Here is a 144179-nt window from a genome sequence, read left to right as displayed (position 1 = left end):
AGGAGGGAAAAGCACATGAGTCACAGCTGCTTCAGGCACATGGCATTGTAGAAGTGAACCCCGGACTGACCCCAGATCAGAGAGGGAGGGAGGAGGGAGGAGGGGGGAGGGAGAGAGGAAGAGAGAAGAAGAGGAAGAGAGAGAAAGAGAGAGGGAGGGAGGAGGGGGAGAGGAAGAGAGAAGAAGAGGAAGAGAGAGAAAGAGAGAGAGAGAGAGAGAGAGAGAGAGAGAGGGAGAGAAGGAGGAGATAAATACAGGGGTTTATGGGTGACACAAATTAGACACCTATTTATTGATTTATTGATATATTTACTGACTGAATATTAATTAATACCGGCAACAAAAACCTTTCCAAACATGAGTTTCCGTCTGTTTCAATGAAGTATTTTCAAACTAAAGCGACACAATCAACATTTCTTGATTTTGATTCTCAGGTTCAATACTCTTTACCAATTTCAATACAACAGCCCTAAATAAACATTCAAGCTTTAGAACGGCAAATAACGTGGACCATGAGCTAATTCTTCAGCCAAGTACTACAGGAGTGAGGACCCTCTGCTCCTGGCGGTAAAGAATGTGTCAGATGCCCTTTCATGACTTAATCAAATCTAGTTATGGCCCTTATCAACGTCAGACATGTGTAGGATGTAATGACACAACCTCTCCACAAGGGGGTAGTAAAAGACTGCGTTCAAAGTTCTCTATGGACATTTCTGGTATGGTACAGTGCATGAAACATAAATGTTCAAGTCATTTAATAAACTTTTGTCCCTTGTAGACTTACTCAAATTTCATTCGATAAGAAAATCTGAAATAAATAATAATAAAATAATAATAATAATAACTTTTATTTATATAGCGCTTTTCAGTGACCCAAAGACGCTGAACATATATTAAAAAAAAGGGGGGGTATTTACAGACAGGGGGGGACAGCACGTACAATACACATTAATATACAGATAAAATGAACAAGACAGAAGAGGTAGAGAGAAAAAGATGGGGATGTAACAGGGGGTAGAAGAGTAGGCAGTGGGGTAGAGGAGGCTAGGGGTAGGGGAGTAAGGGGTAGGGGTAAGCTTCAAATGACTAGGCCTTCTTTAAAAGTAAAATAGCAATGGGGTTAAACTGGTTCTTATAAAGTAGATGTTTCCAGGGTCCTTGTTTGTAGTGTTGTCCTGATGGGAGAAGCTGGGGTCAGGGGTCAGTGGCGGAGGAGTCATGGGTCAGTGGGTCAGCGAGGGACAGTGATGGTTCGGGCTTTCCTGTCAGTGGCTTGACTGTGAAGTTGTATCTAAGGCTTCGTTCACATTGCAGGTCAATTCCATTTTTGCCCATATGTGACCTGTATCCGATTTTTTCAGGATCATGTGAACAGCACATCTCAAATCTGACCCAGACCACTTTCGTATGTGGAAAAAAATCCAGTTTGTATCCACACTTTTCGAATGTGACTTCAATCTGGATGCTCATGTCCCCAGATCCGATCTGAACATCATCAATAGACAACATTCCCATCAGAAAAATCGGATACAATACATAATATGGGCCAAAAAAATGGCAGTTGTAATTGCCCTGCCATGTTTTTACTGCTATTTTGTGTGATTGCTTGATGATACTGGAGCTTTTACTTTTACGTTAATGTTAATCGGGAGATGATGTTGTAGGAGATGAAGTTGTAGGAGATGATGTTGTAGGAGATGAAGTTGTAGGAGATGATGTTGTAGGAGATGATGTTGTAGAAGATGATGTTGTAGAAGATGATGTTGTAGGAGATGATGTTGTAGGAGATGATGTTGTAGGAGATGATGTGATGATGTTGTAGAAGATGATGTTGTAGGAGATGATGTTGTAGAAGATGATGTTGTAGGAGATGATGTTGTAGGAGATGATGTTGTAGGAAATGATGTTGTAGGAGATGATGTTGTAGGAGATGATGTTGTAGAAGATGATGTGATGATGTTGTAGGAGATGAAGTTGTAGGAGATGATGTTGTAGGAGATGATGTTGTAGGAGATGATGTTGTAGGAGATGATGTGATGATGTTGTAGGAGATGATGTTGTAGAAGATGATGTTGTAGGAGATGATGTTGTAGGAGATGATGTTGTAGGAGATGATGTTGTAGGAGATGAAGTTGTAGGAGATGATGTTGTAGGAGATGATGTTGTAGAAGATGATGTTGTAGGAGATGATGTTGTAGATGTAGGAGATGATGTTGTAGGAGATGAAGTTGTAGGAGATGATGTTGTAGGAGATGACGTTGTAGAAGATGATGTTGTAGAAGATGATGTTGTAGAGGATGATGTTGTAGAAGATGATGTTGTAGAAGATGTAGGAGATGTTGTAGAAATGTCCCGACTGCCCCTAACAGCTCCTCCACTTCCTCAGTTGGAACAGGCTTTGCCAAGTCAAATGCAACTGACTCACAGGGGGTAAGTATTTGTACAGGGTTAGTACGACACTTGCACATGGTGATATTATTGGTTTGGACAGAGAATAAAATGGGTGATAAGACACAGCCCTGAGGTATGACCACTTCCTTTAACCACCACATGCTGAGAGGAAGTCATTGAACCACAGGATGATTGGTGAGTTGAACTTCAGCTTCATCAGATGGTTACCAAGAGTGAGTGGGTGTACATTGTTGAAAGCTGAGGAAAAAACTCATGGAAGGTCACAGATGCATCGTGCGTTTCTCTCTACCATGTTGCTGAGCTCTTCCTCCACCTGTCTCGTGGGTGGTGCGGCTAAAATGTCTGTAAAAAACAAGACATTTCCCGGTATGTTTACACTATTTTCCGGGAGAGTGTGACGTCTAGAACAGGTATAATGAGCATCAGCTCCAGTGGTTAAAGTATGCTCCATTGTAGATCTTCAGCGCTCAACATCCAACACCAACGATTCAAAAAGACACGTTACTTAGTTTGGAAATGTGTCCGTGTAGAGCAAAAATGCACTTTCTCAGATTGTGAAATGGGCTGGCAGGCTGATCGGACGGCCACAACAAAGTATGGAGTCTACATATACCAGCCAAAGCTCCAGTATGATGCGGGACCTGATTCAGGACCAGAGCCACCCCCTGAATACTCTGTTCCAGGACCTGCCGTCGGGGCAAAGACTGGTCGTGCCAAAATGCAGGATCAAAAGATATAGAGACAGTTTCATCCCAGCAGCTATTGTCCTCTTCAACAAACTCACTCGGCACAATATTTAAATGTATCAATCCATTATGTCTGTGTTTCTTATATTGTGTGCATGTATGTTTGATGTCTCTTAATCATTGCAAACCAATTTACCCAAGGGTACGAATACAGACACCTAAAATAACAACCCAATTACCCAGCCCATTCCTCTCCTTGACGTCCCTCAGGCTTCCAAAATTCATGAACATAGCACAATATTTGACAGATTTATAAAATAAAAAGCAGGCGGACATACATGTGACTATTTCTGTAGTTATCGATATTATATATATATTTCATGAATAGTTCTGTTACATTTATCTAAAACATTTTAAGAATCACTTTAACTTTGTGGTGTCTGCTCCGCAGTTGGGCGCAACAGCTGAGCGTGGATGCTTCATTATTATTTTTTTACTATTTGAATATGAGGCAATTTTTTATAAACTTAAGACCATTTTGGTTCCTGTGGAACGCAGAATACGTATGTGGAGTCACAATAGTTCCAGCTATGCCCCTGAGCTCTCTGTGTCTGTTTGAACTGTGGCTTGGAGCGAGCCATATATGCGAGTGCATATTTCAAACTTGCCACAGCGAGAGAGAATAGCGACTTGGCGAGTTTTGAAATGATAAAAAACAAAAGCCTTCTATTGGCTGTTTAGTTGCAAAAGGAACAATAGAGTTGCTGCACAAATAGTCTACATTATGCGATTTAATCCAAACTGCATTATCAAGCTGATGCCCTGGAGTACTTGATGCCTTACTTAATACTACTCTCATTGTGAAGTATACAACTAAATGTATAGTAGAGGTGTGTGAGTTCCTCTGCCGTGTGTTCCTGGGTTCTCAGTACTTCGTGGGTGTGTTTGGGGATGGGTTCTTCACATGACTCTGAATTTTACAATAAACAACTAAGTGCTCCACCTTCTGAGCAAACAGCTCCCGCACAGAAGTTGAGAGAAAACACACTCAAGATGTCCTTGCATCCTCCTCTATACCTGCAGAGTTAAACTGAGAGCAGCTCTACATGAACTTGAATTATGAGGCTAGTTTCAGTCAAATGTATTCTGTGACACAAATGTGTATTTGCCCTTTTATGACATTTTTAGATTTTGCAAAAGTGTCTTTCTGTACTTTCCGGGTAATCCCCCTTGTTATCCCCCTTATTTTTTATTTTTATCTTTTTATTTTATTTATCTTTTTAATTTTTATTCTATTTACCTTTTTAATTTTTATTTTTTTATCTATTCCCTATTAAGAATATGAGAGGTTCTGTCCATCGGAGTATTGTTTATAAGAGTTTTTTTCTATTAAGAGTGTTATCTGTTCCTCTGTATCTACTACAAAACAACAACCAGACTATAATATGTATAATATTATAGATAATGAAGCTCAGGACTTTGACAAGAAAAGCACACAGATCAAAAGTTCTATTTAAAATTTTCCACACTTTGACTTTAAATTGAAAGTGACATGAATGCCATTCTCCATTAGTGCTCAGAGCAGGTTGATTCACGTGATGTTAGAACATTATAAACGGTCCTTACAATTTATACTTATATACAGAGTTGGGGGTAAAAGTACTCGAGTAAGTTAGCTGGTAACGTGTTTTCGTGTTGGTTAGGTCTCATATAAAGGATTATCTTATCTTATCTTATCTTATATCCTCACCGCACCAGAGCTCGGCGTGTTGTGCACATGCTCACAACGCAACTAGTGACTGGGAGTCTTGTCCTCACACCAAAGAGAAATAAACAAAACTTCTCCTTTATAACCACTATTTTGTGGGGTGAGCCTGATTTAAAAACACAACAGTGCTAAAACAAGAAAGATCTGTTGTTAATCCAATAATGTTGTTTTAGAGATGTTTTTCATTGCTTGAGGACAGGCCTATGTGTGCTTATTGTATGACATTGTATTGTGGTAATCTTTCAACATAAAAGATAAATAAAGCTCAGACAAACACAATTTTGCTTTACTTTGCTTGTTTGTTTGATATTTTAATGACTATGTTACTGTGTTCAGCAACACAAAGTGATTGTGGATAAACGATATAGGTTATACAATAATAAGTACTCTAACACATTACATTTATAAAACAGTAGCGCAGTAACGTAATGTGTTAGTTTTCCAGGGCAATGTAACAAGTTACTTTTAAAAGTAATGCTACACAACACTGCTTTTATATCGTATTTATACACACTGGGGGAGTGCTTACCTGTCAATTCTGCAGTTACCATGGTAACACACAATTCACACATTAGCAAACATAGCCTAAAACGTTTTTAGTTGGGATGGAAAACTAAGAAAAATGCTAAATAGATTCAAACACATTTGAACACATTTTCAGAGTTCAATGTAGGGTTCATGGTCCTGATAAGGTGTTTGATTTTCAACAAAAAAGGTGAGTGTGACTAATGGAAAAACAACTAGTGACTTTGATGAAAGTCAACAAAGGACTTGTTTAACCGCATAGACCAGCTCACCAGTTCTAGTTTCAACTAAGTCTGGGCTTCATGGTCAGAATTACCGTGGTTAAAACAAAGCTCAAATTAGAGTCGAACTTGAGAACAGAACTTCAGACTTTTTCAGCTTTTATCTTCTGATCCATCTGAAAACAAATAAATAATGCAACTTATTCATCCACAGAATAAAAATGTTTCGGACAAACCCGAAAGAAGAAGGGTGTTGTAAGAGGAGGTAAATTTGGCAATGTTCATCATAGTTCAAAATAAGGTAGAGAACCTTTAAAGTGATTGATACTGATTTGGATATTGCATTTGTGTGTGATTACTGTGAACAGGACTGGACCAAGCACACGTTCCTGAAGGTCGCTGGATTGGGTGTGAGTCCTACTAAGATTATAGAGAAAAGTACCAGTGTGACCGGATCGTTCCTGCATTGTGGATTAATTGAGTGGCCACGAGACACGGTTTTATCCGTTTATTCTAGTAAACAGAAACACAAAAATAAAGTCAAACGTGCCACGAGGCAACTCCAGCCCAAACTAAAAGGGATATAACACAATTAAATCAACACACAACATACAAAACATGAAGGACGACCCGAGGGATGACTGACCTCTTCCCGCACGGAGATAACAAAAGGGAAGAGGAAGTCACGTCCATCACATTTATAGGGGGAATATAAGGGAACACACGAAGAAGAAGGGGGCTGGAGGACACTGACAGCACAATAAAACAAATACCAGGCATGTTGAACATAATATAAAACAAAAATAATAAAGATTTTGTGTGATTATACAATAGTATATGAACTGGTTACACCAGTCCAACAAATAGTTCTGTGTCACTCTGTGCTTCTTCTTCTTGTAGGACCATACCCCCGCAGGAAGGACCATAACGGGCCATTGCCATGTGCTTTGGACCATGTGCTTTGGACCATGTGCTTTGGACCAAAGGTGGTCACAAGTGCTGGGTACACTTCTCTGGCGGGTTGGTGCGAGCTTGCTTAGAGTCTTCCATCTCAGCCACCTTATGTTGGAGTTCAGTGAATGTGTCCCTGCACCTTCGGGTTGGGGATCTGTTTGCAGATGATGTTGTCCTGATGGCTTCAACAAAGCACATGCTGGAACAGTTTGCAGCTGAGCGTAAATCAGCTGGGATGAAAATCAGCACCTCCAAATCCCACACCATGGTTCTCGACTGGAAAAAGTTAGCTTACCCTCTCCAGAATAGTGGGGAGTCCCTGTCCCAAGTGGAGGAATTCATCTCGGGGACTTATTCACGAGTTAGGGAAGGATGGACAGGGAGATTGACAGGCGGATCGGTGCGTATCTGTTGAAACAGGAGCTTAGTCGAAAGGCAAAGCTCTCGGGAATGACCAAAAGAACAAGATATAGGATACAAGTAGTGGAAATGTGATTCCTCCGCTGGGTGGACACTTGAGGACCCCTTTGGATCCACCCGAAAGTAACAAATATTGTTTTTGTTGTTGTTTTTTCAGTATCGATGCCAGTTCAAATGAGAAGCTTTGTCTTCATCCACCAAACTCCTCTTTTGCTCCTGCGGCTATGGGCGTATCCTGTCCTCTGACCCATGTTGGACTAGAGCCAAAGAAAAACTCAAATGTCAGCTATGTGTGGTAGATTACTGATCATGTGACATGCTCACATGTCTTTCCTCTGCATCAGTCACACAGGGCTTTGAGAACATGAGACATGAAGTAAGAGTTATGCAACAGAAAGGGCGAGAATCGGGAACTTCTCACACTGTCACCATTCTCTCATTAAAACAGACTTTACTCAGCTCTTTTGCACACCAGAAATCTGATCATTATTTAAGTTATCCAATCGTTGAAATGTAATGCCAACATCTCATTTGAGTAATTTGATTGTGTGAGTGTTCACATGTGTTCGCATGTGCAGGTTGAAAGAGAAAGTGTTAAAGATTGAAAGAGTTCAAATTAAGAAGCCACGAATTAACTGACACATGTCGCCAGGTGTCTTTGACGTACCAAACATCCAATTTACTTACTGGGTTATCTGATTTTTACAAGCCATTTCCCTTTCCAGAGCATAAATCACTATCCCATGGTACACATCATTTCCACCCATGAAGCTCTTTGTGTTTTTAGCATCTGTACACTGACTAAAACTGTGATAATGTTCAATTGCAAATGAAGTGCCTGTAAATAGGCTTAGCGCTCTCTGAAGAGTTAAAGAGTTATCATGGCAAATACTCTAGTGTACCATTTAAGATCACTTACTCATCTTTCTATGTCCCTTATGTGTAAATGTGGAAGATTTATTGTTAACTGAAATATAAATTGATCCCCCGTTCATATTTCTCCTCCCAAAAATGAAAATTATATAGAAAAAAAACACAGGACACCTAATCACGTTATTTGACATTCAATAACTCCAAATAAGCGATAAACCCATATTCAGCAAGTGCAGCAAATGACTCTTGACTTATCTTTTTGAATGGTTGGATATGGGTCTGCTGGAAACAGTGGAGGAGGAGATCATCAAGTCAGAATTATAACAGCTTTTCAGAAGGAAAGAACCTTATAAAAAATAATTTCCCCTTCAGCATGAATCAAAATGAAAACAAAAATGATTCTAAATAAACTGTCTTATCTTTTATTGAGTGGAGAGTGGCAGTTCTGTATGTGGTGTGGAGTCCTTATCACACAGGTTTATGGACTGCTGTTCCACTGCCAAGATTACACATGTCTTTGAATCCAATAACAGGGACAATGTAGGGGCATCAATGTCATATGAGATCATTTTTAGTTCAAACAAATGTAAGTATATATGAGGTCAAATCACTGCCTATATTCAAATGAGAATCCCTCCAAAGTTGGAATATATCCTGACAATCTGTTTACTAAAGGCATGGATCCCCCACACCCAGCATAAAAAGTAAGAAAAAAGCATAGTCACGCATACATATACATGTGTAAAGCGCTTTCTTGCTTTCTGTACAAATTGTGCTCCACTTTATTATTTATTTTATTATTTATTAAAGTAACAGGTGTTCAGAAGTGAACGGTGAGAGGATCAAACTGTTCTTGTGGCAAGACGCTCTGATCCGAATTGACCGTCGACAGATTTCATTGGTTGTCTCGTAAGGGCCAGTGCCGTTTGTGAGGCAGGGCGCCAAGTGCGGCATGTTGCCACCCTAAATAGCACCTAATTTCGGTGTGGTCCAGCTGACAGTAGGCGGTTGCAAGGTTGTCATTTCCCCAGCTGGAATACTCCATGAAGCTGATACAGGGTCAGCCCTATGTTCCCCGAGACCTGGGTTAGGGTTAGGATTTGGGTTAGAGTTATATGCTGCTATATTCTATGCTGTAAAACCATACGTGTATGTCCCGGAGCATCTGCTCTGCTAGAATTCTGCTCGAAGACGGACACGACCAATGCTTCATCTGCCTAGGTCGGCCATTCCAGAAAAGACTCCTGTCAGGCGTGCATCTCACTCACCAGAAAGTAGAGAGAGCGCTGCTGTGGCTTCATGGGGCCAATCTACCCCCGAGCACCCTAGTCAGGAGCCAGAGGTGCCGGGTCCCAAGTCGGCCCCCGAACCAGTCAGTGCTCTCCAGAGGGAGGACAGGGCGGACTATGATGAGGAAACTGTCTCCCTATTCTCTACCGATGCTTACCGCTCGATCTGGAGCTGTTTGCCACTGCATCGGAGCGGATGGAGATCCCCGTCCCGCCTTAACCTACGGCACCGGTTGAGGATTTCACCTTGGTGGGTGCAGCACATGGGGGGCCAGGCGTCACCAGACAGTGCTTTGCCCACAAATGGAGCCCATCTTCGGCAATGTCACACATGATTGGGACAAACCCCTCACTGCCAGGCACCTGGCGATAGGGTATCGTCCATACTGCTCCATCCAGGACTGGACCTGGGACTTTGGGGTGCCGCCCTTCGAGAATAAGGTCAGGCGCTTGTACCGTCCTCCTCCATTAAGCCCAGTAGGCAGCTCTTCCCTCTGAGCGGGATAGACAGACCATGCCAATCCGCAACAGATGCTATGCTGACGTTACCTGACCAGCAAGTCCCTCGTACATTATGTTCAAATGCGGAAGGGTTTGGATTCGGACCATTGGGGGGGTGTCAAAAAAACTCTCCAGCATTAACCAATCCAACCACCGCTGCTAATTTGTGTCACGTGTCTCTCAAATGCGGAAGACTTTGTGTCACGTGTCTCTCAAATGCAGAAGACGTCTCTCAAATATTTTCGGAACATTCAGAACAAAATATATAACTTCATTTACCTTAGATTTACAGAGTTTAGTCCGTCGCTTGTTGACTCAGCAGAAGTTGGCAACGTTTCTAAGTCTGTGTTATTTTCATTCTTTCCTCGTAATCCACCATGTTTGTTTAGACACAAACGGAAAATGCGTTTGTCTGATTGGTCAATCACTCCCTTTGGAAATTTGAGTGACTGGGTTGGATCCCAGACCCTCACGGTTTTGTAAAGTAGTCCGTCAAAACGTTGGGAATGCTGACGTGACTCAGGTTGTCGTGCTAGCTAGCAACATGGCTTTCATTTAGGATCGCTGAACTAGGCTCTCAACGCCGGGTCAGAGCTGGATGGTGAGGACTTCGAACGAGCATGTATCCCTGCGGCGGCTCTCTTCCACATGGCATAGGGATTTGCCATATATGAAGGGAGATCCATGGGTGCCGCTCAGGTCGGTGCACGTCACTCTGGCCAGGACATTCCAATCTGAAAGACCAGGAGAAGCGCCAACTTTTGGATCTGCTTGTCTCTTTTTGGCCATGACATGTGTGATAAAATGTAAATATATGATTATATTTGTGTGTTAAAAGTTATCTGCATCATTAGCCTGGGGGGAGGGAAAGGCATGTATTTCTAATAACATGTTGTTGTAGAAACAGCCGTGAGGAATGTTCCTCCCATCCTGGGGACCAGATGGGTAGAACATTCACCAAGGTTTTTATCTCTAAAGATAATACCAAAGAGTCGTAAAAGACAAGTGCCTTGATGTGAAGCTGACCAATGAGAAATGTGACCCGCCTCCTTTTTATGTGTGATTTTAATAAAATGACTTGTAAGAGGGAGGAACGCTGAGAGTGATTTTGGAAAGTCGTTCAGGTTGCTTACAACATCTTGACTCGGCTAAGCCTTCCTCTCCCTTGCAAGCCACACAAAAGACTGACGTTTCTGTGTCGTTTAATATTCTAAGTTGAATTATGTTCTCTGACTGTTAAGTAATAGCATTGATTCATGTGTAATTTCTTGACAACATGCAGGCACTTGTGGACCAGCTGGACACAGTGCCCAAAACCTTGGCTCAGCTGACTCCACACCTCCAGCCTCAGTCCAATACCCACCATATGTCTCGCCCTCCTGCTCGGAGTGTTGGGCGAGGGCAACATCATGTCATTCATCTGAAGGGCCCTTCGGAGTAGACTTCCCCTCGGGCACCCCCTTCATGGCAACTCCAGTTGGTTCTGGATGGGCTTTTGAACCCTTGGAGCCGACTATTTGTCTTTCAAGCCTGCCAAACTCCTGGTGGAGGATGTGTGTGCATTGTCGATGCCCCCAGCATGCTTGTCCTTTGGTGCCAACAATGGCCTTGTGGAGCTGTGGCGCAACCCGGCATTCTTGCCTAAGATTGTGACTTCAGCCTACAGGTTTAGGGTCATCAGTATCAGGCCCTTTTTCCCAGCCCCTCATGATTCAGTGATAGATGCTCAGTGCCACCTATTGTGCCGAGGGCGCTGCTCACTTCTCAGCGTCTGGCTCACTGGATATATCAGGCGGTGTGTAGGGCATACGAGGCCTGCAGCCCCGCGGGCCCATTCAACGCGAGGTATGGCGGCCTCCACAGCCCTGCTACGTGGTGTTTCAGTGGAGAATGTTTGCCTGGCTGATTCTTGGTCATCCTCCTCTACGTTTGTCCAGTCATATCTCTTGGATGTTACAGCAGGTTCAGTCGCTCACTCCGTGCTGGGCTCGGGGTGCTTAACATTTTTTATTTTAATTTTCTACGGGTGTGTCAGTGCTCTCGGGAGAGCACCTTTACACATCCTCATTTCTTTGTTCAGGCGTAGAACAGGCGCTTGTACTTTGCTGTGTATCGTGTTTATATGCACACTCATTCGGGTGCCCTTGGTAGGAGCGACCTGCATGCATGCGTTTTTATGATTGGACTTTGGCGTCTATTGTTGCTTGGGCATGCTCCAATCATTTTATGCCAGGCCAGATGGGAGTACAGTTTTCAATTTGGCCTTCGCATAGGTTGTTAGCCAATAGCGAAGCCCGTAGAGGACGTAGCACATAAGACATAGAAATCTAAGTTAACGAATGTAACTATAATTCTATGAGTATGTGCACAGCCCTCTTCCTTAGGCCCATCTTGCCTAACCTCCTGTTCTAAACAGAGGCATGAATAGATTTATGGGGATTTCTTTTCTTTTTTTGTCCTCAGGGCCAAGAAGTGGACAAGCCAACAGCGAAGCCCGTAGAGGGCTACGCACATACTCAAAGAACTAAAATCACATTAGGTAATTTACATTATTGCCCAAATTAGGTTTCAAAGGAAGCATGCTTGAACCTATGCAATATCTCAGTGTGTTTAAAAGTCCTGAAACTTTCCTATGTTTTTAAGAATGAAAGTAGACTTTATTTCATTTTTTTTAAACCACGGGAACTGAACTGAATATGAAAATAGTTGTTCAAGGGAAGGGGGTTTGGACGCATACAAGGTGAATAAACAAAAAGTAACTAAGAACAAAACAACCAGATTAATAAAATAAAAAAGGAGACAAACAAACAAGTAAACTCAATCATAAGAAAACATTAAGGGCCGAATTTTGCCCCCAGTCGTAGCGTTAGCGTTACCTAACTTAGGTGGGGTGAAGAGAATTGAGTGGTGCGGTGCATTCTGTGAAAGTCCAGAATTGAAACTAATCAACTTCAAAACACTGGAGTCGTGTTACTATCCCTATACGGACGAGATAATCATAATAAAATAACCTTCATGGGCATAAATAACACAAATTATAAGTCAAATTTATGTAAATTTTTCTCCCAATCACATAAATGATTGTCGTTATGCACTCAGCTCTTTGCTGGACACCTTCACTCTCAGGCTTCGGACACTTGCTACAGATCATTTTCCGCTAGGCCCCACCAGGCTTTGGACCTGATTTAGACTTGTTTTAGTGTTGGTTAAGTCTCAGTTTAGTCTTGGTTTAGTCTTGTTAAGTTTGGGCACCCCAGGGGTGAAAAGGAGGTCTCTACATTGCACAAAACAAATTATATGAGGAATTATATGAAGAAACAACGCTTCGAGGCTGTATTTCAATGGCTGTATTTCCAGGGGCCATGTCAAGCCTCTCTACACCGGCGTTAAGGTCGGTAAGGTAGCAAAAGAGCCCTCTGGAAAAGACTCCGAGGTCAAATACAGCCCTATAAGTTTTATAGATGAAGTCCAACGACTGTTCAAATGGTGTGCAATCTTGTCAGCCATTGTAACAAACTTTTTGCAAACTGCAACGGAAGCTACAGTTTGAAGAGAACGCTAAGAAATTCAGCCCTGGGGTAAGCGGCGTCTTTACGTAGGTGCAGGTGCTTATTTAAATGACATACGCAAAGCACGTAGTCATCAGTTATGCTAGGAACGTTGTGAGTTTGATTGACGAGCCTATGGCCAATAGATAACAAGGTAGCCTCATTTTCTATCGGGGAAGGTTTTATTGACCCCACCACATCCACACTTTATTTATTTTTTACATATATATTGACTACTAAAAACGAAAATCCTTCATACAGCCTTTAACAGTGTTCTTCAGTTCAGGTCTGATATGTAAAGAAAGAGCAGCAAATAATGAGCAGTATATAAGTCATATTATTGTTGATAATGGTAATGATAAAGGCAAACAGTAATAAAAATGACAAGTTAATGTGTTTAGTTTTTAATAAATTAATAGTCAATTTGTGCCGTGAGGGTCACTGGTCGATCAAGAGGTTGAGGTCGGTTGATTTGGACCCTATTACAGTTCAGAAGTGTGCATATCCTTGGACACATGCCCTGGTCCTGTAGTCTTTGCAAACTAGTGTGACATTTTATGGGGCCCTATTTCTGAAAATGTGCAAAACGTGGAACATTGTTGGTTCTACAGAATGAGGAAGGGGACAGGCTTTCTGAAAGATCTGAGCCACATGCTTTTGAATAGAGGTAGGGGTGACCAGGACCATTGAGCTAGCAAGGGATTATGTTCATGAGTAACTACGTTTATGCCGAACATAATATCAACTTTTGGTAAACTTCCCATTGTCATAGGACAATGAGCTGGACACATTGTGTTGCACGTTATAGGTGTCAAAATGTTGTCAAAATTCAAATTTTCAACGAAATAAGAATACCATTAATAGTAATTTTACAATGATGCCATATAACCACCATTATTATTCATAATTAGTTGCACATAATAAACAGAGTAGAGAGAGTAGAGTAGTGAGAGAGTGGAGACATAGAGTCTATACAGTGCACACAACAAGGAATCTGTTCTACTTCAGTATCTTATGTTACATTAAGATTACATTAAGATTGGAGATTAAAGTGGTCAGGAGAAGGTTTCCACGTATTTGTAAAGTCTTGTTTTTATGGTAAAGGGCAGAAGTTTTGATAATGAAAACTGACTAGGTTTTCTGGGTGTTTTTTAATGATGAGGTGTTTACAGGTCCAATTTAGGAGTATAGTTTTATATTTTTTTATTTTTTTGTCAATTGTTAACAATGTCCATACAGGAGATTCATGCTTAGGTATGGTAAGCAATTTAACTGAAGTTGTTAAAGCAAACAGAGGGAATGGAATAAAGTGATTCTGCAGCCCAGAATATAAGATAGATTGAATATTAGATCATGAGCGTAAACCGCTACTGCCCCTGTTGCTCCTGCTGCTCCTGCTCTGGCTGTCCTGTCTCTGTCTTGTTGGTTCTACTGTCTCGGTGTCACATGAGGAGGACAGTGGTTATCTGGAGCTGGACTCTGTTCCCTCACAGTGGACAAAGTCTCACATACTGTAAGGTCAGAGCAATTAAAGAGTGACACATTAACAAGACTTGTCCACAGTGTGAGGACAGCTCTGCCAAATGTCAAATATAGTATATATATAACTATTTGTTTATCTGATCAATTGTAAAAACAGTTGCAATTGTGTAAATTTATTTTCCAAATGATGCATCACAAAAGGTAATCAAAGTTCTGGCATTCTTCAATATACAATGTATCCGGAAAGTATGTACATTTCCCACATTTTGTTATGTTACAGCTTTATTCCAAAATAATTAAAATTCATTATTTGCCTCAAAATTCTATAAACAATGCCCCATAATGACAAGGTGAAAGAAAGTTGCTTGAATTATTTGCAAATGTATTAAGAATAAAAAGAACAAAAAAAGCACATTGACATCCTTTGCTCAACACTTTGTTGAAGCACCTTTGGCACTAATTACAGCCTCAAGTCTTTTTGTAGTGTAATGCTACAAGCTGCTAGACTCATTTATCCCGTTCTTCTTTGCAGAACCTCCCAACCCCAATAAGATTGGTTGGTGAAAGTAACATTCAGATCTCTCCAGAAATGTTCAAAAGGGTTCAAGTCTGGGCCACTCGAGGACATTCAGAGTTGTCCTGAAGCCACTCCTTTGTTATCCTGTGCTGGCGAGATGATTGTTCTTCTGGAAGGTTCTCCTCTCTCCACAGGGTCACCTCCCTGACAAAGGCCTTTGCGATTGCTCAGTCTGGCCAGCTCTCTGTGCCTTGATACGATCCTGTCTCGGAGCTTCTTTCAAGTTGTCATTATGGGGTATTGTTTGCAGAATTTTGAGACAATAATGAATGTATTCCTTTTTAAATGAGGCTGTAAATTGGTGTAATCCCTCATTTGTCGAGGAGTGTTCCACTGTAGAAAAATATTCTGTTGTAGTCATCTGGACACTGTTTTAGAAAAACCCTCCCATCCAATAGTAAAACTGCGGCTCAAGTCTGAGAACTCAGATGTTTATCCTTCTCTGAGTAAGCCCTGACCCCAAGGCGGGACCTCATAATGGGACTGTCTGTTTACAGTATGGCTTGAAACTAATATTCTTTGTATCCTAACAGCCCTGTAATCAAGAGCCTATTGTATGTCTGTAGTTCCCTCATGACTGATAACTACCTGATTAACATCAGAATGACCAGGACTACTCCTGCATGGCTTCAAAATACTATTGTACTCGACTGGTAAATTGAACCTTAGATCTTCACTCCTTAAAGAGGGATTATCTTTCCTCTTACCCTCAGCCTGGTCATTCGGATGCTAATCAGATTCTCATTCGTGAGGAGGGAGCTAAGATTTTGATAGCCCATTACCGGTATACAGTATACAAAGATTCCTCCCGGTGGGCTGGGCCTACTCAGAGTAGAATACATATCTCAGACTTGATCCGCAGTTTGAGAATGACTCTTGGATGAGAGTTGAGACATCTCGTTTTTCTAAACACAGTGTCCAGATGGCTGTGACTGAAGCTTTTTGTACAATGAGGATGTAACATAACAAAATGTGGAAAAAGTTACACTTTCTGGATGCACTATAAGCCCTTCACAGTGAACCAGTCACCAGAGGCTCCTCAAACCACAAGCATTACTGTGACTGGAGTGAGCAGAGTGAGCCTTGGGAGAAGTTTGAACCAGTTCCTCTCTTGAACCTGAGAGGATGGTGCAAGGATCCCACCTGCGGATGTTGCACGGATCCCACCCGCGGATGGTGCACGGATCCCACCCGCGGATGGTGCACGGATCCCACCCGCGGATGGTGCACGGATCCCACCTGCGGATGGTGCAAGGATCCCACCTGCGGATGGTGCAAGGATCCCACCTGCGGATCCCACCTGCGGCTGGTGCACGGATCCCACCTGCGGATGGTGCAAGGATCCCACCTGCGGATGGTGCAAGGATCCCACCTGCGGATGGTGCAAGGATCCCACCTGCGGATGGTGCAAGGATCCCACCTGCGGATGGTGCAAGGATCCCACCTGCAGATGGTGCAAGGATCCCACCTGCGGATCCCACCTGCGGCTGGTGCACGGATCCCACCTGCGGATGGTGCAAGGATCCCACCTGCGGATCCCACCTGCGGCTGGTGCACGGATCCCACCTGCGGATGGTGCAAGGATCCCACCAGCGGATGGTGCAAGGATCCCACCTGCGGATCCCACCTGCGCCTGGTGCACGGATCCCACCTGCGGATGGTGCACGGATCCCACCTGCGGATGGTGCAAGGATCCCACCTGCGGATCCCACCTGCGCCTGGTGCACGGATCCCACCTGCGGATGGTGCACGGATCCCACCTGCGGATGGTGCAAGGATCCCACCTGCGGATCCCACCTGCGCCTGGTGCACGGATCCCACCTGCGGATGGTGCAAGGATCCCACCTGCGGCTGGTGCACGGATCCCACCTGCGGATGGTGCAAGGATCCCACCTGCGGCTGGTGCACGGATCCCACCTGCGGATGGTGCACGGATCCCACCTGCGGCTGGTGCACGGATCCCACCTGCGAATGGTGCACGGATCCCACCTGCGGCTGGTGAATACTGTTGTTGTTTTTGTTGGTTTGTGAGTGAGTGGTGCTGGTCAAAGGCTCTGTTTGCCAATACAGCCTTTTAGTTCAGTATCTTTTTTTTTGTTGGTGTCGGGCAGTTAATCGTCACCAGATCACATGGCGTCCCCTCTGACAGCTCACTGAGGTCAAAGCTCAACCCATACACTCAAGTCAAAGGTCATGAAACTATGTGTAAGCACATTCCCAGTTGCGTGCCATTTTTAACCTCTTTCCACTCCAGAATATGAAGGACTCAAATGATTTGAATTTGAAATGTGGGACAGCTCAGAGGGTCAAAGCGGGACAGAACAGGGGGGTCACAGGGGTCGTTTGGGTCAGGATAGGGTCTCTCTTTGCTATCACAGCATTTGTGGAGAGAAAGGAGAGCCACACCGCTCAATACAAACATTTTCAAAACTATTGAGCTGTCACAATGCTAGAGGCTAAGGATGAACAAACACACACACTCATGATGTTTGAAAAGCAAAATGACCAGCAGTTGTATACAGCGGTGTGAAGAGACAGTAAAGAGACAAGTAAAAGTCTTGTGCGTATGTAAAATCTTTTGGTATTTATTGCTTATACCGGTGCAAACATTTCGCAGTGGACACTTTCACTTTTACTTTGACTAATCACATTTGAGAGCAGACACGTTCTACTCCACTACATGTTTTAACTGGAATAGAAGATTTATTTTTATTTTCCAGTTAATTCTTTTAAGCATGTTTATGGTGACATCTTTCCTGAAGGTTTAGAGTTCAAGTTCTGTCTGAACACAAACTAAATACTGTGTCATATGAAAATGAGCAGGAAAATGAAGAGATAATTTCTGTATCAAATTAAGATTAGACTATTTAATAATACTACTCTAAAAGCACATGTGTGTGTGTTTTATGTTTGTTTTAGTTGTTTTATGTCTTCAACTTGTGCACTATCTTTGAGTGTAGCACAATTAAGTAGAATTTTTAGTTTTTTATTTGATAGTTTTACAGCTGTATTTTTTGACTGTAAATTCACAACTGAAACTGTGATAAGAATGTGCTTTTTCACTCATATTGGCTGGTAATAAGACCCTAATGTAGCCACAGCTGCCCTGGAGCAGACCGGTGGAAGTCACTCAAGAACACACAGACAGAATGCACTGCTCTTTTGTATATTTTACAGATGAGCTGGTCTTTGGAGGAGGTCATTCTAAGGAAGCCAACCAGGTTTTGACTTGTCACGTGAGGCATGGATTAGAAATTTGACAGCTTTGTAATTTTACATCTATTTTATTTTCTAGTATTACTATTATATTTTCTTGTTTTAATGCTATGTCCAAAATGTTCCAAAAATACAAATTATTTAAATTTTATTCAGGTAATACTAAATTTGAATTTCAGGCAAACCCCAGGTAAGTGCTTGTACCACTGTAGTACGTTGAGAAATACAGGCTAAAGTGGAACATTTTCTAAATAGGTGAGCACAAGGAATCAGAATCAGAATAAATTATTAAATGGCCACGTAACAAGTTGACAGTATTTGTTTTCGGTCCACCAAAGAATGCTCACGTCTCTGTCAGTTACAGACAAAACAGGCAGACCAGACACAAAACAGTAAATAAACAGACATACGAGGGTTCAAGCTCGTAGGCCATCAGGAGTCAGGGCAGGTGGTGGGACGGAACAGAAATGGTCCGGTTGGGCGAAAACTCAAGGTGAAAACTAGTATATTAGATTGGTCAATGTGTTTTAGTAAATTAATGCTTCCTGGTATAGCAGCGGTCACACATTGTTATAGCAATAACACAATTCAAATACAACATTATAGTTTTTGATTGGGGAAAAGTTCCCCAAAATCTTTCAAATCAGGAAGGAATAATTTTCCTGAAACCCGTGAAAAGACCTACATAACGTTGACCAGCAGCAGTGGCAGTTCCCAAAGAGAGGAAGGGCATCTGGGATAAATCGACACTGAATCCATCTAAAGTCTGAGTTCTCTGGAGGCGACTGAGTGTCAGGAGCAGCTCTGGACTTTGACTGCAGCTCATAAACCCTGGGCAGAGTGAGCGATATTAGCAGATTAGCTCCAGATCAGCCCGGCCCGGTGGCTAAACTAACAGTGTCCTTCACATTCCTGCTTTTGAGCAATGAAGATTAAGAGAAAACTGAAAAGAACATGCTTAAAAGATTATAAGTCCTTAAAGGTGCCATAACGTGTTTTTTTTTCATGTTTCGTAGTCTATCCTAAGTGTATAATTGATAATAATAAGTGTTGTGCAACACCCTTAACATAATAGTTAAGAAATATCACCCAGACCTTGAACCCCCTCACCAACCCGGAAATGCAGACAGCTTGGTTTGATATTCGCCCCCACCCTTGCGAAGAGCAATCTGGCTCCCCCGCCCAACCCGTGACATAGTCTCAGAGCACGTGTGTGCCCCGCCCACCCGTGACGTAGTCCCACAGCTGTCAGCTCCGCCGTGCGCCGCTCCTGCCGCACGAGTGAGTGACAAACAATAGAACTTCAGATCAACACTACTTTGAGACTAAATAAAACTGGTGTTAATTCTACAGCGTGCGCAGAACAGATATATATATAGATCTATAAAAGTCTTATGTCCTTCGCGCTCTTATTTCCTGGTTTTTCGGTATCGGATAAAACTTCTCTCCGTTTATTTTCCCGGTTGCTGCATCAACTGCCACATAAACCTTCACCATTGTGATAATAGTAAAGAGTGCGATATCATTAATGAAGTTTTGGGCCTCTTTGAGCCGTGTTTCGTCGTAAATCGAAGCAGAAAAACTCCGGGGCTTGTAGGGAGACACGAGCAGCGCGGAGCCAGGGGGAAGGGGGCGGGAGGCGGGAGGCGGGAGGGGGAGGGGGGATGATGATGCGTGCCTGTGGTTATGACGCGGTCTTGCACCCACCGCCCGTCAGTTTGGAGATTCGCGGAAAGGAAATAGTCTGTAATATAGCTAAAAACTGCGGGAATCAATCAAAAAAAAACACTCTGGGTACATATATGAAGCACAAATAGCAATGTAAGTAGGTTGAAAGCTCTGAAAAGTCGATTTTGCATGTTATGGGACCTTTAAGTCAAATGTGTTAAAACAGCTCAATACAAACAATACAAAGTTATCCCAAAAGTCTTTACAAGGGCCTTAAGACGCAGAAGGTGAAGTAATTACATTCTCATTTTATTATTCCAAATATTAGCTTTGAGACACAGATGTGTCGAAGTGACAAATGCTTTATGTTCCATGATTTGAACATTTGTTTGTTGCACTGTTCATTCACAATTTTGTTTTTCAATTTTTTGTTTTTTGTTTTGTGTATTGCTGAATGTAACATGTCACATGACCAGATTTAAAAATAAAAAACTGGGACACACTTGTGTAACCCAGGTGAGAAACGCGGATTTCCCGTTTGCGCGCTCTTCGCGCTCTCTCTTTCGGCTCATTACGTCATCACGCTGTTGCGCCGTGCGTCAGCCGGTCACGTGGCGCTGCGCCGCCAATCGTCGGCATATAAACAGGAAATGAGTTGCGGCTCGGGAAATGCCGGTCGGGGAATTCGGGTTGCGCTACAGGAGTCGACTACTGGACCCAGATCATCTTATTTAGATCTTATATTAACGTCAAAACTGGCCAGATTGGATGGCGAGCTAGGAAAGAGTCAGACTGATCCAGACTGATCCAAACTGATCCAAACTGATCCAGACTGCCTAAAGCTTCACAAGCCCGGACTCCACAAGGACTCCACCTGCTCTGGTCGGGCCGGTAGGAGGCTCCTGTAGCCACACTTTTAGAACTTTCCAAAGAACATTGTACTGTTGCTTAATGAACAATTTGAAACCACACTGCACTTTACAATTCAGCGTGACACACGCTGAGGACACTTTGTGAACTGTCCTACGTGGATGATTTTTTGAGATTGAACTTTACGATGTACATATCTTCTTCTATCCCTATCTTGTAAATAGTAATGAATGGCCATTCTTGTATATTTTTATGTTTATATGTCAATTCAATATATGGTACCTGCACACGTAATTATTGTCTCCTACTCACTCTGTTCCGAGAGCCGCATCTAGCACTTCTGATCTAGCCCAATAACAACACATTGTTACCTGTATTTATCCACTTGTAAACTTGTGACACACATGCTACATATTCTTGGCGAGCTAGCCAGGAGCAGAGTACAGAGAGACATAATTCTGGTGTATTTGTATTGATTAACTGACAATGGACATATTTGAGAAAAAAGGCATAAAGATCCCAAATTCGGTTTTGGTTCAGTACGCTACACATAATGAAACGGATGACGAAGTTGTAGATTTCTTAAAACGTTACGGTTCAGTTTCTAAAACAGAGATTATTGTTGAATTGGATTCTATTTTTCTTGATTCCATCGTTGTCGAGTATACCTCGGGAGAGAGTTTGATTGATTTGCGTAGTATGTTACCGTATACTTATGTATGTGAGCTTGATAAAGTAACGTTTGATATTTTAGATTTGGCTACTGTGTGCGCAGAAGAGGTTGGGAGAGTAAAAACCGAAAGTTATTTGTCAGAGTTGCAAAAAGTGGCTAAAGTAACTGGTCAGGATTTTACTATCGTTTTGAACGGAGTGATGTCTCTGCTTGGCCAAACCGTCACAGGGCTTCAGCCTGCAGTTAAGGATCACCCAGTGCCACCAGTTCCTGTCCCTTCAGTTCATCAGCTGGAGCCTGGTCCTGCAGCCCAACATCCGGATGCAGTGCCAAAGTTGGAGCCGTCACATACCAGCCGACACTCAGCACGATTCTCTCTGCCAGATTCGTCACACGCCAGTCTCAATCCTCCAGAAGTTCAGCGTTATGTTGTCGAACATATCGTTAAGAATGACGATAATAGTATGAGCTTCAGTTCCCAACGTCTCAGATCTTTCTCAGGAAGAACACCCAGACCTCAAGTTGAATCTGACTATGACACTTGGCGTTCTGGAGTCGAGCTACTGATGAAGGACCCCGCTGTGTCAGATCTTCAACGATCACGCAGGATCTTTGACAGCCTGTTACCACCTGCTGCTGACATGGTCAAACATCTGAAACCCGACACACTTCCAGACATTTATTTGCAGACACTCGATTCAGCCTACGGTACAGTTCAAGATGGCGATGAACTATACGCCAAGTTTATGGACACGTTCCAGGATGCTGGGGAGAAGGCGTCCACCTATTTGCAGCGTCTCCAAATAGCTTTAAATCTGACTGTTAAACGTGGAGGAGTGTCAGGCAAGGACAATGATAGACATTTGCTGACTCAATTCTGCCGGGGTTGTTGGGACAATTCGCTCATTTCAGACCTTCAACTAAAACAACGCAAATTTAATCCCCCATCTTTTGCAGAATTATTATTGTTGCTCCGGACGGAGGAAGATCGTGAGGCTGCCAAAACGTGCCGCATGAAGCAACATCTGGGCGCTGGGAGATCTCCATTTAAAGGAAGCTTTAGTCTTCCTTGATGACATTATTGTTTTTTCCCACTCCTTGGAAGAGCATGAAGAACGGTTGCTGCGGGTACTACAACGGTTGAAGGAGTATGGACTAAAACTTTCTCCAGAAAAATGCAAATTTTTCCAGACGTCCGTGCGTTACCTGGGACACGTTGTTTCGGAGAGAGGAGTTGAAACGGATCCAGATAAAATTTCAGCCTTGAAGTCATGGCCAGTTCCTACAACACTGAAGGAACTCAAGTCATTTCTGGGATTTGCCGGATATTACAGGAGATTCATCAAAGGATATGCCGGCATTGCAAAACCACTGAATAATCTCACACGAGGTTTAACTCCTCCGTCCAAGCGTCAACCAAAGAACACTTCGAACTCTCTCGACTTAAGGAAGCCTTTTGGTGAGCGGTGGTCCTCCGCATGCCAGCTGGCCTTCGAGTCCTTAATTGGAAAATTAACAAGTCCCCCAATCCTTGGCTTTGCGGATCCAGAGCTGCCATATATTCTCCACACCGATGCCAGTGCTACTGGCCTTGGGGCTGCGTTGTATCAGGAGCAGCGGGGAGAACTGAGGGTTATTGCTTATGCTAGCCGAGGGTTGGCAGCTAGCGAGTCGAGGTACCCGGCACACAAACTGGAATTCCTTGCCCTCAAGTGGAGTGTCACCGAAAAATTCCACGATTACCTGTATGGGGCCAGCTTCGTCGTTGTGACTGATAACAACCCGTTAACTTACCTCTTAACATCAGCAAAGTTGGACGCTGCCAGTCACAGGTGGCTTGCTGCCCTTTCAACATACACATTTAAACTTCAATATAGAGCCGGCAAGAAGAACCAAGACGCCGATGGTTTATCTCGCCGTTTGCATGATCATTCTACTGACAATCAGGAGCAGGAGGACATGGACCTTATCCATCGTTTCACACAAGAGCATTCCTGGTCTTCATCTGATGTAGAGATTGATTCCACCATCGTCTCCGCCATATGTCACAGTTGCCTTGTGAGAAGCCTCCCGATCATTCCACCAGATACTGTGGTTGCTGTAGTGGAATCCTTGGGTGTGTCAGCGAGAGCTATTCCCCACTGCTATGCAGACGAAAATAAACATGGACTGCCCGTACTTTCCCCTCTCTCTCGACAGGACCTCAAAGAGAAACAAAGAGCTGACCCAATCATAAAGGAAGTTATTCACCAATTGGAAACTGGCGAAACTGTTCCTCAGACAGCACGGCATGAACTTCCAGATCTTGTACTCTTGTTGAGAGAACTAAATCGGTTGGAATTACAAGAAGAAATTTTATATCGGAGAAGGAAGGATTCAGAACAGCTTTCCTATCAGTTGGTTTTACCTGAGGACTTAAGGGCTACTGTCTTGTCAAGCCTCCACGATGACATGGGCCACTTGGGAATTGAGAGGACTTTGGATTTGGTTCGCTCAAGGTTTTTCTGGCCGCGTATGTCTGCTGACGTGGAAATGAAAATCAAAACCTGTTCCCGGTGTGTGAGGCGCAAGGTACTTCCGGAACGTTCTGCACCCATGGTTAACATCAAAACTACCCGTCCTTTGGAGCTACTTTGCATGGATTACTTATCGCTGGAACCAGACCAAAGTAACACTAAGGATATTCTGGTTTTCACCGATCATTTTACAAAATTTGCAGTAGCAGTACCAACCGCCAATCAAAAAGCAAGAACCGTGGCGAGAGTTTTATGGGAAAACATCATTATTGTCTACGGGATTCCAGAACGTCTCCATACTGATCAAGGACCTGACTTCGAATCAAAACTCATAAAAGAACTTTGCCAACTCGCTGGTATCATAAAAACACGAACAACTCCATATCATCCTCGGGGAAACCCTGTGGAACGGTTCAATCGCACATTACTCAGCATGCTTGGAACATTGCAACCAAAGCAAAAAACTAAATGGAAGGACTATGTAAAGCCCTTGGTGCATGCATACAATTGCACGAGAAATGATGTTACAGGGTTTGCACCTTATGAGTTGATGTTCGGTCGAGCACCACGGCTTCCAGTAGATTTGGCGTTTGGATTGCCGTTGCGGGAGAATAATTCCAGAACGCATTCCCAATATGTTGCAGCATTGAGATCTCGTATGGAGGAGAGCTTCCAAATAGCATCAAAGAACGCAGCCAAATCTGGAGAAAGAAACAAAAGCCGTTTCGACCAGCGAGTCACTCCGTCCAGTTTAGAGGAAGGGGACCGAGTGCTGGTTCGAAATGTGAGACTGCGGGGGAAGCATAAACTTGAGGACAAGTGGGAGAAGGATGTATACGTAGTGCTGGGACGTGCTGGTGATTTACCAGTGTACACCCTGCGTCCAGAGAATAAACCTGACAGACCAACTCGTACACTTCACAGAGATCTGCTTCTTCCATGTCCTTTCCTTCCGGCTGCTGACGATTCAGATCCATTGCTCGAACCATCACGACGGCCTTTGACCCGAAGCCAGAAACCGGCGTGGGATGAGTCTATTGATGATTACTTGGATGAGGAGGAGGATGAGCGGGAGGTGCGTCCATTTTACGTGGAGCCAGCAACCTTCCATATCAGCCGTACAGAACCAGAACAAGCCAGTTGTAACCAGCCTTTACCCAATGCTGCCAATAATGTACCGTTGACTATAATCAGTTCTGAACCCGCCGAAACCTCAGAAACCTGCTTGCCGGAAGAAGCTCTTGAAGTGTCTCTACCTGTGACGGAAGACTCTATGCATGAACATTTACCTGAAGAGCTGGAGCCCCTTGGCCAAGCAGGGATATCACCTCACCCTAATGATTCTTTACTCAGCCAACTTGAACCAGTTGTGGAATCGGCAAATTCATTTGTAGATGAGTCTGAACCATCGGTCCAGCGTCCTACCCGACAGCGTAAACCACCTTTGCGCTTACAGTACGCAACCTTAGGTAATCCACTTATATCAGTTGTGCAAACACTTTTCCACGGGTTAATTGACGCTTATAGTGAAGTACTTACAACCCCTGTCACAACCGAATTTTCACAGTCTCAAATTCAAGACATTTAGTTATGCATCGGGAGTTGCATGATCTAAAAGGGGGAGGGTGTAACCCAGGTGAGAAACGCGGATCTCCCGTTTGCGCGCTCTTCGCACTCTCTCTTTCGGCTCATTACGTCATCACGCTGTTGCGCCGTGCGTCAGCCGGTCACGTGGCGCTGCGCCGCCAATCGTCGGCATATAAACAGGAAATGAGTTGCGGCTCGGGAAATGCCGGTCGGGGAATTCGGGTTGCGCTACAGGAGTCGACTACTGGACCCAGATCATCTTATTTAGATCTTATATTAACGTCAAAACTGGCCAGATTGGATGGCGAGCTAGGAAAGAGTCAGACTGATCCAGACTGATCCAAACTGATCCAAACTGATCCAGACTGCCTAAAGCTTCACAAGCCCGGACTCCACAAGGACTCCACCTGCTCTGGTCGGGCCGGTAGGAGGCTCCTGTAGCCACACTTTTAGAACTTTCCAAAGAACATTGTACTGTTGCTTAATGAACAATTTGAAACCACACTGCACTTTACAATTCAGCGTGACACACGCTGAGGACACTTTGTGAACTGTCCTACGTGGATGATTTTTTGAGATTGAACTTTACGATGTACATATCTTCTTCTATCCCTATCTTGTAAATAGTAATGAATGGCCATTCTTGTATATTTTTATGTTTATATGTCAATTCAATATATGGTACCTGCACACGTAATTATTGTCTCCTACTCACTCTGTTCCGAGAGCCGCATCTAGCACTTCTGATCTAGCCCAATAACAACACATTGTTACCTGTATTTATCCACTTGTAAACTTGTGACACACATGCTACATATTCTTGGCGAGCTAGCCAGGAGCAGAGTACAGAGAGACATAATTCTGGTGTATTTGTATTGATTAACTGACAATGGACATATTTGAGAAAAAAGGCATAAAGATCCCAAATTCGGTTTTGGTTCAGTACGCTACACATAATGAAACGGATGACGAAGTTGTAGATTTCTTAAAACGTTACGGTTCAGTTTCTAAAACAGAGATTATTGTTGAATTGGATTCTATTTTTCTTGATTCCATCGTTGTCGAGTATACCTCGGGAGAGAGTTTGATTGATTTGCGTAGTATGTTACCGTATACTTATGTATGTGAGCTTGATAAAGTAACGTTTGATATTTTAGATTTGGCTACTGTGTGCGCAGAAGAGGTTGGGAGAGTAAAAACCGAAAGTTATTTGTCAGAGTTGCAAAAAGTGGCTAAAGTAACTGGTCAGGATTTTACTATCGTTTTGAACGGGGTGATGTCTCTGCTTGGCCAAACCGTCACAGGGCTTCAGCCTGCAGTTAAGGATCACCCAGTGCCACCAGTTCCTGTCCCTTCAGTTCATCAGCTGGAGCCTGGTCCTGCAGCCCAACATCCGGATGCAGTGCCAAAGTTGGAGCCGTCACATACCAGCCGACACTCAGCACGATTCTCTCTGCCAGATTCGTCACACGCCAGTCTCAATCCTCCAGAAGTTCAGCGTTATGTTGTCGAACATATCGTTAAGAATGACGATAATAGTATGAGCTTCAGTTCCCAACGTCTCAGATCTTTCTCAGGAAGAACACCCAGACCTCAAGTTGAATCTGACTATGACACTTGGCGTTCTGGAGTCGAGCTACTGATGAAGGACCCCGCTGTGTCAGATCTTCAACGATCACGCAGGATCTTTGACAGCCTGTTACCACCTGCTGCTGACATGGTCAAACATCTGAAACCCGACACACTTCCAGACATTTATTTGCAGACACTCGATTCAGCCTACGGTACAGTTCAAGATGGCGATGAACTATACGCCAAGTTTATGGACACGTTCCAGGATGCTGGGGAGAAGGCGTCCACCTATTTGCAGCGTCTCCAAATAGCTTTAAATCTGACTGTTAAACGTGGAGGAGTGTCAGGCAAGGACAATGATAGACATTTGCTGACTCAATTCTGCCGGGGTTGTTGGGACAATTCGCTCATTTCAGACCTTCAACTAAAACAACGCAAATTTAATCCCCCATCTTTTGCAGAATTATTATTGTTGCTCCGGACGGAGGAAGATCGTGAGGCTGCCAAAACGTGCCGCATGAAGCAACATCTGGGCGCTGGGAGATCTCCATTTAAAGGAAGCTTTAGTCTTCCTTGATGACATTATTGTTTTTTCCCACTCCTTGGAAGAGCATGAAGAACGGTTGCTGCGGGTACTACAACGGTTGAAGGAGTATGGACTAAAACTTTCTCCAGAAAAATGCAAATTTTTCCAGACGTCCGTGCGTTACCTGGGACACGTTGTTTCGGAGAGAGGAGTTGAAACGGATCCAGATAAAATTTCAGCCTTGAAGTCATGGCCAGTTCCTACAACACTGAAGGAACTCAAGTCATTTCTGGGATTTGCCGGATATTACAGGAGATTCATCAAAGGATATGCCGGCATTGCAAAACCACTGAATAATCTCACACGAGGTTTAACTCCTCCGTCCAAGCGTCAACCAAAGAACACTTCGAACTCTCTCGACTTAAGGAAGCCTTTTGGTGAGCGGTGGTCCTCCGCATGCCAGCTGGCCTTCGAGTCCTTAATTGGAAAATTAACAAGTCCCCCAATCCTTGGCTTTGCGGATCCAGAGCTGCCATATATTCTCCACACCGATGCCAGTGCTACTGGCCTTGGGGCTGCGTTGTATCAGGAGCAGCGGGGAGAACTGAGGGTTATTGCTTATGCTAGCCGAGGGTTGGCAGCTAGCGAGTCGAGGTACCCGGCACACAAACTGGAATTCCTTGCCCTCAAGTGGAGTGTCACCGAAAAATTCCACGATTACCTGTATGGGGCCAGCTTCGTCGTTGTGACTGATAACAACCCGTTAACTTACCTCTTAACATCAGCAAAGTTGGACGCTGCCAGTCACAGGTGGCTTGCTGCCCTTTCAACATACACATTTAAACTTCAATATAGAGCCGGCAAGAAGAACCAAGACGCCGATGGTTTATCTCGCCGTTTGCATGATCATTCTACTGACAATCAGGAGCAGGAGGACATGGACCTTATCCATCGTTTCACACAAGAGCATTCCTGGTCTTCATCTGATGTAGAGATTGATTCCACCATCGTCTCCGCCATATGTCACAGTTGCCTTGTGAGAAGCCTCCCGATCATTCCACCAGATACTGTGGTTGCTGTAGTGGAATCCTTGGGTGTGTCAGCGAGAGCTATTCCCCACTGCTATGCAGACGAAAATAAACATGGACTGCCCGTACTTTCCCCTCTCTCTCGACAGGACCTCAAAGAGAAACAAAGAGCTGACCCAATCATAAAGGAAGTTATTCACCAATTGGAAACTGGCGAAACTGTTCCTCAGACAGCACGGCATGAACTTCCAGATCTTGTACTCTTGTTGAGAGAACTAAATCGGTTGGAATTACAAGAAGAAATTTTATATCGGAGAAGGAAGGATTCAGAACAGCTTTCCTATCAGTTGGTTTTACCTGAGGACTTAAGGGCTACTGTCTTGTCAAGCCTCCACGATGACATGGGCCACTTGGGAATTGAGAGGACTTTGGATTTGGTTCGCTCAAGGTTTTTCTGGCCGCGTATGTCTGCTGACGTGGAAATGAAAATCAAAACCTGTTCCCGGTGTGTGAGGCGCAAGGCACTTCCGGAACGTTCTGCACCCATGGTTAACATCAAAACTACCCGTCCTTTGGAGCTACTTTGCATGGATTACTTATCGCTGGAACCAGACCAAAGTAACACTAAGGATATTCTGGTTTTCACCGATCATTTTACAAAATTTGCAGTAGCAGTACCAACCGCCAATCAAAAAGCAAGAACCGTGGCGAGAGTTTTATGGGAAAACATCATTATTGTCTACGGGATTCCAGAACGTCTCCATACTGATCAAGGACCTGACTTCGAATCAAAACTCATAAAAGAACTTTGCCAACTCGCTGGTATCATAAAAACACGAACAACTCCATATCATCCTCGGGGAAACCCTGTGGAACGGTTCAATCGCACATTACTCAGCATGCTTGGAACATTGCAACCAAAGCAAAAAACTAAATGGAAGGACTATGTAAAGCCCTTGGTGCATGCATACAATTGCACGAGAAATGATGTTACAGGGTTTGCACCTTATGAGTTGATGTTCGGTCGAGCACCACGGCTTCCAGTAGATTTGGCGTTTGGATTGCCGTTGCGGGAGAATAATTCCAGAACGCATTCCCAATATGTTGCAGCATTGAGATCTCGTATGGAGGAGAGCTTCCAAATAGCATCAAAGAACGCAGCCAAATCTGGAGAAAGAAACAAAAGCCGTTTCGACCAGCGAGTCACTCCGTCCAGTTTAGAGGAAGGGGACCGAGTGCTGGTTCGAAATGTGAGACTGCGGGGGAAGCATAAACTTGAGGACAAGTGGGAGAAGGATGTATACGTAGTGCTGGGACGTGCTGGTGATTTACCAGTGTACACCCTGCGTCCAGAGAATAAACCTGACAGACCAACTCGTACACTTCACAGAGATCTGCTTCTTCCATGTCCTTTCCTTCCGGCTGCTGACGATTCAGATCCATTGCTCGAACCATCACGACGGCCTTTGACCCGAAGCCAGAAACCGGCGTGGGATGAGTCTATTGATGATTGCTTGGATGAGGAGGAGGATGAGCGGGAGGTGCGTCCATTTTACGTGGAGCCAGCAACCTTCCATATCAGCCGTACAGAACCAGAACAAGCCAGTTGTAACCAGCCTTTACCCAATGCTGCCAATAATGTACCGTTGACTATAATCAGTTCTGAACCCGCCGAAACCTCAGAAACCTGCTTGCCGGAAGAAGCTCTTGAAGTGTCTCTACCTGTGACGGAAGACTCTATGCATGAACATTTACCTGAAGAGCTGGAGCCCCTTGGCCAAGCAGGGATATCACCTCACCCTAATGATTCTTTACTCAGCCAACTTGAACCAGTTGTGGAATCGGCAAATTCATTTGTAGATGAGTCTGAACCATCGGTCCAGCGTCCTACCCGACAGCGTAAACCACCTTTGCGCTTACAGTACGCAACCTTAGGTAATCCACTTATATCAGTTGTGCAAACACTTTTCCACGGGTTAATTGACGCTTATAGTGAAGTACTTACAACCCCTGTCACAACCGAATTTTCACAGTCTCAAATTCAAGACATTTAGTTATGCATCGGGAGTTGCATGATCTAAAAGGGGGAGGGTGTAACCCAGGTGAGAAACGCGGATCTCCCGTTTGCGCGCTCTTCGCACTCTCTCTTTCGGCTCATTACGTCATCACGCTGTTGCGCCGTGCGTCAGCCGGTCACGTGGCGCTGCGCCGCCAATCGTCGGCATATAAACAGGAAATGAGTTGCGGCTCGGGAAATGCCGGTCGGGGAATTCGGGTTGCGCTACAGGAGTCGACTACTGGACCCAGATCATCTTATTTAGATCTTATATTAACGTCAAAACTGGCCAGATTGGATGGCGAGCTAGGAAAGAGTCAGACTGATCCAGACTGATCCAAACTGATCCAAACTGATCCAGACTGCCTAAAGCTTCACAAGCCCGGACTCCACAAGGACTCCACCTGCTCTGGTCGGGCCGGTAGGAGGCTCCTGTAGCCACACTTTTAGAACTTTCCAAAGAACATTGTACTGTTGCTTAATGAACAATTTGAAACCACACTGCACTTTACAATTCAGCGTGACACACGCTGAGGACACTTTGTGAACTGTCCTACGTGGATGATTTTTTGAGATTGAACTTTACGATGTACATATCTTCTTCTATCCCTATCTTGTAAATAGTAATGAATGGCCATTCTTGTATATTTTTATGTTTATATGTCAATTCAATATATGGTACCTGCACACGTAATTATTGTCTCCTACTCACTCTGTTCCGAGAGCCGCATCTAGCACTTCTGATCTAGCCCAATAACAACACATTGTTACCTGTATTTATCCACTTGTAAACTTGTGACACACATGCTACACTTGGGTTGGAACGGGGGTACTCGGGCTGTTAATGATAACATTGCAAAAATTGCAGGTAATTAAGTAATTTTTTATGCTCTCGGTCCAAAGTGGTTCAAAACCGGGTTTGGATACATCTGCTGGACATGGGACACAGGGACTGTCCTGCGTGAATAGGGACATCTGGTCACCCTACATTTTATGGCCAAGTGGACATATTGGAGAAACACAGTATTTTGGACCACTTTGTTGTCTACTTCAACTTCAGTGTGTTTGGGGGAAAAATGACTCGACACGGCTAAAATCTCAAAGGAGTAGATTCTGCACATCACGTCTCCTTTCACCAGAATCTTCCCGACTCAACCACATTCCACCTGAAAAAGGAACGTTTGAACAGTTTGAGTAATATTACTTCAAAGTAACGTCAGGTTACTCTTATTTGAGAACACATATGTTATTATACTGGTACTTTTACTGTGTTCAAGTTGTCCTCAAAAATTCACTCTGGAAACGCCTTACATCTTGGAATTCCTGCTTCAAAACTTAGACCATGCGACACGACAGTGCCCTGCGTTTGGAAAAAAGTTTAACGTCCAATGGATCCACATCTTGGTTGAGTTGACTCTTTTCCTGTCTTTTATTATTTGATTTGAGTCATTATGGTGCATGAACTGTAATGTGTTGCTTGTAGTTTTTCCGACAGCAATTTAATGAACTATATTAGTAGATCATCCTTTTGTTCAATGTAAACAGCCAAACTGAAAACGGCTTGATAATAAAAACACGTCCAGCGACTTCCTGTAACAAGAAATTATATTATTGAAAATGTTATGTGACATTTTGATCCCCCCCATGTGTCATTCAGAGAAAAGGTCAAGGTTAGAGTTAGGTTTAGGGACATTTAGTCGTTTAGGGAAAATGACTCGACATGGCTAAAACCTCAAAGAAGTAGATTTAGCACATCACGTCTCCTTTAACCAGAATCTTCCTGACTCAACCACATTCCATATGAAAAAAAGGAGCGCACGACACGTTTGAACAGTTTTATTCACAAAGACAAGATAATATTCAGTTTTTATAAAAACACAGGAGCAAATGTCTGCAGCCTCTTGCACACACGGGTTTGCATACATACACAGAATTGCATGGAGTTCACAATCTTTAAAAAGAGTTTCGAGAATGACCCAGCAAAATTAATACTACACCGGGATCTACAGCAGTACAAGCGTGTCACCTCGCACTCCCTCCACAATCTAGAATCATAAAGTACAGCAATGCGCCATCAAGGACACGAATCACAGCTAGAGAGTGGGTTCTTTTAAAGCTCCAATGTGTAACAATAACAAAAAGACTATAAGAAAAGCTTTTATATTGCAATACTATTGTTATTGCAGGGGGAAAACATCCCTACTGCTTAAAGTAAGGATGTATGCTTTTTCAACATTTAATTAGGCAATAAAAAAAACGTCCAATATTAAATTTAGGGCTTTTAGTATAGACCATTTATTGGCCAAAATGTTACGCAATGACGCTTTAACCAAAACGAGATGATGGCTGTCAGATTACAGATTTGTTGACCTGGTTTACGGTTCACATCTCTATCATTACTGGGCCTGTCCGCACCAAACAAAAAGTGACGCTCAGTTCGACGCCGTCTCAGTCAGCATAAATAACCAAAAGTGAAATAATTTTTTTCACAATATATGTCAGAAAGTGGTGCCAATATGCAATGACAAAAGGCGCGATAGTTGGCAGTTGAAAGGACTTTAAGCCACAAGATTAACATAGTGGACCCAATTTCCAACAAATAATGAAAAGATGAAACGTTTGTCGATTTGCATTGTGGAATCTTTCCTTCAAAAACTGTCAAATCTCCAATGAACTCGTCTACAAAGCGAGCGGAACCAGACGCGGAGTAACCACACGAGCGAGTAAAGCGGCGTGGACGTGGCTCAGATGAGAGACATGTTTGTTATGGAGGTCTGAAACAGCAGAAACCAGCCTCAGAGCCACGTCAAAGTCCAGGTCTGGTCCTGCGCAGAGGCACTACAGAAGAACGTTCCTCTGGTCCTGTGGTGGTGGGGCAGAGGCGAGGGCGGGGCAGAGGAGGACCAGGGGCAGATGTTCTCAGGAGGCTTAAAGCGGTCCATTCTGGAGAAGCAGACAGGAGCTAAATCCATTGTCTTACGAGAACGCGGTGAGACTCTGTATCTGCAACTTAAAAGGTTGCAATACTTCCGGGAGGAGGGTCCGCCACCTGCTCGTCTCCATGGAGATGTCACAGCACCACCGGGATTGCTCCACAGAAAAGGCAGAAATAAAAACGTGCATCTCCATGGAGACACAGCTCACACAGTAAATCACTTCTTATCAAACAGTTGCAACTCAAAAGTTTAATGGCCATTAAAACAAACTATAACATCGCCATGGGCAGGGCAATGGGCTGGTTAAATTGTAGAAAAGAACTAAAACTAAAAACATATTTTCAAACAGACTCTAAGCCCATTTACTGCAGTACATTATAAAAAAATACATAATATATATAAATCAGTTTAATCTAATGGGAGGTAATACATGAAGTGCTTGTTATGTCCATAAAGACATGATGTGGTTAAAAAAGGTTTAGCATTTCAGCTAAATCGTGTCCAAATGTGTCCTCCTGTCTGCTTCTCCTGCACCGACACCAGAGGAACATATTATTTCAACTAAAATGCTGTTCACCATTTCATTTTGGGTGCACATGCAATCGTTTTGTTTTTTAATCATCATTTTGTTTGAACGTGTTGGCGTCGCCGTAGTGCAGCATGCCTTGAGAATGTACAATACACAGTCATGCAAACATTTTTTTTTTTTTACAAATCAGTTGAAATTGAAACCATTGTAATCATTGTCCGCTCGAATTTAAATCTAAAATTCAGAAAAACAAAATAAACCAACTGTCTTTTACATTTTATTGGAGCGGTGCACATTTTCTCCAGACTTCTGCTTTGCTCTGAAGATTTTTTTATTTTATAATTTTTTTCTACAAATAATGGCAATATTTGACATAAAAATAAATGTACCGTATGCTTATCGTAGAAAAGGATTCAGTTGGAGTCATATGGACGCCTCGACTCTCATTCTCAAGCTGCAAATCACTCCCTCCTCTACTCGGGTGAGGACAGGTCCTACTCAGAGTGGGATAAATATCTGAGATGACTACTACTAAATATTTGTCTACAATGGAACACTCCTGGACACATGAGGGATTCACTGACACCGTAAAATGTTCCAGAATTAATATCTCATTTGTAAAAACTACAGCAGAAATGATGTATTAAACTAAAATCGTGGACAAATACAGCATCTATAACAGAGGTATAGATCATCTTAAATAAATACTTTGAAACGATCGGTGCCATTAGTAATATTGACTATTGGCTGTGTGGTCCAGCAGACGAGCAGCTTTGGCACATTTCATCTGGGGAAGAACGTCTCCAACACTCGGACCACCGGCGGAACATGTTTAGGAGTTTCCACGTCTTTGCTCGTCCAAACTGGGAGTGTTGAGAATAACGCCGCGAGTGATCCCACCACACGCACTGAACACTGGACCTCCACTCGGGCCCTTCCACTCGGGCCCTTCCACTCGGGCCCTTCCACTCGGGCCCTTCCACTCGGGCCCTTCCACTCGGGCCCTTCCACTCGGGCCCTTCCACTCGGGCCCTTCCACTCGGGCCCTTCCACTCGGGCCCTTCCACTCGGGCCCGCGGAGCAAAGACGGCTCCTCTTGCTGATTACACTGGTCCCAGCTCGCCACAGGAACGTTTCTACACTGTGCATAATGTAAGAACTGAATAGAAACCAATGAGTGGAATTGCATCCCAAAGCACACGTGCTTGGATAGTCTGGATTGGTCGACGGGATCAGTGGGAATGGCTCTGAAGGAACGGGATCCAAACCCAGTACATTTTTGCATAAATAGATGTAGAACAGTTTAAATGATCAAATTTAGGCAAAAAACATTTGGGATCATAAATACTTTCTAATAAAATGATATAATTAACTTCAGTCTGAAATAAAGGAACAACAAAAGTAGTAAAATGTCCTCAAGGCTTGAGTTCTAAACCCAAAAAAGCTTGTTGTAAGATACTCATATGTTAATTATTTAAACCCAAAAATATTTAGGGGTTGCACATTGTTCATTTAGCAAAAATGATTCATTCTTAAACCAGGTAGACTCAAGGCCCAGGTCCACAACAATGAAGTGTAAGCGCTCCGAGAAAGGCTTCATGCCAAAACATGGTAGTGTTTACGTTCATTACATTTTTGTGTGCAATCCCTGAATATTGAAATAATTGGTGTATAAGTATCTCCTACAAGCGCACAGAGACACTAGATTACAAATCTAGAGTGGTCTTATAGTGTGGACTCGGCCTCCCTCCGCTCCTCTCCTCGGGGCCCCATTTGCACTGACTCCTGCGTCTCACTGATCACTTCTAGAACATTGGGGGACACCGTCTTACTGTCCACACTGTTCTTTTTGCCGTCGCTCTTGCCGCAGCACAGCTTGGGCGCGCACACTGTCCGACACGCCAGCTCGCACTGGGAGTCGCGGTTCTCGGAGTTGAAGGTGACAAACTCGGGCTGGATGGTGGTGGCGTGGATCCCCTCGTTGTGGAAAAAGTCCTTGATGCGCTTGGCCACCTCCATGTAGGACGTGGGGTCGTGACACTTGATGTGGGCCGTGGCGATGATGCGGCTGCCGGCCAGCTGCCAGATGTGCAGCTCGTGGATGGCCAGCACGCCGTCCAGCCGCAGCAGCCGCTCGTTCAGGCGGTCCATGTTGATCTGTTTGGGGACGGTCTGGAGCAGGATGAGGGCTGACTCCTTCAGCAGCGGGTACGTGGTGTAGAGGAGAATCCCCACCATGATGATGCACAGCACAGGGTCCAGGTAGAGCACCCAGCAGGGCCCGGACATCCTCACGGCTAAGGGCCCCTCCAGCAGGTCCACGATGGTGTGGTTGATGTGTCGGTGATCCGAGCTGTGGCCGTTGATGCAGGGGTTGACGCAGTTTTTGTCGTCGCCGCACGGCGTCCACACAAAATAGAAGATGGTGGCGGTGATGACGACGATGACGGAGCCCAGCGCGTCCCCGAGCACGTGCAGGAAGACGCCGCGCATGTTCAGCTGCGACGAGTCCGGGGTCATGTCCATGTCCTCAAAGTGCATGTTCAGCTGGGGCAAGTCCGGGCCCGCGACCAGGTCCTCGTAGGGAGGGCTGCCGTTCACCTGCACTTCCGTGTTGTCCTTGCACACCAGTTCTGGACACATGGGACACAAAGGTTAGTCTCACACTTTTAAAACATAATCTGTCAAGTGTTTTCAGGCTCCGCACTCACTACATTCAGAAAGGAGTTCAAAGGCCACCAGAGCGCAGCAAACCAGACTTCAACATTTAGTATAGAAACAAATATGCAATTAATACTAGTACACTAGAACTGGAAGCTTCCTCGTTGGTCAGAGCTGGAGTAGGAGAGATATGAAAAGAAGCCCGAGATAAGAAATAAAACGTGTTTTTGTCTCGCAGAAATGAAAGGATTACAGTACTTAAAACAATAATGCACTTATTGTGAAAAATTTACTATGATGAGCTTTTGACCCTGCTATAATAGGTTTTCCTCGTCATTCTCTTACTCAGAAGATGTCCGTTTACACTCGTCTCCTACTCCGTCGTCTCCGCCCACTGCTCGGACCTACACAGTTTAGGGTTTCAACAATAAAAACTTCTAAAAGATCATCTGCTGCTTGTTATGGTGAAATGGCACAATTCACTTCATTGCTCACTAATGTTACCCACTGATGCTCCTTTCTGACCAGGAGCATCCTGGGTAACAGCTTTTCTATAGGCTCCAGAGCGTAAAAGGTAGACCTGACCATAAAGCCTGTTACAGTTGGACCTCCATTAAGCAAACATGAACTAATGAGCAGCACATGCACACGGCAGCTCATTTTAGGATCACTGGAGCGAAGGAAGTCACTCTTTCTGGATGAGGCACAAAGAGAGCAGATGAGACGAAGAAGAAGGATAGAGCGATAAGCCATGTCTCACTTTCACTTCTCTGCGCATCAACGCCACGTACCAATCCACTCCAAAGAAAAGCAGTGGAAACATGGCAATAGAAAGAGAAAGAAAGATGATTGGGCAGGTGTGGGCGTGAGTGTTGAGTCAGAGCAGGAGCAGCTCCAGGAGGCAGAGGTGCCAGAACATATACTGGGAAGTTTATAAAAACTTGAATATTAGTGTTTGATTTACTTCTTGTCCTGTTTGAGAGAGGAAACGACTTTTCTCAGAACATGTTTAGGAGTCGGAACAGTCCAAACGACTGGTATGGTATAGACGACTAAACTACTTAGATATCAATATTTGAACAATTGATTGGTTTGGTTTTGAGGAATACAATTAACTGCATATTTATTCCGTTATAATAGCAGCGATATTAAGATGTTAAAATCCATTGGAGGGCCCTTCAATTTTATGTTCAAAGGATTAATTTGTTGCCAATTTGAGAACTCAAGCTGAAGTGAGCATGTGCACTCCCCCCGTGCGGAGGCATAAAAAAGCCTCGTTGCCACACGTGCGTTTTTTTATTAGCGTGACGGATCGCATCGCATCTCTCGTCTCCCGTAGATTTCCGTCTCTTCTGAACCAGCTCGAACTGTCTTTCTCTGTCTTCATTTTGTCCTGTACACTGAGGAAACTATATTATGATAGATCCATGCGCTTAGACACACACCGGCATATCAACCACGCATGCGCAGCCAGGCAAACGTGCTGCTGTGCTGGGGACGAGCCATCAAGGCACGTGAATGAACTACTCGGCTGTCCACGCCACAAGGAAATGAGAGTCAGATTTGGTGCAAAAAAATCCCTTAAGTTCTAGTAATGTTCATAAAATGAAGACAAACAAGAACTTCATAACAGAGCGAACATCTTTTTTTCTAGCTTTTCTAGCTTGTAAATGTAGTTGTGTTTTTAATTCTTTATACTAGGCCTTTGGTTTAGTGTAGATGATTTTACTGTGTGTGTTGCAAATGTTGCACTTGCCCCATGTCATCGATCTCACTGTGTTATTACCTGGATGGATAAAGGTTAATAAATAAATAAAACATCTAAGTAGAGATGCACCGATCAATCGGCCGCCGACTAAAAAAGCCGGTTTTATGTCCAATCAGCGACCGGCCGGTCACTGTCGTAATTTTCGGCCGATCAAACTGACCCGCATGCGTGGTGCGTAGCAGCTCAACGCGCCCAGAGCAAAACAGCTAAAAACTAGCAAGACTCATCCAGACCGCGGCTGCCAAAGCGTCCAGTTTACAATCAAAGTCTATGTAAACCTCCTGCGTTTTCAGCGTGCAGCATGCGTTTTCCGCTCTAGACGCTTTGACAGGCGTATAAGCTTCAAGGCGTTAACATTGTTTGCAGCAGAAAATTTTGCAATCGGTGCATCTCTACATCCAAGATATAAAATCATTTGTCGCATGATTGTGTCAACACATCCCTTGTGAAAGCTTCAGACTATTGTAAAAACCTGTTTTGCTTAAATGAGTGAATCCACTTTAGTTCTGACCAAAAATACTAACAGGGCGTTCAGATCGTTCAGAGCGCGCCGACAAAGCGTCCAGTTTACATTCAAAGTCTATGTAATCGCACGACCTTTTTGCGGCGCGAACTTTGAGCGTCAGCCGCTCAGCCGCTCTGGAGCGTCAGCCGCGCTGGAGCGTCAGCCGCGCTGGAGCGTCAGCCGCGCTGGAGCGTCAGCCGCTCAGGAGCGTCAGCCGCGCTGGAGCGTCAGCCGCTCAGGAGCGTCAGCCGCTCAGCCGCTCAGCCGCTCAGGAGCGTCAGCCGCTCAGCCGCTCAGCCGCTCTGGAGCGTCAGCCGCTCAGCCGCTCTGGAGCGTCAGCCGCTCTGGAGCGTCAGCCGCTCAGCCGCGTCAGCCGCTCTGGAGCGTCAGCCGCGTCAGCCGCTCTGGAGCGTCAGCCGCGTCAGCCGCTCTGGAGCGTCAGCCGCTCAGCCGCTCTGGAGCGTCAGCCGCTCAGCCGCTCTGGAGCGTCAGCCGCTCTGGAGCGTCAGCCGCTCTGGAGCGTCAGCCGCTCCGGAGCGGCTGACGCTCCGGAGCGGCTGACGCTCCGGAGCGGCTGCGTCAGCCGCTCCGGAGCGTCAGCCGCTCAGGAGCGTCAGCCGCTCAGGAGCGTCAGCCGCTCAGGAGCGTCAGCCGCTCAGGAGCGTCAGCCGCTCAGGAGCGTCAGCCGCTCAGGAGCGTCAGCCGCTCCGGAGCGTCAGCCGCTCAGGAGCGTCAGCCGCTCAGGAGCGTCAGCCGCTCAGGAGCGTCAGCCGCTCAGGAGCGTCAGCCGCTCAGGAGCGTCAGCCGCTCCGGAGCGTCAGCCGCTCAGGAGCGTCAGCCGCTCAGGAGCGTCAGCCGCTCCGGAGCGTCAGCCGCTCAGCCGCTCCGGAGCGTCAGCCGCTCCGGAGCGTCAGCCGCTCAGCCGCTCAGCCGCTCCGGAGCGTCAGCCGCTCAGCCGCTCAGCCGCTCCGGAGCTGACAAGGAAACTGTAGGATTTTACAGTGAATTATGTTCTTACAGCCAGGTTATTATTACTGCAGAATGGAGCTCTGGAGCGTCAGCCGCTCAGCCGCTCTGGAGCGTCAGCCGCTCTGGAGCGTCAGCCGCTCTGGAGCGTCAGCCGCTCTGGAGCGTCAGCCGCTCTGGAGCGTCAGCCGCTCAGCCGCGTCAGCCGCTCAGCCGCGTCAGCCGCTCAGCCGCGTCAGCCGCTCCGGAGCGGCTGACGCTCCTGAGCGGCTGACGCTCCAGAGCGGCTGAGCGGCTGACGCTCCAGAGCGGCTGAGCGGCTGACGCTCCTGAGCGGCTGACGCTCCAGAGCGGCTGAGCGGCTGACGCTCCAGAGCGGCTGAGCGGCTGACGCTCCAGAGCGGCTGAGCGGCTGACGCTCCTGAGCGGCTGACGCTCCGGAGCGGCTGACGCTCCGGAGCGGCTGACGCTCCGGAGCGGCTGACGCTCCGGAGCGGCTGACGCTCCGGAGCGGCTGAGCGGCTGACGCTCCGGAGCGGCTGAGCGGCTGACGCTCCGGAGCGGCTGAGCGGCTGACGCTCCGGAGCGGCTGAGCGGCTGACGCTCCGGAGCGGCTGAGCGGCTGACGCTCCGGAGCGGCTGACGCTCCGGAGCGGCTGAGCGGCTGACGCTCCGGAGCGGCTGACGCTCCGGAGCGGCTGAGCGGCTGACGCTCCGGAGCGGCTGAGCGGCTGAGCGGCTGACGCTCCGGAGCGGCGGAGCGGCTGAGCGGCTGACGCTCCGGAGCGGCTGAGCGGCTGAGCGGCTGACGCTCCGGAGCGGCTGAGCGGCTGAGCGGCTGACGCTCCGGAGCGGCTGACGCTCCTGAGCGTCAGCCGCTCCGGAGCGTCAGCCGCTCCGGAGCGTCAGCCGCTCCGGAGCGTCAGCCGCTCCGGAGCGTCAGCCGCTCCGGAGCGTCAGCCGCTCAGGAGCGTCAGCCGCTCAGGAGCGTCAGCCGCTCAGGAGCGTCAGCCGCTCCGGAGCGTCAGCCGCTCCGGAGCGTCAGCCGCTCAGCCGCTCCGGAGCGTCAGCCGCTCCGGAGCGTCAGCCGCTCCGGAGCGTCAGCCGCTCAGCCGCTCCGGAGCGTCAGCCGCTCAGCCGCTCAGCCGCTCAGCCGCTCAGCCGCTCCGGAGCGTCAGCCGCTCAGCCGCTCAGCCGCTCCGGAGCGTCAGCCGCTCAGCCGCTCCGCCGCTCCGGAGCGTCAGCCGCTCAGCCGCTCCGGAGCGTCAGCCGCTCAGCCGCTCAGCCGCTCCGCCGCTCCGGAGCGTCAGCCGCTCCGGAGCGTCAGCCGCTCAGCCGCTCCGGAGCGTCAGCCGCTCCGGAGCGTCAGCCGCTCAGCCGCTCCGGAGCGTCAGCCGCTCAGCCGCTCCGGAGCGTCAGCCGCTCAGCCGCTCCGGAGCGTCAGCCGCTCAGCCGCTCCGGAGCGTCAGCCGCTCAGCCGCTCCGGAGCGTCAGCCGCTCAGCCGCTCCGGAGCGTCAGCCGCTCAGCCGCTCCGGAGCGTCAGCCGCTCCGGAGCGTCAGCCGCTCCGGAGCGTCAGCCGCTCCGGAGCGTCAGCCGCTCCGGAGCGTCAGCCGCTCAGCCGCTCTGGAGCGTCAGCCGCTCAGCCGCTCTGGAGCGTCAGCCGCTCAGCCGCTCTGGAGCGTCAGCCGCTCAGCCGCTCTGGAGCGTCAGCCGCTCAGGAGCGTCAGCCGCTCAGCCGCTCTGGAGCGTCAGCCGCTCAGCCGCTCTGGAGCGTCAGCCGCTCAGGAGCGTCAGCCGCTCAGCCGCTCTGGAGCGTCAGCCGCTCTGGAGCGTCAGCCGCTCAGGAGCGTCAGCCGCTCAGCCGCTCTGGAGCGTCAGCCGCTCAGGAGCGTCAGCCGCTCAGCCGCTCTGGAGCGTCAGCCGCTCAGGAGCGTCAGCCGCTCAGCCGCTCTGGAGCGTCAGCCGCTCAGGAGCGTCAGCCGCTCAGCCGCTCCGGAGCGTCAGCCGCTCAGCCGCTCAGGAGCGTCAGCCGCTCCGGAGCGTCAGCCGCTCAGGAGCGTCAGCCGCTCAGGAGCGTCAGCCGCTCAGCCGCTCTGGAGCGTCAGCCGCTCTGGAGCGTCAGCCGCGTCAGCCGCTCTGGAGCGTCAGCCGCTCAGCCGCGCTGGAGCGTCAGCCGCTCTGGAGCGTCAGCCGCGTCAGCCGCTCAGCCGCGTCAGCCGCGTCAGCCGCTCCGGAGCGTCAGCCGCTCAGCCGCTCAGCCGCTCCGCCGCTCCGGAGCGTCAGCCGCTCAGCCGCTCAGCCGCTCCGCCGCTCCGGAGCGTCAGCCGCTCCGGAGCGTCAGCCGCTCAGCCGCTCCGGAGCGTCAGCCGCACCGGAGCGTCAGCCGCTCCGGAGCGTCAGCCGCTCCGGAGCGTCAGCCGCACCGGAGCGTCAGCCGCACCGGAGCGTCAGCCGCTCCGGAGCGTCAGCCGCTCCGGAGCGTCAGCCGCTCCGGAGCGTCAGCCGCACCGGAGCGTCAGCCGCTCCGGAGCGTCAGCCGCTCCGGAGCGTCAGCCGCTCCGGAGCGTCAGCCGCTCCGGAGCGTCAGCCGCTCCGGAGCGTCAGCCGCTCCGGAGCGTCAGCCGCTCCGGAGCGTCAGCCGCTCCGGAGCGTCAGCCGCTCCGGAGCGTCAGCCGCTCCGGAGCGTCAGCCGCTCCGGAGCGTCAGCCGCTCCGGAGCGTCAGCCGCTCAGCCGCTCTGGAGCGTCAGCCGCTCAGCCGCTCTGGAGCGTCAGCCGCTCTGGAGCGTCAGCCGCTCTGGAGCGTCAGCCGCTCTGGAGCGTCAGCCGCTCTGGAGCGTCAGCCGCTCTGGAGCGTCAGCCGCTCTGGAGCGTCAGCCGCTCTGGAGCGTCAGCCGCTCTGGAGCGTCAGCCGCTCAGGAGCGTCAGCCGCTCAGGAGCGTCAGCCGCTCAGCCGCTCAGGAGCGTCAGCCGCTCAGCCGCTCAGGAGCGTCAGCCGCTCAGCCGCTCAGGAGCGTCAGCCGCTCAGCCGCTCCGGAGCGTCAGCCGCTCAGCCGCTCCGGAGCGTCAGCCGCTCAGCCGCTCCGGAGCGTCAGCCGCTCAGCCGCTCCGGAGCGTCAGCCGCTCAGCCGCTCCGGAGCGTCAGCCGCTCAGCCGCTCCGGAGCGTCAGCCGCTCAGCCGCTCCGGAGCGTCAGCCGCTCCGGAGCGTCAGCCGCTCCGGAGCGTCAGCCGCTCCGGAGCGTCAGCCGCTCAGGAGCGTCAGCCGCTCAGCCGCTCCGGAGCGTCAGCCGCTCCGGAGCGTCAGCCGCTCCGGAGCGTCAGCCGCTCAGGAGCGTCAGCCGCTCAGCCGCTCCGGAGCGTCAGCCGCTCAGGAGCGTCAGCCGCTCAGCCGCTCCGGAGCGTCAGCCGCTCAGCCGCTCCGGAGCGTCAGCCGCTCCGGAGCGTCAGCCGCTCAGCCGCTCCGGAGCGTCAGCCGCTCAGCCGCTCCGGAGCGTCAGCCGCTCCGGAGCGTCAGCCGCTCCGGAGCGTCAGCCGCTCCGGAGCGTCAGCCGCTCCGGAGCGTCAGCCGCTCCGGAGCGTCAGCCGCTCCGGAGCGTCAGCCGCTCCGGAGCGTCAGCCGCTCCGGAGCGTCAGCCGCTCCGGAGCGTCAGCCGCTCCGGAGCGTCAGCCGCTCCGGAGCGTCAGGCGCTCCGGAGCGTCAGGCGCTCCGGAGCGTCAGCCGCTCCGGAGCGTCAGCCGCTCCGGAGCGTCAGCCGCTCCGGAGCGTCAGCCGCTCAGGAGCGTCAGCCGCTCAGCCGCTCTGGAGCGTCAGCCGCTCTGGAGCGTCAGCCGCTCAGCCGCTCTGGAGCGTCAGCCGCTCAGCCGCTCTGGAGCGTCAGCCGCTCAGCCGCTCTGGAGCGTCAGCCGCTCAGCCGCTCTGGAGCGTCAGCCGCTCTGGAGCGTCAGCCGCTCAGCCGCTCTGGAGCGTCAGCCGCTCTGGAGCGTCAGCCGCTCTGGAGCGTCAGCCGCTCTGGAGCGTCAGCCGCTCTGGAGCGTCAGCCGCTCTGGAGCGTCAGCCGCTCAGCCGCTCTGGAGCGTCAGCCGCTCTGGAGCGTCAGCCGCTCAGCCGCTCTGGAGCGTCAGCCGCTCAGCCGCTCTGGAGCGTCAGCCGCTCTGGAGCGTCAGCCGCTCTGGAGCGTCAGCCGCTCTGGAGCGTCAGCCGCTCTGGAGCGTCAGCCGCTCTGGAGCGTCAGCCGCTCAGGAGCGTCAGCCGCTCAGGAGCGTCAGCCGCTCAGGAGCGTCAGCCGCTCAGCCGCTCAGGAGCGTCAGCCGCTCAGCCGCTCAGGAGCGTCAGCCGCTCAGCCGCTCTGGAGCGTCAGCCGCTCAGCCGCTCTGGAGCGTCAGCCGCTCAGCCGCTCTGGAGCGTCAGCCGCTCAGCCGCTCTGGAGCGTCAGCCGCTCAGCCGCTCTGGAGCGTCAGCCGCTCAGCCGCTCTGGAGCGTCAGCCGCTCAGCCGCTCTGGAGCGTCAGCCGCTCAGCCGCTCTGGAGCGTCAGCCGCTCAGCCGCTCTGGAGCGTCAGCCGCTCAGCCGCTCTGGAGCGTCAGCCGCTCAGCCGCTCTGGAGCGTCAGCCGCTCAGCCGCTCTGGAGCGTCAGCCGCTCAGCCGCTCAGCCGCTCTGGAGCGTCAGCCGCTCAGCCGCTCAGCCGCTCTGGAGCGTCAGCCGCTCAGCCGCTCTGGAGCGTCAGCCGCTCAGCCGCTCAGCCGCTCTGGAGCGTCAGCCGCTCAGCCGCTCTGGAGCGTCAGCCGCTCAGCCGCACTGGAGCGTCAGCCGCTCTGGAGCGTCAGCCGCTCTGGAGCGTCAGCCGCTCTGGAGCGTCAGCCGCTCTGGAGCGTCAGCCGCTCTGGAGCGTCAGCCGCTCTGGAGCGTCAGCCGCTCTGGAGCGTCAGCCGCTCTGGAGCGTCAGCCGCTTTGACGCCGCGGTCTTTACGCGGCTTTCAAATGTACAGGCGTCCAACTCGGGAGTCTGGAGCAAAGTGTGAATTCCGCAGCGTGAACGGCCCTAAATTCTAACTCGGAAGAGCTTCAATATGCGATGGATGCAGTTAATACTGAAATTACTTTTTAAAATGAATTTTAAACAGGCCACTAGAGTCTCTCAATGCTTTTAAATGGGGCTTTGGGGAGTGGTGTGATTTTGGGGGGCTTATATTCACCGTTTTCAGAGTTAATCTAAAAAAGTTAAAATTAAATGAAATATTGTTTAATCAAAAAGAGTGATGTAAAAGTGGCCCCAACATCACATGTGTACATCTTGCAATAAAGGCCGATAAAACATTTCAATTATCTTTTTAGCAAATGTATATTTTGAACCACGGTTTGTAACCCAAAGACCTCTAATAATCATATCTAATACATCAGCGAGCTCGAATCCCGACTACTGCATGTCCTCGACGGGCCAAACAATCAAGTCTGTTCATAAAGACAAATCTGGACAAACTAATGTGAGTGCGACATGTCAGCACTTGCCTTCATGTAACCGGGGAGGACATTTCCATTGTGATCAACGTGAACAAAATACCACCCGCGCTCTGACGGTGAACCCTGGAGCAGTGCATTTTAAAAGGCTTGAAAACCAAGGATCTAAAATCTTGTTGATGTATGAGAGTAGGGATATCGATATTATTTAGTTAATCGTGAGTATTCCGGTCACAACTATTTATATCTGGCTATTTTAGTCACATTTAGTCTTTTAGAAAGTTCAAAGCCGCTCACGAGCCTGAGGAACAGTGACACATTAGACACTGAGAAAGACAATTTAAAATGTTCCTATTGTTAAGTCACAGTCTCAATAATCGTGAATAATCGTTTAAATTGTGATGTTTTTCTCTCACAATAATCACAACACTAAAATATGATATGGTGACATCCCTGTATGAGAAATGGGCCCTTGTTACCTCTGCCCTACTTTGCTGTGCTGAGATTTGGTTGAAAAGCAGAACAATATCGGGACAAAACAAGCGGCCTGCAGTAGGTCTCTAGATTGGCATACGTGCACTGAAATAGACTTTCGACTTTTCCTTCATGGTTATTTACAATATCTGCAGCATAAGAGGGACATTTGATGAACCTGATGATCCCTTTATGCATTCAAGGCTGTTGAGAGTGCTGCTTTTCCCACAAACCCAGTGAAATAAAGTAAACCCCCCTCGTCTTGTTGTTGCAACCCCAGTCGTGGTCCCATCCCTTTAACACCCTGCAGTGTCCAGGAGACACATGACCATGGCATGTGTCTGCAGCACAAACAGCTTCTATATCTGTCATGTGGGAGGACTGTGCACTTATGCAACATCATTCTCCCTCTGGAGGATTTAGGAGGGACATTATTCATTCTAGGGCAGACAAACTTAACAAGTATTAGAATACGGAAGTTTGAAGATGCGCAGTGCACATTTAGCTTGACCAGAGCTCAGAATGTAACGCTCTTGTTTTGGTCACACTTCAAACACAACAATGGGACAGAGAAGGAAATGAGGAGGGGAGAATCCTGAGCAATGCTTCTGTCGAGGTTTAAGGAAACAGCTGTAACGTGTGTCAATGTGTCATGTTTTATTGTCAATGTCAATGAACTTAAGTTCACAGAATACTTTGCTTTGAAAATGTTGTGCATGCTGCCTGGTGGACAAGTGGTTAAGGCACAGCACATATGCCAGGCTCCAAGAGCAGCCGGCTGCAGTGTCGTGAGTTTGAATCCCGACTGACAATTTACTGCATGTCTTCCCCTTCTCTCATTCTCCATTTCACCCTGTCCCCTCCTGCTGCATTTACCGCCAACTACTGTAGTTGTACGTCTTCAAAGTATGTGTTTTACGCTCTACTGTAAAAAGGAAAGAAAAGAGCATCTACTATAATTTTTGGACTTTAAGCTGGTACTTTTTTCTAACCCTTTGAACCCTGCCGCCCATACAACGGTGCGGCTAATTTATAGATTTTTACTGGCTAACGGACACCACATTGTAGAAGACATCGGTGAACGCACTGTTCAAAAGTGTTCTCTGTATGTTAAGCTTTAAAATGTGTTTTATAACAATCATGTACATGGAGACATTAGTCTAATGAGGTGAATCTAGACGTGCTAACCGCAAATACACGCAGAGCACGGGCGTGCAATATATAGCGGCCTACAGTTTAGAACCTGCCACGGCATAAAAGTAACAACAAAAAACACCTGCCAAAATGAAATGAGAAGTTCCGGAGCGTCAGCCGCTCCGGGGCCTCAGCCGCTCCGGAGCCTCAGCCGCTCCGGAGCCTCAGCCGCTCCGGAGCCTCAGCCGCTCAGCCGCGTCAGCCGCTCCGGAGCGTCAGCCGCTCAGCCGCGTCAGCCGCTCCGGAGCGTCAGCCGCTCAGCCGCGTCAGCCGCTCCGGAGCGTCAGCCGCTCCGGAGCGTCAGCCGCTCAGCCGCGTCAGCCGCTCCGGAGCGTCAGCCGCTCAGCCGCGTCAGCCGCTCCGGAGCGTCAGCCGCTCAGCCGCGTCAGCCGCTCCGGAGCGTCAGCCGCTCAGCCGCGTCAGCCGCTCCGGAGCGTCAGCCGCTCAGCCGCGTCAGCCGCTCCGGAGCGTCAGCCGCTCAGCCGCGTCAGCCGCTCTGGAGCGTCAGCCGCTCAGCCGCTCTGGAGCGTCAGCCGCTCTGGAGCGTCAGCCGCTCCAGCCGCTCTGGAGCGTCAGCCGCTCTGGAGCGTCAGCCGCTCTGGAGCGTCAGCCGCTCCAGCCGCTCTGGAGCGTCAGCCGCTCAGGAGCGTCAGCCGCTCCAGCCGCTCTGGAGCGTCAGCCGCTCAGCCGCTCCAGCCGCTCTGGAGCGTCAGCCGCTCAGCCGCTCCAGCCGCTCCGGAGCGTCAGCCGCTCAGGAGCGTCAGCCGCTCTGCCGCTCCGGAGCGTCAGCCGCTCCGGAGCGTCAGCCGCTCTGCCGCTCCGGAGCGTCAGCCGCTCCGGAGCGTCAGCCGCTCTGCCGCTCCGGAGCGTCAGCCGCTCTGCCGCTCCGGAGCGTCAGCCGCTCTGCCGCTCCGGAGCGTCAGCCGCTCTGCCGCTCCGGAGCGTCAGCCGCTCTGCCGCTCCGGAGCGTCAGCCGCTCTGCCGCTCCGGAGCGTCAGCCGCTCTGCCGCTCCGGAGCGTCAGCCGCTCTGCCGCTCCGGAGCGTCAGCCGCTCTGCCGCTCCGGAGCGTCAGCCGCTCTGGAGCGTCAGCCGCTCAGGAGCGTCAGCCGCTCTGGAGCGTCAGCCGCTCTGGAGCGTCAGCCGCTCAGGAGCGTCAGCCGCTCTGGAGCGTCAGCCGCTCAGGAGCGTCAGCCGCTCAGGAGCGTCAGCCGCTCAGGAGCGTCAGCCGCTCTGGAGCGTCAGCCGCTCAGGAGCGTCAGCCGCTCTGGAGCGTCAGCCGCTCAGGAGCGTCAGCCGCTCTGGAGCGTCAGCCGCTCAGGAGCGTCAGCCGCTCTGGAGCGTCAGCCGCTCAGGAGCGTCAGCCGCTCAGGAGCGTCAGCCGCTCAGGAGCGTCAGCCGCTCAGGAGCGTCAGCCGCTCAGGAGCGTCAGCCGCTCAGGAGCGTCAGCCGCTCTGGAGCGTCAGCCGCTCAGGAGCGTCAGCCGCTCAGGAGCGTCAGCCGCTCTGGAGCGTCAGCCGCTCAGCCGCTCTGGAGCGTCAGCCGCTCAGCCGCTCTGGAGCGTCAGCCGCTCAGCCGCTCTGGAGCGTCAGCCGCTCAGCCGCTCTGGAGCGTCAGCCGCTCAGCCGCTCTGGAGCGTCAGCCGCTCAGCCGCTCTGGAGCGTCAGCCGCTCAGCCGCTCTGGAGCGTCAGCCGCTCTGGAGCGTCAGCCGCTCTGGAGCGTCAGCCGCTCTGGAGCGTCAGCCGCTCTGGAGCGTCAGCCGCTCTGGAGCGTCAGCCGCTCAGGAGCGTCAGCCGCTCTGGAGCGTCAGCCGCTCAGCCGCTCTGGAGCGTCAGCCGCTCAGCCGCTCTGGAGCGTCAGCCGCTCAGCCGCTCTGGAGCGTCAGCCGCTCAGCCGCTCTGGAGCGTCAGCCGCTCAGACGCCGCGGTCTTTACGCGGCTTTCAAATGTACAGGCGTCCAACTCGGGAGTCTGGAGCAAAGTGTGAATTCCGCAGCGTGAACGGCCCTAAATTCTAACTCAGAAGAGCTTCAATATGCGATGGATGCAGTTAATACTGAAATTACTTTTTAAAATGAATTTTAACAGGCCACTAGAGTCTCTCAATGCTTTTAAATGGGGCTTTGGGGAGTGGTGTGATTTTGGGGGGCTTATATTCACCGTTTTCAGAGTTAATCTAAAAAAGTTAAAATTAAATGAAATATTGTTTAATCAAAAAGAGTGATGTAAAAGTGGCCCCAACATCACATGTGTACATCTTGCAATAAAGGCCGATAAAACATTTCAATTATCTTTTTAGCAAATGTATATTTTGAACCACGGTTTGTAACCCAAAGACCTCTAATAATCATATCTAATACATCAGCGAGCTCGAATCCCGACTACTGCATGTCCTCGACGGGCCAAACAATCAAGTCTGTTCATAAAGACAAATCTGGACAAGCTAATGTGAGTGCGACATGTCAGCACTTGCCTTCATGTAACCGGGGAGGACATTTCCATTGTGATCAACGTGAACAAAATACCACCCGCGCTCTGACGGTGAACCCTGGAGCAGTGCATTTTAAAAGGCTTGAAAACCAAGGATCTAAAATCTTGTTGATGTATGAGAGTAGGGATATCGATATTATTTAGTTAATCGTGAGTATTCCGGTCACAACTATTTATATCTGGCTATTTTAGTCACATTTAGTCTTTTAGAAAGTTCAAAGCCGCTCACGAGCCTGAGGAACAGTGACACATTAGACACTGAGAAAGACAATTTAAAATGTTCCTATTGTTAAGTCACAGTCTCAATAATCGTGAATAATCGTTTAAATTGTGATGTTTTTCTCTCACAATAATCACAACACTAAAATATGATATGGTGACATCCCTGTATGAGAAATGGGCCCTTGTTACCTCTGCCCTACTTTGCTGTGCTGAGATTTGGTTGAAAAGCAGAACAATATCGGGACAAAACAAGCGGCCTGCAGTAGGTCTCTAGATTGGCATACGTGCACTGAAATAGACTTTCGACTTTTCCTTCATGGTTATTTACAATATCTGCAGCATAAGAGGGACATTTGATGAACCTGATGATCCCTTTATGCATTCAAGGCTGTTGAGAGTGCTGCTTTTCCCACAAACCCAGTGAAATAAAGTAAACCCCCCTCGTCTTGTTGTTGCAACCCCAGTCGTGGTCCCATCCCTTTAACACCCTGCAGTGTCCAGGAGACACATGACCATGGCATGTGTCTGCAGCACAAACAGCTTCTATATCTGTCATGTGGGAGGACTGTGCACTTATGCAACATCATTCTCCCTCTGGAGGATTTAGGAGGGACATTATTCATTCTAGGGCAGACAAACTTAACAAGTATTAGAATACGGAAGTTTGAAGATGCGCAGTGCACATTTAGCTTGACCAGAGCTCAGAATGTAACGCTCTTGTTTTGGTCACACTTCAAACACAACAATGGGACAGAGAAGGAAATGAGGAGGGGAGAATCCTGAGCAATGCTTCTGTCGAGGTTTAAGGAAACAGCTGTAACGTGTGTCAATGTGTCATGTTTTATTGTCAATGTCAATGAACTTAAGTTCACAGAATACTTTGCTTTGAAAATGTTGTGCATGCTGCCTGGTGGACAAGTGGTTAAGGCACAGCACATATGCCAGGCTCCAAGAGCAGCCGGCTGCAGTGTCGTGAGTTTGAATCCCGACTGACAATTTACTGCATGTCTTCCCCTTCTCTCATTCTCCATTTCACCCTGTCCCCTCCTGCTGCATTTACCGCCAACTACTGTAGTTGTACGTCTTCAAAGTATGTGTTTTACGCTCTACTGTAAAAAGGAAAGAAAAGAGCATCTACTATAATTTTTGGACTTTAAGCTGGTACTTTTTTCTAACCCTTTGAACCCTGCCGCCCATACAACGGTGCGGCTAATTTATAGATTTTTACTGGCTAACGGACACCACATTGTAGAAGACATCGGTGAACGCACTGTTCAAAAGTGTTCTCTGTATGTTAAGCTTTAAAATGTGTTTTATAACAATCATGTACATGGAGACATTAGTCTAATGAGGTGAATCTAGACGTGCTAACCGCAAATACACGCAGAGCACGGGCGTGCAATATATAGCGGCCTACAGTTTAGAACCTGCCACGGCATAAAAGTAACAACAAAAAACACCTGCCAAAATGAAATGAGAATTCATTAGCGTGTACCCTCTTTCTGCGTAAATATCTCATGTTACAACGTGGGCACCTGCGGCTTATTGACAAGTGCGGCCTGTACAATATATTTTTTCTTTGTACATTTCGTTGGTGCAGTTTACATTCAGGAGTGCTCTCTCACCCTTATTCCAGAAGCCCGTTTGAGCCGCCATACGCCATACAATCCTCCAAACCAAACATCGAGCTGCCAACCTCGAGAGAAAATAAGTTCTACACGATTTAAAAGCATATTTTAGCGACGAGACTTTTCCCTCATTCTCCATTCAAACCAACGGAGTTCCTCCAAAACTGGAAGTGCGATTACAACGAAAGTTCTGATCACGTGGGAAAAGTGGCAGGGGCAAAATTTCAATAGTCCGAAAATGACGTTCGTTGTGCTTGTACGGCTCTTTTTTAAATTCCGCTAAAGAATCGGCTCATCTCAGTGTTCTCGCTGGGCTGAGGTTGAAGGATGGCGCTTAATACCTGGCGGTGACCAGCCTGAGCATGGAGGTGACCAGCCTGAGCCTGAGCATGGCGGTGACCAGCCTGAGCATGGAGGTGACCAGCCTGAGCATGGAGGTGACCAGCCTGAGCATGGAGGTGACCAGCCTGAGCATGGAGGTGACCAGCCTGAGCATGGAGGTGACCAGCCTCAGCGAGAACACTGCATCTTATTCAACCACTTTATTCTGTAGGATATAGACTGAATCCCACTCACACCTGACTAAGGCCCGATGGCTTTTGGAGTGAAAAACATTCAACATTAAACTGCATCTGAACACCAGAGTTGGCAGCATTTGTCATGGAGTTTCCTCAGAGAGAAATGAAAACATGAGTTAAAGTGGTACAGTTGTTGTGAGAGGAAATGTCACAATTTTATGATTATTCATGATGACACTGAACAGTGATATCCTTAATTTCCTTTCACGTTGTCTTTACATGTCAGTCATGCGACTTTCATGAAATCAAACTTTCTGAATGATGAAGTAAAGTGACTGACATTTAAGTTTTTGGACTATAGTCGAGATTAAAATGACTTATTTTTGCTTAAAACTTTCTCACGGTAACTTCTTATTTCCTGTGATTATATCATAACCTGAATAATAATAGTTATTGATTAACCGTATAATCTTGACATCTGAGTCCACACACCAGTCCAGTCAGGGGCCTGATCGCATCTCCTGAAACTCACATCTACAAGATACAAACGCATTTCCATTTCCTCATTTTCCAGGAAAAAAAGAGCTCCATTATCCACATGACATGAAGCAAGAGCTCGAGACTTCTGTGCACATTGTTCACGCTCTACCAAAGACGGGAAGGATTTTCTCACCGACAAACAAAACTTTCTAGTTGACCATAAAGGGAAGGAGCTGTGGTCAGACGCGGGGTGCTGTCAGGGGGGCCCTACATGCGTGACACGGGAGCCTTACCGTTCCTCCGGTCCCAGTGAGCCTCCCCGGGGCTGTTGTGGTTCATCAGGTGATTGGTCTCCACTTCACCGTCTTGGGGCCTCTTCCCCCCGTGCGAGTGTCCTCCGCCTCCCCCTCCGCCGTGGGAATGCCCGTGCCCTCCGCCCGCGTGTCCGTGGAACAGGCACAGGCCGAGGAGGTTGACCAGGAGCCCCGCGGCCCCCACCCCGACCACCACCAAGGGGCCCTCGATCTCCTGGGGCTCCGTGAAGCGCTCGACCGCCTCCAGCACGATGGTGAAGCACAGCGCGGTGAGGAAGACGGCGTTGACCAGCGCGCCCATCACCTCCGCGCGGATCCAGCCGAACGTGTTCTTGTTGGTGGCCTCGGTCTTCTCCGCGAAGCGCACCGCCACCAGCGCCACGACCAGCGCGATCACGTCCGACAGCATGTGGAAGGAGTCCGAGAGCATCGAGAGCGACGAGGTCATCCGGCTGACCACCACCTCCACGATGAAAAACCCGAAAGTCATGGAGAGCATGCAGAGCAAACGGGCGCGGTTCGGCTCGCACGCCATTTCTTCTTCTTCTCTTTCTTTCTTTTCTGCTAAAAACGTGTTAAAGTCGTGTTTTCTTGTCTCGTCGTTGCCACATAAAAGGCGGCGGAGCACACGGTCCGGGGAAATGCGACTTCGGGGGCTAGCGACTGGAGCTCGACGGTGCGGAGACAATGCTGCGCGAAGCTAACGTCCCCCCGGTAACGCCGCGTTCCCGGCTCTTTCCCAGACGCGATAGCCAAGCCGCTCACGGTCCGAAAGAGGAACAAAAAGTGTGGAAACCGCGTCCTCCGGTGCCTTGTGTGACGTCCCTCCGCGCTCCGGTATGTTCCAGAACTGTTTTGCAGACGGCTGAAAGTTTTTGCACCCGGGCCGCCGGTGTTCCGCACAGACCCCATGACCGGGAGAACCGCCCCCCGAGCGGCGTGTGCGCAGAGCTGATTGGCGGAGAGGCGGGAAGGCCCGGCGTGATTGGTCGGACTTCAGGAACTCATGTCTTTGGGCCAATCAGCGGTGGTTGCTAAGCACGCTAACGGAAACTGTGTTCTCGCGATGTTTGTCACTTTGAATACATTTCATACAAGATACAACAAATATATATATAAAAAAAAAAATTATATTGCTTTATTTCTTTATTTATTGGATTTAAGAATGTATCAATCCCAACCAAATACTGTACACTTTCAATGGTAAAAAGTTATATTATCTATGTAAAAAGTCCTCAAAATGTTGCCTATTCATGAGTTTTAGCTTCCTGTTTACTGGTGATATTTGAGGACTTTCTTGTGTTTAATGTTTAGTTTTGAAAATGTTAACTGCGCTGAGATCCATGAATAATAGGGAATGTGAAGCCCATGGATTTATCTACTCAGCACAGCCACAACTTATCTGCTCTGTTATCTATTCAATGCATAGATAAGACTATAGATTACATTTGGACTTTTTAGCCTCAAATGGAAGGCGCTCTGCTTTGCTTATCTGTTTCTGTGGCACCATTTAATCCTTATATAATTATTTCTTCTGTCAAAATCCAATCACTCATTGATACTGTCAAACTTAAAACATGACATGAGTTTATTTGGTGAAGTTGAGTGATGACTCTTTGTGGAAGACGTGAGACAGTAAAACATGACCATTGAATGTTGTCTACAAAACAAAACACTTCTCTACAGTGCAGTTACAGAAACAATACGTCAAAAGTAGTGTACGCCTCTGGACTAAGGTTTAGAGTTTTTTACAGCACTGAAGTCCTCGTAGGGTACAAAGTGTAAATCATATATTTGTAATGGGTGGTAAGTTGTAGTTGCAATCTTGAAATCAATGAATCCAAATATTCCAAATGAATCAGCCTCACTGGTGTAACAGAGGTTATCTGGATGATTCAGCACTAGATGGTGTCATAGCCAGTTTGTCGTTTGGCTCAGAAATATTTCAGTTTTCATATGAGACTTTCAAATCACACCATTTCTCAGAAAGCATTCACTTCAGAGATACAGAGTGCACTCCTTAAAACATTCACAATCCACAAACGGCTATTGAAAGCCTTAACAAGACTTAAGGCAACTTGTCTGTTGTCACTTGTCTCCATGGCGATGTTATGGCTTTGCCTGGAATGTGCCACAAACTATTCTACTTTGCTTTTGTTTTTAATTAGCTGCGATTCTATTGCTCAAAAACACACTAAAACAAACTGTGACCAACTTCTGCATATGTTCTATTATTTTTATGACAATACAGATATATATGCCCTCAAAAACCAAGTGCACAAAGTTTGATTTACATATCGTCATTCCTGATTAAATTAATCCTCAACAATTTTTGAAAACCAAGTAGTGCATCTTGTAGTTTGTCTTCTTAAACGTGTGTTTGCTGTAGCTGCTGTATCACATTGGCCTCCTAATTTGCAACATTGAGCTACTGCACTCTGTTTAGAAGAACAAATAGTTGCCTATTCTTAAAAATTCTTAAAAATCAATGACTCATCCAACAATCACAACAATATCTGCTACATATAAATTAAATCCATCTTATGTAACGGTCATATCTCAGTAGCATTTAGAAGACTTTGTGTGCGTCCCCGGTCATCTGAGGCCAAGGAGCTGCCTGCTCTTCATCTGACACACTTTCTCCATGTCGCTGAGGGCCTGAGCGCGCACATTTGCCGCCTGAAGCCTTTTCAGAATCTGCTCCTGTCGCGCAGCGGTTGACGACCTCACGTTTTCTTTGCTCTCCCCGGCGAAATGCACTTTCTTCGTTCCCGGCGAAGTTTTGTCCACCAAATCTGAGAGACAGTGGAGAGTTTTACTTTTTTGTTTGGTCAATTAAAGATACATGCAAGTAACAGAATTATCAAATAGAAACATTTGATGATTGATTACAAGTTTTGTTAGTGTATTAAAATGACTTTATTGACCAATCAATGAGGTATAAATAGTTTTGGATATAAAAAAATACAGTTAAACGTTCATATAGACATTTAGAGTGCAAAATACAATGAAATTAGTCTTGTGGTCCTCATCTCAGGCCCATACCTATGTCTTTGTTATAAAATGGAGACAGCTCCCTCTTCTTGTGAAAGTAGTCGTATGTCTTCATTATACTCTCAGCTCTAAAATGGGAAAGATCAAATACATAAAAAATAAAATGAAAATACTTCCAAATTTAAATAATGAAGTTATGGTGTTTTACCGTGCAAGTTTCTCATTGGACAACTGCTCGCGCACACAAAGTTCCTGTTCTCTTTCTGCAACACAGAAGATATAGTGTTCAAAAGATTTCTGAAGACAAACCGGCTGCTGCAGCTCTGTTGAATGTTGGCAGGAGTTAAACACATGACATACATCTGTTACATCTGTTAAGGTTACAAACAATTCAGGACTGAACCAGGACAAGACTTTCAATATTTAAAAAACAACAACAACAACAACAACAACAACAACAACAACTCAATATTTAATCTCCTAAATTGTGTTGTATAAGCCATATATTTTGTTTAGATGGTTTGACAATTCAAGAAATAGTTACATATTTTATGGAGCCTGTAATCTATACAAGGCTGAAAAGACCAACATTAGCTTGTGCTAATTTGCCAACTCAAACTTGGGGAACAGAGTTTCAGCTGCAGCGCTGAGTGAGCTCATTGTGAGTATTATACTGTATCATTTGTTAGAGATGATTGATGCAGGTTGTGCAGAGTGGACTCACTCTCCAGCAGCTTTTCCCTCTCCTTCAGGGCCTTCTCCCGTTCCTTCACAGCCTGCTCTCTCAGCTGGAGCGTGGCCTCGCTGGCTGTGGGGCTCTGCCTGCGACAGTCCAAGTCTGCAGACTTCTTCTGGACCATCTCCTGGACCCTCCTCTGCTCCTCAGACACAGCCTCAGACAGCAGGCTGCTCTGGAGGATGGACTCCACCGAGGGACGCAGGTAATCCTGAAAAACACAAAGATTAAATAGAGATTGTTAATCATATGGCATAGAGTGCCATTCCAAGTTACAACGTGTTGAGATTTATCTGTGGCTTGAGTGCATCCTCTGCTGGCAACTGGCATTTTTGCAGTCACTCAAAACAAAATCCTGTCATATCCCATGAATAACCTCTATACCTGTCCACATCAGAATCTAGTTTGGATATTAGTTCTGCATATTCCAGGACAGACATCATAAGCACAGTGTGACAAGAAAATGCAGTAGAACCTTGAGATGGAGCATTTTGCAGAGCAGTGTGTTGAGGTGCTCAGAGTATCTGTAGGGGATCCTCCTGAAGCGGCCCTCCCGGATCTTCTCTGCCAGCTCCCTCTGGTTAGAGGCTGTGAACGGGGGTCTGAGAGACGGGCACAGGTCAGGCAGGTGAATGCACTTCCACACAGACACATAGAAGGACTTTAAACACTTACGATAGTGCACACAGTTCATATAGCAGACAGCCCAGAGACCAGATATCAGACTTCTCATTGTAGGACATCTGGTTCATTTGCTCCTGGAAAAAGAAGTGTCATGTCAACTATGGAAACAAACCCTGGAAATGTGTCCAAACCTGTATAAAAACAACTGAAAATATCTATTTAGTTCAGAATTAGTACACTCAATTTTCCTCCAAATAAAAAAAGAAGAAAAAATGATCCGTCTTCTTCCGCTTTATCCGGGGCTGAGTCGTGGGGGCAGCAGTAAGCAGGGCCTCCCAGACTTCCCACTCCCCAGACACTTCCTCTAACTCCTCCGGGGGGATCCCGAGGAGTTCCCAGGCCAGCCGAGAGACGTAGTCCACCTCAGCTGGCTCTTCTCGACGTGGAAGAGCAGCGGCTCTACTCCGAGCTCCCCCCGTGTGGCCGAGCTCCTCACCTTATCTCTAAGGGAGCGCCCAGCAACCCGGGGGAGGAAACTCATTTCGACCGCTTGTATCCGCGATCTTGTCCTTTCGGTCATTACCCAAAGCTCATGACCATAGGTGAGGGTAGGAACGTAGACCGACCGGTGAATAGAGAGCTTTGCCTTTTGGCTCAGCTCCCTCTTCACCACAACGGTCCGATGCAGCGACTGCATCACTGCAGCCGCTGCACCGATCCGCCAGTCGATCTCACGCTCCATCCTTCCCTCACTCGTGAACAAGACCCCCAGATACTTGAATGGCAAGGACTCCCCACCCGCCTGAAGAGTAAAATGATCATTGAAGTCTAAAACTAATTGTAAGCGGTGCATTTGATGTTGCTGAAGTCAAGTGTAATTAATTCTGAAATTTCCAATGGAGATCAACAGTGATTCTGGTCAAACATTTCCCATTCATTTATTCCCATAGAATAAAACAAAATCATATTAGAAGTGTGAAGCTTGCTGGATACTAATACAGATCATTATACTTAAAATCTTCTATAAACCAAGATATACTGCACTGGAAAAGACTCCAAAATGAATGAGAAATTTACTTTCAGAAACCTCATTAGAACTTTGACTGCTGAGCTCCATATGCCCTCCCGTCCTACACCCCTGTAGTGTGTAACTGGGATGGGGCAAGTTAATGTCTCTAGTTAATCTGCAGATGTGATGTAGATGAACAAATGTATCAGGATAATGTTTGTGGATTTATATATATTTTTCTTTTGAGCATTTACATAAAAATACTATAGAATGGATGCAGTGTGCCGTCTGAGAGAGGGGTCTGTGCATTCTTGTAGTCGGAAAGGGTCGTCTAAACCCTCTTAAACATAAAGTCACTGTATTTGAGCTGTATTCTTACAGGAGACATGTAGTACGGCGTTCCCACAAAGGTCTTGGCAAAGCTGGTGTCGTGGTTAAGGATGCGCGCCAGTCCGAAGTCGCCCAGCTTGACGTTGCGTTTGCTGTCCAGGAAGATGTTGGCTGGTTTCAGGTCTCTGTGCAGGACGGTGGCCCTTCCATCGCTGCGTCTGTGACACTCACGAAGGGCCAAGGTGAGCTGGGCCATGACCCGCAGGATGTAGGACTCCTCCAGGTACCGCCTGAGAACCAAGGGCACAAGAAAAGACTGCTTTTAAAAAGGCCGGATGCCGGTTTCTTTGGATTAGCTGGTGAGTGTTCGAAAAGAATGAACAATTTTGCAAACACAACATCTTTCTAAGTTTTCTAACAGTAGGATTGTGACATATTAAAGAATAGAGAGACATTTAAGAGAAGACTGATGTCTGAACTGCTAAAAACTAATCCAAGAACCTGTGAAGCAGAATAAGACTCAATGGAGACACAGGGACTTTATTTGTAAAATAGAACTCTGTCTACAAGTGCAGCCTTTGTTATTTTCTATTGACTTTGAGGATTCAGTTTGATTGTAGCGCTCATAGGCCGAGACAAAAATGGGTCAGTACGACAGAGCAGATAATCAAAATGACACCGGGAGGATAGACTTGTCCTCCAATCCTGGCGATACAAGTTCACCCACCACGACCTGCTGCAAACTGCTGCGAACGCTCAATAGTGTCTGCAGTGGCCCACCTGTCCTTGGTGCAGCGGCTGATGAGGCTGGCCAGGTCGCCTCCCTCGCAAAGCTCCATGACGATGTACAGCGTGGTCTTGGAGCGGTCGATGATCCGGTCGTAGTATCGCACGATGTTCGGGTGTTTCAGCTCTCGCAGAAGGTTCACCTCCGACACCAGCATCTGCTTCTCGCTCTCTCCCATTGAGCCATAGTCCAGCTCTTTCCACACCAACATCTGGAGGAGGTCATACATTACAGACAGACATGGAACCTTATGGTCACGTATATGTGGTTTTTAAAAAGGGGCACTGTGCAACTTTTCAGGCTTGTCGCCATAGAGATGTGATCGCTTGGCCAGGAATGTTTCACAGATGCACATTGGACGCATATATCTAGCATCCACTTCATCACAAATGTTTACACGGACAAAAATGACCTTTAAAAACATCATGCACTCCTACTGTGACCTGTAACTTGGCCTGGTGATGTCCCCTGCTCGTTTCCATGGAGATTTGAATTAGGTAAGTGTAACTAAGCATCACAATCAACCGTCACAACACGAGTCAAAACTAGAGATAACGCTCCATGACACTTGTTCACAGTTTAGCTCCTCACACCGTTCATCTCACGCGTTTGTACGTGTGATTATACGTGTGTTTGGTCTGTGCGTGTGTCTGTACGTGTGTCTGTATTTGTACGTGTGTCTGTACGTGTGTTTGTATTTGTACGTGTGTTTGTACGTGTGTTTGTACGTGCGTTTGTACGTGTGTTTGTATTTGTACGTGTGTCTGTACGTGTGTCTGTATTTGTACGTGTGTTTGTACGTGCGTTTGTACGTGTGTTTGTATTTGTACGTGTGTCTGTACGTGTGTCTGTACGTGTGTCTGTACGTGTGTCTGTACGTGTGTCTGTACGTGTGTAAACGCACGCGGCAGATACACTACTCACTTTTCCGTCCGCTTTCCGTCTGATCTTCTGGCATCTTCCGTAAGAGCCAGACCCGATGGTGAAGAGCACGTCGTAGTCCTCCACACGAGAAGGCATCGCTCAGGCAACGCGCTCGAGCCGCGGCGTCTTCTGTCTCACAGCCTCGCGTCTTTAAAGCTCGAGGACGCGGGGTCGAAGGTTGTGAAAAGGACGCTCTTGTCGAACAGATTTGTGCTTTGCGTCGGTGCGTGTTTTTTGGTTCGTTGTAGCGGAACAAGAACCAAAACAGGAAGTGCTCCGCTTCAGTTTAAATCGGTGCCGAAAAGGCCGCTCTTGATTGGACAGCCGGGCGCCGAGGCGGCCGCTGATTGGCTGTTGGGAAGCTACAGTCGGAGGCGTTGCTAGGTGATGGTGCGAGTGGCGTCCGAAGTGCGCCGTGTGTATGCGACGCTAGAGGGCGCGCTCTCCTACACACACAGACAAGCACGTTATGTTAACGATCAGAACACAGTTTATTGCCATTATTTTGTCAATGAACAAAAGTCACAAACATAAGAACTTGTTCCGGTGATTCTGTGCAACACAAACAACAAAACGTTGAACGATGATGTTGAACGACATCTAAAGAATAAAGTCTAAAGAATAAAGTCCAACGAATAAAGAATAAAATAATAAAGTCCAAAGAATAAAGTCCAAAGAATAAGTCTAAAGAATAAAGTCTAAAGAATAAAGTCCAAAGAATAAAGTCTAAAGAATAAAGTCCTTAAAGTCTAAAGTCTAAAAGAATAAAAGAATAAAAGAATAAAAGAATAAAAGAATAAAAGAATAAAAGAATAAAAGAATAAAAGAATAAAGTCTAAAGAAGAATAAAGTCTGTTACAACAACGTCTCAAGATTAAAGTCTAAAATAACAAAAAAAAAAAAAACAACAACAACAACAACAACAACAACAACAACAACAACAACACAACAACGAACAATACCTCGTGCACTTGGATGCCAACTGCCATAAAAAACTACAACGACAACAGTTTGGATATTACGGCAACATAGAGGAACGCCTCGGTCCGTATGACGGGGAAGAAGAAGAGGAAGCGTGACCTGGTCGGTGACGATATGAACAGCGGGGAGGACTCCCCTGGAGCCACTGATCCTGTGCAGCGTAGGGCGTCTTCTTGCTCGTCTATGGAGGGCTCTCTCAGTGAGGAGCAGGGCGGGGGGGTTGCAGATGTCGGGGATGTGAGTTCAGAGTGTAAGGTGTTCATAAAGCTCGCGCAGGATAATGCGTCCTTTAAGGGGTGGGATCCGATGGCGTTGACAAGGAGCCTGACTGTAGCTGTGGGAGTGGTCAAGCATGCGAGTGTCCTTAGGGATGGCTCGCTGCTGGTTGTGTGCAAGGACGTGGCTCAGCAAAGGAAGGCGATTGAAGCTAAGTGTCTGGGTGGGAAGGACATTCTTGTGTCTGATGCTGTAAGAGGCACGGTCAGGGGAGTTATAGTAGGCGTCCCTACGACGACATCTGTGGATGACATAAAGGAGAATTTGACTGGAGCTAAGGTGGTGGATGCTAGGCGGTTGAAGATGACCCGGGATGGGGTAAGGTGTGACAGCCTGTCGATAATGATTAGATTTGAAGGTGGGATCCTGCCTCGTGTGGTGTGCGTTGGGTACATGCGCTATGGCGTACGCCCATATGTTCTGCCGCCCCTGCGTTGCTTCAAGTGCCAGCGCTTTGGGCATATTGCAGCGGTCTGTAGAGGGAAGCAGAAGTGTGGTAAATGTGCAGGAGACCACGAGTATGGGAAGTGTGACGACGGAGCAAAACTCAAGTGCTGTAACTGTGGGGGAGAGCATAGCTCTGCCTACGGGGGATGCGTGTTCAGCAAGAGGGCTGCGGAGGTGCAAAAAGTTAGAGCCTCTCAAGGCATATCCTACGCGGATGCGGTCAAGAAGGTGTCTGGTAGTCAGGTGACGGTGGATGCAGTGGGGGCTGCCAGTGCTGCTGGTGTCCTAGGCGACAGGGGAGGGGGCAGCGTTGCCCGCAGCCAGGGGGAGGTCCCCACTGGGATGCCCGTGAGTGTGGCTTCCACGGGCAGAGGCCCTGTGGGTGCGGAGGATGTACTGGTTGTGAAGAGGAAAGATTTCTTCCTCTTTATAGTGGAAGTGATTAACTGTACTGGGCAAACCAAGAAGAGATCCGAAAAGACTAAGATCATCGCTAAGGCTGCAGGGAAGTACTTTGGAGCTGGGGGCCCCGAGTGGACGGAGATAGAGGATGCGCTGCGGGAGGGCGCCCTGCCCCATTCTGGCAGTGGGAGTGGGGGGGCTCCCGATGCGCCGTCAGGTTCCGGGGGCTCATAATGGCGGTGGTTGTCTTGCAATGGAATGCGCGTAGTCTTCGTGCTAATGGCCAGGAATTTAAGCATTTTGTCTCTACCTTGTTGAACAAGCCTCACGTTATGTGCGTGCAGGAGACTTGGTTACGACCTAGGTGGGGTTTTGGGATACAAGGGTATGTGTGTGTTAGGAATGATAGGGAGCAGGGTAGAGGCGGAGGTGTGGCTGTGTTTGTCCGAGATGACCTAAATTACGTTGTTGTCAGTGTGAGTAAAGCGCCGGAGGCCCTGGCGGTGAGGGTCTGGCTGGGTGGTGAAGCTGTTACTGTGGTTAACCTTTATAATCCGTGTGGTGAGTTAACGCTAGAGTCCTTACATAGTATCGGTAAGGATGTTCGGGGAAAGGCCGTGTGGTGTGGGGATTTTAATGCGCATAGCGCTTTGTGGGGCGGTAGTGGTACCGATAGGTATGGGCAGGTGGTAGAGGGTTTTATCAATCAAAGGGAGTTGGTTTGTCTGAATGATGGGGGTGGGACCCGCTATGATATGGGGACCGGTGCGGAAAGTGCAATAGATCTTACACTTGTGTCCAAGGAGTTAGCTGGTGTTTGTAGTTGGGAGGTTCTTGGTAATCTTTCTTTTGGTAGCGATCACTATCTAGTCCGCACCGTGATTGGCTTTGGGAGCTGTGTGGTCAGGGGGACGAGGATCCAGAGGTGGCAGTTGGCAAGGGCGAACTGGGGGGCTTTCCTGAGGAAAGCTGATGATGGTTCTAGGGTTCTGCAGGAAGGAGGATTGACTCAGGTGGATGATCTCAATAGTGCAATTGTCTCGCTCATCACGCAGTCAGCGGTAGGCACGATTCCTAAGAGTGGTGGTAGTGGACATAGGAAGCGGGTGCCGTGGTGGACTGAAGCATGTGGTCATGCTGTTAGGGCGAGAAATGCGGCGTTTCGCCGGCTAAGGGTTGCCCACACTGAGGGTGCCCTCATTGACTACAAGAGGGCCCGCGCTGTTGTGCGGAAAACTGTGAGAACGGCCAAGAGTGCCTATTGGAGGCGGTATTGTTCCAAAATTGGGAGAGAAACGCGTCTCGGGGATGTTTGGGGGATGATTAAGCGGATGCATGGGGTTGAGCGCCGTCATGGGACCCCGGTCCTAATACTGAATGGTGTTGAAGCAGTCAGCGACGTTGACAAAGCTGAACTGTTGGCCAGCACCTTTGTGTCGGTGCACAGCTCTGACAATCTCTCACCTGCGGAAAGGCACTACAGGGAGAGTACTTTGGCCCAGAATTCTGAGCTGATTGGGCACCAGCCTTCGACTCAAGATGACCTTGACCTTCCGTTTAGTTTGTTTGAGCTAAGGAGAGCACTTTCTAAGGCGAAACAGACAGCCCCGGGTAAAGATGAGGTGTGCTATGACATGCTCTCTCATTTGACTGATGACACGCTTGGGCTAGTCCTGGGTCTTTTCAACCGTGTTTGGGATTCAGGTTGTGTTCCATCTGCGTGGAAACAGTCTACGGTGGTGCCGGTTCTGAAGCCGGGTAGGCCAGCGTCTGACCCTTCAAGTTATAGGCCGATTGCCTTGACGTCGCAGCTCGGGAAAACGATGGAGCGCATGGTTACCGAGCGGTTGGATTACTTCTTGGAGAGTCAGGGTTTGCTTCCCGCGCACCAGAGTGGTTTCCGTAGGGGCAGGAACACCATGGATTCCATGTTGTGTTTGGAATCTGATATCCAGCTGGCCAGGGCTCAGAAAGAAAAGGTTATTGCGGTGCTCTTTGATGTGGAGAAGGCGTACGATATGGTTTGGAAGGATGGGCTCCTCATTAAGCTGCGGAAGTGTGGTGTGAAGGGTAAACTGTTTAACTGGGTCCGGAGCTTTCTGTCTGGCCGGCGTATCCAAACCAGAGTGGGCGCTGCTTACTCTGGGGTCTATGGGGTGGAGAATGGGATCCCGCAGGGGAGTGTGTGTAGCCCTATCTTGTTCAATGTTATGATTAAGGACATCTTTGACAACGTGGATGGGTCTGTTGGGAGGAGCCTTTATGCTGACGATGGCGCTCTATGGGTGAGAGGGAGGAATCTCCGGTTTTACGAGGCGAAACTGCAAAGGGCAATACAGCAGGTGGAGCAGTGGACCCTGAAGTGGGGGTTTAAACTGTCCGTACGGAAGTCTCAAGTGATCTGTTTCTTCAATGGACATAGGGACGTCTCCCTTCGACTGCATGGGCAGGTGCTCGAACAGGTCAGGGAGGTGAGGTTCTTGGGGGTCACCTTTGACGAGAGGCTTAGTTGGCGTCGGCACATTGATGAGGTCAGTGGTAAATGCAAAAGGGTGAATAACTTGCTTCGTTGTCTATCCGGCCAGGACTGGGGGGCCAGCAGAAGGTCGCTCCTGGGTATTTATCGGGCCGTCATGAGGGCGGCTATTGATTATGGCTGTATAGCCTACATGTCTGCGGCTGAGACTAACTTAAAGAAGCTTGATGTGGAGCAAGCCCAGGCCTTGCACATCTGCTGTAGGGCTTTTAGGACCTCCCCTGTCTCGGCGCTGCAGGTTGAGTTGGGGGAATTGCCGTTACGGCTCCGGAGGCTAGAACTTCTGTTGGCTTACTGGGTGAATGTGCAAGGTCATACGAGCTCTCACCCGGTGAGGGACTTTCTCAGGGTTGATGGGGGGCAGAGTGAGGCTGGCGGTATGATTTTCAGCCAGGTAGGAAATGGGAAGGCGCGGCTTGCGGGGGTTGGTGATCTGCGTGTGAGCCCGTCGGTGGCTTTGTCTGCTATAGCTCCGTGGAAGTTTGTCCCGGCTCCTGTTGATGTTAGCTTGCATGGCAAGCTTAGAGGAGTCGCTGGGAGGGCACCGCAGTTTGCCGTTCAAGCGCTCATCGATAAGCACTCAGGTGATGTGTTTATTTATACCGACGGGTCTAGGGATCCTGAGAGTGGGCGTACTGGCGCCGCTTATTTTGTGCCTGACCTGGGGCTAGCGGTCAAGAAGAGGTTGACAGATCGCCTTTCTGTTTTCACGTCGGAACTTATAGCGATACGGTTGGCGTTGGAATGGGCGGAATCTGCTTTGCAGTGTTGCGGCATTGTGGTGGCCTCTGACAGCCTTTCTGCATTGCAAAGCATTAAATCTGGGAAATCGGATTGCAGACAGGATGTGTTGAATGGCATCTTCTGTCTGATGCTCTCCCTGTCCAGGAAGGATGTGAGGGTTTCCTTCATTTGGGTCCCTGCGCATGTGGGGGTGGATGGTAACGAAATGGCTGATGCACTGGCTAAACGTTCCCTTCGGCGGCCATCAATTGATGTGGCGGTTGAGTTAAGCAAATCTGAAATCAAGCCTGTTATCAAGAGTCATGTGGTCGGCCTTTGGCAGGAATTTTGGAGCCACTGTGTTACTGGACGGCATCTCTATCACATACAGGGTAGTGTGGGTCCTTGCGGGTCTATGGGCAGGAACGCGTGGGAGGAAAGGGCCTTCGCCCGCATGAGGATTGGCCATACTGGACTCAATTGGTCACTGAGTAGGATAGGCAAACATCCGACCGGTCTGTGTGGTCACTGTCGGGTGCCAGAGACTGTCGAGCATGTGCTGATTTGCTGTGAGGCTTATGATAGGGAAAGGGCCGGGTTGGCCTTGTGGTTTCGGAATAATGGGCGGGAGTTCAATCTGCGGAACGTTCTGGCGATCCAGTCACAGGGTTTGTGTCAGGCTGTGGTTGCTTACTTATGTAGCACAGGGCTGGGTAAACGTTTATAGAGGTGGGGGGTGTTGGAGACTGAGCCGAGGATGAGGAGCAAGAGGATGTTCTAACGCGCTTGGACTTCATGGGCCTAGAAACGCCAAAGTGATGGAAGAAGGACTTCTAAAGGATAAAACGACAAAGACGTCCCATGACCTCATGGGCTTTGTAAAACAACAAAGACGTCCCATGATCTCATGGGCTTTGTACTTCCAAAGCACCGAACGTCAAAGAGGGCGAGGAAGGTGAAGAAGAGTCTCCCTGGAATAAAGCCGGTTGGTCTCTGACACAACAACTATTCTAGTCACAAAAACACATCATGACCTCATGGGCTTTGTAACACCAAAGCGATGGGAGGAGTACTTTTACAGACTACGACAGAGTCTGAGGATTACGAAACGTCTGAGGAATAAAGTCTGGCGGTAATGCAACACTCGGATGCCAACCGCCATAAAACAACAACAACAACAACAACAAGAAAAAAGTCTGGCGGCAATGTAACACTTGGATACCAGCCGCCATAAAACAACAACAACAACAACAACAACAACAACAACAACAACAACAGTCTGTTATTAAAAAAAAGGAAAAGATGTGCCTTTTGTGCCTTTAAATCCATGTTTATTTAGTGTGAAGGTTCCAGAATTCATGAGAATACCCTAGTTGTGGATGGAGAGGATGTTGTGCTCTTTATGGTGGATGTTGTAAACTGTGCTGCTCAGACTCAAACAAGAACTGAAAGGATCAGGATCATTGCTAAAACTGCAGGAAGGTTCCTTGGAACAAAAGAGCTTGAATGGGCAGAAATAGAAAACAGGCTAAAGGCGCTAAATGGGAGTCAGAGTGATGCGGGTTTACTTTTGGGGAGTCAGAGTGATCAGAGTAAAGAAATGGAGGTGGGGGCGGTCTCCTGTCCTCGCCCAGTCTCGTAGACGCACGGCTGCCAAGCAACGACATCAGTGGAAATATCAAAGCCTATAGAATGAAGCCTGAAGAATAAAGCCTAAAGAATAAAGCCTAAAGAATAAAGCTGTTCGGCGGAAGCACCGACCATCAAAGAAGGAGAGGAAGATGAATAAGAGTCACAAAGACATATCATGACCTCATGGGCTTTGTAACACCAAAGCAATGGAAGGAGTGCTTAATTAATGAGAATACCCTGGTTGTGGATAGAGAGGATTTTGTACTCTTTATGGTGGATGTTGTAAACTGTGCTGCTCAGACTCAAAGCAGAACTGAAAGGATCAGGATCATTGCTAAAGCTGCAGGGAGATTCCTTGGAACAAAGGAGCTTGATTGGGCAGATATAGAAAACAGGCTAAAGGCGCTAAATGGGAGTCGGAGTGATGGGGGTCTGCTTTTGGGGAGTCAGAGTGATCAGAGTGACGAGATGGGGGTGGGGGTGGTCTCCTGTCCTCGTCCAGTCTCGTAGACGCACGGCTACCAAGCAGCGACATCAGTGGAAATATTAAAGCCTATAGAATGAAGCCTGAAGAATAAAGCTGTACGGTGGAAGCACCGAACGTCAAAGGAGAGGAAGATGAAGAAGAGTCTCCCTGGAATAAAGCCGGTTGTTGTTGTTGTTGTTGTTGTTTTATGGCGGTTGGCATCCAATTGTTGCATTACCGCCAGACTTTATTCCTCAGACTTTTCGTAGTCCTCAGACTCTGTCGTAGTCCGTAAAAGTACTCCTTCCATTGCTTTGGTGTTACAAAGCCCATGAGGTCATGATATGTCTTTGTGACTAGAATAGTTGTTGTTGTTTCAGAGACCAGGACAAAGCACTGGAAGTCAAGGCACTGGAAGAAGAACTTTTAGGACTACGACAAAGTCTAAGGAATAAAGTCTGGCGGTAATGCAACACTCGGATGTCAACCGCCATAAAACAACAACAACAACAACAACAACAACAACCGGCTTTATTCCAGGGAGACTCTTCTTCATCTTCCTCTTCTTTGACGTTCGGTGCTTCCACCGTACAGCTTTATTCTTCAGGCTTCATTCTATAGGCTTTAATATTTCCACTGATGTCGCTGCTTGGTAGCCGTGCGTCTACGAGACTGGGCGAGGACAGGAGACCACCCCCACCCCCATCTCGTCACTCTGATCACTCTGACTCCCCAAAAGCAGACCCCCATCACTCCGACTCCCATTTAGCGCCTTTAGCCTGTTTTCTATATCTGCCCAATCAAGCTCCTTTGTTCCAAGGAATCTCCCTGCAGCTTTAGCAATGATCCTGATCCTTTCAGTTCTGCTTTGAGTCTGAGCAGCACAGTTTACAACATCCACCATAAAGAGTACAAAATCCTCTCTATCCATAAAGCCGGTTGTTGTCTGAAACAACAACAACTATTCTAGTCACAAAGACATATCATGACCTTATGGGCTTTGTAACACCAAAGCAATGGAAGGAGTTCTTTTACGGACTACGACAGAGTCTGAGGACTACGACAAAGTCTGAGGAATAAAGTCTGGCGGTAATGCAACAATTGGATGCCAACCGCCATAAAACAACAACAACAACAACAACAACAACAACAACAACAACAACGGACTACGACAGTCTGAGGACTACGAAAAGTCTGAGGAATAAAGTCTGGCGGTAATGCAACAATTGGATGCCAACCGCCATAAAACAACAACAACAACAACAACAACAAGAGTCAGCCCTGGAATAAAGCCGGTCTGTCGACTGCCATAAAACAATAACAACAGCAACAACAGTCTAAGGAATAAAGTCTGGCGGTAATGCAACACTCGGATGCCAACCGCCATAAAACAACAACAACAACAAAATGAAGTCTAAAGAAAAGAATGAAGTCTACAGAATAAAGTCTGGCGGTTATGTAACACTTGGATACCAACTGCCATAAAACAACAACAACAAATTTGTATTTAAAAATAATTAAGTAAAAAAAACTCAAAAATGAATGGGAAATGTACTTTCAGAAACCTCATTAGAACTTTGACTGCTGAGCTCCATATGCCCTCCCGCCCTACACCCCTGTAGTGTGTAACTGGGATGGGGCAGGTCAATGTCTCTAGTTAATCTGCAGATGTGATGAAGATGAACAAATATATCAGGATAATGTTTGTGGATTTTCCTTCTCTTGTGGTTCAATAAGTTGAAATTTCATCCTGTACAATTAAGTTCTAAATTTATTAATTCATCCTTTCCATGGTAAATATCATGTTTAAGAAAGAATCTTTTGAAAAGTACAACAAACTAGTTTAATGACGTGACATGGTGATTTCTGACTTAAAGTAAGCTGTTGTGGGCTTTGGCTTGTTTGTAAAACGCATGACTTTGAGGTCAAGCTCTCTGTTCATCATGAATCTCACTGAAGCTGCATCACAGAACTTCTCTGGTGGAGAGCTGCCAACACAGATGTGATTGCTTCTCCCGGAATGCTCCACAGTATGGTATTAATCTAAAATGCATTTAGTCAATTATAGGTGTTTTATTGCTTTACATGAGGATTATCGCTCCATAGATCAGACCTGTAATTTGACCTTGGTGTTTCTTGGTAGATATTTCGGGCAAAGCAAAAGCAATCGTATCCACAGGTTACGTGGTGCACTGTGCCCCTGTAAACCAGAGGCTTTGTGCATTCATATTATGGAGCCATCATGATTTATATTGTTATGTCCCAGTCGCAAACTTTCCAAAAGGTCTGAAAAAGGGTCCAAACAAAAACATTAATATTTCATGAAGTATTTTAAATTGTGAGTAGCTTAAACATATTAGATTATTGTTCATTTGTCAGGTGTAACAATGCATCCCTTGGTAAACTCTACAGAGTAATGGCCGTATTGAGTAGAGTGGAAGCTTACGTGACCGTTATTTTACCATATAAGATAAGATCATCCTTTATTGTCCACACATGGGGAAATTTTGATGTTGCAACGCAGTAGATACAGGGGAAAGGACAGATAACTTATAGGAAGTTTCAAAAAAAGATTCACATCTATGCTGGACCATGAGTGTCGCCCCCTGCAGGACACTCTCTCCGCTCTGGAGAGCAGCTTCAGTGAGAGACTGATCCACCCTCGATGTGTGAAGGAAAGGTTCCGTAGGTCTTTCCTTCCTGCTGCTGTCAGACTTTATAACAAAAACTGTTAGTACTGAACACTCGCAATACTGACCTAACCTAATACTGATGTACAATTCTGTCATATGTGCAATTGCTGTTGGAATTCATGTGCAATTCATGTGCAATTACTGTGAAATTCATGTGCAATCTATGTGCTGTCGTGACACATATTCATGTGCAATTACTGTCGTGATCACATGCAATGGTATTTATTTATTTGTCTATGGGAGTTTTTATTTATCTATAGATCTTCTACTGAAAGTATTTTTCAGACTTCCTATAAGTGATCTGTTCTTCTGTATCTACCTCTGTATCTACCTGCGTTGCACCAATGAAATTTCAATAAACACAATAAAGGATTATCTTATCTTATCTTAAAAACTCTTAATAGAAGAACTCTTATAAACAAAACAAAAAAACTCTTATTAACAAAACTCCTCTCATATCTTAATAGGGAATGGAGGAAAAAGTAAAATAAAATACAATAAAAAGATAAAAATAAAATAAAGTAAAAATAGCTAGTATAAGACTACATAATACTAATACTAATGGTAAGTAAACAAAACACTCTTATTTACATCAGTTGTATGAATATGGCAATATTTCCTTCTTCATGAAATTCCCAATAAACCATCATGATTCCTTTACATTCATGTTCATATGGAGCTGGTCTTTGGCTGTTTGCCTCCCGCCTGCGCGATCCCCTCCAGGACACAGGGGGGTGCCGTCAGTCCGTCTCCTCAAAGGCCAGGGTCTCCTCAGAGGTGTGGATCTGAGCCAGAGGAGCAGGTGAAGGTGGGAGAACCATAGGAGGGAACAGCCAAGGGCCCAGGGAGGCAGATGGAGGCTGTCCTGAAGGTCTATGTACCTCTGTGAAGTAAAACACAGACAATTTGGGAACTATAACACCCAACAAAGAGCATCATGGGTCAAAACATACTGGACCTTCTCACATCATCTTTTGAGCCTTGGATTGTTCTTATTGTTTAGAGCTGAACTATTATTATTTCCCCCAATAGATAATTGTGCACCCATCTTAATTAAAAAAATTAATCTGTACCCAGGGCGCCCGAGTAGCCTGTTGAGGAGGTGAGGTTTTGTGAGGACATTATGGTGCGAGTGGCAGTAACCGTATCCTTGTTCAGACAGTTAAACATAGGGTATTGAGGAGCAGAGAGACAGGTAAAGTTACAGAGGAGTCTAATGTTACTGCCGCACTCGAGGAATCTGCCCCTGGGTCTAAACCACCATCTCCTCCTGCCAGTGACACAAGGAGCACACGCGCTGCAAAGAAACAACAAAGAAACAACAAAAACTGACAGAATTTGGGATCTTTCAGAGATTTTTTATTCCAGCACAGATTTCTGGGTGTTGTAAAATGGCGCTAGAATTAAAGGAGGAGTACAAAATGCAAACTTACAGACAGCTCTATAGTTTCAGAATGGTTCACACTCCCATGGTGATTCCTAAAACACCAGCTCGCCGCCTTCCTTTTGGAAAATGGGAACGTTATGGATAAAATAAGGGTAAAACTAAACATGGCATCATTTGTGTCGCTTTACAAAGCTGAAGGCAATCTGAGGAGCTGGACCGGGTGTGTCCTTAGCGTCAGGTATGCCTTCGGTTGTCATGGTTACACAAATTTGACACATTTTATTTCCATTCGTTACACTATACCTCTGGAAAAGAAACTGTTGCAGTATAATCAGGTTTTCCCCAGTGTAAAAGCCCAGTTGTGTTTAGGTTCTTGTATTAAAAGTATTGGTAAGTTAAGTCATAAAAGAACATCTGAAACATTCATAAAATCATATTTTTAAAACACAAATATGGCCGGCTGTGGTTTGCACAAGTTAAGATGGAGAAATGGGAATTCTGGAAACAGCACGTACGACAAGAGGTAGTGGGCGTTTGATTGGTGGAAGGCAAAATAGAGTTAATTACAAATAAGATAAGACTGCAATATATTAAAGCAACTGATCTGCCCCAAATAATAAGTCAAAAACAAGAATGTGTTCTCTGCATTCAACCTTTAAGCCCATGAACACACAGGTCAGGTGAACGAGCTCCGCCCTCTGACATATCTCCATAGAAACCCCTCCGGACGGCCCGACAAGCACATGAAAGCAGCACTAGAACCACGTAGCATTTTGAGCAGCTAGATGTATTACTGAGTGGGACGCAAAAGGACCAAACCATTAACGGCTCGATATTTTGCGCTGTTGAGGCTTTTAAAACCACTGTCAACCATCAAGGACACGTTTGTATAATTATAATAATAATAATAATAATAATAATAACTGAAAGCTCCACGTGAAAAGTCTGGTGGCGGTGAATGGATTTACTGAGTATAACTTCTGGATTGCCTTCAGATTATGTCAAGTTTGACATTTAAGACTCAATATGGTGGTGATTACTCAAACTTGAAAATGCAACAAAATAACTTTGTTTTGGAAGAGAAAATGAAATCAATTTAAAAACATAAGTCTGTTTTGCAGAATTTAGGACCTTTCAATACACACACTTGTATTTACCTCTCCTATGGACACTCCGGGGCTCGGTAATATAACATTTTTCAGGTACCAGCACCAAAACCTTACGTATTTATCATTATTTGGATGAATAAATACACATTTTTCATACATTTTGCGTTCCTTGGTGGTGACACTGTTATACTCTCCCAGCACCCACAAATACACCTTCACTATCAGTAGAACCTCAACCTTTCTCTGGTATTTAAAAAAAAAAAAAAAGGTATCCAGCCTTGGACAGCATTATATCAAGATTAACAACTGGGCTTTTCACAATGACCCAAACAACATTCATTTCAGTTTCCAGTGACCTTAACACAACAGTCCATAAACAGAGTAACACTGGTTTATGAAGGGAAAATCCTATGGTTGTCCTCATAAAACATTCACAATGAACTCAAAAGGTAGAAATGACAGGGACCAAGTTCATTTTTAACAATGGAAAAAAACTAAAACCCTTCCTCTTATTTTTCTGTACAACAATAAACAGAGCATTAGAACATGGGACATTAAAACGGAACTAAAATGGCCGCACACGCCACTTGCACTCTTTTAGGCAGGTTATGCTGTAAATGTACAGTAATGACACCTAGAACAAGCCCAACTATGTCCAATCCTTTCCTATATAAAAAGTTATATTTTCACTGTGTTCCCATCTTGACACACTAAGCATATGGCTTAAATATTTGTAAATCTATGGGTAGAGTCCCTGCCATCTTCTTGATTTTCCAAAAATGGCAACTGTGAAGCGACATTGCTGAAAAACCCTTTGCGTTCAAAAGAGTCCGAGAGAGAAACGTTTCAGGATGAATAGTGCATGGGTGTCGTTTTTCCCTTTCACACAGGGTGCCAATGTAAACATGTTTCAGAAATAAAATGGCCACCAAAAAGGAAAACAAAGTTTGAAATGTTGAGGAGCAGAAGGGCAGTATTGTCGATCCTTAGTGCAATGAAGGAACAGGAGAAAGGATGGAGCTCCTCAGTAAAAACCTGGGCGTCACTGACTCCTACAGGACTACAACAGTCTGTAACTCTACATCAGCTAAAATCGAAGAAGGAAAACAGCGTCCTGAGCCTATGCGGTGGTGGTGTTGTTGTTGTTGTTGGTGGTGGTGGTGGAGATGAGGAGAGCGCGATCAGTGTCTGCGTTTTCCCGCTTGGTCAAATGTACATTCACCCGCAGAGGGAAGCGTCCGGGCTGAGGGGCGTTCAGAACACACAACAGTACAGGTACTGGAGGGCGCTGAACCACATGTAGCCCGACGCGAAGGCCATCGACTGCACCGCGCACAGCCACACGGGGTCCAAGGTCATCTGACGCGACACCGCCTCCGTCTGGCCTGGAGTGGGAGGGAACGTGCCTGTGGGAGACAGCGACGGAGGTTAAGCACTGGCTGTACCGCTTGCAGCTGCACCTTCTTGATTTGAGGATTAGATTGCATATTTCTCACACTTTCAGATCCGCAACTCAATATTACAAGGGTTAAAGTAAACCATTTGATATATTATAAGGGATAGATAACCCAAACCTACGTATCTGACTCCATGTGAAAAATTAACAGCACCTTATGATTTACCATTGTTAGAAAACTTGCCAGACAGAGCCAAGAAGGCAAGAGCTCAACAAGTACAAGTCTCATTCAGGAAGTCACAAAAGATCCAGATTGACATCCAAAGAACACGCACAGAAAAACATTCTTCTGTGGACTCATGGGACACAAGTTGGAGTTGTGTGGCTCGTTATATCTAAACTAACGCAGCTCGTGTGATGGTTGCTGCTTCAGGACCTGGGCGCTTTCGGGTTCTGCTGCAGGACGGACGTTCGGACGCTGTGGTTTGACCCAGTTCATTCTCAAAAACCTTCCAATTGGGGACAAAATGACTTCACTGTGATGCAAAAGACACATAACCAGTTATCGCAAAAATGTGGCGTCTGTTATTGCTGACAAAGGTGATCCAACCAGTTATTGGGGTCAGAGAGTAATTACTATTTCACACAGGGTCAGATAGAGTTTGGATGTAATAAAGCAAATGATCATTCAGTAACTGCATTTTATCTTTACTTGTGTTATCCTTTGGAGGTATTAACATAGTTTTTTATGATCTGAAACATTTAAGACCGATAAATATGCAAATAATTCAGCAATAATAAAGCGGTATGATCTGAACTGCTGATCTGAGCCTGTGCTTTAGTGTCCGAGATGTTCCATGATCCTTCAGTGCTTCTCTGTTTAATGCAGATCAAACACATCCTCTTATTGGTCAGCCTCCAATACGCTCTGAGTGAGTGACAGGTGGATTCAACCAATAACAGTCAAGTGTGAACATTCAGATGAAACACGTGGCTTTTGTTAGTAAAAATATAATAATAGTAAATATAGCCGCAAGCGGCAATGATCGGCCCTCGCCACGCCGCCGCCACCACGCCACAAGAGGGGGCGCTAACGCGCCTCAATTTTCCTTTTATTACGCCTACTGCTGAATCTGTGACGCTGTCACATCTTCTCCTTTGTTTTACCATTCAAAAAGCAATTTTATTTTGAATTCTTGGCAAAATGTGCGGCTTTGCCGCACAGAGACCGTGACTCTTTGAATAAAAATGTGGATAACTTTTGATGGTCCACCCCTGAAGATGAGTCTCACCAAATTTCAGGTTAATAGGGCTAATGCCCTGGGAGGAGTTTGTGAAAGTCTAAAGTGTAAACATGTTCTGGCGATTTCCCCATTGGAATAACATGGCAGGTTTTGGTCATCGCTACGGCAAAACCCTAACAATTATGACATGGGTCTCATTGACTTTTTTGATGGGGATGCCAAAATTGAGTTGTGTGTCAAATTTCATATAATTTCGCAAAACTAAACATTTAACCTCCATATAAAATCTGTAGGGGGCGCTGTGGCTCCAAATTAATTTATTTCACTTCAAGTAGGTTTAGGGCAAAGAGTTTAACAACTGATTCTAATTTGACGCAATTCGGACTTTATCTGCGCAAACGGCAGAAATGTTAAATTTGGGAGATTTCTGAAATTCTAGCTACAGTTTGCGGCTTCGCCGCACAGAGACCTTGACAGGTATCAATGTAATTTGAATAACTTTTGATGTCCCACTCCTCAGTAGCATTTTCACCAAATTTCAGCTTTTTAGGGCCAACGCCCTGGGAGGAGTTCGTAAAAGTACATTTGGAAAAACTCCCAAGTAATGCTTAGCCATTTTTGAACCAATATGGCCGACATTTGGTTGGGCGGACGGCGTTGCCGTAATAATATTTTTTACTTCTCTTGTCACCATCTACCTCTGCGCCAAATTTCATGATTCTACGATCAGATTTTTTTTTACTCTTTTCCTATCTCTCAATGCATTTTTGGTACATTTGGGGGCGCTGACGCGCCAATTTTTTTATTTTAGAAAAGGGAAATAGCCAGAATGTAGAGAGGCACAATTTTTAGAGGTGTGCAAATTTTTGTGACTTTTCGTCAATGTTCACTGGGTGAAAAATAGGGGGGTTGGTCCCGAGAAGAAAGAAAGAAGAAAGAAAGAATAATATTCCGATGCGAAAACAATGTTTCCCATTTTTCAAATATCATAAACTATACATTTTTGGAAAGCGCTCGCGGTTTCCTACCTCATGGTGTGGGTCCCTGGTCACTGATGGGTACTTTCGTTAATTTTGAGTGGGCTCCGCCCACTTTGTGTTTTTGGCCCTCTATACAGTAATAATGTTCAATTTTTGCATTACATGCTTATATGCACGGAACATGCAAGAGATGGGGAACGTATTCGTGAGCTACTTAGCGCAAATGAGTGCTCGTTTAGTGCGCACTTTTGCACGGGCTTCGCCCGTTTACAACGGTAATGTTCCATTTTCCTACTACTAATTAGTATGCACGGGGCGTGCGTGAGTGAAGGAGTGCGTTAGTGAGTGTTTGGAAGTGGGCGAGCGCTTTGCGCTCGATTTCGTGCGCACTATGTGCGCACTTTCGCAGCCGTGCTTCGCACGGCCTTACGAGATTAATAGGCCTCTCGCCAGCTTGTGGCGCTCGGGCCTAATAATACAATTGAATTGCAACATACAATCTAAGAAAATGTTGTTCTCGTCATGGCTACAATTGCACCATAAGTAACCAAGGCCGTCTGTATGTACTAGACGAAGGTGCAAATCAAAATCACACAATTGTCATGATATAAAACCCAATACAGTTTGAATTATACACATTTGTTTATGTGTATCATGTATTTGTAACTTCTTAAGGCTTGAAACATGTTATTAGGGGAGGGTTTATTACCGGTGTTGTAGAATTGCTCCAGTAGATGCTCCTTCTCCACAAACCTCTGGTACAGCCAGTCCGTGAGCGCCGTGGTATCCACAGGGACCTCCTTTATGGGGTACATCCTGCAACACGGGTCAGAAACATTTGCCATTATGCCATGTGTTATGTGAACTAAGGAACCAAAAAGGATCCACTTTCTTTATAATTCAAGTACCCAGAGACAGTGAAACCCTCGGTACCATTTCTGCAGGAGGGTCCCCTGGGTGCTCCTGACAACAGACTCTGCTGACAACGACTCTTTGAAGGCAATACCCAACTGTATCCCGTTTTCCACTCCGATGACAAAAAAAGACGACTTCCAAGATTGTACAGTTTTCAAATAAAATGCCAGAATCCCCTCAAATGTCATGAAGGGTCACTTCTACCACCCACAATGATAATGGGGCAATACTGTACTATGCCAGAGGGGGTCCCCACTGAGCTGTGCGTGCACTCAGCCTGTGGTCACCTTGATTTAGAGGGTAATGTCTCCTCCAAAAACCCACCACAGTACAGCGGTTCCCCTGCTCCCGAACAACAAACACACCTGCACTATAGGATCAGCACCGACTCCAGAGTGAGAGCGAGAGGAAGAGGAAGAGGAAGGAGAGATGAGGATCAGAGGAGATGTGAGGGGAAAAAGGTAGAGAGGAGGAGCCAGACAGAGAGAGAGAGATGTGGGGGACAGCCATTACATGCACGCAATAACTGACCTACTCCAGGAGACGAATAAAAGTCAGTCAGATTTTCAAATGCATGTGAAACCCTGAAACTTGGGGCATCTTGATTTGAATATCAAAGATTCAGTGAACACGTCTAGAGAAGTGTGTGTAGTTGTGTTCCCGCTGCATGCAACAGTGCAGTCTGACCACAACTGGAAATACTAGACATATGTTTGGATGGGTGCTCAGTGGAGATGACACACTGACAAGCTTGTGTCGAGTTGTTTTGGTCTAGTACGTTATAAAGAGAACTCCAGTTGTTTGTTTGTACTGCAGAGGTCAAACGAAACCGAGCTGTTGCTTCCTTATGTCTGATAACAGTTTTTATTAGCAATTATAGTTACAACGTTTAAGTGATAATGCTGAATGACTAGACGTGAATGACTCTGTTGGTGCCTAATCAGTTCTTTGACCTGCTGTAGGCGGGGACAAGAGTGGTCTGACATGTCCTCTGGAGAAGCGAGACAAACATCGAGCGCATCAAGCGAGCAGGGATCATGGGAGCGAAAAGAGCGAAAGGAGCGAGACGACAGGAAAGAGGGGAGAGAGAAGGGAGAGCAAAGATGGGAGGCAAGATATGGATCATTATTGAAATGCGCTGAGGTCATTGGCACAGAACACGGACGCAGAGAATTCAGTTCAATCTTTTGGACAAACGCTTGTTATGGAGCGAGACCAAAGGTTCTCATTCTGTCTAAACGCTGCTGATCCTGTAGTTTAAACCTTAGTTAAACTTTTAAAAATATGTGCTGAAATGCACTGGATTTTTGGACTGGTTTTGGCAGTTTCTCTCAAATATTAATGCTCCTGGTTTTAAATGTATTAATTTAATAATTGCAATGTTTGTTGGAAAAATATTCCATCTTTGGGTTGGTTGTATTAATAAAAATATATCTCAAATGCTTTTAGCATAATAGCAATGCTAATATTTTGGCAACATTATGGAAATCTTTAGATCCTTGATACAAACAAAAGCAATATTATCCATTTTCAACACATCTCACATCTCTAAGTTGATCTCTTCACAACTGCTAAGACTAAAATGTTCTCAATACAAAACAATTCCAAAGTTGATCATTTATAAGACGTATTGGAATAGAAAAGAGTGAAGGAGGGAGAAGTTTAGAGAAAGACGGGGAAGGAGAGAAACGACAGAATGAGAGGATAGAACGGAGGGATAACAGCGAGAGAAGAAAGGAGAGAGAAAAACATTCTTTTACAATAGAAAATGAGGAATAAAATGACTACAATGACCATAGTGAAGACTGATGCTCACGGCCACTGGAGCTTTGTTAAACCACAGAAACTTGAGCCATGTTTTACTGCCAGACAATGGAGCACTTAGGCCCAGCTCGGAACGCTTAGAGCCACGTGCAACCCGACCACCACCGCCGCGCTCCAACTGAAAAATTCATCACAAATCAGGCCTGTGTAACGTGAGGACAGAGCCAGGGCTTTCTTCAGCTTCAACATCACGAGGAAGGAAATACAAGCCCATAAAGAACTAGGAAGTAGGAGTAACCGGGTTCAGGCGAGGCAACACCAGCTTTAGTTTGACCTGGTCTTGGTTAAAAGTTCCCTGCCCTGGTGCGTTTGTGTTTGTGTTTGTGTGTGTGTGTGTGTGTGTTTGTGTGTGCGTGTGTGCTGGTGTGCGTGTGTGTGTGTGTGTGTGTTTGTGTGTTTGTGTGTGTGTTTGTGTGTGCTGGTGTGCGTTTGTGCGTGTGTTGGTGTGTGTGTGTGTGTGTGCGCGTGTGCGTCTGTGTGTGCGTGTTTGTGCGTGCGTACACGTGTGCGTGTGTGTATGTGCGTGTGTATGTGCATGTGTGTGTGCGTGTGCGTGCGTGTGTCAGGGGCCTCTGGGGCCACATAGACCGAGTCAGAGCAGGTGGAACACAGACTTTGGACAGAAACGTGTTCGTGACACTTCAGCACTTTGTTCCAGGGACGTCAAGACTATTCAATTACAACACAATCATAACTACAACAATATCATTGCGATCAACTCATCATTTTAATTCAATCTACTCTCCAGGGAAGTAAACATAAATGTAAAGTGCTGTTGTAGCTGTCCATTTATGTCGGAATATCAGTTTTACTTTATCGTTCGGACGACTGGTCACATACTAGAGCGATGGAGACAAATTGAAGACATTTTGGAATCATTAAATGGTGACTAATGGTCAAATTGTGATGTTTTCTCTCACAATGGGAACACTCAAATTTGATATTGCAACACACTTTACATCGATGCAGAGAACTTGTAGAGACATGTGTGGGATTCTTGTATCAGCAGTTTATACGTCTTTATTTTCCTTTCATTTTTTAAAGGGATTTTTGGCCCGTAGGATTTATTGGACAGAACAGTGTAGCAGGAAATGGGGATGCGAGAGGGAAGGACATGCAGTATCAACCCTGCTGCCATCTATACAGCCACCGAGCAGTGCAGGGGAAGTATAGAGCAAGTGGGCGTGTCACGGTGGTAGGGGAAAACCATCATTTTCAGAGCAATCCTTGAATGCATTCCAATAAAGACTACTTTAACATGCAAAATTAGAAACTTGGTTAAAAGCCGTTTTATAATATTATGTCTCATTTAACTAAACTATGGAAACAGTTGAAAGACTAATATACAATACAAAATATTCACCATAATATTCTCCATTTCATACTATATAACACTATACAATACATGGCAGAATAATCTAACAATACAATGTAACTGAATACATTTTCAGGGAGGAAATGCCACATCCATAATATATTGAAATAGTTGATTTGATGGTATACTCAATACTCAAAACTTTGGTCATCATCAAATAAGATCATGATTCAAATTGAGTGTGATACTTGAACCTCAAACATTTACAGGCACATTTCAGCACATTATACAGTAGATGGGCAGCCAGAATATTAAGATTATACTTATTGAGAAAGTAAAACAAAATTGCAAGTCAGACCACCGGACCAAAACCACAATAACTGTGCAGCGACAGCAAATGAACAAGGGACATTAAGAGTTGGGTGAATAAAGTCTATCCACACACTACTGAGACAGAGAGCAAACGGGAGGTATTAAAACCAGAATCAGCCCAAAGAGTTGTGTCGGAAAAGCCGCGGAAGCTTTATAATCAATATATATATACAGACAGCAGAGGGCAGCAAAATATTACCAAGGTCAGAGAGAGAATGAGGAATGAGTGTGAGCAGCAAGAAGCAGAGAGAAGGAAAGGTCAGATGAGGAGAGAGCGAGGGGGAAAGGAGGAAGGACATGAGGAGATAAGGGAGATGAGTCAATTCAGTAGTTTTATTGTAATTTTGTTGAAAACAAGATACTGTTCAGCCGAATACTTGAAAAAGAAATAATTAAAAAAATCTAAACATGTCCCATAAATAGTACTAATAGCAGAAAATTTGAAAGACGAAAATAACGACAACAAAAAATGCTGAAATTATATAAAAATATCATCCGGATAAAACGTTTTTCTACCATTGACCACTCCTGGATGATTGAAAGGTTAAAATGACTAGTACTAATATAAAGTGCCTGCCTAAAGTGTCCACTTAGAGCAGAAGATTTTGAGTTCAGACACATCTGCACCTGCCGTCATGCGCCCACATGCGCCCACATGCGCCCACATGCGCCCACATGCGTCCACATGCGTCCACATGCGTCCACATGCGCCCACATGCGCCCACATGCGCCCACATGCGCCCACATGCGTCCACATGCGTCCACATGCGTCCACATGCGCCCACATGCGTCCACATGCGCCCACATGCGCCCACATGCGCCCACATGCGTCCACATGCGTCCACATGCGTCCACATGCGTCCACATGCGCCCACATGCGTCCACATGCGTCCACATGCGTCCACATGCGTCCACATGCGTCCACATACACACATCCACATACGTCCACATACACACACATCCACACACATCCACACAGACGGATCCATATAGAACATAATCCTACACATCTTGTATTCACACACTCACTGGAGTGACCCTCTGAGTGAAAGTGCTCATGTTCTGATTACAGATGGAAAAAGCCTTGAAGCAGCAGGTTCAGGGGCTCCTGTAGAGCAAGAGAGAAATGGGGCTGTGAGATGGATGGACAGGGTCTCTAGTGATGCTGCTTTATCTCTTCAAATATGGAGAAAGATGGAGCAAGAGGAAAAGAGAGGTCAGTGGTTCAACACAGACACAGTCTCCAACACAAAGGTGGGAGATATGTATATGGAAATTGCAGAATGCCACAAGGGTTTATTCAAACATGTAAACATGAATCACTCAAAGTTAGGGCTGGGCACCGTTACTCGATTCCAGGAACTGACTGATAAGGTCCTGGAAGTACCGGGAGGAAAAAATGAAAACACGTAAGTGCCAACTTTTGGATCTTGAATGAGCAAATACAGCACAATCAAAACACGACTGCTCCCTGCACAAACAGCACGTTTCATCTTAATCCTCTCTGTTCAAACAAAGTGCAGTGTATGATCCTGACTGTAAACAGAAGAGCAGAAGAAACAGCGGGTTCAGAGCCGTTCCTTCATCCACTTGAAAATGCAGTCTTCAGTGCGGAGCCTTATGAGAAAAGCCTGCGTTGTGCTTCATAATAAACCCACATCCAGTCACAGTCTGCAGTAACATGGCTCACGCTAGGTTGATTTGAGCATCACTCTGAATTGAGTTCTACGCAATATCATTCTGGGGGTGATGCTCAAGAGTTTGTGAAAGCGATATTGCAAGAATGAACCTGGTTAAAGCCATAATCATCATGCTTGGTCCAGGTAAGAGTGTAATCTCACTGGATGTGGTCGGAGTCTGTGTGAAGTTGCTGTAAAAAACTAAAATATTATGCAATCTTCGCCATAATCCTCCTCTGGCAGGGAAACACGTGGTAAAAGTGTAAATGTGACAAAGGCATGTGCTGTGCAGCCTGCCTTTGATACAAAGTGCCTTATATCGATGTATGAGAGTAAACATGAGCAGCTGCCATCAGCTGTGCGGCTCTTGTTCTTTTGTTTACACATTGATTATGAGCTATAACTGAACAGACATCATACAAGTATATTCTAAAATATAGCATACCGTTATTAAGTGATTCAAAGCTGGAAAAACTGGGACTGGACATTAATTTACATTCCTAAAAAGGCAGGCGTTGGAAAAAAGACTGTATTCAGGGACTGTATTGTATATTGTTAAAGTACGAGTATTGAAAATAAACATTAAACTGCTCATGAAAGTAGATTTTGTACAGTATGTCCTAACGCTTAACTGCAACATCTCAGTCATATTACAAGTATAAGGGGGAAAAAAAGATCTTGCAGCAAAAAAGTACTGCTCCAATTGGTTAAATGGCTGATTCCTACAAGAGCAGAGCAGCTGAATCAACCACAGACAGTTCAGTGGCACTTACACAGCACTTTCACTGCAGGCTCCAATAAACACACAATTCAAACTATCAGACTTGGTACAGTCTAAATCCAACAGGGGGAAAAATCAAATGCAGGAGAGTTGAACTAGACAAATGTGACTGAAGAATACACCAGGTTGAAGCTTTTCTCACGGAAGTCACATTAACTTAGGTAACGCGCACGCGCACGCGCACGCGCACGCACAATATAGAAAAAGTCAATAGATTACACTGTCAGAAAACAACACCTACAAAGATATATTTACTCCTATTTGTTAGAGAAGTAAGTTTATCGTCCACCCGCAAAGATCTCAGAGGTGGACAAGGACAAGGACCAGGCCCCGTTCTGCTCTGCTCTGCTCCCAATTGTGGCCCTAATGATCCTTTAAGTCGATTGGCTGAAGTGGAGAGGCCCCTGAGAGCCACCACTGGTAATACGTCACACTTATTTTTGATACAGTCACAAAAAAGCCTTTGGAAAATTAGAAAAACATGCAACAACTAAGCCATTCACCACACTGGATCACCACAGAGCTGGATTAAAGAGAGCCGCATGTGCTTGCAGGTGGTTTAGTGTCACCACCGTGGGATCACCAGTTCAGTTCCCGCATCTCTGCCTCAATTGTCGCCGAATGTCACTACCCCCTCAATCTCCCTATTTCAGGTTATAGCCAAATAAAGCCTTAGGGCCACAAAAAATAAATACATAAATAAATAGAAACAGAAATTGAACGCAGAGGGAAACTTGAAGGACAGAAAGGAACCAATGCATTAGCTGTGCAGGGACGCCACGCAAACCAGGGGAATTTGTGTTCACATCCATTACAATAAGCCGGAACCCTCAAGGATGAGAGGGACAAACACAAGGTCAAGCACATTAGGGCGGGTTGTTGCACACAGGGATGTGCAAATGATCGAGGGCAGAAGAACGCCAGAGCCTAAGACCAAATCTACAAAGCTCCAGATTGACAAGACTATTTCTGCAACCAAATGAGCAGCGAATCAAGCCTTATATTAGTTAAGCGACAAATGTATTTTTGGACTGATTTTAGGGGGTTTATTTTGGGAATTGTTTAAATATTCTCTCACACCGATTCAAAAACTTTATCAAGGTTGTATATTGCCGATTGAAAACTACTCTCTTGCCAAATGAATAGACCAGAGAAACAACGTTTATTAAAACATCCTGGACAGGGGCCAGCTCGTGGCAGGGTTGACAGAGAGACACAGACAACATTCACTGTCACAGTCGTTCACAATTTAGAGTCGCCAATTTACCTCACACAGCTTTGAAATGTCGATTAGAGAAAGATAAAATACACTAAAGTTAAACCAATGATTTGCAAGTGTTCACTACAGTGACATGAGTAAATTACATTTAGAAAAACTTCACATTAATCAGAGAACATTTCATAATTAAATACCAACTCCACAAAGCAGACTTGTTGCCATTTATTGCCACCAACTATTCCCTGTCAAAATGGCTTCCAAAGCAAATGTCATGTGGGTCGATATGCAAAGGCAACTCTGAGGAATTAGTGACAAGACCAATTTTCCAATTTTTACAGGGTTAAAATGTGTAGACACTCACACACATTTTTTGGCGTCATATTCATATGCTAATCGTTATGAACTCGTTTGTTATTATTTGGGCCGTTTGCCATTTGAAATCACCATTGAGCACTGCATATTGATGTACATTTTGGCATTGGCATTTGTGCTTTATTGCAGTTTCACAAAATACAGATCATCAGTAAATTGCACAAAGATCATCTGTTGTCTGTGGAGTTTCTGAGTCCATGTTTAGCTGTCTGGATAACTAGCTAGTGAGGCCTTTCACAATGTTATTGTGTCTTGCATGTTCCTGTAACTGTTTCATCTCTCGTCTTGTGAATAATTTTACCTTTGTAACTATGTGTCCTAATGTTATTGCTAAACAATGGGTGCATCATTCCGGACCTTCTTCTCTGATCAACTTTGACTCAGTATGCGTGCTGATTGGTTGGACATTGGAGCCAAAACCCAACCCCCCAGGGGTTTAGTGAGAGAAAGAAGACAAAATCAGTTCCATCAGAAATCTTCAAGGAGGAAGTATCTCGATGAGAGAAAGGCTCATCTCTGGCCTAGAGATGATAAGCTAAACTACAGAACATAAAACATTCAAGAGACAAGCCCGGGGAAGCTAACTTTTCTCTCACATAAATAAAAATTCTGTGCCTGTGATTTTTGCAACATTTCAAGTCTACAACAAAACTTGGATCAAACACTCTTCAAATCAGCCTCATCTGAGAATCAGCGCAACAGCCATTTTTATCTGAGGAACACCTCAGAGCCAAAGAGAACGCAGGTCACTGAACCGACACTGTCCGAGCCAGAGCTCCAGAGTGGCCGTGCCCTGCCCAGTGTGTGGATCCAGATGCCGCTGCCTCTCCCATTGACCCCTGCCTCTCCCATTGACCCCTGCCTCTCCCATTGACCCCTGCCTCTCCCATTGACCCCTGAGCTGACACCGCTCCCTGAACATGGACACACAGGCCCGTCTGGATCAAGAAGCTTCTTCTCTTTCTGGTCGTTTGAATGCATTTCACAGCTTGGCTGATTTATCATCTTAGAATCAACATTAACTCTAACACACAACTAGATCGAAATAGAACAATCATATCAAGTGGCTCCATCTATTATCAACTCATTGGCATATTCCATATTCATATTTATCGGTTTAATAATTTAATCTATAAATCTTCAGAAACCAAATTTGGAAAAGAGAGAGAGGTACGTGTGTGACTGAAGTGTCTCACCTGTAGTGTACGTGTGTGACTGAAGTGTCTCACCTGTAGTGTACGTGTGTGACTGAAGTGTCTCACCTGTAGTGTACGTGTGTGACTGAAGTGTCTCACCTGTAGTGTACGTGTGTGACTGAAGTGTCTCACCTGTAGTGTACGTGTGTGACTGAAGTGTCTCACCTGTAGTGTACGTGTGTGACTGAAGTGTCTCACCTGTAGTGTACGTGTGTGACTGAAGTGTCTCACCTGTAGTGTACGTGTGTGACTGAAGTGTCTCACCTGTAGTGTACGTGTGTGACTGAAGTGTCTCACCTGTAGTGTACGTGTGTGACTGAAGTGTCTCACCTGTAGTGTACGTGTGTGACTGAAGTGTCTCACCTGTAGTGTACGTGTGTGACTGTTGGAGGCCTGTATCCAAAGATCCAGGTCTGGATGTCCATAGGTCTTGCTTTGGGGTAGGCTATAGTCACATCTATTACCCACTGCAGACTTTTGGATGTAATTATACCTGAAAAAAGAGGAAACATTAGAGAAATGGTTACATTTTCCATAAACACATTCCATAGCATTCAGAATCTTTAGAATTGTGTGGATTCAAGTTTAAGGTTGAGACAAAAATAAACAAAAAATGATCAGGTTTATCGTACTTTTCTGACTTCAAGCCACTACTTTTTTTCCCACGCTTTGAACTCTGCCGTCATTACAACGGTGCGATTAAATTATAACGGCCACCAGGGGGCACTCTTGCAGGAAGTGCAAGCATTTGACACACACTAGAAGAGATGACAGTGGTCACTGTCTTTTAAGCTTCAAAATGCTGCGTTTTTTTATTCCAATCCGACTCATATTCACAGAGACATGTGTCTAATAAGGAAGCGGTCTGTGTAATCCCTCATTTGTCCAGGAGTGTTCCATTGTAAAAAAAGATTCAGTTGTAGTTATCCAGACTCTGTTTTTTAGGAAACACAAAACATTGACACTCATCCAAGAGTCATTCTCAATCTGCAAATCAAGACCGGGAACTCACATAGTAGGCCCTGCCTATGATGAAGAGTGTTTGTGGATTCACTAGAAACTAACTTCTTTGTTTACTTTCTATCAGATCAGCCCATTAATGGGCTATCAGCCTCCTATTGTAACCTGGCTCCAATAAGGAAGTGAATTTAGACACGGCTGAAAGACGCGGACGCGGACATGCGATATACGGCTGTGACCATTTTTCTGAGTAAATATCTCCTGTTACAACATAAACATCTTACTCGCTAAGCACAAGTTCAGGAGCAGATGAACCAGATGTGAAGACACAAACACAGGTAAATCAGCTCACACAGAATAATCAAGGCCAGAAGGGACAGTAGGGACAGCTGTGATGTGTTTTCGGTTTGTTAAGCTTCAAAATTCTTTTTATTTTATTACAATCTAACTCATATTCACTGAGAAATTCGTCAAATTAGACTGAGCCACGAGACCCCGGTTCAAAAGACAACTGGCGTGTGTAAATATCTCATGATACAATGTTGGCACCTGTGCCTTATTATATATATATATAATATATATTATATAATATATATATATATAATATATATATATATAATATATATATATATATAATATATATATATTATATATATATATATATATATAATATATATATAATATATAATATATATTATATATATATATATTATATAATATATATATATATATATATATATATATAATATATATATATATATTATATATATAATATATATATATATATTATATATATAATATATATATATATTATAATATATATATATATATTATAATATATATATATATATATAATATATATATTATATAATATATATATATATATATATATAATATATATATATTATATAATATATATATATTATATAATATATATATATATATATATATATATATATATATATATATATATATATATATATATATATATATATATATATATATATATATATATATATATATATATATATATATATATATATATATATATATATATATATATATATATATATATATATATATATATATATATATATATATATATATAGTAATAGTAATAGTAATAGTAATAGTAATAGTGTGTGTGTGTGTGTGTAAAATCTTGATAATTGAAAATGATTAGATTAGAGTCATGATTTGAAACAGGCCTCATCACAATATTTTCACAACAATATGTCCTTTAGCGCTCTGCAGACCCAGAGGACAGAGGACACCAGAGTGCTCTGCGTCAGTCACCGTCCTTCCTCCTGACCCACACTAACACATACAAACTGAGGCCCGAGTCCCCCAGGCAAGAGTGTCCCACACGGACACAAGAGGATCACAGTTGCTGAGTCATACTACAAAGGACAGAGAGATGGGAGAGACAGAGGAAAAGAGCAGAGAGACTGTGAGGAAAGAAGGGAGGGTGACGAGAGAGGGGAGAGTGGAGAGATGGAGAGAGAGTGGAGAGATGGAGAGAGAGGGGAGAGTGGAGAGATGGAGAGAGAGTGGAGAGATGGAGAGAGAGGGGAGAGTGGAGAGATGGAGAGAGAGTGGAGAGATGGAGAGAGAGGGGAGAGAAGGGGGAGACAGTGGGAAAGAAGCAGAGAAACAGAAGATATATGACAACAAACACAAAACACTTTTGCACATTATGTTACGTTTTCTGAAAAGGCTCAGCGGCCGGTTAAAAGAATCCGGTATGTACTTAAGAGTTTTAAATGTATGTACACACGTGTACACACACGTGTGTACACACGTACATGTGTACACACGTGTGTACAAGTGTACAAGTATTGTCCATCATCAAAGTAGATCAATTCCTTCTGATCCAAAGCTTAAGCTGCTTGAAGACGCTGATCGGCCCAACTCTAAACTAGATCATCTCCTGGTCTAGAACAGGAACTGTGTGGAGTCTGTTACCGTGGAGATTCACAATGATTCAAACTCTGAGTTTGGGCTAAGTTCAGCTTTACAAACTCTAACTGAAGCATATGTTTTCATAGTTTGAGATATTTGGAGGATTGTAATGAATAAACGAGTAAAGAAGGCCTGGAGAGCGAGTACATAGTACAGCTCTTACTATTATCCATCCATTTTCTACCGCTTGTTCCCTTTCGGGGTCGCGGGTGACTGGAGCCTATCCCAGTGACTTCGGGCCTTAGGCGGGGTACACCCTGGACAGTGGCCAACTTGTCGCAGGGCCAACACAGAGACAGACTGTGTTGTGAACAGACAGTTCACGCTCACATTCATTCACTAGGGCCAATTTAGAGTCACCAATATTAACCTAACACATGCATGTCTTTGGACGGTGGGAGGAGCCGGAGAACCCGGAGAGAACCCACGGTAACGGGGAGAACATGCAGACTCCACCCAGAGAGATCATGTGATGTTGGTCTGGTCCGGGAATCGAACCCACGATCTCCTTCTTGGGAGGCAAGAGCGCTAACCGCCTTTGCCACCGTGCACCCCATTCTTACTATCTTCATTATTATTATTATTATTATGAAGCTGACATGACATCTGAGGTTCTGGTCACAGATGGTTTTGAGTCCGTTATGAGGATTCAACACTTTTCTAGTTAACAGTCTGAACGGAGAGCCATGCACATGGAGGCTTTTCCTGGAGTTGCACACAAAGCTGATGTGGGGGTGGTCTGCTGAAGAGGGGGGAGTGGTGCTGTGTTTGCACTCTGGAGAGGTGCATTCTGTCTGCCTCAGGGCCAGCACAGCACAAGGGCCACTGGGACATCCTCACTGCCTTCAAGCAGGATTTATGCTAAACCTTTTGAAATAATTCAAAATGATCAAGTATGTCGAGTGGCAAATTATATTTTTATAATTCTAATGCATTTGACAGCGATTACAAGGTCATAAGTGGACAAAACATGTATTTATCTACATCCTGCAAATGGTCAGAGCTGGTAATTGAACCCACAATGCCAAGGTCTTAAACCACTACACTGTGGCCGACACTGCAGCTTAAAGAGCATCATTTTGATATAGTTGGAGAAGAAGACTAACGAAGATTAAAAAAGCTAAAATAATAAAACAATAAATACATATACATTTAATTTAATTTATACTACATTAAATTAAAATAGCCTCTTAAGCTTCATATCACTTCCATTTCTAACTGACTCGTGCGTTTAAAAGACACATTTGATGTGGGAATGGCACAAGGGCAAAAGACACGGGAGAAGCCCAGGACCAGATATTGGTGCTAATATTGTGGCACATTTCAATATGCGACAGATATATTTGACGGATATAGTGTCTATTCCCGTTTATTTCTTTACCACGTGGTTCGAGTTCATTTAGAACAGAGCTGATGATTTACTGCCCATCACAGTAGTACTCGTGCGCACATACCAGTCTGGTTGTTGTTGCCAGTGTCCCCCACCACACTGCCATTCTCCTGCCGCCCCCCCAGAGTCTTGAGGATGACGTGCGTAGCCCCCATGCGCGGCAGGGTCACGTGGCTTAGGTGGGGCAGAGAGTTCTTCTTGGCAAACAGTTGACTGGTTTCCCGCCTTTTCCGGAGGAAGCCGCCCTCTGGAAACAGGACGATCCACTTGCGGTCGCGGCTGTAATAGTATCTGTCCAAGTGCTCCTTCAGGTAAATCAGCTGCTTGTCTCTGTGAGCTTTACCCTGAGCAAAACAAAGAGCGGAACAAAGTCCATGCGTTAGTGTTAGTCCATGTCCGTTCAGCATTTTTTGATAGCTGTTATCAACCAAATATTGACTCGACTGGACTCGGAGGACCCCCAGGCATTGGCCCAAATTACCATACGTATACACTTTACTTATTATGACTACTGGCGTTTACCTTCCACATCAGTCAAATACATGTGGCCTCTGCAGCACAAAAGCAACAGTCTTTGGTAGTGACCATTCCAAGGTCATTCATAGCCTCTGCACATCTTTCTAGTCGACTGCCAGTCTCTGTCAAATCAGCTGCTTAAAATAATGGGTGTGTTTCCTCTTTGCAGATGTGAATGTTTCGATTGGTTCTGACTAAAATCAATGGGGCTCCTCCTGCATCAGTGCTAATGCTCTTAATGCTGCTGTGGTAGTACATTGATGCGAGTTATGCCATTAAAACCTGAGCTATGGCTCGAGCGGCTGGAGTGTTTGGAGTACAGCGCTTGTAGCTGCTAGCATTACACCACATGTTAATTCAGTACTTGGCTGCAGGTCATCTGAGAAGTAGCTCGACCTAATGGACGGGTGCAACAAGTGATTTCAGCTTTAAAATCAGTGATGTTGAGAAGAGCCCCAATGTTTTACTCGGATGGAGGTCGAGTACGCGGTCTGAATTTCAACCCCCTCAATTCCTCTGTTTTGGCGTTCAACACAACTCTTTTAATTAATCAAAGTTGTTGTTTTTTCCACCTTGTTAAAAAGATAGCTCTTTTAGTGTTTTATTGCCTGATTTCAGTGAGTAATCTAACCAACCTATTGGGAACGAGTGATGGGTGCCAAAAATATGATTTCAATATTTTGTGGTGCGTACATCACAACTTTGACTTTAGTTTTGTTTTGTAGCAGTATCAAAATAATATGCACTGGCTAAAAGTGAAACAAGAAAAAAATGAGCGTCTTACCACTTGAAATCCCACTTAACATTTAAATGCTTGGTGTGTCCAAATATATCTCACCTGTCGGATGAAGAAGTCCCCGTGGATGAGAGAAACCAGGCCAAAGTTGGTGTATTTGAATACATGGTCCATGAGCCACATCATTTTCCTCACCACCTGCAAAAGCGCAAATCTGTCAGCAACATATCACTCCTTCTTTTACCGCAACAACCGCTGAAATCGACTCTGGTCCTGGTGCTCTGCGCAATTATGTCGCTATCTGGGCCTGGCTAACTCCCGTTTGGAGGATTAGTGGATCTTGCAGTGTTCAGGGTTAGATTTGGGCAAAAAACTACTATGAGAAGTCTGAGAAACTGCATCCACAGTCACAAGTGGACATTTGTAAGGAAACATGACAAAATGTGCCAACACAACTGTCCAACTGAAGCAGTCTAGAAATAACTAACTGGTCTGATATAGGCGGAATTTTGAGGACTTTCCACCAATCAAAGAGATGCATTTTATTTGAATTGTAAATTGCTATGGCATCGGTGCACATTTTATCACTCTTGAAACCCATAGATATAGTTATCAGACACATGATGACAAAATAATTGTCAACATAACAGCCTACTTAATGAACATACTTAAAATACCACCAACATCCGCATTTATAAAAGCACAATTTGCGTTAAATGTTGTGATAGTGAACCATGTTGTGATAGTGAACCATGTTGTGACAGAAGCATTCATAAATTGTGCGTGTTTCACCTGCTGCTCTCCTGTTCTGTTCTGTTTACAGAGGTAGAGATCAAGGGCCAAGAATCTACACTCAATGTGGATCAAACCACAGATCGGTCAGGCAAGAGTGTATTATATAATCTTAAAAAAAAAACATATTACAAATGTCTCAACTTGACAGAAAGCTGTCAAAGCGACAGAAAACGAAGCCCTGTGGCAATACTGAAAACACTACTCCATTTTACACCTTGTAATAGCAGTTGCACTAGTCCGACTACTTCACACAGACGCTGTTCTCAAACTGTTTATTCATTCAGATGCGCAAATAATTTCAAATCCACCTTCAGCAAATACAGCACTGAAGATATATAATATCATATAATTTTCTTTTTTCCCCCCAGGCGTCTGGATACACACATTTAATGAAACGTTTTAATGAAAATAGAAAACATTTGAGGAACCATTACTGTTTTGTCCAACTATGACCTCATACACTTCCTCTATTGTCTTTTCAACCATCATAATTTGTCCCTCTGACCTGGCAAGCCAAATACTAACACACTTTAACCCTTGTATGGTGTTCAAAGTGTTCTTTGTTAGCAGAGGACAAGGAGCAACTATGCAAATGGTGTACTGGCTAATATGTAGTGTATATGTGTTATACAGCCGTTTGGCACAGTATTTGAAAGTACTGCAGCCATTTTCAGTGTTTATTATCAGGGATTCTCAACAGGTGGAATGCTCGGAAATGGGTGACAAAGAAGTTGAGACCCAAATATCGTTTTATGGAAAAAAAGAACAAAATCAGACCAGGTAAAAACCACCACCTGAGTTTTGCACTTCCCCTCAAAAAGCCCGACACAAACAGAAGTCAGAGTGGGAGGCAATTTAAGTGTTGCACCCAAAATATATTTAATCATCTACGTCAATATCGGCCCCATCATCAAAACCAATCTGTTCATTACAAGTCTTTATGTGGGAGTCTTAACTACAGCTGATCAAAGATATGCAACTCAACATTTCACTGCTGTGCTAAATGTAAAATGTACAGATCCAAAAATGTGAACCCATGTCCTCCCTGCTCTCTTCCCCATTTCACACTACGCAGTCTTGTTTAATAAAACCTAACGGGCCCCCTCAAAAAGAGAGAAACAGAACTGGACTTAGCTGGGAATAAAAGACACAACACTAAACAGGGTTAGCCAAACATCCAACAGTATATTTTGCATGTGACACTACCATATATCGCATTTTTTTAAAGAAAAACTCTGCACAAGTACACACTTACTTGACAATTAAAACCATGAATATTCTGACATAATACGACCGGTTTACGTTGTCTAAATAAACCAAATAAACCAAAAAAAATACTCATGGCAACACAGCAGCCCGCAATATCCACACTGTACAAACCCCAAATGGAGTATCATGATAGATCGGTTTTGCACACTGCTAGCTTGGACTGACTTAGCGACAGCATTAGCGTCGCGTTTGGCTGTGTGCAGTGCGAACGGAGCATCGTGCGAGGTAAACTTACAGTCCCCTTGTCCTGCAGGCACATCATGAGCGTGCACACGTCTCCTGTTGACTGGTGGTTCACGATCACCATGGCCTCTTCCTCTGAGAACGGCCGCACGTCATCGCCCCATTCAGTCACTGCAAACGCACACCAATATGAAACTTTAGTATGGAAGAGAGAAGAGAGATTATTCACACTCAAAAAAACAGAAATGTTGACGCCGTTTACATGATTTAATCAAATTTGATGTCAATCCAAAGTGCAGAGTATCCCACCCAAACTTGTTTTTCTTCGTTTAAATATTTTTTGTGGAAGTTCTTTTTTACTTCCAGGTTGGACAATAAGAGTTGACATGAGAAAAGATGATTCCATAACTGTCATGAGTGTTCACGCGCATCGTGTGGTGACAATAATATAGCAAGTCATTCTTCTGTTCGTCCATAAACTGTGTCTGCCATGTGCTCACAAACTGGAACTTGGCCGGTGTAAAATGAAAGTTAAGAATGTAACTATGGTTCCCTGATGAGGGCAGGGCTGAAAGCACAGGATAGCCAGGTTTCCAAAGGAGTGGAACGGCACGGAGCCCAGTTTGTAGGGTCCAAAGGGAGTGAGAGTACGAGGGGGCTGGCTCGCTTTCGGCCCCCGGAAACGCCTTAGATGATTAGACAAGAGAGAATGCAGACTTGGGTGACAACGCAATGGAAAAAAGCAGATAAACCAAAAAAACACAGACTTGATTGTGTGATTAACTTCCAGCGATGTTTACTTTGTGGAGCCGACTTGTCCAAACAAAGTTCGTTCACTTTACAATCTGCTGTTTCCTGTTTATCAACGGACAAAACTCGAATCATGACCCAAAATATTATAATTCCAGTACATAATGCATCTAAAATGATCCCAAACCATACATTTCATTAAGAGACTCAAAATGTGGTGCAGAGACGCAGAATAAAGGCAGAAAAAGCTGACAATAAAACAGAAGTTGTGTCTTTGCTCTAGCTTTAGCCACGTCTCACAAAGTTGGAATTACTAAACATAAATTTGTGAATTCCCGATATTGGCCGTATGACGACAAAGTATAATTTAGGTAAGATTTAGATTTAATTTAGTGGTGCACAGAACATTTAAGACAGATACCGATGCCAATGTTGTTGGAAACGCTTGGGCCGATAACCGATATTAGGCCGATATTTTCTATACTTTGCTTCGTCATTTTGTGTGAATATTTTTGATAAAGAAATATTGGTTTATTTTAAAACAAGGATGAAATTGATTTTAAAATGTTGAGTGAGAACAAATTATACCCTTCATTTAGGGAAAAAAAGGACAAAGTTTGTTTAGATATAGATAGGCTTTAGGCTCTAATATATGATTAAATTTAGCTTTCACGCTTTTCCATTTTCTGAATTCCCCCTTTTATTTAGATGATTATTATTTAAATTATTAAGCGTCTCTGAACCTGTCCAGTCCGTGTCATCATTCTGATCCTGTTACAGCAGCTCCTCCCCAGACTCTCTTCTGCTTCTTTAAACTTCTCACACAAAGTGTAGATGTAAATCTGTCCAAACTGATCGTTTAGGAGGAAAACTAGTCAAATACTGACGGAAAAAAACATTGCGTTGATCGCAAGTTGAGAGTGAATTTGTCACACTTATTTTTAATAAGTTCCGTCTAAAAATGCTTTAGAGCTTTTAAAAGTTTGTACATTTCTGGGTCTTTTGACTCAGAATTCAAGTTTACAATTTGTTTTGTTAGAATACAGCAGCAGAACTGTTTTCATCTTCATCGTTTATGAAGCGGCGGCTGAGTTAAAAACCCTTTCATTACTAAGGCGTAACCATCGCAGACTGATATCAGTAGTGTTAGACTGAAGCCGATATTACTCCATGACAATAATATTGACCGATACCGATACTGGGCCAATATATCTGTGCATCCCGAACTTGATTTATTATGAAAACATTTGTCATGTTTGGGTGACATCGGTGCTTGGAAACACAGACCGCCATAAACAGAAGCGTCCCGAGACGGCCCAAAGTAAACTGGTCGGGGGGCCAGTGGCCCAGGGCCAGTCCAAACGTGGCCAATGATGCGCATGCGCAGTTTAAGTATTAGTAACAGATACACACCTGTGACACCCGAATGGCCAAAAACATTTTTTATTATCATTTTGGTTTTCCTTAATATTATAGTTTGAGCTTTAAGCCTTGTGAGTCGTGCGAGTCATTTGGTCACAGGTCATTAAGCAAACCACCTTGTATCATCAAAAGTAACAAAAGAATAAGTCACAAAACAAACAGCAGTGTGATTGTTCTTGCAGCAGTATGTTACAGCTTTGTGTGAAGTGTTGAAATATATTTTTAGAAAATTGAAATGTGTGCTATGCAAACAAGTCTCTCCCAATATTTACATGGCAGAGGGTCAGTGGGATAAAGCTACAGCAGAACACACATACTGGGGAAATTATGCAGAAATAAAGTTTATGTCAGCAGATGGTTCATATAGAGTTATATAAAATCAATAAATATTAACCAGGAGCACTCCACAATGGACCATCATAATATAGACATATGACTTTTATTCTAGTTCACTTGTTTTGTGCAAGATCATTTCAATGGCCTCAGAATCTGGGTAAGCTTAAACCAGATGCAAATATAAAGTACAATTATAAAATAATAATTTTATCTAAAGAGTAATTGCAATTGCAATTGCAATTACATCCTATTGTTTATTAAAGAATATATCAAATATAATGACTAAATGTCTGAATATAGTCCCACTTTAAAAGGGCCTCATGGTCTGTACCTTGGTCTGTTACTTTTGTTCGGTGGATTATGTTGACTGGAATGTGCCCATGGTTTTTCTGTGTGTGTTAACGCATGTGACCCCTGTCCCAAGACAAATATCTCCCATGGGAGACAAAGGAGGGATTATCTAATCTACTAGAAAAATGACAATCGTCATATGGTTTGTACCTGCAATGGGCTCTGTGCACAGCAGCCGTTTGCTGTGACAAGCACGTACGACAACGTCACATTGTCAGAGACTCGCTGGTCACTGCCTGATCTTACAGTATTAAAATGTTTGACTGATTTGGTGAAAACCCCAAAGAGAGTTACTGTAGACAGGAAGTACCGACACTAACATGAAGCTGGCCAGGGGCTGTGCTGAAAATCAGGATGTTGAGCCAGACCAGACAGAAATGTGTATTGCCAACTAATACAAAACTGAATATATGACATGATGTTGCTGTACCTGCTTGTGCTCAGCGAACGGCTGCTGTGCACCGAGCCCATTGCAGGTTTAACCATATGACGATTGTTAAACAATGAATCTAGCCATCGTTCTTTCAATCAATTGATTATTGTTTGGATCAAAAAAGGTATGTGAATATGTTTCCTAAATTTGAGAGGGATAAGAGGTGTTCCTGGGTTGTATATTGAACAAAAAACCCTTATTTACTTGTTTGTTACGAATATTATTTTTTGCTTCTTACGATTATATTGTGACCCTTAATTATCCTTGATTAACTTAATTGTGACATCCCTAGTTAACGGTTAAACAATTAACGGTCAGTAAATGCTAAACAGAGTGAGAACGTTATATTATTATAACGGTCTTATTTGTCTGGTTTTGTAATACACAAATGTGCCAGTAGAGAGTGCCCCCCTTAGAGGGGAAAAACCCCTGAGTGACACTGTTGTATTTATGGACTAATATTAATCATACATGGTTAATTTGACTTTGATGTCAGGTTAATTGAATAATCCAGTTCTTTGCCACAAATGGAAATCAAACTTTTTTTTTTTTTTTAAATCAGCTCAAGCTATTTCTGTGTTTCAGAGGACATCACACCTTTCTATAGTCAATTCAATACAATTTATTTTTGTCACGCCCAAAATCACAACAGCAGTTTCCTCGGAGGGCGACAGTGAAAAAACAGATTAAACAATGTTCATAGGGACTTGGCAATGTCCCACTATCCCGTGTCCTTAGACAAATGTCCCAAACTCTCCTGTCCTTAGAGAAATGTCCCAAACTCTCCTGTCCTTAGAGAAATGTCCCAAACTCTCCTGTCCTTAGAGAAATGTCCCAACCTCTCCTGTCCTTAGACAAATGTCCCAACCTCTCCTGTCCTTAGACCCTCCTTCTCGGCCAGGAAAACCTACAAAACGAACAATTATAAACCTGGAGGAGTTCCAAAGTGAAGGACGCGAGATAGACAAATAATAGTTCATACAGATGGGGCAAAATACAATGTGATCAATAGAGAAAAGTATCTCTCTCTTTCATGTGAGAGTATGACATTAGGGCTGGGTATTGCCAAGACCCAAGCGATACGATACGTATCCCGATACTTGCATATACCAATACAATTCCCTCATTACAATACATATCTTGATACATTTTTTAAAAAGGGGCCTTAAAAATGTACCAAATGGCTAATGTTTTTACTCTGGATAGGAACGTTTATGAAAAGTCATGTTTATCCACAAAGCACTTATTTATAAATCCATTCTGCTCTAATAACTTCATACATTCAACCAACTGATCCAAACAGAAATATATGGAACACATTCTAGTAAAGTATTGCAGGTTTCTTGCCAAACAATCAGCATGATCTGAACATGCTGCAGCAGCATCTTCTCCACAGATCAGCTTCTGATCAGGTCCAGGAGCGCGGCACAAACAGCAGATTAAAAGTACTATTCCACCTCGTTTAAAGCCTATGGGCCTCAAAAATCTAAAATAAATCGATATTTTGAACACAACCCTATATGACATCATCACATTCTTGAATCTGAAAACAAGCGGCAAACACTAGCGACTTCAAACCATGACTCTTTATCTTTTAAGAGAGCTTTATTCATAAATCAGTTCTAAACAGTAAATTTAAACAGCGTTAAAAGAAGAAAATTGAAAATACGCATCACAAACTGAGACAAGATGTCGTTTTAGGACACAATATATTGCAATTCATCTAAATTTGAGTTGGCATAGTTATCAAATCGCAAAGATTGAGATAATTTGGATAATAAACTGCAAAGAACTAAATAAGTTAAAAGAATCCTTCTGGTGTCTCTGGTCAGAAGCGCGTCCTCTGCATTTGGACAGAGGCGCTCTATAGGCTACAGGCCCTACATAATTAAAGAGCTGGACCTGTTGCTCTACATGTGGTCATTTGTAAGCGTTTAGTTCCAGCATAACCCAACACCTACGGCAAAGCACTACTGTACTCAGTTCAGTCACTGTGTCCTCACAGCATGTGGAAATCAACACGCCGCCAACATCGTGAGGACATGCATAAGATGAATATACCATGAAATGTGAAATCACGCAAACTGTTGATCTATTTGTCTACATATACCACAGATACTGAACGCAATGACTCGGGCCCGGGTCGCCTTTGGAGGCGCGCAGAAGCTGGGTCTGATTTAAACCTTACCCCATGGGATGAATAAGATAAACATGGTGAAGATAAATAAAGATAAATATAAAACTTTTGGATTGGGGATGTCAAGATAATTCTCTTAGTCATTACCTGACCGTTAACTAATAACTCAACTTTGTCATTGAGAAAGCTTAATTTCATTTTAAAAATCAAGCATTTAATTTGATCATATTGCCAGATAATATAACAGTAAAATGTTCATTTGAGGCATAGAATATTCCAACTTTGTCATCTTCCAGAGAAACGTCTCTATCCACATGCACACTAGGAATCTAACAGCAAAATCTGACACTCTGGTACTACCAAGAGAAGAACTACATGCTGGAGCCAGAGGTATTGTAGAAAATAGAGGAAACTATGCGCTTCTTAAGCAGTTTGCTCAAATGTGCTGTGACCTCAGACATTTAGTTTGGTAAAAGAATGCACTCTTGGCCAAGTCACGTTACGGCTCGCTCCGACTGCACTCGGAGCTACTGCAACTGGCACATTTGCATGCATAGACAAAAATAACTAAATTAGTTCCCCTCCGAACTAGTCGGACCAGTTCCACACCAGTCAACACGCAAAGACCATAAATGGATTCAAACTGGCGAGCGCAACAACTCCTGTCCGGCATTGCGAGCGTGAAGGCGTCTCCTCATCGGTCCAGTGGTGACTCCCTTTCACCGTAGTCGAGTCCATACCTGGCCGTCCGCCACCATCTATATACGTCTGGGTCTTTATGTGGGACCAGGGCAGAGGTCGAAACAGGCCTGCGCAGCTACGTTTGTCCAGCTGAAGTCCGTTTGATCGTTTACATGACATCTAAATACGGACTAGAAGAGGTCGGGACCATTTGCTCTTTGTGGATTAAGGAGAATCAATGGACAGCACCTAAATCGATGTGCCTAGGTTCACATGCACTTTGGACAATCGATTCAAATTTGACCTGGCAACTTGTCCGATTTCTGGGGTGTTGTGCGGTGCAACTCACATCAAGAGCGGAGCAGTGCTGTAAAAACTGCACTCGCAACCCCCAGAGTTCACACGATAACTAACGTGTCTATAGGCAGACGTATATTAGCATATTAGCACTAGCAATCCTACCTGTGTATCCCGCGATCCAGCCCCAGGAGGACACCATGGCCAGCATCCACTTGAACATAACCCCCTCCAAGTACCAGAAGGTGGCGCTGTCCCACACCCGGAGCGGCTGCAGGGCGAGCAGGTACAGGCAGTAGGAGGGAATGGCCACACAGTTATTGAAGAACATGAAGACGAAACGCAGGAGCGCTCTCAGCACGATCCAGGCCAGTCCGCTAGCCCCGTCCCAGAGCTGTGCCATCCTGGAAACACTCGCTGTGCGGAGAGAGAGAGAGAGAGAGAGAGAGAGAGAGACAGACATGAGACGTGGTTTTATGGACTGGACTACTGGGCTTTAACGTTTAGAGATTAAGTCGTCATGTTGTACGGCGAAATTATTTCAGATCACACCAATACAGTGTTTTTATGATCTAGAATTAGGTTGAATTATCATTATTCTGTTGAATCAAAGGTGCAATATTGTTATACTTTTGAAATTAAGACAATATGTGGAAGAAATATTAAAAATGAAAGCTCAAACTGGCTTTTGTCGTGATTTTGTCAATAAATTCACCATATTAAAAAGGTGCGCATTGTAACTTTTGTCTGGTATAAAAGGTAACCATGGAGATCTCTCTATCAATCTCCATTGAGAAAAGGAGATTTGCTCATTTTGTCACCTACAATTGAATAAATGCAAACAGGTATAATGCCATGCTATGGAACGTTCCAAGCAAAGCAATAACATCTCCAGGAGTCCAGTAGGTTGGTTATACTACAAGAAATATTACATACTACACCCGTGACATATGTATTTGGATAATGCTGCAACTTTTACATATTGGAGAGACATTTGCATGATAACAAGTTCAATTCAACCACAACTTTTATCTCCGTTTTATAATATGCCTTTTGTTATATGACATCACACGAGTTCCTCTTATTAAATAGTAGTATAGTTTAGGTTTAACCATCTGTGTGTCCTTACAGTCGTCCAGAGAGATGCTAAATCTGTGCCCCGACTGCCACACACTTGATATACAGAGAGTTAATTATTGACACGTTTTACTGTGTGTGGTTAATGACACCGACACACAATGTTCCGGACCCCACCTGAAATGTGGAGTGACACAATCACAAGTCACAATCATCATTCGGTGAACTTCCTTATGAGTTCGGAATGAGCCAACGCTGTGGATGTGTCACCCACCCGTAATCATGTGCAATACTGTGTGAATCAGCTTCACTAGAATGTGGGACACGCAGAGGTTCCCTTATCTCTTATCTCCCAAATAAAATGTCAGCCCAGGGCAACGCGTGAGGCCGCAGACACCTTTAACCCAAGGTGCATAGATCGAAATCGTGTCGCCTCACCTCATAGGATTACAGTCCACCTAATAATAAACCAATGGAGATGTTTTTAAAAGATGCTTAATAGTAAACTTAGCGCTCATTCAAAAGTTTCCTGACACTATAGTGTGATAAATGTAAATAACCCGTGGTGACCCAACAGCTTATCAAGTTTTCCCACTACTCTTATGTTTACTTTATTACATTGTTTAGGTTGAAGCAGCTCCATGGTCTTTTGTCACATGACACCAATAACGGTAAGTTGTTGACGTCTCGCTTTTATCATTAATCATCATCATCATCATCATCATCATCATCATCATCATCATCATCATCATCATCATCATTAGGGATACGTCATGTCATTAAAGATATAGAACCAGTCGAGTTAAGATTTCAAGTAGATTACGTTCATTTTCAAGCATGTACCACTTTTTTCATAACGTCCATCCAAATTGTAAAACGAAACGACATTAGTGTTAACCCGTGTTTAACAGCCATGTAGAAAATAACCCTAAACAGCTGTAATAACGACTAAACTCACACCAATCTTAATTTAGACACGCCATTTGTCCCCCCCACGCACTCCTTTGCCTGTCTAGGGGCCACAATGTAAACTTTCAAGCCCATTCAAATGCACGAGGGGCCTTTCCTCCGCCACTTCCTCAGAAAAACCCCGTGCTCGCTGCAGCCCGGGTCCCCCAGCTGTGCCGTCCCCGCGCAGTCCCCGCACAATCCCCGCACGACACCGCTCAGGCTCCGCGCAGCCTCGGCCGTTCACCGCACGCCCCGTTGTATTCTCTGGACGTTACGGGGTCCCTGGTCGGGCGCTGTGCCGCGGATGCCCTCGGGGGCTGATCTGGCGATAGCATCACGGGGGCTTGAAGCGCGCTACAGCACCATAAAAGGACCAGGCTGGCGCTCGTGCCCATGCTAGTTTAGCCGCGCGCGCGGAGCTAGCAAGGCGGCGAGGGGACAGCAGCGACCCCGGAACCCAACAGTCGGATCGCGGGGGAATCGGGTGGTAAACACGCGGCGACGCTTTTTGCGGAAGGGTGTGCAGATGTTAGCCGCGGCTCGTGGCGCGTCGGGGTCGGGCACAACGGCGCAGTTTCCGCCTTGTTTTGCGCCCGGAATATCGCCCTAAAATCGAGGACCGGCCAACTCGAGACTCCTCGCATTTCAAGTTACTCACCCGAGAAAATGTCACTGAATCATCCAAGCACGAAGGTGGCGAGCCGGGGATGGACGGATGTGGAGGATCGCTCGCGCGGCTAACCTGGGAACGGCTCTAGTTAATAAATGAGCTGGACATGTTCGCTATCAAAACGCCGCCGCCGCTGCTGGAAACGCCTGATAACGACGCTGCGCCAAACCGTGCCATAAAAACCGCGTCCATCGGTCCAGTAGAGCCACGTCCATGCAGCAAGGAGGAGGAGGGGGAAAAGCCCGCTAGCTGGCTAACAAAAAACGCTTCAGCCGCAGCGACTCTGGCCCCATCTCAGGCGGAGACACTGGGATAAATCCTCCCGCTCGGATGCAATGCCGCCAGCAGCAGCAGCGCCATCGCGGTTCGGGGTTTAGCGGGGAAGCGACGCGTCCGTGGCGGGCGGAGGCAGGTCGTAGCCCCGGGGTGCGAGCGGGTGTCCGGTGGGATGGGAGGGCGGCGGAATCGAGCGCGGGCGATGGGAATAATGTGAGCCACAGAGATTTTTTTCTTTTGGTCCCCAGATGCTGCGCCGCTCGGTCCCGTTATGTCTCTCGGAGGGACATCGTCGTCACAGAGACAAGCGGAAGCGGCGGCGCGCCTTCAGCGTAAAAGCGCGGGTTTGTCCTTTTCTTACAGCACACTGAGTTTAAATATATATCATTTTAAAAAGATTATGAAGTCATTAAAAAATCATTGCAGTGTGTTTTCTTCTCAGTTTTTAGTGCCCAGCATCCTACATTGTATGATGTATTCTTTCTATTAATAATTCCATTTTATCCGTAATTAGGAAGTTGTATTCCCATAGAAAGGAATACTATTTGGAGTACAAATGTCACCTTTATTTAAAGATTAAATATACTTATATGTAGATATGGTTAATATAATGATAAAAAGTACAATTTAATTTGACTCAATAGCAGTTTACTTTTAATGGGAAACACTGCCATACAAAGAAATATTGTGCAAATAGACAGTTTGAATCTACACACAGGACATCTCTCCCTGTGGCCCTCAGAGGCAACTGTTGTTGTGATTTTGGGCCTTACAAAAATAAATTGATTTGATTTGATTTGATTTGACATGTTTTGGCTTGATCCTTAAGACCTGATGGACTGCTGTTCCTTGACTAAAATATTGATTTGCAAACCGTGTGTAAATCCTAAATGGAAACGTTGTATTTGAATGTTTGTTCTTTGAGGATTGCAGCCAGAACAAGTCAGTACATTATTTCATTATTTAGTTAATTCAGACACAAGGTGATCCATAATTAAAATAAGACAATGTACAAAAAAACAAAACACAGCAGTCAATGTATGAGCTCATTTGAGGATTGGTCAGTGTCATTATAATGGCTTTTTCAGACACTTCCAGCCGCTGCATGAATTTGTGTGTCAAATGACTTAATAGTGCCTCACGGGGGAATGTGAGCTTCCACAAACAGCTGATTGGCCCTATGCCACCTGGGCACAGACAGCAGAGGCCTAAAGGTGTCATTATAAGCCTCTTTAAGCCCGCGGGAGGTTCCACGTCCATAGTTCCTCCACAGAGGAGCCGTGTACAGTAAAGTGCAGCAGGCTCTGAACAAACACTTTACTACAGGGGAATACACACTAAACTTTCTAATTAACATGATAGCCAGGGCATACAGTTGATGTCTCTGTCAGTCCACCAATCATCTGTTACAAAGTGTCCCAGGTATTTAAGATAAGATATTCCTTTATTGTCCACACATGGGGAAATTTCATTGTTGCAACGCAGGTAGATACAGAGGAAAGGGTCAGATAACTTATAGGAAGTTTAAAAAACACTCTTAATAGAAGAACTCTTATAAACAAAACTCTTATAAACAAAAAACTCCTATGGACAGAACCTCTCATTTCTTAATAAGGAATGGAAGGGAAAAATAAAGATAAAATAAAAACAGCTTGTGCAAGACAAAATAATACTAATAATTTGACCTCTTTGGTGAGAAGAGGCTGATCACATAGTTTTAAATCAGGAAAATTTACATTTTTATCTTCTTTACTCCTCACAATCGTCATGTTACTCTTTGTGGGATTACACTTTGTCATATTTACACTGACAGATTTTTAATAGCTCCTGCTTATGCTCACAAGACACTATAATACATGAGGTGATTAATTATCCTAGGTAATAACTAATGCATTCTGCTGTTGTGTCCTTGAGCAAGGCCATCTTGCATTCAGTCTACACTGGGGGTTTGAATAGGTGTGACTGAAATAATAATGTGAGTTCTAATATGTATACTATGCCACAAGAAGGATTTTTATATTGCGCCACAATTTCAAACCTCGGATGTAATTTGCATGCTTTTATTTTGAAAAGTGATTTTGAAGAGTCGTTTTTAATGTCTCTTTTTTACGAAACTCATTTGATTGTTCCCTAACGCCAAGTGCGCACACTCAAATATCATTTCAGGCTTCAATCACCATAGTGGTTTAGGCTAAACATTTATTTTACTTCAAAGTATTATCATTTATTAAAGTCATTTAATAAATGATAATGCAATGGGCCTGTTAAACCATTTGAATGTGTCTACGCCATTTCTTATTTAATACTGACGAGGAAGTTTCAATTTTGACAATAAAAGGAGTTTAATGACGCGAGTTCACATTTTGTCCTCTTCAGACGTTAGTAGGTTTGGGGCGCCCCCTGCTGGGTGAATGTGAACATACAGAAGGAATTTTGATCAGTATGAAATCACGTCGCTCAGTCACGTCATAACATTTTGTTTGGTGGTAGTTGTAGTCAACTAATTGTCAAGCATAGACATAAAATACTTAATATGATAGGTTTTCTTGTTTTTACAATTATGAATTAGTTTGGTAGGAGAGCGCCAGTAGTAGATATTTATCATACTTTTACTTCTGTTAAGTTGCAGTTTGTGAAGTAGAACCAAGTTCTAAAACATCCCTCTATGATGTCATCAGTATGCGACGTGCTGTTGAAAACAGACAATTGACAGCTGAAGTCTAAAGAAGACAGCAGTAAATGCACCTTTGCTGTTACCCGCCATTAAAAGCAACAACTGACACTTTTCTTACAGTTTAGATCATTCAACAAAATGTTTTGTGGTATTATTGTTTGTCAAATCTTAACTGTTGTGTACATTATATGGATTTTGGATCGTTTTCAGTATGGTTGCTATGGCAACAGGGGAATTACCTCTATACATTTCCTACATTTGGGATATTTAGGGTCACCATTCACCTAAGGCAGGTTTAAACATCAGATGACTTTCCTGTGCCAACTCACTCAGACGAGATTGAAACCACTAGAACTAGTAACATGGACAAATAAACCACAAATATTTATCATTTAAGTTTTAATAAAAACAGTTGAGCAATTTACAAATGGAGAGAAGAGGAGAAGACAGTCTAAAAGCGAAGGAAGGGCCCTCTCTGTGTCTGCGTCTGGGGCCCCTGCTGCAGTTGTAACCTCAGCTGTTGGGAGTAGGGGTCCTCCAGGGACTTGACACAGAGACTCATCCTGGGGCCGGTCTTCCACTCGGTGCCGCTCTGGTCCACCACAGACGCCTCCACAGTGACGGCGTGTGTGCCCAGGACGCTGAAGTTTAAGAGGAACTGAGTGCTGAAGTAATCGTTGTGAGGCTCCACGCGCTGCTCCATCTCGTTGGTCTTGGCGTCCAAAGCCACCTGCGGAGACGGGCAGAGGGGACATTCAAGTAGATGCACTTTACAACAGCTTAAACAGCTTAAACACATCAATTAATTGTCGTTTCTTGGATTTTGATGGGCAACTACAGTCTTCAAAACTAAATCTTCTATAAACATGTAGTGTTTTTTGTTACCTCGAAGTAGGGAGTATATTCGCTATAAGTATAGTAGGGGTAAACAAACAACATGAATAAACAGACAGATAAATTGGGCAGATAGCATATTTTGGCATATCGGCCTTGAATCTCCTGCACATTTATTTTGAGCTGACCGCTTGCTTAAAGTAAAGACGTAAAAGCTTTTTTTGAACACTTTACTGCGAAAATGTTCTGCACAAAATGTGATCACACCTCCCAAAGCTGAAACTGCAAATGTCAAACAAACTTGAAATGTATAATTATTAGAAGTTTGTAAAATACAGGCAGTTTTCTGCTGGGAAGGTAGGGCCGGTTTGAGGTGAGAGATTGAGGATTAGGTGAAAAAGAAACTCCCAGTGTGAGGTACAACAGGCCTAACTGTGTGCAAAAAAAATAAAGGAATAGAGCGATGGACAACAGCTCAAAAACGCTGACATTACCTTGTGGTCGGCTCCACTCTTGCTTTGCAGTGTTGTGGTCACGCTCAGACACACAGACTGGATCTTTCTGAAGAGTCCGGGGCTGGAGCCGTGCTGCACTACGCCCTCCACCTTCAGAGTCAGCTGCTGGCTGCTCTGCACTGGGATGGGCTCAGCAGGCGAGCGCGGAGAAGGGGACAAGGCCAACTGAGGAACAAAGCACAAACACAGACATCTATTAGAAATGCAAGGTTTTCAAGGTGGGAAATACATGGGGAAATGTACAGTATTGCAGTGGTTTGTTTTAGAGATGCACAATTAGAATATCCAGTATATTGTCCATCATAAAAAAGTCAGCGTAATCCCTCATTTGTCCAGGAGTGATCCATTGTAGAAAAAGATTCACGTCATGTGAACACCATTTTTTGAAATACAAGATGTTTCGACTCATCCAAGAGTCATTCTCAATCTGTGGATCTCGTTTTAAAACTCCAATATTTCTCCTTCTCACAGTAACCCCTGCCCACCGGGCGGAGCCTCCTGAAAATAGCCTGTCCTGTTTTTCTATTTGTTAGTATTGTTTTTAAATTTCACCTGAAACTAATCTTCTTTGCAGCCGGGTAATGGGCCATAGCAGCCCTCTCATCACTGATGAGTACCTGATTAACATCTGATTGACCCAAGGTTCATCCCGCCGCATGGCTTCAAAATACTGCTGTATATTCCAGATAAATTGAGCCATTAAAGAGGGATTCTCTCCTCTTTCAAACCATCTCTTCTCCTGCAAAGAATCTTTACATCACCGTCTTCAAAAGAGTGGTTTGTGGCTTTAAGATGAAGATGTACGATGCTCTGTAATCCTGAATTTGCTTGTCTTCTGTGTTGATAAAGCCTCTTGTGCAGTGGCTGTTTAGTCTCACCTGTAACACTCTTTACAACTTTCCTCACTGCATTGGATAGAAAACACTACATTGCTCTGTTTTTGTGTCGGCATCTTGTCCTTAAGATGAACCAGTTTTTGTCTTAAAGTGGTGGTTTAAAATAAACAGGGATATCTAAATCATTTGCAGTTTTTCAGAGTCCAGACACACAAGAGATAGAGACTTCCCTTTTGTCCTTTTTTGTCTTGCTTTTTGGCTCTTTTGCTTTTTGGCTCTTTTAACTTTTTGAAGAGCCAAAGCAGGGTAATCACAGGCTGAGAGAGCGTTACGGACATGTTTTTCCTCCTTCCTCTTGCCTTCTGAGCTGCTGCCCACTTCATGGGCCCAAAAACACATACTAACAGGACAGGTTTAACCTGTCCTGTTAGTATGTGTTGGGGGGACATGAGATTCTGTAAAAAACATTTGTCACAAGCTTCCTACATAAATTTAATTTAATTCTGGATGTGCACACAGCACATTGTATTTTGGAGGCAGGCCATTTTCACATCAAGATCCATAGCAAGATTGCATTTATAACTATATTTATACACCGTTATCAGTAGCAGAGCAGATACAAGTTGATTATGTTAAATACCTTGATGCTGGTGGACTGCAGCTTCTGGAAGAAATACCTCTCTATGGACAGAGGGACCTTGAGCAGGGCAATGACAGCGTCACAGAGACAGCTCGTGTGCTGGAGACACAGAGGAACAGTTAGTAAAACCGGACAAGAGCAGGCCTCGTGTGTGGTGGTCCAGGCTGTACCAGGTATGAGACGGGGGGGTGCTTCTTACTCAGGCCCTCCACCTCCTCCAGCACTTTGGTGAACACAGACAGCATTCGGCGCTCGAACTCACTCTCTGCCTGCAGCGAGCCGGGCGCACCACAGTCCTGGAAACTACAATGAACACAAAACCACAAGAGGACAATGCAGGTCATCGGGATTTCAATAAAACATAACCGTTACCTAGCAACCGCAGGTTTTACGTGGTTCAAATCTTGTCTCATTTACACAATAGTTCTTTGGCAAATCAAACTAAATTAAATCTTTATTTTGTTAAACGAATGCCAGAAAAAATGTGTTCTTTGTGTGTAAAATTGTAAAAGAAGGCAAGGCAAGGCAAGTCTATTTGTAGAGCACATTTCATACACAAGGCAATTCAAAGTGCTTCACACAGCAGGAAAAATGCATTCAAATCACAAAGAAATTACAGAAATACAATAAAATTAACTAAATTAAAAATTATCAATCCAACTGATTTTCTAAACTAATAAAATCACAAACAAAAGAGAAGAGTGCAACGATAAAAATTAACTACAATAAAATTAACTAAATTAAAAATTATCAATCCAACTGATTTTCTAAACTAATAAAATCACAAACAAAAGAGAAGAGCGCAAAGAAAAAATCCCTTCAGTCATATGCGCAGCTAAACAAAACTGTTTTTAGCTTAGATTTGAACATTGTCAGAGTTGAAGCCTGTCTCACATCTTCAGGAAGACTGTTCCAGATTTTAGCTGCATAAAACTGAAACGCAGATTCCCCATGTTTTGTCCTGACTCTGGGCACCCGCAGGAGGCCGGTCCCCGAGGTCCTCAGAGTCCGAGATGGTTCATATGGCACTAACATATCCAAGATGTACTTTGGTGCTAGGCCATGGAGAGACTTGTACACAAGCAGAGCTGCTTTAAAGTCTATTCTCTGAGCCACAGGAGCCAGTGCAGAGACCTGAGAACAGGACTAATGTGATCATACTTCCTGGTTCTAGTCAGGACCCGAGCAGCAGCGTTCTGGATGTACTGCAGCTGTTTTACAGCTCGTTTGGAGAGACCAGTGAGCAGGCCATTACAGTAGTCTAATCTAGTGGAGACAAACGCGTGGATAAGTCTCTCTAAATCTGGTTTTGACACTATATTTTTGATTTTGGCAATGTTTTTTAGATGGTAAAAAGCTGCTGATGTTATTGATTTGACGTGGCTATTAAAGTTCAAGTCTGAGTCCATTATTACCCCCAGATTTCTAATTTGGTTTGTAGGTTTTAGAGCGAGACTCTGGAGGTGACCGCTAACACTTTCTCTTTGTTTCTGTGGCCAAAAACGATTATTTCAGTCTTGTCTGAGTTCAGCTGGAGAAAGTTGTTTTGCATCCACACACTGATCTGTTGGATGCAGTGACAGAGTGAATCTACTGGTCCAGAGTCACCTGCCGATAGTGAAACATAGATCTGAGTGTCGTCTGCATAATTGTGATAGGACACATTTTCACTGCGTATCAACTGACCCAACGGCAGCATGTAGAGGTTGAACAGAAGGGGACCCAGGACTGACCCTTGGGTCAGGGTCATGTGGTCTGAGACACAGCTACCAATTTCAACAAAGTACTTCCTGTCTTCCAGATAGGACCTTAACCAGTTTAGGGCAGTGCCAGTGATGCCCACCCAGTCCTCTAGTCTCTGTAAGAGGATCCCATGATCGACAGTGTCAAAAGCAGCACTCAGATCTAACAGAATTAAGACTGAGGCTTTGCCCGTGTCAGTGTTCAGGCGGATGTCATTTGTCACCTTGACAAGAGCAGTCTCAGTGCTGTGATGAGGTCTAAAACCTGACTGAAAAACATCAAATGAGTTGTTTATTAAGAGGAAATCTGTGAGCTGTTGGTAAACAACCTTTTCAAGGACTTTGCCCCAAAATGGCAGATTAGAGATGGGCCGGTAATGACTCAGTACTGCGGCATCAAGACTGCTCTTCTTTAGGAGAGGCTTTATGACCGCAGTTTTCAAAGACATTGGGAATGTTCCAGATTGAAGCGACATGTTAACTATGTGAGTGAGTGGTGCTAACAAACTGTTCAGCACAGACTTTAGAAATTTGGTGGGTAACACATCAAGGCAGCATGTAGATGAACTCAGACTGGTGATGATCTCATGGACAGTTTTGTCAGTTACTGGTGCAAAGTGAGTTAGCTCTAAGTGTCTTGGTGGTTTTAGGGTAATTTTTTGCATTGTGGGATTTATAGCATTTTTAATGCCCTGAACTTTGTCATTAAAGAATAATGCAAACTCATTACACTTGGATGTGGAAATGAGTTCTAATGGCAGCTGAGCTGGAGGGTTTGTTAATCTGTTTACTGTGGCAAACAGGACACGCGAGTTTTTACTGCAGCTTCCAATTATTTCAGAAAAATATCTTTCCCTAGTTCTACATAAGATTAGGTTGTACATGTTCAGCTTTTCTTTGTAAATCTCTTTTTGAACCTGGAGCTTTGACTTGCGCCATTTCCGTTCGGCCCTGCGGCACTCCCTTTTCTGTGCCCTGACCGAATCATCATTTCTCCACGGCGCCTTCTGCTTATTTTTAACCATTTTAGCCTTTATAGGGGCGATGGTGTCCAGAACATTCAAAACACTAGATGTAACAGAGTTCAACAAATCATTTACATTAGAACATGAGACATTTTCAAAGTTTATCATTTCCATAAACAGTGCACCTGTGCCATCACTTATGTGTCTCCTCTGAACAACTGCAGGACCAACCGGAGGTTTGGGAGAAACAGACAGGTCAAAGAAGACACAGAAATGATCAGACAGAGCAACATCGATCACATTAACATTTGAAATATTTACCCCCTTTGTAATTATGAGATCTAGAGTGTGTCCTTTGCTGTGGGTGGGGCCTCTCACATGCTGAGTAAGACTGAAGGTTTCAAGGACAGCATCAAGCTCTTTAGCGTTTCTGTCACAAATATTATCAACATGCACATTGAAATCACCTGTAATGACCAAACCATCAAAGTCTGTGCATATGACTGAAAGCATCTCAGTAAAATCATCAATAAAACTTTGGCAGTGCTGGGGAGGCTTGTATAAAACAATGAAGAGAATGGATGGAGACCGTTTTAGCTCCATTTTAAAGGATACATACTCAAATGATGAAAACACCCCAAAAGACAACCTGCGGGTAATTATTTCATCTCTAAAGACAGCACAGACTCCACCCCCTTTTTTGTTTTCTCGTGTTTCAGATTCAAACTTAAAGTTGGGTGGAGCAGATTCTACCAGAACTACATTTCCTGTGTTTTTGTCAAGCCATGTTTCAGTTAAAAACATAAAATCAAGATTATAAGAAGAAATAAAATTATTAATTAAGAGAGATTTGTTACATAAGGATCTGACATTTAGCACAGCAAGTTTCAGACTAGTTTCAGTGAGACTGGGCTTTATCTTTTCACAGGGAATATGAATCACATTTCTCAGATTGGGCCTGACTCGCATTTTGTTTTTCCATCTGTGTGATGATGTGACTACAGAAATAGCACTAGGGGGGGCTCTTTTTACATAGGGCCCCGGGTTGGTTTGATTTTTAATGTGACAATAAGTCCCGGCAACGCTGAGACCCAGTGCATCCTAGCTATGGGAGATACCAGGTAAAAGGCGAGGTTGGATGGGTGGTGGGGCTTTTGTAGCCAAGGAGAGTTTGGGACCAGGTGAGAGGCGAGGGGGGATGGGTGGTGGGGCTTTTGTTGGTGTAGTCGGCATAGCCCTTGCTATATTGGGCGTGAGTGGAGCCATCTTAATGCCTGATTTGATCAGACTTTCAAAATGGCTGGGAAGGCCCATGGGTGAGAGTGGAGATGAGAAGGAGAATGATGAATCTTTAGTGGGAGTAGATGTTGCAGGGGGAACCCAGGGCTGGTGTGAAGGCAGGGGCGATGACAGGGATGTTGTTGGGCTTGTCACAGATGGGTCCAAGGCCTTTGAAGATTGTTCCTTTGCTGGAGGCGGTGGAGGTGAATGTGGAGCAGCTGGAGCTGAATCCTTTGCTGGTGGTGGTGGAGCAGCTGCTGATGAATCCTTTGGTGGAGGCTGAGGTTGTGGTGCTTTTGATGTTGAAACATTGGCTCGGTCTCTGGCTGATGGAGCAGGAATTCTTCTCTCATTCCTCTCTTCTCTAACTATCTGCTCAGGACCCTGTCCAGGCCCAGTCCAATGCCTCAGAGCGTGGAGCAGGTTCTCTGTCAGCACCCTCACTCCACCTCTGCATAGGTGGGGGCCATTTCTCTTAAACAGGTCCTCTCGTTTCCAGAATAGATAGAAGTTCTCAATATAGTGTAGTCCTCTCGGGGAACACTCTTTGGACAGCCATGTTTTCAGCTGAAGAAGCCGGCTAAACTTGTTTATCCTCCTGTCGATGTTTGGAAGAGGTCCACTTATGAATGTTTTGATTTCCATTTTATCAAGCACGTCGAATAACTTCAAGAAGTCTTTTTTCAAAACTTCAGTCTGTTCCCGCCGTATGTCCACTGCACCCACGTGCACAATCAGCTGTTTAGCTCCTCCATGCTTAGCCATAATATTTGGAAGGAGTGACGTTATCTCAGAAACAGTGGCGCTTGGAAAAGAATGTGTGTTTATCTTTTCATGCGTCACGTGACTTATCGCGCCGTCCCCAACTAAAACAATCTCCGTGACCTTGGCTTGTGGCACAGTTCCTCCTTGCTGTATTTTGGCCACGTCATCTTTCCTTTTTTCATTTAATTCCATCTCTGAAAGTGGTAAAAATCTGTTGGTGAGCTGTATTTTAGGTGACTTCACGTTATCTTTGTATCGTTTAGGCTTTGCTCCAAGTTTGTTCCAAGAAACAGCCTGGTCTTTCTGGTTTTTAGACAGTTTTGGAAACGACACAGAGTCACTGCGGTTTAGGTTGAAAGTAGCAGTTTTTCTTGTAAAAAGTGTGCTCTTCTTACCGTCGGTTGACACAGGAATTGTATCGTGAAGAACTTTTTCAGATTCCAAAACAAATATCCGTGTTTTCAGCTCATTAATTTCTTGTTGATATTTCCGACAGCGTTCACAGTCTTTCTCCCTTCTTCTCACGGACATGTTGCTGGCGTCAGATATGTCGTTAAAACTGGAAAAATGTTCTTAAAATCCTTGGTTTACTTGAAAAAGTCTAAAGCAAAAATGTTTGGAAGACAAAAACTGATTAAAAAGCAAAATAAATAAGGAAAGCAGCGATAGCAAGCGGAGCGAGCAAAAAAGCGTGTGCACTCTTCGGAAGCAGGAAGCTTTTCATCAAGAAACTGTTATTATTAATGACAGGGATTCTTAAACTTTCTCCACAACATGAAAACCTGACATATGCACTTTAATGCAGAGGTTACTGAAGATTAACACTTGTGACTTTTACCTTGCAGCCTGGGGGTCGAGTATCAGAGCTTCAATTACATGAGACACCAACAAGCAGCTCTGTTGTTGTCTGGTTAGTAAGTTAAGAACATTCAGTCTAAAAGTACAGGTAATAGTGGTACATGGTAGTTTAGTGGTGGTCTAGGGGTCCAGATGCCAGGCTTGAGGTCCTTCATTTACAAAGAATACCTGCAAACATAGAACCCAGACTTGGACTAAAATTACACATCCCACATAAGCCAAAGTTGCCTCCAAGACATTGGTATTGTTTGGGTATAAACTTGACCTTCAGATAAATTAAAAACAATCAACGTTTCTAGTTTATGTACTAGGAACATTGTAGGTGTAACCGCAGAAAAAAACCAAAAAACACTAAAGTTATAAGCTGCAATACATAAGACTGGCCACTAGAAGGCATTCGAAATAAGACAATGAGAAGGAACGTTTCACTTTTTTGAGCAACTTTCTCACTTGAGAACAAGGATACAGCTCCACGTTCCGCAAAGTGGCAAAATCCGCGTCAAACGAAGACTGGTGGAGGTCGGCATATCGAGCGGCGAGACTTCGGAATTCATCCATGCACACCTTCATCTGCAGACGCACATTTAGAGATGTTCCATTAGATGTACATGACTTCCACATGACTAGTAAACTGTATGTCGCAACCCCTTGGTAGTAGGTTATTATGTTCCATGTGGAGAGAATACAAGATCAATAGACAGACAAAGATGTGAGAGTGGTCACCAAGAAAACCAAGTGTATTTACTTCCCCCCCCCCATCAAAATAGCCCCAATTATTTAAAAAATGGAGGGAAATACATTGATCAAGTACCTGAGGAGAAATATGTAGGAATAATTCTAGACTCCCAGTTAAATTTCAAAAGTCAAGCTAAACTGTGAAAAACTAACAGATCAAGCATTCATTCTTAGAAACACCCCGAGTGTGTTTTCATGTTTTTAAATTCTCTGATCCTCTCACATCTGTCCTATGGAGCCACTGGTCTCACACTAGTCAGACTACACCAAGCCGGTCTTTAGACCTGTGCCCTACAGGTGGATGACAAAAAACAATTCGATTTCACCACTGTAACATTTCTTTGAAGCACAACATTTTATCACTCTCAATTTCTCTTTATTCAATTCTTAAAATGTGTTTTTTAATGTGTCAATAGTTTGGCCCCAAAGCCTTAGAGCAGCATGTTCAGTAAACTGCAGAACTGTGGCAGGTCAAACAGAGCAGCCTCATGTGGGGGACTGTAAAACATGATTCACCTTTTTATAAAACATGATTCACATAGACAGCCTTCTCAGTGAGGGGAGTTTGTGGAACATGCGCTTTGTCCATTTAATAGCCGACATATTCATGTTTAATATGCTTCTGATGCGTTTCTAATTTGTCTGACCTGCATAGAGATGCGCCCACAGCGCTGCAGCTCGTTCCCTGAGGTCAGGGCGACGGTGGTGGCGATGGCTGGTGGAGGACTGGTCTTCAGACTGTTACAGGTGCAGAGCAGCTGGGACAGGGCCTGCACCGTGTCCATGCGGAGCTTCATCAGGTCACACTGGAAGCTCAGGGGGGACAGGGGCGTGCTGGCAGCCTATACACACACAGATACAAACACACATTACACATGACAAACACACACACACACACACACACACATTACACATAACAAACACACATACACACATTACACATGACAAACACACACACACACACATTACACATGACAAACACACACACACACTACACATGACAAACACACACATACACATTACACATGACAATCACACACACACACACACATTAACATGACAAACACACACACTACACATGACACACACACACACTACACATGACACACACACACATTACACATGACACACACACACATTACACATGACAAACACACACATTACACATGAAAACACACACATTACACATGACAAACACACACATTACACATGACAAACACACACACACACACACACACATTACACATGACAAACACACACTCACACACACACACACACACACACACATTACACATGACAAACACACAAATTACACATGATAAACACACACACACACACACACACACACATTACACATGACAAACACACACACATTACACATGACAAACACACACACACATTACACATGACACACACACACACACACACACACACTACACATGACACACACACACATTACACATGACAAACACAAACACACACTACACATGACAAACACACACACACACATATACACATTACAAACACAAACACACACTACACATGACAAACACACACACTACACATTACAAACACAAACACTACACATTACACATGACAAACACACAAACACACACTACACATATGACAAACACACAAACACACACACACACACACTACACATATGACAAACACACAAACACACACACTACACATATGACAAACACACAAACACACACACACACACTACACATATGACAAACACACAAACTACACATATGACAAACACACAAACTACACATATGACAAACACACAAACACACACACACACACACACTACACATATGACAAACACACAAACACACACACACACACTACACATATGACAAACACACACACTACACATATGACAAACACACAAACACTACACATATGACAAACACACAAACACACACACACACACACACTACACATATGACAAACACACAAACACACACTACACATATGACAAACACACAAACCCACACACACACACTACACATATGACACACACACACACTACACATATGACACACACACACATTACACATATGACACACACACACACTACACATATGACAAACACACAAACACTACACATATGACAAACACACAAACACACACACACACACACACTACACATATGACAAACACACAAACACACACTACACATATGACAAACACACAAACCCACACACACACACTACACATATGACACACACACACACTACACATATGACACACACACACATTACACATATGACACACACACACACTACACATATGACACACACACACACTACACATATGACACACACACACACTACACATATGACACACACACACTACACATATGACACACACACACTACACATATGACACACACACACACACACACACACACAGAACAAGAAAAATAATCCAATAAAAAAATAATAATAATATTCATATCCTACATACTTAAAGGCGCAATGGACGATTTTTCGGCGATTTGAGAACGCAGGAGGAAGTGCGCATGTGCACTCCCCCGTGCGGACTGATACAACACACACGTGCGTTTGTTTATTAGCGCGACGGATCGCATCGCATCTCTTGTCTCCCGTAGATTTCCGTCTCTTCTGCGTCAGTTCGAACTGTCTTTCTCCGTCCTAATTTTGTCCCGTACACTGAGGGAACTATATTATGATAGATCAATGCGCTTAGACACGAGCCGCACGAGGCTGCAGGTGAGCGGTAGGTGCGTTTTATAATTGATACGTGGCAGGACTAATCGGCAGTCCACGCCACGAGGAAATAAGACTCAGATTTGGGCCAAAAAATCGTCCATTCAACCTTTAAGTAATTTGAGCGTTCTAAATATTTCCTTTTTTGCAAAGTAGACTTTGCTAATGAAATTATGTATCAAAACGCAGATGTTTTGACCTGATTTATGGTTTATATCTCTCAGATTTTTATGGTTTAACATACAGAACAGTATGTCCCGTTTTAAGTCAAACATTTTGTATAGTTAAAATATATTTCTAGTTAAAAGTTAATGAAAACGTTACTCACCCACAAAAGGTAAAATTAAATTAAAACAGAAACAATAATAATAATCGAATCTCCGGAGGGAAAAAAAATATATATTTTAAGCCATACATAAAAAATATTTGCAATATGTTATTTTCACATCTGGTCAAAACTCCTAAGATAATATTTTGTTGACAGTAGAGCTGCCACTTCTAATTCCAGAGTAGAATCAGCAGGTTTACTGTGTGATATCCACGTGCTGCTTACTGTGAGTGAAGCGATGCCCTTCTGGTAGGACCTGAGGGCTTCGGCGATGGCGCTCATGGCTCCACTGTAGTCGCCGTCCTGGATGTGGCTGAGGCACTGCTCGGCCTGGGAGAATTCCTTCAGACTGTTGAGCCAAAAGTAGAAGTGTTCGGAGGCGACGCGTGTGCGCAGGCTTTGGTACAGCTCACTGGACAATTCATGGCAGCCCTGGAGAAGGGACACGTGGAGCGGTGAGGAACAGTGGAGTCAGGGAGACCTCAAGAACAACACACTGGACCGATCATATTAATTTATTACATAGACTGGTCATGTGACAAAACATCAATATTCCAAAACATCGTGATGCTATATTTGGTGGAATTTGTATAATTTTCAAAAAAAGAACATCGCAAAAAATTGACCCAATCTGCACCTTCAATCAAGGACTGGACGGATATTATAGTGGGGGAAATAAATCAAACATGGACTCTATTTGGAGCTGGACAATTTGAACAGACTTTGGACAAAGTGGGACCACTATCTGGATTTGAATGTGTCGTGATTCTGTTTCTGTTTCTGTAAATGTGTGCTGCTTATGCACTTTTGGGTTTGTCCATTGCTCTCTGGTCGTGGTCTATGTTTTGTGGGGTGATCGAGCCTTCTTTGTCGCTGGTCCCAGACTCTGGAACGACAGTCTGGGACCCCCCGACATGCCCCCCTGACATGCGCACCATCGCAGACTTGAACCTTTTTAAATCTAGGCTTGAAACATATTTATTCAGACTGGCTTTTAACACTGTAATGTAGTGACACTTTATTTTGTACAGTTTGTTTTTAATTAGTTTTTATGTTTTGTATTGCTTGATTTTATTGTGAAGCACTTTAGTCACTTTGAGTGTTGTAAAGGGCTCTATAAATAAAGACTGATTGATTGTGGTTTATATTTGCAGTTTTTTTTATTGAAAAAAATCTCAATCTCATTGTGATTAGTCTCTTAAAATCAGCTACAGCACTGACATCATGCTCATTTTGTTGCTTGTTTTGGGATGTAGTTTGAGTACTGATTAAAACGATAACCGTTTTCTGCACTCACGACTAGAGACGTTCATATAAAATCATTATGTTGTGGATAACTGTGCCTTAGGATCCTCATAATATAATAACAGAGGCCAAATGGTTTTGAAATGAATATTGAAGCAACATTTTCTGATTTTCGTGATTTAACATTGCAGAAAGCGTTACCATTCGTGAAGCTTGGCGTGCGATGCGGTACACGGTCCAGCCATTCGCCACACTCTCCAGCTGCTGCTTTATAACCACCTTCACCTCCGCCGAGAGGGAGGACTGACTGGCAACGAAGATCACTGTGGCCAAGGACACCTACAAAAGAACAGGTCAGGGCTCTTGTAGATGCAGTACGGTTACTGCGTCGATGTGTATGTGGCAGTACACGTAGGACACATACATCAAGTTGCCTCGGGCCCCGAGTGTCGCGGTATCGGACTAAACTAAAGGTAAAACTCACCAGGAGCTCTTGTTGCTTGTCCGTGGAGGAGTTGCTGGTCACTCTGTACAGGTCCAGCAGGTCTCCCAGCATGGAGTCTCCCAGCACGGGCAGGTGGGAGGCGATAGCGGCGAGGGCGTGGCACATGGACACGCACGACCAATCACAGGCCACGTGAAGCTGGCCCAACAGGAACTCCACCGCCGATTGGCTGAGATGAGGGCGGTTCTTCAAAAGCTTGACTAATGAGGTGAGAGCTGTCTGGAAGTCACAAATAAATAAATGAATAAATAAAAGCGTATACCGTACTAGACTAGTGTACTTTCTGCCCCCATAGTGTACCTTCTGCCCCCATAGTGTACTTTCTGCCCCCATAGTGTACTTTCTGCCCCCATAGTGTACTTTCTGCCCCCATAGTGTACCTTCTGCCCCCATAGTGTACCTTCTGCCCCCATAGTGTACCTTCTGCCCCCATAGTGTACTTTCTGCCCCCATAGTGTACTTTCTGCCCCCATAGTGTACTTTCTGCCCCCATAGTGTACCTTCTGCCCCCATAGTGTACCTTCTGCCCCCATAGTGTACCTTCTGCCCCCATAGTGTACCTTCTGCCCCCATAGTGTACTTTCTGCCCCCATAGTGTACTTTCTGCCCCCATAGTGTACTTTCTAACCCCATAGTGTACTTTCTAACCCCATAGTGTACTTTCTAACCCCCATAGTGTACTTTCTAACCCCATAGTGTACTTTCTAACCCCATAGTGTACTTTCTGCCCCCATAGTGTACTTTCTGCCCCCATAGTGTACTGTCTAACCCCCATAGTGTACTTTCTGCCCCCATAGTGTACTTTCTGCCCCCATAGTGTACTGTCTAACCCCCATAGTGTACTTTCTGCCCCCAGTCTACCGTCTAACCCCATAGTCTACCGTCTGCCCCCATAGTCTACCGTCTGCCCCCATAGTCTACCGTCTGCCCCCATAGTCTACCGTCTGCCCCCATAGTCTACCGTCTGCCCCCATAGTCTACCGTCTGCCCCCATAGTCTACCGTCTGCCCCCATAGTCTACCGTCTGCCCCCATAGTCTACCGTCTAACCCCATAGTCTACCGTCTGCCCCCATAGTCTACCGTCTGCCCCCATAGTCTACCGTCTGCCCCCATAGTCTACCGTCTGCCCCCATAGTCTACCGTCTGCCCCCATAGTCTACCGTCTAACCCCATAGTCTTAAAAACAAATTGAACATTAGCAATATTGTTTCAAGTTGTATCTCTGCTCTTATTGATCAGTAGAAGCAACAAGTGATATTTATACTCAAAAAATTATATTAAATCAAATGATTAAAACAATGATTGCCTAAGCGTCATCACACTGTACAGTGATCCCTCGCTATATCGCCGTTCACTTTTCGCGGTCTCGCTGCTTCGCGGATTTTCATCATGCATTGTGTTCTGCATTCTGATTGGCTAAACAGTCTCTCCGCGTCTTCTCTACCTGTGTGTCAATAACGTTATGGATTAATATGTACACGTACGTAAAACCGCTTGCCAAATTGAAGTTTGCGAGGCCGGTGAGAGCAGCGCGTGTGAGCTGCGGGAGACGCCGGTGAGAGCGGCACGTGTGAGAGGCCGGTGAGAGCGGTGCGCGTGAGCTTCAATGTTTTATGGAGTATTTCATTGTATAATAACTGTAAAAAAATAAAGGTTTCTACTTCGCAGATTTCGACTCCCGCGGGTTCTTCTTGGAACGTAACCCCCGCGATAAACGTGGGATCACTGTAAATAGTTTTAGTTATCTCTAAAATAAATCTAAAGACTGTACATGAATTGCAATAGAGTCAAAATAGTGTCTCAAATACTAAAAGTTAAATAATGTAGAGAATCCATGTTGTTAAATTAAGGTATGTATTCAACATTTATATTAAAAATGCACCGTGTCACAGCAGCTCATGGAGAATTCTTTGCTTTGCCTAGAAGTTCCACAGTGTGGCATTTATTTAACTACAACTGTTTTATTGCTAAAAAATGAACCCTTGAAAATCAAACATTCTCACAGTAAACAAGGTAGATCTGTAACCTTAATGCCATAGTATGGAACATTCTAGGCAAAGCATGAAGACAAGCCCATTCTGTTCTTACTTTGAGCGTGGCCTGAGCGCTGAGGCTGTGGTCCTGACTGCAGAGCATCACCAGAGACTGAAGGGCCAGAAGTGTGTCCTGCTCCAGCTGCACCATGTCTGCAACAGAACACCACATCAGGACACACACACGGACACACACACACACAGACACAGACACACACAGACACACACACACACACACACACACACTAACCTTTGTCAGGACCACACAGCGTGATGTTAGTGAGGACAACGACCCCGTGACCCGACACCCACAGGTTGCTATGGTAACAGCTCTCTTGTGCCAGTTTGACCAGGTCTGTGAGTTTGGGAGGGACCGAGGATGAACCTGAGAGCAACAGAAATGTGTCATCCTAATACTTTAACTGTTGATAGAAAAAAGTGTGTACTAAATCATACCTGGCGTTTTATTGAAGTAGAGCTTGATTGCGATAGTTCCGGATAAAGTGGAGATGACAGCTAACATGCCCAGCTTCAGACTGTTGTAGGGGCAGCTCAGTGCACACTCACACAGGGTCTAAAAGGTGTCAGAGTAAATACTTTTACACATAGGAATGTATCCTTCTAGAGCTGAAGGTCAGACTACACAAGTCCTTCATGGACCTCCAGTACAGAGGGTCCTGGTACAACGTGCACTGAGGAGAGCTCAAGCTCAAGCATGGCGTTTGTTATGGACTAATTGTGTTGCGTGTGCTGCAAAAGAGCTACCTGAGTGTCCTTTCGCATCCACAGATGTGGAGCCTTTTTAGCCAACAGCTTTAGGTCATTTATGGCCAGTCTTTTGACAGCTTTTCTGGGGTCGTCTTTGAGATACTGCAGCAGAAGTAGGAGCTGAACAAAGCAGTACAAACAAAGTAAATCACAAGGACCACAGCAGAGAGATATTACATACTGAGACCGGGGTCAATGTAACAGTGTTGTAATAGTACATCACCTGTTTGGGGATGTCAATGAGCGAGGAGGCAGCCAGCTGAGTGAAGGTGTGCAGTGTGACGATGACCATGGGCGTGGAGGGGTAGGAGTCCACTAGATGCTGGAGGAGCTCTCTGCTGCTGGAGGCCAGGCTGGCGTCATGGTGCATGTGCTGCAGCATCGGAATCAACTTCAGCTTCATTTCCACAGGAGTGTCCAAGCCTGAAGGGGAGATCAGTTATTGTAGTGTGCCATATATTTCATATTTTACATTGTGGTAGCACAGTGTGTCCTTTATTGTCTTAAGTACTTAATTAAGCTGGTTTAAGTACAGTACAAATCAGTTGGAAATTACCTTGGATCATTTCACTAACTTTGTTGCAAATCCCAGCTGCAAAGTCTCTGAAATGACAGATGTGACATTTGACTGAAGTCCTCTTATGGACACAGCTGTACTAGGTCTCATGTCTCTCACTTGGACTGAGCGGAGAAGCTCGCAGCAGCATATATCGCAGCCTCCACCTCCACGTTGTCGTGCGAGTCAAGGCTCTGGCGGATGTTGTGGTGGGCGTTTTTTCTCTCTGGGATAATAGAGGCCAGGCTCCCAAGCATTCTGCTCAAAGATGTGTAACAGATGGATCACAAAGTACATGGAAGCAGCAAGTATCTTTGGACTGCACAAGTTATATTTTTTCTGACAAGCTTTGGGATCAAGATCAGATTTGCGATGCATATATTTGCTGACTGAAATAACAATGAACAATACAAGAATTACATACAACATTTTGAAGACTTATTCTTGATACTAAAGGAAAATGCTCAATACTAGGGGTGGTAAAAAAAGTATTCATGAAATGATCGCAATTCTAAATCTTAGATATTCTGGATCGATTCCAAATTTCGCAGAATGTATTTTTAATTACGTCACTGTTTCTGCTGTATTCACTGTAAAATTGTAAAATGCCCCCTTTAAACACATGTTTCACATCCTCAGTAAACTGTGGATTGTATTAAACACTTTTAATAACACAGTGTTATGCAGTAGAACTTCATTAAAACACTGTGTGCAGCTGGATCTAATTTAATAGATGTAGGTGCTGCTGCTGCTCAAGTGAGACAAAACTGTGACTAATTTGTGAGGGAAAAATGTAAAAAAGAAAAAAAAAGAAAAAACTATGTTATACCAATACTTATTTTGGAAGATGGATATAAAGCCCTAATTTCTGTCCCCTTCACGTGGGGCCAAAGTGTGAGGAGAATAACAGCAGCGATGTGTGAGCGTTACATACTTAATTGTATGTAAAAAATGTAAAAAATGAGGGATCACACCGACACACTTAATTGTCGTTCATTCAAATGGTCTAATTAGAACACAATTCCTCTATTCTGTGACTAGCTTAATAAGTTAATAATACATGTACAAGTATGTAATATACCATAAACAGCCAGATAAATACTGGTAAGCTGTTACAGGGTTACTTTTATGGAGTATAGACAGAACTGAAACATATTTTTGCATCCAAAATGGTTATTATTTTTTAGATCGTATGGTCATATTGTGCCCCGAATAATCACCATTAGCGATTAAGCGAATAATCTTGACGCCCCTAAATTCCATACAACTGTGCAGGCCTGCGTTTGTCCCGTTACCTGAGAGTGATGGCTCGGGCCACAGGGTCGTTGCTGTGTATGACTGAAAACACCCGTTTGACAAACTCATCCACATTCAAGATCTTTTCCAGATGCTTCTCACTTTGCTGAGTTACTTTCAGGACACAGAGTCGAAGGAAATTATTCCTGTGAACATAAAATTACAAATCGATTTTATTTTTTTGCGTGTATATATTTTTTTTGCCGAGTAGTACAATATCTAGTATCTGTTTCTAAACAACACCACATACACTTTTAATACGTGAAACAAAACACATCAGAAGGAACTTGGTGCAACATAAAGCAAGGAATTATAATAGTAAAATATAAAAACTCTGCTAAAAAGGCATGCATAAAATAAAGTGTCAGAATAAAATACTTAAATACAAAAGCTATAAATACGTGTGAAACCAGCAGTCCTGAAATGGTCTATTTGCAAAAGAGGAAACACCAAAACCAGAAGTCCTGCCGTTTTAAAATGATGACAGACTATGAAATGACTTAACACCATTTAAGTTCCCGACTCTCATCCAAGAGACGTTATTGACAATGACTCTTGGATGAGAGTCGAAACGTCTATTTTTTCAAACTGAGTCCAGATGACTACAACTGAAGCTTTTTCTACTATTAACACCATTTATCAAAATAGAATCATCTCAAATTTGTCCAAATTAGATAGATATTTAATTTTTGACATACTTTCCCCCAAAAAATATGATTTAATTTTGTTAAAACATACTTTCTTAACTGCTGTTGTCAGGCAGGCGTTTTAAATGTTTCATCGGTTTAATTTCTGCCTTTGCCAGTAAAAAAATTCACTTAGAGTCACGTAGAACGAGATCAGATTTGTATCCGATTCAGCCCCGCATAACGAAGGGGCCAAGTTCACATTAAAAGATGATTGGCTGAAGAAATGGGCTGTTCACACTGTCAGGTTTGTTCCACGTTGACTTGCAGCGTGAGCGCGGCCTATCATATTCTTTCATGTTTTACAAGAGCTGCCAAAAAGCATCGCTCTGCTACAGATAAAGTGAGACAAAATGAAAGAGTGGCCATTGCGTGTAGGCCTACCCGAGTCTAAAGATGTCTGCCAGTTTGAGAAAGGCAGAGTTGATCAGAATGGGAAAGGGATACTTCTGAAAGAGTTTAGGGAACAGCACCACAGCTTCACACTGCTCGCCCAGTTTACCGCTGCGCAGGCCTGCAACACAAGACAAGTTAGCGTTAGCTACAGTCCTTTTTCTTTGTCCACAGTTTTGTAATGCTTTACCTTGCATTTTAAATGGAATGTCATTTTCTTTTCTTGCAGGGCCATATCATGTGAAAAGGTAGACATTTTGTGAAGTCTGTACTAATAGGCCAATTTTGAATCCTTATTTATTTTGAATATTGTTGACACACAGATGACGGACTTGCTATATTGTTACCAGATGAGGTGACAGCAGTCATAAAAGGAATCCTAGGCACTCTGTAGGGTAAAAATAAAAAAAATCCTCTATTAACATGGACTGTCTTTCATCTGTGTGTCCATAATGGCCTTGTCCTTGAAGAGCACCTGCAAATCACCTTTTCTGCACTCACCTTTTTGTCTGTTTTTTCATTATTATTGATATTTGTTTGTATTGTTCTTCTACGTTACAATTGCAAGACTACAATTTCCCCATGGTGGTGGTAAGAATAACTTCAATATCACTCAGATTTATGCATTTGCCGACACTGCTGCAATCCTCTCTGGAGCCATGTTGCCAGTAGTTCACTGGCTCTAACACTCTTGCCTTCACATTAATACTAAATAAAACAGTCTGCATGTTCTTCTCATGACAGCCAGCAGGAGCGAACAGCCATCCGTCTTGGTCAATGGAGAGCATTAGATGTAGTTGAACATAATTAGTATCTTGGAGTAAGTACATGTGAAGAAAATGTCCAATGTTATTAAACTTACTTGTTATAAACTTGTTATTAACTTATTAAACTTTAAACATATAAGGCATTTTCTGATTTTAAAGTCTGCAAAATCGTAATATATGCACTGTGGAATAAGCACCTGAGCATTAACCAGAGGAACTGCGATGTACAAAGACACAGGACTAAGTTTAGCCTCACAGTGGTGTCTATTAGAGTGTGTACTATGATGACACACAACTGTGACTCAAGTTACTGAAGTTACCCCACCTTCAAACAGCTGATAGGTTTAATGTTTTTTAATGTCAAGTAGTCTGTTGTGTGAATTTTGTGTTTTTTTTTTTACTTAGGACAATGGATGAAATGTAGGCATATTTATGTTGCTGACACATTGATTCATATGCACTATTCTAATTAAAATAAATCATTACAAATCATGTTGCTCATTACGTACACATGTGGCTTCGTGTCATCTAATGTAGTCCTGATAACTGCATTGCTGTCAGTGAAATGGACTGTACATAGCTGTGTGAGGACATGTTAGCTCTGTAGAAATGGACTGTACATAGCTGTGGGAGGACATGTTAGCTCTGTAGAAACGGACTGTACATAGCTGTGTGAGGACATGTTAGCTCTGTAGAAATGGACAGTACATAGCTGTGTGAGGACATGTTAGCTCTGTAGAAATGGACAGTACATAGCTGTGTGAGGACATGTTAGCTCTGTAGAAATGGACAGTACATAGCTGTGTGAGGACATGTTAGCTCTGTAGAAATGGACTGTACATAGCTGTGGGAGGACATGTTAGCTCTGTAGAAATGGACTGTACATAGCTGTGGAAGGACATGTTAGCTCTGTAGAAATGGACTGTACATAGCTGTGTGAGGACATGTTAGCTCTGTAGAAATGGACAGTACATAGCTGTGTGAGGACATGTTAGCTCTGTAGAAATGGACTGTACATAGCTGTGTGAGGACATGTTAGCTCTGTAGAAATGGACTGTACATAGCTGTGTGAGGACATGTTAGCTCTGTAGAAATGGACAGTACATAGCTGTGGGAGGACATGTTAGCTCTGTAGAAATGGACTGTACATAGCTGTGGGAGGACATGTTAGCTCTGTAGAAATGGACTGTACATAGCTGTGAGAGGACTTGTTAGCTCTGTAGAAATGGACTGTACATAGCTGTGGGAGGACATGTTAGCTCTGTAGAAATGGACTGTACATAGCTGTGGAAGGACATGTTAGCTCTGTAGAAATGGACTGTACATAGCTGTGTGAGGACATGTTAGCTCTGTAGAAATGGACAGTACATAGCTGTGTGAGGACATGTTAGCTCTGTAGAAATGGACTGTACATAGCTGTGTGAGGACATGTTAGCTCTGTAGAAATGGACTGTACATAGCTGTGTGAGGACATGTTAGCTCTGTAGAAATGGACAGTACATAGCTGTGGGAGGACATGTTAGCTCTGTAGAAATGGACTGTACATAGCTGTGGGAGGACATGTTAGCTCTGTAGAAATGGACTGTACATAGCTGTGAGAGGACTTGTTAGCTCTGTAGAAATGGACTGTACATAGCTGTGTGAGGACATGTTAGCTCTGTAGAAATGGACTGTACATAGCTGTGGGAGGACATGTTAGCTCTGTAGAAATGGACTGTACATAGCTGTGGGAGGACATGTTAGCTCTGTAGAAATGGACTGTACATAGCTGTGGAAGGACATGTTAGCTCTGTGCTACTCTCATTAATCTCACCTTTTTCCAGCTCCATGAGAGCGGAGTTTGCGTCCAGTTCCTGCTCGCCATAACACGCCTCGGACAGGAACGAGCGGGCGGTGGACAGAGCCATGGTGGAGACTTTCTAATGACAAGACTGGAGAGCTTTCATGAGCTTTTCTTTCCCTCAAACAGAAACAACACAGATGAAAAAACAGCGTGCACTCCCGAACCGGAAGTACATATTCGACATTTCCTGTTTTGACAAAAAAGTAAAGATCATTCTTACATTTAGGAATGTTGACGTTGTTATTATTGAGTTATATTCTCAATCACTGAGCATATTCTTAAACATGATTTTAATAGTTTAATAGTCCCACCTCCCACTGACTCTCTCTGTGAGCAGTTTGCGAGCCTCTTCATTAGGAAGATGAACACAATTTGATCAAGTCGTAGGTCTGTTTTGAACACATCTGAGTGTTTGTCTTTACTGGAGGAAACTCTGGACAATTATGTCCTGGTTAATGCTTGACAAAGTCCTCACCTCTGGAGAAGAGCTTTTTAAACATCTCTTCTCTTCAGACAGGAGTATTTCCTGCTGCCTTTAATGGCAGTGGTGAGGCCCCCGCTAAAGAACAGCAAGTTAGGTTTTTACAATTTCAACATTTTCAGACCAGTATCTAACTTACAATTTTTAACCTAGATTTTAGAAAAACGTTTTTAAAAACACACTACATTTTTGAGGAATGTCAATCTGGTTTGCAGTACAGAGAGTTGAAATTATTTTATATTAAATTATGATAAAACATTGTTGGTACTCGATCTAAGTGCAGCTTTTGATACTATTCTTTTAAACAGACTGAAACACCTGGTCGGCCTCTCTGGTACTGTACACAAACGGTTTAGTAGAAACATTTATGGTAAATTTACAGTAGATACCTGCTCCTCCCAGGTCCATAAAATCACATGTGGGTTGCCCTAGGGTTTGATTTTAGGTCCTGTGCTTTTTAACCTCTGGGTGGTGTAAGCAGACATGGAATAATCTTCCAAAGTTATGTTGATAGGCAGCTTTTCATCTGCAAAAACAAACAAACACAAAAACAGAATGTTCTAGGGACTTATAATAAAGTAAAATAGTGCAGGTGGCATCCATATAAAAGTCCTATTAAATATTTTAGAGGTTTTTATTTTGTTTTTTTTTTAATAGTTGCTTTGAAGTGGGCTCAAACTCCTGTTTGATATGACTGAAAATTAGTGGGTTGCAGCTTTCTTTTATATTTAACAGCAGCTTGATAGTTATATCAAATTTGGACAAAAAAGAATTAATTTTTAATTTTTTTTTATTTATTTTTTTATAAGAGTTCTTCTATTTAAGAGTCTTTTTTAAACTTCCTATAAGTTATCTGTCCTTTCCCCCAAAATGTCCCCATGTGTGGACAATAAAGGAATATCTTATCTTATCTGAATTACTCAAAGTCAGAGGGTCTATCGTTGGGTCCACCTCATCTTAACATGTTTTAAGGCACTCTAAAACACTTTCTGTGACTTGCCATGTATGAAAGGCCCTTTATAAATACAATTTTACGAGTGATACATGCCTCAGAATTAGCTTGTTAATTTCAAAAACTATTCTCAAGGAGAGATAATCTGCTGCCAAGAGAGTTTTGGAATCCCCCTCAAATTCAACATATCTGTAAAGAAAAAATTGAAATCTTTTATCTGCTAAAAAATCTAAGTAAAATAAAACTTACACTTGCAAGTAATAAGGTTATGTCAGGGTTGTATAGACAGAAGTTATGTTGATACGTGGCATCAACTGCATATCAAACAATAAACTATTTATAAAGCTGTAAGGGGCACAGTGTGTTATACAATTTTTTTTAGTAGTTTCATTATTTCTTATTTCATTCATAACATGTTGTGTGCGTGTGTGTTTGGTTGTTTCTATGTATTGTCTAAGGTTATGGGAGAGGAGGTTCCATTTGGCTTAATGTATATGATTTTTAAGTCTTTTTTTCAGGTACAAGCCATTGAATTGCTGATAAAGCGCTGCCCAGTGGTCGCGTGGTTAAGGCGTTCATAAGTAGATGCCCAACACCTATTATATATTGAAAATGTGGCTATGTGACGTTTTATAACACTGTTATCTCCTGGGTTATCTCTCAAATTATTACAGTAAGTACAGGAATGTAGGTGGTGAGAGGGGGTGGGAAAAACTGAGCACTCGGGCCTCAGTAGACAAGCAGGAATGAATCAAAATACAACTAGCAAACTAATGATGAGAAAACACTAAAAACTAATACAGAAAATATGTTCTAATCTTTTCAAAGTACTTGGACATTGGCTGCATGAATGTATTCAATATTAAGTAAATCCAGTGGCACAGGATACATAACGCATCGTATATACTTTAATGCAAAATAAACCAACCACTTTCCATGGAAGTATAATCATCTAAATAATAGATCCATGATAATAATCCATGCTTTTTTCTTTCCACATCCGCGGCGGAAACGGTATGGGCGGAGACCGGAAGTGTGTGCTGTCCAATGACAGTGCGCGGCGCGTTGAGCGGGGCTTTCGGTCCCGGTGCACGGCTGCTGTTCGCGGGAAATAACAAGAACTGTGCTCGATCTGCCGCGTTTGCCCACATCCACAGATCTAACGACTCTAAAGACAGGAATTGGCCTGTTCTGAAGATCAACCATGATTTTCCGGTCCATTGTTGACGGGCAGCTGGGCAGACGGAGGCAAAACGGTGAGATGTGAACGAATGGGACGCTCTTTCTTTGTGATCCAGCCTCTTATCACCGATATATGGACATGCTCATATACAACATCCAAAACCCTGTCACTTTTTAACCTGTCCGAATTATCATGTGTCAAAGTAGACACGATGATCAGAAGCGTTGCACAAGAAACTAATCGAACGTATAACGCAGGGAGATTTCATGTTTATTCAAAAGGACCTCTGATCTAACTTCAGAGAGACAAACACACAGACAAAATCTCTGCTTCAACTATTAAGTGTAAATGTAAAGTATGTTGTTTGTGCACGCACTAAAATGGCCCCTGTCTCAGTTCAGCTGCACCCTCTCGGTATTTTCAGTCTTTTTTCGGAAACCAGCCCTTCATGAAGTCACTGTTTTCCCGCGTCCTTATCTTAATATCTAATTGTTGTACCGTAGAGCACTAGTTCTAGTACCAACCGAGAACATATTTGGCCTTTCAAGTTCCAACAGATCTAAATCATGTCTGTAACAGGACTATTCCAGGTCTAAACTGGATAGTGTAAAATGGGGCAGCAGTTCTAAACCGGGAGTAAACCAAAAGAGAACTAAATCCTACATAAAATTACTCCAAAATCAATGAATTAGGGCAGCATTGCAAAAGTATCGATATCACAATAATGGGTGTCGCAACTAACTATATAAATATGTATCTATAAAATAATAATATAATGACGTCAAGGTCATCCACCTGACAGAAATGTAATGAATGATGTATAATGAAAAGAGTAAAAAATGCATTATTCTTATTCATATTATTTTTATTAATTTTCCGTATTCAGTTTAAATGATCTGTGCTAGTTAGTTTTGGGTGTGTTAAATTAAATGGCCATGTTCTTATCTTTTATTTTCCATTATAATTCTGAATTATTCTCATAAGACTCTGGAAATGGATAAGACTCCCTATAATTATGTGATGAAGAGGCTGTGTTATGCCACTAATATGCTCATTTGTTCAGCCAGCACTTTCTAGACAACATGTTGTACTTTGTTTTTCTAACCCTCCGTCTTGTGTCGCCCCCTGCAGCCCTGCCTGCTCCGCCCTCGCCCCTTCACCCCTTGGGCTTCCTGCTTCAGGGGTTCAGCTGTGTGCGGCATGATGAGCACATCTCCTACGGGAACCTGGGCGACACCGTACCTCCTTTTGGACTGGCTTTCTCTTCTGGTATGGAACAAAAACGCTCACAAGCTGAAAGCCCAAGTCAGACTATTGGAAAAGAACTACATTTCAACACGTAAATCGATATTGCAACAAACAAATGCAGCATTTAAAACACGCATCATCCACCTGTAGTACTATATGGAACACTGTAACTAACATAAGGAATTAAGTGAATTATTTCTGGTACAAATAACTGAATGTAAAGTCACTATATAAGCTTTTTATTCTGTTGCTGGACTCGTAGACGTTGTACGGCTGCACTGTACACAATCATAAGAGCCTAGAGATTACTGTAGATAATAACAACTTTACCTGATATGTATGTGCTGCACTGTAAACAAACTATAACCACTTATTGTACATAATAGTGTTGTAGCCTTATATTTGGCACCACATTCACAGTCTGTGTTAGATGCCTCAATACCAAATTTCAATGTATTGATACTGACGGAACTTTCAATCAGTATATATACTTGTTTGAAAATATTGATACTTAGAATTTCTCTCAAAAAACTGAATTTTAAATATTTGTAATACATTGTTTATATTTTAGGTTTTCCTGACACATGTTTACTTTTCATATTGGTTCATGCAGAGGTTGAAATAAAATAATGTTGTTTCACTTGTATCTCCAGCTGCCAACCTCCAGAACGTCCTGGCTGTGGCCAATGAAGAGGGCATCGTGAGAGTGTACAACACGGAGACCAGGGAGAACGTCCTCCTCAAAGGTGTGTGTCTGGATACAGTTTTTTTGCTCGTTTTAAAGGCCTCGTATCGGTGGTTAATGATGGTGAATGTTGCAGAGTGGTTAGCCCATGAGAACGCCGTCTTTGACATCGCCTGGGTCCCGGGAGAGCCTCAGCTGGTATGTACAGAGCCACGGTCTATTTGTTTGACACTTCTTTATGCGTCACCTGGTTCTTGTTGTGCCGGTATCCTTGGGGCAGAACACTTTTGGAAACATATCAAACTGCCTCTATTTGCCGTTAATTTTATAATGAAATTCAATTATTCATTGCCCAGTTCAACTAACTCTAGGGAACTTTGCTTCTTGCATTCCTTCCTTGTTGTACCCCTAACTGAGGATGTCCCAATATAAAAAGGTGTTCAAATGTACAATTATTGTGAGAAGAAATGTAACAATTATTGACAAAGATTGACACCTCATTTATCATGATCTATTATGTCACGATTTCTCTAGTATGTGACCAAATTCATAAATTCAAACTTATGTGACAAACAGACTTACTTTTTTGGAGGATAGATTGAATCAAATGTTTCATCTAAAATTGTTAATATGATTATGTTTTAGTGCCTACAGTTCTGCCGTGACCTGAACTATTGTTGTGGTGCTGCTGATAATGTGCTGCTGTGCGTTGGATGCAGGTGACCGCTGCAGGAGACCAGATGGCTCGGCTGTGGGATGTGCACTCGGGGGAGTTACTGGGCAGCTTCAGGGGTCACCTCTGCAGCCTCAAGTCTGTGGCCTTCGCCCCCCAGGACAAAGGTACAAAGTGTCAAAATGAGAAAGATTTGAACTTGATTTGTGGTAGATAAGGTGCATACCAGCCTATTCACGTGAATCAAAAAGGCAAGTTCAACATTTTAAAAAGAAGTACCGGCATTTCATTTTGTGCCGTTAGAATTTTATTTTTAAGTATTTACTAACATAACATTATTCAGATTTAAAATTAGTGGGCTTTGGTATTTCCTTTTCATAATCAGACATTTAGTCATTGGAGTAATATTTGCCCTCGATCTTAGGAGTATTGAGTTCTATGTTTGAGGGTTTTTTATTATGTTAATGTATTTTTCAGCTTTGTCCCTGATTACAACTCTTTATACTTTATTGCTCTTCATTTTCTCCCACAGCTGTTTTCTGCACTGGAGCCAGAGATGGAAACATAATGGTCTGGGACACACGGTGCAGCAAGAAAGGTATTTAATTGTGAACCCAGCTGCTCCTGCGGGACCTGCGTACATAAAGAAGGATCGAACGCTTCTGGCCAGTATTTAGAAATAAGCGATCGCATGCATTTTACATTTTGCTCATCAGTAACCCCAATATTTATCCAAAAGTTTAATATTAGAAAGTAATTACTGGTATCTAAAGTTGGCCCAGCCTCTTCATAGTGACAATTCTCCGTAGCAGTTTTTTTTTTTTTTTTTTTGCACACTTTTATCACCGTATTTTCCGGACCAGCCAAAATATGTATAATATAGAAGAAAAAACAAGTATAAGTATGAGTCGCACCCCGGCCAAAACTATGAAAAAAGGTGCGACTTATAGTCCGGAAAATGCTAAATCACTCAAACTGAAATGCATGGATCTCAGTGTAAGCTATTGAAGAGGGAAAACTATTTAAAGTCTATTTGACACTGTGTAATGCACTCTAAAGTGCTTTTGGTGTTGTGATAGGCACTATCACAACACCATATATAATCCTATATAAATCCAGTAATTAATTAATTTTGCTCAGCAGTTCTCGTTTGTACCCCTCTGCTCCGTGTAGACTTGCTCACATGAATTAACTGCTGTTTGTGGTTTCAGACGGCTTCTACAAACAGGTGAAGCAGATCAGTGGTGCTCATAACAAAACTGAACCAAACTCACAGCAGAAAACAAAGAAGAAAAGGAGCAGCACTCGAGGCATGGCTCCCAGTGTGGTACGATTGCATTTCATCACAGGTTCATCACATAATTATTAAAGTTATTAAATGGTATTGCTGTAATGTTGTTGTGTAGGACACGCAGCAGAGTGTGACTGTGGTGCTGTTACGAGATCAGCACACGCTCCTCTCCTCTGGGGCGGTGGACGGGTAAGAGACAACAGACAAACATGTTTTTGACTTTTTTATTGTTTTGAATGTGTTGGTTTGCTTCTTTTTTGGTGGCTTTTTATTAACCTACTCATCGTATACCAACATTAGTGCATTAGTCTTATATAGCACGTTTTGTGAAGTTCACTCTACACTCAGTGGTGGTAAGATACTACTGTAGCCACAGCTGCCCTGGGGCAATCACAATGATGGTGAAGTTTACATTCGAGCACCTGTAGCACCTGTTTTTCTGGTCTCCCGTCCCATTACTGACCAGGCCCAACCCTGCTTAGCCTCTGAGATCAGACGAGATCTTAGTTTGGGCCTGTTCTAGGTCAGATTTAATAGTTCCAGATTTCAGTGTGAACACCACCAAATATCGGTACTTCAAGATGAAAAAGTATATAAAACTATTTCCAATTAATCAGTACATGAGTTGTGTTTGTTACCAAATAAATGAATGTCAATCTTTTTAGTAACGGTACACTTTCTGACTAACAATTACATATTAACGAGCCTTTGCACTCTTCTGATTCTATCATGTAAAAATGTCTCCCTTTTCTTTTCCACAGTGTAGTGAAGATGTGGGACTTGAGGAAGCACTACTCGGCCCACCGCCAGGACTCCGTGGCTCTGCAGACGTTTCCTTACCCAGGGTCCAGTGTGAGGACGAGATTAGGTCTGTACTGACCCAGACTCCATCATGTCCCACACTGATGCTTTACTCATGTGGTGTTCTAAATGTGATTTTAGGTTACTCTGGACTGGTGTTGGACTCCAGCAGATCCAATGTGATGTGTAACTGCACTGATGACAATATTTACATGTTCAACATCAGCGGTGTCAAAACTTCTCCAGGTACAAGCGCTTCATGGATTTTAAATCATTAGAGCCACAAGAGGGGGCTGTTAGATCAATTAGTCCAAATAAGTGTTCATTTTGTTGACTATACATCTGTATGTGGTCATAGTTTTAAAAAAACATGACTTCTCAAACAAAAAACGTAATATTTATATAATTTAATCTTTGTAAAAACGTAAAATTGAAGGTACTGCTCCTCTGAACGCGTGGGGTCAAATTTTATATTAAAACATTACAGTCCCTTTTGTCTGTTGTATTTGGTAAAGCTTTTTACAAATGAACCCTCCAACTCTGACTGCTGGATTTGTCTTATTCAACGCTGCAATGCGTTTTCTCATAGTGGCTGTATTCAGTGGACACCAGAACTCCTCGTTCTACATCAAGTCCACTGTGAGTCCTGATGACCAGTTCCTGGCCAGTGGCTCCAGTGACAGTCACACCTACATCTGGAAGGTACGGACACAAACTGGTGAACAAATGTACTTAAGTTTTACACACAGCACTGAATAGTGGATCCCTTTCCACTTTGTACCAATACATACCTGGTTGTACTTTGTAGATGCCTATTAATAATTGTTAATAATGTATTTTACTGTTCTACATAAAGATTAATAGTAATTCAATGTTCACAAAGTCCATTAAATACTATTTCTTTGAGGAAAAAACTGTAGTATTTATGATTTATTGTGGTGACACGGCCTACGCTCTCCCAGGACCCGACGGGGATCTTTTAATGCCAACGATAATGTTCCCCCAGTTCTATGTAGAAAATAAGTTCTTAAAACAGGATTTCTTTTGTCAGATCTCCTCTCCCTCTGATCCTCCCATGATGCTCCAGGGCCACAGTGAGGAGGTCACATCTGTGTCATGGTGCCCAACGGACTACACCAAGGTGAGGCCAGGACCACCCAATACTGTTCATACTGTTTACCCAACCAGGAAACAGATCATAACTTTTCCCCCTTCTCCCTCTGTAGATTGTGTCTTGCTCAGACGACCACACCGTGCGTATCTGGCGTCTCCACAGAGAAACTGCAGAGGCAGAGTCACGTTTGGGAGAAGCGAACGTCGTGGGCTGGGCTCGGCAGAAATCTCCAAGTCAGTTCTTTTTTTTATCTGTGACCTAAACGTTGAGTTTGACATAGACAAAGTTGTTTTTGTTTTAATTGGATTCTTTCACCCAAGGATTTTGTCCCAATATGGTGTATGTTTTATTGCCGGTTGTGGAGTGAGAACATATTTTAAAGTTTTCCTTCAAAATTCAAATGTTTTTTTCTAAAGTTGGGAAACTAATAACTAATATTTTTACACTCTTATTATCAAAATCTAGGGTTTTTGAGAAATGTTCAACAAAATTATGGTAGTATGTTGTATATGTGGTCTTTTTTGCCGTTATGATATTAGTCAAGACTTTTAAAAAGGAAAATAAATAATACACTTGGTTATATGTATCTGGGTATAGCTATTTAGACAATCCTAGTAAAGTATACATCATGAAAATTGAAATTGGTTACTATTTTGAAATTGCAGTGTTGCTTATATCTTTTTTTCCTGTTGTATTCAGGGCATTTAACCCAAGCTGAAACAACCCCAGCCAAGAGTCCACGCACACACCGCCTGGTCGGCCTGTCCTCTCCCAGACCTGCCGCTTGTGCTTCCAACAGCGCCTCCCTCCCTCTCCCCTCCAGCACCACCTCCCCTCTGCCCTCCCCCGCACCCAAAACATCCACCGCTCGCCCCAAAACGCCAACGTCCATCAAGCAGTGGCTGTCCCCGAGTCACAGGCCTCCCACTCCGTTAACACCTCGAGTTCCAAGTCATCAAAACGGTGCAGCGACTCCCCCTACAGAGCAACGGGCCAAACGCAGGCTGGAAGCGAGTGGACCCTCTTGTTGTGACGACGTAGAGCAATGTCGGTGTGTAGCGGAGTTGAACCCGGCGAAGAAAAGTCGAGTCGTGGCAGGGCTGTGCTGTCAGTACGAGTCGGACAAAGCTGGACCCTCTAAGGATAAAGAAAACTGCTGGTCCAACTCGGGGAACTGGCTTTCTGCCATGAGCCAGAAGATCAGGAGCAGTCGTAGCAGCCCCAGGAGGTCGGAGTGCAGGACGCCTGAGGGCAGGACTCCTGGCAGGACGCCTGAGGGCAGGACTCCTGGCAGGACGCCTGAGGGCAGGACTCCTGGCTCGCCTGTGAGTGACACTAGTGTTGACAGTAAAATGATGATCGGATACTAAAACGGTTTATGGAACGAAAAAACATTGAATGCGACAGACATGGACCTTTCCTGAAGAGCTCTAGAATCATCTTCATCTTTATCATTAGCAATACAAAATAATAAGTCAATAGACATACTATTTGTGTTGAAAATTCGGGTCATATAGACATGCTACAGGAGTGAAGACCGTTGCTTCAAAACAATAGTCTCAGGAAATGGTATTTGTGGAAACGACTTAAGTTTGAGTAATTGTAAGCGTAAAATGAGAAGTCATAATTGTACGAACAAAACGCTTTTAATGCACAACGAGAACATAAATCCTATTTGCAGGAGCAGTGCAAGAAATGCTGCATATTTATTTGTCTCGGATTTTAACACAGCGACGGATAATGAGACTTTATTACCAAAGTACAGATGATACACAAACCTAGTTGTGTTATTTAGTTTTAATTTCAATCATTACTATTGTTGTATCTAAAAGCCGCTAACCCTGTAGTTTAGACCTCTACAAACGTGTTCTGAAATACATGGGATTGATAAATCAGTTCAGCAGTTCAGATTTCTCTTTCTTTTTTTAATTTTTAAAAAGTGTTTACAACAAATCTATTCACAATTGAAATAGTGCTCATAGTAGTGGTCAGACTACCTATACAAAAAAACTTCAATAGATAAAATATAGTTTGTAATGAGAGTCGAACCGGAATCAGAAAATTCACAAACAGGAATAGGAAACACTCCTATCACAATAATATGACTCTTGCTGGAATGCGGGAAAACTGGATTGTCAGACTCCTAATTTTAGTATCACACATGCAATTCATTGATAAAATAACCTTATGTTTAATCTCCTTTCTGATGTGTCAACACCTGAACTTATCTTATCACTTTTCTTCTTTTCCAGACCACTTGTTCACCACAATCTATGAAGAAAATATCAACGTACTTTTCCAAGGGTGCAACAGAGTGACCGCTTTACCCGTTATCAAATCTGTATATTTTAGTGTCATTTTTAAATCAATTTATAGCAATTTGAGGTCTCGTTATTGACTGCGCCAGTACAAGATTGGCCAGAAGATTTGTGCTGTGAAAGCCCTATTTAAATAACTCATTGTTTGCCCGTTTCTTCCGTTAGTTCACATCCATTTGTGTTGAGTATTGTACATAATATCTGTATCATTTTTGTATATAATTTTTTGTGTTTGGAATTGCCGGGGTTGTTCAGAACAAACCATCGGCTGTTTTGGCTTGTCAGTAGATGAACAGACGAAGACCGGATCTTATTAAACAGGATGTGGTTTTGTATTTTGAGTCTGATTTATGAATGTTATATAATATTTACATCATTTTCTAATATGTCGAATTCATAAATATTTAAGTGAGCACCAGATGCTTGTTGCTGCATCTTTGACACGGGTTTGATGGAGGAATCATATCATCTGTGATTCTATGCATTTAATGAGTCACGTATATCAGGGGTCTTAAAGATGTTCGTGTATTAGTTTTGAATGAGAAAATTATTGTAAAAAATGACTAGGCCTCTCATTGCTGCTTTTTGAGATGTGTTTAACTTGGAACTGTTTTACCCATTTGTCATCGTGGCAGGAAGTATCCACAAATCTAACTATTTAGGAATCAAATTATGGACACATGTTAAATGCTGTAAAGACGATATGTTTCATTATTTTATTTAATCCGCTTTCATAATATATAGATTTATATGAGACACTGTAATTTCAAAGACTGTTTCCTCAAACTGCATTTATCTCCCATAAAATAGCACCTACACACACCAAACTTGGTGTTCTCCTCCTGAAGAACTGGTTCTCCTCCTGGTTCTCCTGGTGGCTCCAGCTCCACTGTCTCCCTCGTCAGATCTCTCCTTCATTCTGGAACTCCTCCAGGTTTATTCTTTTTCCCAAGGAGGTTTTTTGTAGTTTGTCCTGGCCGAGAAGGAGGATCTAAGGTCAGGGGACTCTGGAACATCGTCCCTCGTCCCCACGGACATTGTTTAATCTGTTTTTTACTGTCGCCCTCAGAGGCAACTGTTGTGATTTTGGGCGTTACAAAAATAAATTTAATTTAATTGAAACGAAACTTGGGCCAGATTTTGACAAATCATTCAAATGTATTTGTTGATCTCCAAATCTAAGCCTGATTAATTCAGGTTTTAACAGCAAATTAGCCACATTTAGAACTGATCATTACTACAAATAAGATTAGACCAGGCGTAAGTTTACGTGACATGTTAGAACAGTTTTTAATAATGAACAGTTGTACTACGCAGCGCCACTCCTGCTCCAGCCCACAACGTCACCGAATGTTTTCGCGAGTCACATGGTGTAAGCGTGCGCTGCGATTGGCCCAAAAAGTTTCCAGTCTCGCCAAACCCTGCTCGCCGATTGGCTTCCCGCGCTGTCCGTCAGTCACGTCCACTCGTCAGGCCCCGCCCTCCGTGGCTCCAGCGCAGAGGTGATCCAGACAGACGCTCGGTGCGGGGCTGCGCGGAGTGTTTACGGCCGCCTGTACGTCTTCTATCTGCGCGATTTTATACCACCCAACCGCCTTTAAACGAGAGGCAAGTGCGTCTACGCCTACGCGCCCGTGGATTCAGCGCGGGGGGGAAACTGCGTGTTTGGACGCACACGGGCAACTACCAGGAATCGAACTTCGACAGCAGCGGCAGCTAGTACTCGTAGGTGCGTTCGTGTAAAATCGCCATTCACGTGGATTAAAGGCCGGGATTTGGACGCTGGTTTTTCGTGCTGTCGCGTCGTGTTGGACCATCGTATTTTATCACACGCAGTTGACGAGCACATTTGAGTTTTGAAGTGCGTGTGCGAGCGTCGGTCTGTTTTAGCCAGCAGCAGCGGCAGCAGCAGCGGCAGCAGCAGCGGCGGCAGCAGCAGCACGCTAGGCCCAGAGGCTTCAGAGGAGGAGGAGGAAGAGGAGGCTACAGCTGCAAGAAACTTCACGGACATTTCACGCAACTTTCCCCGGACAATGTCAAGGCTATGGTCTGGAACAGGTGTATGTTGTACAAGACTCAAACACGTGTGAAAACAAGGAACCAATGCGCTTGTTTGTATCGTCAATGCAACGTTGTTGTTGTGGTGGTGGTGGTGGTGTTGTTGTTGTTTTTTACAAGAATCATCAATGACACTAACCAGGTAGTGTCGTAAACGCTGGTGGGGACAGTCTTTTGTGACTAAATCAAGTAAAATAGCACGATAGATAAAAGTGCAGTTTGACAGGAAGGTTCGCAGATCGTGTGTCAGCAGCAGAGGAGAGCAACATCCCTCGGGACAAAAGCGCAGCATCACAGCCATTGGGTAAAATCTCTGAAGACACAACAGGAAAACCCTTCTTCCACGCCTCATTTGTTCATTGCATAGAATAGGAAAAACAACTATATTATTCACGCGTCGGCCCATTTTGGACATGAAACAAAGCCTGTGTGTTGTCATTAAGGATTGACCAGGTTATCTGAAGACGCCACCAGCTCCACAGAAAGAGCATCCGGAGACCCTGGTTTCAAAATGTCGGCTGCCATCTCTGCGTCGGAGAAGGTGGATGGCTTTACGAGGAAGTCCATGAGGAAGGCCCAGCAGAGGCAGAGGAGGTCGCAGGGCTCGTCTCAGTACCGGACACAAAGCATTGTCCCGGTGGAGCTGTCTCCGCTGCCCCAGCTCAAAGGTAAGAGGATCATAACCGGGGGACTAAAATTGGCTGCACGCTGACCACATCACATCCAGTTACCAAGGAGGCCTTAAAGAGGAAGGCAAGACCATGTTTGAAAGGCAAATCCCTCTTAACTTTTCATTGCAATTTCCTAAATAATAATAATAATGATTAATAGGCCCACGGACAAGTCAAGGCCATGTGTGATGTAGTGCAAAATGACACATACTTGTATCATGAAAATGTGTTTAAATACAGATTAGAGTTGAACTACACTGAGTACCTCCAGACAAAAGTACACTCCACTGGAGCAAAGCAGCAAACACTGAAAGCAGAGTATGGCGGCCCCCAGAACAAGCCAAACAAACAACCCGTATAATACATGGGTGAGACCAAAATAGAGATTAATTTCAAATAAGAATCTATAGGCTATATTTATCAATCCAACAGATATCGTTCAAAACACGTCTTTAAATGTATTAGTGAAAGAACTGTAGATTAAAGCTCAGAAATATAACTTTATACTTTTGTTTGAAAGACTAAAAATGTGTGTTTACATTTATACATTCATCTAAATAAATACTATATGTGATATTTCAATTCAGATTATCTTCAAAACAATATTCACAATATAATTCAATAATTACATACATTGCCCAACGCTAATAATAAAATATATTGCCTCACTGCAAGAAGGTCACAGGTTAGAATCCCGGGCTTTTCTGTGCAGAGTTTGCATGTTTCGCCCCGTGTCTGGGTAGGTTTCCTCCATCAACCTAAAATCTCTATCTCTATCTCTATAACTCCAGTTACATTCCTGACCAAGGCCAGCTCCAGATGTGCAGATGGTCCCTCTGCTCCTGACAGGTTTAAAAGACCATGAAGCACGGGTCATCCCTCACGAGGGATTTATAAAACTGCATTTATCACCACCAATTTGTGAAATCTTTAATCTGTCCTTTTTTAATTGGTTGAGGCAGAAGTGACATTTTGTGTATTAAGTCTCTGATACTACTAGTAAATAATTTCATAGCGAATATAAATCACTGCTCTTAAACCAGTAGATTCGGTTATGGCTGTAGACTTAACTCTGCTCAGGGTAAAGGTTTCCGAGGTATGTGTGGCCCAACCTGTTCACCTGCATGTGAGCTGTGGGCGTCTGAGCTCCGGGCGCCTGAGCTCGCTGATGTCAAACCGTGTTTATACTCGAGACAGCACTCGAAACGGTTCATCACACTTTAACCTTGTGTGAAGAAAAACAGACGTTTACAGTCGTTCTGGTAAACCTGTCACCGTAACTACAATACTGATTCAAAATTCAATAACTGACAGATTAACCATATTACTTTGAGCTCAGTATTTATCATCTGTATCTTTTATTTGAATTAATTAAGTTTGTGTTATATTAACATGTGGGAACAGGACAAAACCTGATAATACAAGCAGCAGAACACAGTCACTCCCACTTGTGAAAAGGGGCAGGTTGTGAAAATTGTATGGATCGGGTATCGATTCTCTATCTTCTGATACTGAGCCGATTCTCCCATTAACTTAAATATTGTCTTGTGATACCTAATTGTAGGCTCAGAAAAGACTGAATTAATTTTCATTGTTTTGCTGTTGTAATGACTGTAATTGGTGTACAAATAATATTATTAGCATATTGGGTCTAATGCAGAGGAGAAATATTCCATAATATAACTTATTATTGTATGAACAGCTCTTAATCTTTTAGGAAGATTGGATAACATGTTGAAGTAGTTTTAAGGAAAGTCTCTATTATGGGCTGGTATCAGGCATCAGCAGATGGTATTGGAGCTGATAAAGCTGGATCGTTCACTCATAGAAATGTGTGTATTTTTATTTGAGAAGCAGTTGTGCAGAGTTTGAGTGAAGTCTCTGGGCGTGTAGAGGTCACCCGCCCCTCATCCTCGGCTCTATTATGGGCTGTTTGTGCTCTGGGTTTCTCTGAAGTGTTGATGGGACAAAGGCCATGTGTTGGACTTAAGCAGTCGGCTCCTGGGTTTTATAAAACACATAAGGTCAGTTGTAAGCATGGTCAGATAT

The 144179-nt window shown here is 44.5% G+C and overlaps 6 protein-coding genes across 6 annotated transcripts in view; 2 read left to right on the top strand and 4 right to left on the bottom strand.

Annotated features, from left to right (window-relative positions):
- Positions 1 to 36098: 36098 nt before the first annotated feature.
- slc30a1a (solute carrier family 30 member 1a) lies at positions 36099 to 53686 on the bottom strand. The gene is made up of 2 exons (XM_072454307.1): positions 53087 to 53686; positions 36099 to 37066 (listed from the first exon to the last, which is right to left on the bottom strand). The coding sequence occupies exons 1-2, from the start codon at positions 53640 to 53642 to the stop codon at positions 36159 to 36161; spliced, it is 1464 nt and encodes a 487-aa protein (XP_072310408.1). The 5' UTR covers positions 53643 to 53686; the 3' UTR covers positions 36099 to 36158.
- A 1950-nt stretch (positions 53687 to 55636) lies between these two features.
- nek2 (NIMA-related kinase 2) lies at positions 55637 to 60633 on the bottom strand. The gene is made up of 9 exons (XM_072454699.1): positions 60512 to 60633; positions 59581 to 59798; positions 58850 to 59090; positions 57513 to 57595; positions 57313 to 57439; positions 56826 to 57048; positions 56310 to 56364; positions 56153 to 56229; positions 55637 to 55902 (listed from the first exon to the last, which is right to left on the bottom strand). Exons 1-9 carry the CDS (start codon positions 60605 to 60607, stop codon positions 55703 to 55705), a joined length of 1320 nt encoding a protein of 439 aa, XP_072310800.1. The 5' UTR covers positions 60608 to 60633; the 3' UTR covers positions 55637 to 55702.
- Positions 60634 to 72004: 11371 nt separating this feature from the next.
- Positions 72005 to 103796, bottom strand: lpgat1 (lysophosphatidylglycerol acyltransferase 1). The gene is made up of 8 exons (XM_072454182.1): positions 103361 to 103796; positions 100840 to 101091; positions 94320 to 94438; positions 92123 to 92218; positions 90833 to 91112; positions 86820 to 86949; positions 77493 to 77599; positions 72005 to 74569 (listed from the first exon to the last, which is right to left on the bottom strand). Exons 2-8 carry the CDS (start codon positions 101075 to 101077, stop codon positions 74418 to 74420), a joined length of 1122 nt encoding a protein of 373 aa, XP_072310283.1. The 5' UTR covers positions 101078 to 101091; positions 103361 to 103796; the 3' UTR covers positions 72005 to 74417.
- A 2908-nt stretch (positions 103797 to 106704) lies between these two features.
- ints7 (integrator complex subunit 7) lies at positions 106705 to 128804 on the bottom strand. The gene is made up of 20 exons (XM_072454066.1): positions 128626 to 128804; positions 126037 to 126166; positions 124966 to 125112; positions 123791 to 123928; positions 123671 to 123717; positions 123338 to 123537; positions 123112 to 123234; positions 122803 to 122920; positions 122597 to 122731; positions 122402 to 122499; positions 120292 to 120531; positions 120009 to 120146; positions 118788 to 118994; positions 116141 to 116335; positions 115225 to 115328; positions 114739 to 114807; positions 109318 to 109450; positions 109148 to 109246; positions 107651 to 107836; positions 106705 to 107052 (listed from the first exon to the last, which is right to left on the bottom strand). The coding sequence occupies exons 1-20, from the start codon at positions 128717 to 128719 to the stop codon at positions 106774 to 106776; spliced, it is 2880 nt and encodes a 959-aa protein (XP_072310167.1). The 5' UTR covers positions 128720 to 128804; the 3' UTR covers positions 106705 to 106773.
- Positions 128805 to 131114: 2310 nt separating this feature from the next.
- Positions 131115 to 139656, top strand: dtl (denticleless E3 ubiquitin protein ligase homolog (Drosophila)). Its single transcript, XM_072453948.1, has 16 exons — positions 131115 to 131344; positions 132403 to 132540; positions 133173 to 133265; positions 133341 to 133402; positions 133924 to 134044; positions 134410 to 134475; positions 135089 to 135204; positions 135284 to 135357; positions 135930 to 136036; positions 136111 to 136215; positions 136559 to 136671; positions 137021 to 137110; positions 137196 to 137316; positions 137783 to 138311; positions 138378 to 138408; positions 139336 to 139656. The coding sequence occupies exons 1-16, from the start codon at positions 131293 to 131295 to the stop codon at positions 139399 to 139401; spliced, it is 1884 nt and encodes a 627-aa protein (XP_072310049.1). The 5' UTR covers positions 131115 to 131292; the 3' UTR covers positions 139402 to 139656.
- A 2166-nt stretch (positions 139657 to 141822) lies between these two features.
- ppp2r5a (protein phosphatase 2, regulatory subunit B', alpha isoform) overlaps positions 141823 to 144179 on the top strand; it is a 30842-nt gene continuing 28485 nt past the window's right edge. The window contains exon 1 of the mRNA XM_072454570.1: positions 141823 to 142127. Coding sequence (XP_072310671.1) covers positions 141971 to 142127 — 157 coding nt within the window. The 5' untranslated portion in view covers positions 141823 to 141970. The remainder of the gene's footprint in view (positions 142128 to 144179) is intronic.

This window comes from Eucyclogobius newberryi, unplaced genomic scaffold, assembly GCF_026437365.1.
Source record: "Eucyclogobius newberryi isolate DKJ021-1_F unplaced genomic scaffold, fEucNew1.0.hap1 SCAF_1, whole genome shotgun sequence".
Classification (NCBI taxonomy): domain Eukaryota; kingdom Metazoa; phylum Chordata; class Actinopteri; order Gobiiformes; family Gobiidae; genus Eucyclogobius; species Eucyclogobius newberryi.
This window is presented reverse-complemented; position numbering and strand designations above follow the sequence as displayed.

Bases quoted from the DNA above. Each gene is read 5' to 3' on its own strand.
- nek2 (XM_072454699.1), bottom strand. From the start codon at position 60,607: ATGCCTTCTCGTGTGGAGGACTACGACGTGCTCTTCACCATCGGGTCT. The intron at 57,596-58,849 runs GTAAGAATACAG...TTCTTTTTCCAG, and splicing joins CGCCGTACTACATGTCTCCT to GAGCAAATGAACCAGATGTC. The intron at 56,365-56,825 runs GTGAGTCCACTC...TCTGTGTTGCAG, and splicing joins GAGGGAAAAGCTGCTGGAGA to AAAGAGAACAGGAACTTTGT.
- dtl (XM_072453948.1), top strand. From the start codon at position 131,293: ATGATTTTCCGGTCCATTGTTGACGGGCAGCTGGGCAGACGGAGGCAA. The intron at 131,345-132,402 runs GTGAGATGTGAA...CGCCCCCTGCAG, and splicing joins GGGCAGACGGAGGCAAAACG to CCCTGCCTGCTCCGCCCTCG. The intron at 138,409-139,335 runs GTGAGTGACACT...CTTCTTTTCCAG, and splicing joins GCAGGACTCCTGGCTCGCCT to ACCACTTGTTCACCACAATC.
- lpgat1 (XM_072454182.1), bottom strand. From the start codon at position 101,077: ATGGCACAGCTCTGGGACGGGGCTAGCGGACTGGCCTGGATCGTGCTG. The intron at 94,439-100,839 runs GTAGGATTGCTA...GTGCGTTTGCAG, and splicing joins CTGGATCGCGGGATACACAG to TGACTGAATGGGGCGATGAC. The intron at 92,219-94,319 runs GTAAGTTTACCT...GCGCTTTTGCAG, and splicing joins GCCTGCAGGACAAGGGGACT to GTGGTGAGGAAAATGATGTG.
- slc30a1a (XM_072454307.1), bottom strand. From the start codon at position 53,642: ATGGCGTGCGAGCCGAACCGCGCCCGTTTGCTCTGCATGCTCTCCATG. The intron at 37,067-53,086 runs GTAAGGCTCCCG...CCATGTGTCCAG, and splicing joins TCACTGGGACCGGAGGAACG to AACTGGTGTGCAAGGACAAC.
- ints7 (XM_072454066.1), bottom strand. From the start codon at position 128,719: ATGGCTCTGTCCACCGCCCGCTCGTTCCTGTCCGAGGCGTGTTATGGC. The intron at 123,929-124,965 runs GTAACGGGACAA...ATCTTTGAGCAG, and splicing joins GCCCGAGCCATCACTCTCAG to AATGCTTGGGAGCCTGGCCT. The intron at 118,995-120,008 runs GTAACGCTTTCT...TCCCTTCTCCAG, and splicing joins CACGCCAAGCTTCACGAATG to GGCTGCCATGAATTGTCCAG.